Genomic DNA, 144,179 nt, shown 5'->3' with positions numbered 1-144,179 from the left:
AAACCCCCCCTCCAATCTTAACATTTCAAAGGATTGAATCCACAATTTAGAAAGGCTGCTGCTCATCAATTAGATAGATTTAAAAGGAGATTGAGGGAAGCTTCCCACCTCACCGCATTTCAGCTGTAACATCCGATTAGTTGTTTCCTTCCAGGCTCCGCTCGGCGAAGGCGCGCTGTTGCGCACCCACCAAGCTCCCTGGCTCCTGGGGCGAAGCTGGCGATCCCTCCTGCGGCCGCCGCCAATTCAGGGGGTCCCAACAAGCCGCCCTACGGCAGGGGGCCCCTCCAAGGCTCCCTGTGCTCCCCCTAAACTTAAGGGGAGCCCACCGAGAAGACGAACAGCGGACACGAACGTCCGTCGCCTTCGGGGACCGGAAGTGATCTGAAATTCAGTGATTTACTTAACAACTGTGACCAAAAAGTTCATCAAATGAGGCACAGCTCACTTAACAACTGCCTCATTTAGCAATGGAAATTTTGCATTCGATTATGGCCCTAAGTCAAGGACTACCTGGATATATGTGTCATAAAATTCTATGTCTAAAAAGTCTTTGATGAAATTTGTAAGATTTAGAATTACCTTATACATGTTTTGTAGGTGTTCGTTCTGGTTGTTGAGAAAAGCTCTCTGTTGATCAACTACACAGCCTATCTCTGCAGTTGCCGTTTCAGCCCAACTAGTTGCTTCTTTGCACGTCTTTCTCAAACTACTGCTCAGATTTTTACAGCAGTTGTCTGATTCCAGGAGTATCTTAACATTATCGTGGCTGGATTGCTTGATCTCTTGGGAAAGGTCATCCAGAGCTGGAATCATCTTCTTCTCCTGGGAATTGGCAGAGTTGACAAGGCCAAGAGTCTCCCTAAAGAAAAGGATTTAGCCAAGGATAATTCAAGCACTAATCTTTGCGCTTTATCACATATCGTATTTTTCAGAGTATAAGACGCACCTTTTTCCTCAAAAAAGAGGGTGAAAATCTGGGTGCATCTTATACACTGAACACCTCATTTTTCGCCTACCAAAACCCCACCCCTTTGCAAAAAGGGATGTGCAGAGGATTTGGGAGGCTTGCAAAGTGCTCTTGAGGGCAGGGGAGGAAAAAAAAACATGGCTCATTTTTGCCTCCCCCCCCCCCCCCAGGCCTCAGGAGCACTCTACAAACCTTCCAAACCCTCTGTATACCCTTTTTTGTGCAAAAAAGGCCCGTTCTTTGCTCGTTTCTGGCCCTTCCCCAGCCCCCAGGAGCACTCTACAAGCTCCCAAAGCTCTGCATGCCCCTCCCCCTTTTTGGCAAAGAACAAGGTGTGCAGAGGGTTTGGGAGGCCTGCAGAATATAAAAACTTTTTTTTTAAAAAAAATGGCCTCCTCAAAATCTTGTGTCTTATACTCCGGTGCATTTTATAGTCCCCAAAATACGGTAGGCTAAGACTGAAGCAGGACCGAGCCAAATCAGTGTTATCTCTAAACCGCTAATATCACGGATATTTATTAAAGCATCCAGTCATTCTGGAAGAATCCGTTATGGCATTATTTTGGAGAAAAAGTGGGGAAACATACGGTATGCCATTTCCGCCCCCAATAAAAAGGCTAAAAGCAAATGCATGCAAACCTTACTTTAATTTGAACACCCTGAAATATTAAATTAAAGTTCTGCCCATCCCTCAAAGATGTCCACCCCTGCCTTTGATTGTCAGAAGTGTTATTGAGATGAAGACCAAAGCCACGCAGAATGCATAAAGGCAGTAGCAGTTCCTGGAATTGACATTAGTCAATAAAGGGGATTAGCAAAAAAGAAATTTTATTATTTATTTCAATTGATTTTGAGTGAAATAAAATTCAAATTCTGATTCCTAAATGTCTACCTTGACAATACAGTTATGCAGATTTAGTCTGAAGCAGGGCTGCCCCACAGCTGCTTGAGTTATGATAAGGAATGTGAGTGTTTTACTCCAAGAAATATCAGAATGAATCTGACTCCCAAGAAGTGCAGAATAGTAGAATAATCCTTCAAACATATTTCAGGAAAAAAAATAAGTTTAAAAGCTTCCTTACACAATTATATTCTCTTGTATATCATTGATATTCTTCTTTAGGCTTCCACCTTTCTCTAGGAGTTGGCTGAAATTCTGCTGAGCTTGGTTATCGAACACGGTTAGCTGATTTTGCAGTGAAGCAATAAGTTGGGCTGTATTCTAGTATGAATCAAGGAAAATTGGGAAAAAATATTACTAAGGAAAAGTATTTTAGTAAAAGAGTTTGAAAGCATGCAGGAAACTCACATTTATTCAAATGTACTTCAGATGCATTTTTCAGTTAATAGTTAATGCAGAACAATAACTCTTATACAGCTGAATATTTTATTTTAGAGACAGTTCAGGGGGGGAAAATCCACCTTTCAGGAGATACATGGGATGAAAGACTGCTAGATATGGCCAAATCTCAAATTTCTTTATCCAATCTGCTTCCAATCTCGACGAAGCTGACTCACAACTCTAAAATGGAATTTAGAGATAACCACACTCTACCTCCGAGTTACTATGAAGGATGAAACAAACATAGAAATATAGTACTGCTTATCCTGATTAGCCCTTTTTCAATAAGCAGATTTCCCCCTTCTTAGGTACAGCCAAATACCCCTCCATTCCTACACGATGTGCACAAGAAACGACACATTCACATTTCTCCTCGATCTACTCGGACACATTTGACTCCGTATGTATTATGTAACTTTAAGAAGAAATACAAACAATGTTAACCTCCATATTACTGGAAGGCATTTGTGCACACGAAGCTAACCTATATCCCCATGTTTTCCTCTCATCCTTCTTTGTTTGGTTGTAGTATTGTTCTTGCAATAAAAGATGTAGAAAATATTACGTGGGAAATAAAAACAATCAACCGAACATTTATAAAATGGAGCCAACCAGAACTATGTATACTGTACATTATGGGAGTCATTGCCAGAAGCCTGCATCCAAGCCAATTTTTATGTCGGTGATGGAAACAGAAACATAAAGTTTCGAAGAGCCACTAAGACAAGGGTAGAGAACCTGTTGTCCTCCAAATAGTTTCAAGTGCAACTCTCACACTCTTGTGTAATGTCAACTGGACATAACAGCAGTAGAAGTCCAGAAATCTGTCTCTTAAGAAGGTCCCACTGGACCATTTGTAACATGCAATAATAATCACCAGGATAGAGAAAGGAACAATGGCCAGCAGAACCTAACAGTGTTTCTTAAACAGAGTAGCAATCTATATTTCTCTAAGATCATCACCCCACCACCCACTTCTATTCTAGTGCGTTATGGACCTCCTATGGACACCGGCTTGATCATGGAAATGGAAGAAATACCGTTTTCTGTGCCATCTTGGTCAGTTCCACTTCTTCTTGCAGGCTCTCATAACTATCCTGAAGTTGAGAAAATATTTGGGAACAGTTTTTGTGTAGTTTACTCAAATCAAGAGAATGATCATGGAAGAAGGTAGCCAGTTCTTCTTTGTAGCCTGTAATCTTTCCGTCAGAAAAAGAGGTCATCAGTTTTCAAGGGCACATAGATATTTTCTAAACAATACTAGTCTGATGTGTATATATGTATTGGAAGTTTTTTTTAAAAAAACATGGCAAGTTCTATTCAATTAGGTGGGAGCATAGATGTCACTCCGTGATGAGGTGGGAGCATAGATGTCACTCCATGATGATGACATGTTAAGATATGCATGGTAACATCATAACACAGACTCCAGATATAAGTCCCAGGGTTTGTGTTGCGATGTCACGATTATATGCTTATCACTCATCCTCCTGCCAAATATCCATGAGCAGATCTGAGATATTTCAGTCTTCTTTAATCTGGTTATACAGATGATCTAGAAATATCAGGACAGGAGAATTTGAGGTTGACAAAAGCTCTCCTAGAGATGGGGTGGGAAAGAGGATCCAACTTCCAGATGCTCAAGAGATAAATAAGGCAGGGAATTGGTAGCACTGCCTGTTTATAAAGTGTTCATGCAGGACAAATCAGGAAATGTTCCTTGGATTTTCCTGTCAGCAAACGGTAAACTTTATACCATCATCAATGACCTGGTGATTTCTCCAAAGACAAGCACAAGTACGATTGAGGGATCTCCCTCTGAATCACTTCTAAGCTCCACCGCTCTAGACAACTGTCACTGTTCAGTGCCCTTCCCAAGGGGGCAAAGCGTGAAACAATTGAAAGTGGACTACAAATGAAGTGGTTTACATTGCAAGAGGGAGGGAGGGCCCCAATGAAGGCTCTGGCATCTTGGTGTTTCTTCTCATGCATTGGATTAGGCAGAAAGGCTAAAGCAGTGTTTTGTTCAACTTTGGGAACTTCAATTCCCAGAATTCCCAGCCAGCATGCTGGGTGTTGAAGTCCACATATCTTCAGGTTCCCAAGGTTCCTAATCCTTGTGTTAGCAGCATTCAACAATTATAGTACTTCAAGGTATGTTTCTTACCATTTCTGCCAAGGATGAATTTTTCTTGAAGTGTTCCTGCAGCTGAGAGTTTATACTCTGCACAAGTTGTACCACAGGAGTTAGACTACTTAACGCCTTGTCCAGTCCACATGCATGTTCCTCCTAGAAGAGCAGACGGGATAGTGAACTCATTGCTTCCAACGAAGAAAACATTTGAGACCCAACCAGAAAAAAGAATTGCGGAAAGGCCTAAGACATTATAACTGCTCCGAATTAGCCATTATTTCTCACACGGTAGGAATCGATAAGATCAATTTAGTGTCAACCTTCATTCAATGCAAGATGTTTTCCCAACAGCTGACATGGCACCTAATAAAACTCCAGTGAAATTTTATTGAAGACAGTAAGCAAAAATACTCATGAATATGCCAAACACACAATGTTCTGTTCCTTCTGTAGAATTGCATTCGAACAGCATTCTTATTTGCATTCTGCTGTAACATAGGAACTTGCCCCAGGTTTCTAATCAGATTCCTAGCTTTTATGCTCACTGGATGAAGAAAGGTCAGGCCAAAATTGGTCTTATTGTAGTCATAATGTCTACCTTGTCCTTCATTTGAAAACTGCACGAGGTAAGTATAAAAGATATAAGTATATGAAACTTATAAGTATATTATAAAAAGATAAGTATAAAAAGTGGGAAGAGAGAGACATAACTAAGGCAGAATATCAGCAAATAGCCCAAGCCTGTAAAGATGAAGTGAGGAAAGCTAAGGCTCACAATGAAGAAAGGCTTGCCATAAAAGTAAAAAATAACAAAAAAAGCTTCTTCCAACATGCTAAAAACAAAAAAAAAGTTAAGGAAACAATTGGTCCATTGCTGGGAGAAAGTGGCAAGAAGGTGACAAGCAACAGGGAGAAAGCAGAATTATTTAACTCATTTTTTGCATCTGTCTTTACACAAAAGGATAAAACAGTCCAACCTATCAAAAACAACACCACAAAAATCAGATTAGGAACACAAGTTGAAATAGGGAAGAAAATGGTAAGTGAGCACCTGTCTACCCTAGACGAATTCAAATCACCAGGACTGGATGGATTACAACCCAGGGTTCTGAAGGAACTGGCAGATGAGATCTCAGAACCACTGAACTATATCTTTCAGAGATCCTGGAGTACCCGGGAACTGCCAGAGGACTGGAAAAGAGCTGATGTGGTTCCCATCTCCAAAAAAGAGGAAAAAATAGATCCAGGAAATTATATACCTATCAGCCTAACCTCATTACCAGGAAAGATTCTGGAAAAGATAATCAAGCAACAAATTAGCGAACACCTAGAAGTAAACAAAGTAATAGCCAAAAGCCAACATGGGTTTGTCAAAAACAGATCATGCCAGACTAATCTTATTGCATTATTTGACAAAGTGGCAAAATTAGTGGACCAGAGGAATGCCGTTGATATAATTTACTTGGACTTCAGTAAGGCATTTGATAAGGTAGACCATAACCTACTACTAGATAAAGTAAAAGAATGTGGGTTAGACAGCATCACCATCAGATGGATTCGTAACTGGCTGACCAACCGCACCCAACGTATAGTCCTCAATGGAATGGCATCTACAAGGAGGGAAGTATGCAGTGGAGTACCCCAAGGCTCTATTTTAGGCCCAGTACTCCTCAACATCTTCAATGATTTGGATGAGGGAATAAATGGGGAACTCATCAAATTTGCAGATGATACCAAGCTGGCAGGAATAGCCAACACTACAGTTCTACATTTAGGCAAGAAAAACGAAATGCACAGGTACAGTATAGGTGGTACCTTGCTCAATAGTAGTAACTGTGAGAGGGATCTTGGAGTCCTACTGGACAACCATTTAAATATGAGCCACCAGTGTCACGATGTTAAAAGGTTTGCTAGGCCTGAACTGCCTAAACTGACACTCAAGAGTTAAACTAAGAAAGCTTTATTGCGCAGGTCATAAAACAAAATGTTATCTGAAAGTGATTTATTGCGCACGCGTTACACATTCCAAAAATTCTTCTCTTCTTTGTTCGGCAGCCAACTTTGGCAGACGTAGCTTTCATTATCAAAATGTAACCATTAGTTTATTTTCTGTTTCATTTACTTTTATTATTTTATTATTAAAGTTTGTTTATTAATTAGAATACTTTTGAAGATTTTTATTTTTCTCAATATTTCAAAAGATATGCGGAAGGGAATCAGCCACGGTCCATTGATCTCAGATATCAGGCGTTTTTTTTCCCCTGACAACCAGTGTGCAGAAGCTGCCAAAAAAGCCAACACAGTTCTAAGCTACATAAACAGAGGGATAGTATCAAGATCACGTGAAGTGTTAGTACCACTTTATAATGCCTTGGTAAAGTCACACTTGGAATACTGCATTCAGTTTTGGTCACCACGACGTAGAAAAGATGTGGAGACTCTAGAAAGAGTGCAGAGAAGAGCAACAAAGATGATTAGGGGACTGGAGACTAAAACATATGAAGAACAGTTGCAGGAACTGGGTATGTCTAGTCTAGTGAAAAGAAGGACTAGTGGAAACATGATAGCAGTGTTCCAATATCTCAGGGGTTGCCACAAAGAAGAGGGAGTCAAACTATTCTCCAAGGCCTCTGAGGGTAGAACAAGCAGCAATGGGTGGAAACTAATCAAGGAGAGAAGCAACTTAGAACTGAGGAGAAATTTCCTGACAGTTAGAACAATTAATCAGTGGAACAGCTTGCCTCCAGAAGTTGTGAATGCCCCAACACTGGAATTCTTTAAGAAGATGTTGGACAACCATTTGTCTGAAACGGTATAGGGTTTCCTGCCTAGGCAGGGGGTTGCACTAGAAGACCTCCAAGGTCCCTTCCAACTCTACTATTGTATTGTACACGGAACCTCCAACTCTGGGTAATCGCCTCTTTCTTTTGTTTCTGACTTATACTTTAACAGCAAATAACCGAAACATTATTTTACTTTATGCCACTTGTACTTACCATCATTTTCTGCAGGTCATTTTTATTTTTGGAGGTTAGCGTGTCCTGAGTCAGCATTTTTTCAGCAGCTAGGGATACTTCAGTATAAACCATTTCCTTTACCCTAGTGAATGTTGCATCTATAGCTGCTGCAGTAACTCCAAATGTTGAAAAACTGGTGGACAGAAGATCATCTAATAAGAAAAAGATGAGTTATAATAATTTAGCCCAGTCCCCTTCTTCCTAGAAGGCAACAGTGATTTGGTAACGGTTTTGATTTCTCACACAAGTCTGATCAAGGTTTTGGCATATCAGGTGTAGGTGTGTGTGTTGATTTTATTGCCGTGTGACATTGAATAGAAACACTTACTAACTGAGGAGGTGTAAGAGTTTAGCATCTCTTGCTGATTCTGATAGTTCTTTTTCACAGAGCTCTGGATTTTGTCGAAGTGTACATTCATGTGATCCATAAAGGACTTTTGAGCTTCCACATTATGCTGCTCAATTGCTTTCTTCCAATCTAATCTTGCATGCAAACCAGACACATCACCGGTAGTTTCTTTAACTGTAGTAAGGAGCTACGGCAAAAAAAAAAAAAGATTGATAGTCTTCAAATGTCACCTCCCCCTCCTCCCCCCCCTCTCTCACATACACATACAATGTTCTCCGTATTGTCTCTTCATAGGATGTACTCTTTTCTGATTGACAAAGACATGCTGACTTCATCAAGAATGACCCAAAAAGTCCAGTATTCTTTCAGAACTGTAAGAGCTACTGAAACTCTGCAATGGTCTATCTCTGTTTATTTAAAGTACAATTATTTTAATCTAGCAACCAATCTATTTTTAAAAAACAATATTGGTGTATGTTATATGGTCTGACCTTGGTAGCAGTGCCATGAAGTTTTTCTTCTGAGCTCTCTAAGGCTGAGGCTACATATTCTTCTTTAGCAAGAAGAACCTTGGTGATATCCAAATCTTTCTGGGGACTTTCCAGTTCCATTTCCCTGGCTTGTAGGCTTGCCTGGCACATTTCTATTTTAGCTTTTTGTACAGTAAATAACTCGGTAACCTGGGTCAAGATAAAATATATTTGTAAAGATAATGAGGGTAAGGATGAAAAACGGTCAGAAGTCACTTTTTTCAGTGCCATTGTAACTTTAAATGGTCACTAAGCAAACTGTTGTAAATTGAGGACTACCTGTAATAGTTTTTCTGACTGCTGGCCTGGTTTTTTAAGGTACTACAGCTGCTTGAAGCAATGTTAAATGAATAATTTCATTCAAATAATCTTGAAATGTAATATACAGTTCAGACCAGAGAGCTAATGTTAGGCTTTAATGGATAAAGTGCTGGAAAAAACACACAGCATTTTACTTTTATATCTAATGGTGGCAAAACTGTATGCTCAGCACTGGAAAGACTTTGTGATACCTACTATAGAGGAACATTTAATAAGGTGACAGAACTGCCAACAATGGTTAAATCATTGGCTCTTGAGAAAGGAAAGCCACTCAAGAAATTCATCTACAACTGGAAGCTTTTCACATGATCATTTTTTGTGAAAAGATGAGCAAGTTAGTGCTTCCTAACAATCTGAGAATCATCCCAAAAGATAAGAGAAATGTACTGGGTTCACTTACGTTTTTCAATTCTTCCTCCAGGGCTGTGATTTTCTCAGTATAGTCTGCAATTTGCTCTTCCTGAATTGTCATATTCCCATGAAGACCACTAAAAAAAGTCAACGAATGTTAACAATGATTAATTTCGGGCCAAACAAGGAAATAATTTTAAGAGCAAATAGGAGAAAACAGCTGTTCATTTCTGATCACTAAATTGTCCTCTTGTTTTTCAAGCATCATGCTTAAAGTTCCTCATATTGCTAACTATTGATAGCCATTTCTACCTCAACTATGCTTTTATCTTATTAGTATTTATTTAACAAATTAGTTACTGCTTATTAAAAATCTAACAGCAGTTCACAATAAACAGAACTGACCATTTACATTAAAGTCAATGAAATTATACAAGTGTAAATGATCCTATAACTTACCTCCTAACAATTGAGCTAGGAGTTCTGGTTTTTTAGTTATGTCTGGCTTTCATAAAGGGGAGTTTTCTCTTCAGTATAATTGATACATCGTGCAATATATTAGTTATATCTGAAGACGCTTTGAGCCAAGAGAGTTATCAAACAGTCAACTTATTCTGCCATTTCTATCCTTTGTTTCAGTTATGTTCAAATTTCCATCAAATTTCAGCTCCCTGCAGCTTCCTGCCCACCCCACCTTTGTCAATGAGCCATTAAAGCCTGAGCTAATCTACTTTACATAATAAAGATAGTATCAGCCTTTACCCCACTCACCATATGGCATCTAGAAACTCAAACCTGGATTCAAAACACAGCCTAGAGAGTTGGTCCTGCATGGTCCCATGGGAGTCTCACAACCAATCAGAATACATTTCATACACAGGAACAGGAAACAGAGAGGTGGGGCTGAACAGAGTGTATAAAAAACCCAGCAAGTCCCTTCTTCTCTCTCTTCTTCACCCAACATTGAAGCATGTGATCACCTTTTCTGTTCAGGACTCAAGCCATATGGTCCTGTCCACCATTAAACCATCTTTCCAAGCAGCCTCCATGTCTCCAGTGTCTTTTTCCCCACTTGGAGCTGAACCCAGATGGATATTTCTCCCAACAAGCATTTATCATATCATTTTTAAAAAACCTAAATACTACTGTGCTTTTTAAAAATTAGAATCTTCAACAACTATTACCTTAGCTTTTTACATTTGTATAGAGTGTGAGGGTGAAAAGCAGTCTGTCATTGGTCCCAATTCAAATACATCCAAATAAAGACATGTACCAGTACATGAAATAACCTCAGTCCATACATAGGGCAATTATGTCAGCTCGATAATATTTTGTCAAGCTGAAGATGTTCTCCCCAGACTGATTCAGCTGCCTTCAGAACTCTAATTAAAAAAACCCACCTTTGGGAAGCTTAAGAGCACATTTAAAGGTAAATTAAGAGCTATTGTTCCCAATGGAAGGTACTCTGAATACAGACCCTACATGGAGCCATAGTTCAAGATGCATAAGGGGGCTTTACTCCCCCTTTAGTGCCTCTTAGAGATATACTTAATGATGAATACCTTGTTATTGTTTCTAATGAAAGGTACTTCTGAAAACGAATGATCAATGTAGGTAGAACTATTGTTCAAGAACACCCAGTAACTAATGGGACTTTACTCCTAATCAAGCTTGCCTGCAGAAATTTTTGGCGCTCCATCACTGGATGTTTTTAAGAAGAGTCTAGGTCAGTGGTTCCTAACGTGGTGGGGCATGGCCAAAAAAAGGTTGGGAACCACTGGTCTAGATAGACAGACACTTATCTAAAATGGTTTAGATTCTCCTGGCTGAGCAAGGGGGCTGGACTAGAAGACCTCATGGTCCTTTCCAGCTCTATCCTATTCTAAGACTTGCAGTCTCCTTCAACATACTGGCATTTCGATGGTTATGACTTGGGAGGGACGAGATCCAAGATTGGCTCATCTTGGCAGCACAGACCAGCCCCAGGGACGCAACTCCTCCATCCCGACTCGAGTCCTTTCGAGGAGCAGAGGCTCATCCTTAAACGTGATCTAATCCGAATGCAGACCAAGTAGAGAAAAATGTCCACGACTGCAAGCCTGGAGGTTAACCCTGATCAAACCCGAGCGAGGTCTTGCAGGAAGGAGGACCAAAGCAAAAGGCGAAGATGCCTCGCCAGGACTTACCTGCATGTCATCATCACCTGGATGTTCTTGTCTTTGTCCTCTTTGTTGCCGCCGACGGAAGAACTCATCCTCGCTTCGTTCCGGGATAAGGTCAGAAGGCGAGAGATGAGGACAAGGACAGGAGTAGGCTGGGAACCGGCGCTTGGGGAGGGGAGGGAACCTGGGGCAGGTCCGAAGTATCCCTTACTCCCGGAGGGATCCCTTCGAGAGAGGCGAGGGAGAGAGAGAGAGGAGCGCAGCCGCCCTTCAGCGAAAACCGCTCGAGCTACTCTTCGTGTAGCGAGTGGCTACACCACTCAGCCAACTTCGCGAGAGAAGCAAGCCAAGAGCGAAGCCGACCATTTTGAATAAGTCGCGCGGCGTGTCAGCCAATCGGCGGGAGACTAACGACATTCGCAGAGGACCATGGGATTTGTAAAAAAAAATACGTGTGAACTGCGGGTGTTTATGACATCATCACTGGGGGACATAAAGGATTGTGCAGCTAGACGTAGATAAAAAAGATTGAGCAGATAGACATAGATAACAATAGGTTGTACAGGTGTCCGAAGCTTCTTAAAATGAGCTTGGGATGCTTTTTATTCCTTCCTCGCTCGCGGAATAAAAAGCAGAAAAGGGTAGGCCAATGACCATCGGGGGGTTGGCCATCTAAGGGCTTTAAAGGTCATAATCAACACCTTGAATTGAACTCAGAAGCACATTTATGCACATTGGGGGCAGGGGCAAGAGCGGGCAGCATCAGGGAGATGGGCAGCAGGAGGAGGGGGGGTGAAGCAAATAGGAATTTTTCTAACCCAGGTCTTATTGCATCTTACAGACCTAGGAATCTTTATAATTCACCTCTTATTGCATTTGAAAACGTGCCTCAATTCAAAATGCAGCTTGCAATATATTTCATTCCGCAGTGGTTAAGAATAGCTCTGCATATTGGACTCATGGGCCCTGTATAAGCGCATAAGGGGTGTGCATAAACACACCATCGTGCCTACTGTCCCTGTCCTACTGTCCCCATTTATTCGTACCCATTTCATTCATACTCATGTTTATTCTTATACCTATTATCTTGTAAACTGACAAAATAAATGTTGGTGTATTTTAATCCACATATTTTGAGATGTAATTCCCAGAGCTGATAGCCAGGACGCTTAGATTTTATCAATCAGTCGAATATCTTTTGCCAACGTACTTTTGGGGATTTTTACAAGCGGACCGTGTAGCTCAGAGTTTTTCCAAATTTGGCAATTTGAACAGCTGGTTGAGGAATTCTGGGAGTTGAAGTCCACACATCTTAAAAGTTGTCAAGTTTGAAAAACAAAATCACCTTGAGTTGGACCTGACTTGAGTGAGTCTTTCTCTTTCTAAATACAGATGCTGTATTCATGAATGGGTTTTAAATTAGGAGATGGGAAAATAAATAAATTCCACAATTCTATGTCAAGCCTACACAGGGTTCCTTGTGGATAATAAAGCATCGTTGGCTTGTTGACAGAACAGAAGCATCCTGGGAATTGTAGTTTTAGTTGCCTGTATCATCGGTCATCCAAGGCAGCCAATGAGACAGGAAGAAATTTAAGACTATCGAACTGGTTCTCATATAATGTAATGGCAAAGCCTTCTCGGGTCTCCCCTTTGCCCAATGTCATTGGTACACGGAAGTAGCTCGCAAAGGAGAGAGAACAAAATGCAGTTTCTGTACAAATCATTGAGATAGAATGCTACAGAAGTGAAAGATTTATTTTCACCTTTCTTTGGAGCAATCAAAGAAAAACACTAAGGGTGAATTATATATCCAGAACCCACAGCATTTGTAATATATTCAAAAGAGTGATCAAAATCTCACCAAGGCCTGAGCAAATCTTTTAAATACATCAGATTATTTACTGGGAGGATACTAAAATTAGGGTATTAAATTTGGGTGTTAAAACTAGGATTTTAAAATATGTACACTTCCTTTAACGGCTATGTTGTATTCTGAACCATGTTATTTTAATTTATTTTACTTTATTTTACTTTATTTTATTTATACAAATTTACATATATGGCCAATCAACTCATTCTCAGTGACTCTAGGCATCTTACATGGATTAAAAACCCAAATATAATGAAAACAAAGTCTTCAGGGCCTTGTGAAATGTCAGTGGGGCCCAACCTTATGTCCATGGGTATGATGTTCCACAATGAAAGAATCACCACAGAGAAGGCCCTTTGGGAGGGGATTAATTGCTAGGGGCAATTAATTTTCCAAAGAGCCACATGAGAAACTGGGACATTGTGAAGGATCACTGCTGCCCATCCCCCTGATGCTGCCCGCCCCTGCCCCTGCCACCAATGTGCATCAATGAGTCCAATTCAAGGTGTTGATTATGACCTATAAGCCCTAGATGGCACAGGGCCAAGCTAACTGTGGAGTCACATTTGCCCCATTATACAGACCACTCCCCTCTGGTCAGGCAAGGAGATTATGTTATGGACCTCGTCAGTTAAAGAACTTTGACAAACACATAGACCTTAAACCAGAGATCTTTTTACTGGGAATCATACCAGAAATTTACAACAAAGACTTAAAATATTTGATTGTAAACGTTTTAGCAGCAGCTAGAATTGTATTTGCAAAAAACTGGAAAAACGAAATGATACCAAAACACGAAGAAGTTATTCGAAAGATAATGGAGTGCACTGAAATGAGCAAATTGACATTTGAAATTAGAGAACAAGAAGACGAGCAATTTTATAAGATATGGGATTTGTTTTATCAGTGGCTGGAAAAAAGAACCTGGACATGAAAAATTGAACTGAAGGAGAAAAGTGAAAATACAATAATGTTGTTAAATAGACTAATAATGATACAATGTTTTAATTGAAGGAGAAAAGCAAAAATATAATAATGTTGTTAGATTAATAATAATACAATGAAGCATTGACATATATATGAATAATTTAGAAACTTTTGTTATAAAATGAAGGACAAAGATAATAAATGAACTAATGTACATTTGATAGAGGATTGGTAATATAATATATAACTCTAAGTGTATACTATAAAGATATCCTGTTGAAAATAGTGATAGATATATAAACATAAACACTTGGTAAATTCTTTTATACTGTAAAAATATTTAAAATGAGACTGATTGCATAAAGGTACGTTGTTGTTAAGCAGACAATCAAGAATGTAAGAGAATTTTATTGAAAAGAAATATTAATCGTAATTGAATATATGCTGTACAATGAAAGTGAGGTTTTTGGTTATATTGGATGGAAAATCTGTGATTGTATATGTAATCGAAAATACGGATGCAAAAACACTTGTAACCAAACGACATGCTGTATGCAATGGATGAAATTTTTTTAATGTTGTCTTTTATGTTTAAAAATAAAAAAAAATGTGAGAAAAAAAAAGAACTTTGACTGGCAGGGTCCAGGAAGAGGGCCTTCTCGGCTGTTGTTGCCCACCAGCAGCCAGCAGAACTGGCAGCAGATTCGGACAGTGAGGAGGTTGGGGAGGAACATGGGCCAGTCCTGGAGTCTGGGGAAGGCTCTGATGAGGGCTCTGGGTCGGAGGCAGAGAGGGGGCCAGAGTGCCTGCCAGTTATCAGCTGCCTTCAGAGGCAGACATCAGTGAGGCACATGAACAACTATAGCCAGTTCCCAGTGTGCGCATGCGCAGAGTTGCCAGACGAAGGGAACAGCTAAAGAACAGGGGTCGACTTGGGAGTAAGGCCGCAGGTGGACAATGAATGGCCCTCCAAGAGGAAATGAAAGGGGAGCGAAAAGTGAGTGGAGTTTGCAGGAGACAATTCGTTTGCTTAATTGGTTTGTGACTCTCCGAGACTCCTTGCCAAATTTTGCAGGTATCGGCCTGTCAACTCTCCAAGACAGATAAGGTCTGTGACTATAAATCCTCCCTTGAAAGACTTTGTTGGATGTGAATGAGAAGAATTCACAGTAAATTAATAAAAGTTTTTGTTTGGAAGTTCACTTCATGCTCTTGGGAAGCCTAGGTCAGAACAGCTGTCACTCCTGCCATTTGGATATTCTCCCCCACCTCAGAGGTGAGGTGCCCCTCCCCCGCTCTCCAGCTGTTGGGGTGGGCTAGTGCTTTGGACGGCCGCCTCCTGCCTTTTAAACTTTAACTGTTTAACTTTTTAATTTTAATCATTCTATTCCTGTTTTAATTGCCTTCCACGGGAGTATAATATTTACATAACATCTTTTATGTTTTAATTGCACACCGCCACGAGTTGCTGTGAGTGAGATATATATAAATAAATAAAATAACGAAGTCAGTCATCCCAGACATTATTTTCTAAGCATTAGAAACATTAGATACAAAGCTTACAAATGGATACTATTAGAATTTGGGAAATCTCCACATTCCTGGATCGGTCATCCGCTCCACTTGTCAAATTCTTTTTCATGGGAGAAATCTCCCTATCCCAGTTCCTAAGAATCCTCTGTGCCATGTCACATCTGGGAAGTATGTTGCTGTTTTTCTCTGAGAATTTAGGGACAGCACTACCTTACTGTCTCAGTAATCCGTGTTTTTGCAAATGAATATTGACACTAGGTAGGATTGTAGTAGTGCAACCTCAGTGGCAAAAGAGGCCATCCAATTTGCTCAAGTGAAGACAACCCAAAGCTGGAATATACAGTAGGTCTATTGGCTTTGTTTCAATTTGATCAATTTTCTCCCATTTCTCAATCTCCACACTGTGTACTTCTCCATTGAGCTCCTTGCACACATGCCTAATTTACCTTTCCATCCAGTTTTGGTCGCCACACTATCAAAAAGATGTTGAGACTCTAGAAAAAGTGTAGAAAAGAGCAACCAAGACGATTAGGGGACAGGAGGCTAAAACATAAGATGAACGGTTACAGGAACTAGGCATGGCTAGTCTAGTGAAAAGAAGGACCAGGGGAGACATGATAGCAGTGTACCAATATTTGAGGGGCTGCCACAAAGAGGAGGGGATCAAGCTATTTTCCAAGGCACTTGAAAACCAGACAAGGAATAATGGATGGAAACTGAACAAAGAGAGATTCAACCTGGAAATAAGGAGAAATTTTCTGACAGTGAGGACAATCAATGGAACAGCTTGCCTTTGGAGGTTGTGGGAGCTTTCTCACTGGAGGCTTTCAAGAAGAGATTGGGCTGCCATTTGTAGAAATAGTGTAGGGTCTCCTGCTTGGGTGGGGGGTTGGACTAGATGACCCACAAGATCCTTTCCAACTCTATTAATCTGTAAATCTATAAACCTCCACTGTAAAGTGCACCTACAGTATAGGTAAAGGTTCCCCTCGCACATATGTGCTTGTTGTTCCCGACTCTAGGGGGCGGTGCTCATGTCCGTTTCAAAAACGAAGAGCCAGCGCTGCCCAAAGTCGTCTCCGTGGTCATGTGTGCACATGACCCATATGGCCGCCAGGCCGCCAGTTTGACATGCCTAGTCTAACAATTATATACAGGTCATCCTTGACTTACAACCATTTGTTGAGCCACCGTTTAAAATTACAACAGCACTGAAAAAAGTGACGTGATAATTTTTTTCACTTACGATCGTTGCAGTATCCCCAGGGTCACATGTTCAAAAGTTACATAAAAATAAAAGGAAAATATTTAGAAAAGTTACTATTAGCTTAATGGGTTATTTCATTCTCTGAAAGCTTTTTGAAAAATATCAGCAAAATTCTATACCGCAGTAAACACAATAGGAAGTTGCTGCATCTACTATTACTATTATACTACCTATTATTACCATTTTACTTTGTTCTTGTTTGCTTTTAAATATTATTATTATTTCCTATCTTTTTAATCTAATTTCTTATTGGTCCTTTGCTACCTATAAGTTTATAAAATAACATGGAAATCTTTAGGCTGTGCCCAGGAAACATACAAATCTGACTAAATCAATTCTAATTTGAACTCTTGGGGAAAAATATTAGTGAAATTTCCAAGCAAACTTATAATTCTACTTAAGTCACGTAAATAAAAGATTCTATAAGACTTTGTTATCGTACAATATAAAACCAAAACAAAATATGATTAAATATGATTACCTATGTGCAGATCAAGTGTAGCTGAAGATTTGTCAGTAGTGGGATCACTGATAATAATAATAATAATAATAATAATAATAATAATAATAATAATAATAATTATTATTATTATTATTATTATTATTATTATTATTATTATTATTATTATTTATTAAATTTCTAGACCGCCCCCTCTCCCCGGAGGGACTCGGGCCAGTGTACAGGAAAAAATTAAAAACATACAATCAAACACATAGGTAAAAATCCAATTAAACAACCCCTGTACAATTTATAAAAATTAAAAAACAGACCTTAAAACCAATCTTAAAAATTTAGAAATAGGACTGAGGTGGGATAGGTGGAATTAGGCCAAGCTGGCTAGCTGGAATAGGTGGGTTTTAAGTTTCTGACGGAAGGAGCGGAGATCCGTAGTCATTCTAATGTCGGGGGGGAGGTCATTCCAGAGGGTCGGGCCCATCACAGAGAAGGCCCTTCCCCTAGGCGTCGCCCAGCACTGCTTTGATGCCATTTGCCAGTTCTAATCCACGATATTCTCGTTTATCTTTAGGAGATTTGATAATTTCATTTGTTATTCTTTTGATAGCAAGATCATTCATTTTGTAGTATGTGAGGAGACAGAGGTGGGTGGAAAACAGGCCCAAAGCCTGCAAGGACCAACTGAGGTGTGGGAAGTAGAGCATAGAGTGCTTAGGGGGTAGGGGAGGTCTTGGGATGCCCTGGGCAGACCATATGAGATTCAGGGAGGTTCTGCAGTATGGGCTTGGGCCAGGCCTGCCAGATCCTTCCCCCACTCCTGGCACTCCGTGCACCACTTAATGACATCGGGGAGAGCAGGCATAAGGATTGTTAAGTGAGGCTATCATGTAGCCACCTCAGGTAACGACCGTCATGACTTGCAACCATAATGGACAGGCTCCATTACTGTCATAAATTATAAAGTAGTTCTCCCCCCCACCCCCCATTTACTACAAGTAAGCCATATACATAAGACACATTTAAGAGATCTCTGCTGCCATCCCAGCTCTGGGTGTTACCTGATCTTACAAAAGAAAAATAAAGCCAAGACTACTAAATAATGGTAGTTATTCTTTATTACATTTCAAAATCTGCAAAACACAAAAAGTCAAACGAATTACATTTTATAAAAGGAATCCTGTGTTGCTGAGATCTCTACCTATGCAATCTGGGACACTGACTACAAAGCCATGTGCATAACTCAAGCTAAGAAAGCTGGCAAGGACGGAAAGAAATAGAAGCAAGATATTATACATTATTAGTTGAGGCCTCTTAACGGATATTTTGACTTTGGGACAGATGGAGTGGTTGAATCCTCCTCCTTGGCCTTTTTCAGAAAGAATGTGGCTTTGTTCTCTTTATCCTTTTTGACACTTCGTTTATGCTGTAAAGTTAAAGAGCTTGCGTTATTATTCATTACTTTTACTAAGTGCTGGGAAAGCTTTATATCAGTCCCATTTTATAGAGGTGTCATCATTTTGGCAAATACATCGCCTCAAGACACTTTACTAGCAAACAGAAATACGAAAATGTCAAAACAACTTATCACCAAAGGTTTTTCAAAAGCAAAACTTTTTTGGGGAAAAAGTTGTCCAGTGTAATTAGAACCGCTCATTTTGGGAAAATCCTGTTTTATTTACATTTCAGGGCAAAACATCTTTGAAGGGTCAATTACTAAAACTTTGTTAAATAAAACCTGATCTCTGGGCATGAAAGTGATGGAGCTTTTTAACCCTCTGCTGGAAAACATTTAAGATTATGTCCAAATTCCTTTCAAGACAACTAAAATGGACGTGGAGGTGGACGTAAAAATTACAACTTACAAGAAAGACATGGAAATACCAGATCCACAAGTGGAATTGAATTGCTTAATAGCTTTCAATTTTTATTATTATTTTTGTAACATTTAATTATTAAGAGAAAGTTGAGGAAGATTTAGACTAAATGGAAAGGTATTTTTTCTATTTTTTTAGTTCGTTATTAATCAATAAGGAGACCTAAAGATTTAGCAATAGGAAATGGGATGAGGCTGTTATTTAAGAGACAGCAATACATTATTAATGTTGAATAGTATCTTGCGGCAGATTTTGAGGGAAGTTTTCTTACCATTTTTGGCAATTTTTCTTTCTTTTTTTAAAAAAAAAACACAAACACATTCTTATATTAGGTTCCTTGTTAGTTTTATCTGTATAGTTCTTAATAAAATTACTGAAAAAAATATACATGTCCTTATTAACCATCAACACAAAAAGACATACATTACCTGGAAGAAGGGCACCCCATTAGTCTGAATACACAAGCTAGTCTTCAAGTAGGATTTTTCACTGCAAAGACTCTCATCAGTTTCTCTTATCTCTTCTTCGTCGAAAGAATCCTTGGGACAGACAACAGTTAAAGCCAGTTGTGGCAGTGTAGATAAATCATTTCTACAAGTTTAATACACAATAGAGCAGGAGCAGTCCTCTGCACAGTTAATTCACTCTACAGCAACTTAGCAATTTAAGCACCACCCGTTGGGAAAAGCAAGCTATTTCTCCATCTTTTACTCTCTGTAGTTACCTCATCCAAGAAGTCAGTCTTCATGGCTTCAGCAGCCTTCACAGTAGAAGTCAGCTCCATCTGCCTTTGCCTTAATTTTTCAAGCAGGAGATCACGTGGTTTTGTTTTCACCACCGTCACTGGGTAACAGTAGTCCTTCCGCTGTGGCGTATTTCCTTTAGGAAAAGATCCATTTAAGAGACAATTAAGGCAGTGCACTACAGCCACTCTTTTCATTGGATTTCAAAACTGATTTGAGGTAGCTCTTCCTCTCGTTTTTTAGGCTTCCTCCAAAGTTTGCAAGGCTAATTTTTCCCCTCCAAATACCTGTGGGGAGATCCATTTTCAGATCTTCAGTCAGGAAAGCGTTAATCTGAATTAAGCCATCCTCTGCTTCCTGAAGGAGCAGGTCTTTCTGTTCGGTAAGCACCTCTTGGTCATTCTGCAAACGGTCAAGAAGCCTCTTGAGGGCGACATCTTCGGCCTCTTTTTGTCTCTTCATGTGGTCTGTCACATTGGATTCTGATGCGTTACATATGTCATGGAGACCCTGGAAGCCAAACATCTTAAGACGTAAGGTATTATGTCAAGAAACCAGATCTGCAATATTATAAACTGCAGGTTTGACTGAATGAAACTTATTGTACTCAATATATGACAAGAATTTATGGTCCTTTCCAAGTATACGAACCATCATTATTTCTAGAAGAGAGACTGTTAAGAGTGTGGGAAAATATGGCTCGGGTCCTTCTTCCAGGCTAAAAGGCAGACAGCCATCAATAGCCATTCCTGGGAGAACACATGGTATCATATGGTCTAAACCACGGGTATCAAACTTGAACGGATCACGACGTATTGCAACGTCTTTTGCCTTGGCGGAGCTGAGGTGGGTGTGGCCTGCACATGACCCATATGGCCGGCAGGCCGGCAGTTTGACATGCCTAGTCTAAACAACCATTTGTTGAGCGACCATTTAAAATTACAACAGCACTGAAAAAAGTGACGTGATCAGTTTTTCCACTTACAATCGTTGCAGTATCCCCAGGGTCACATGATCAAAATTTGGATGCTTGGCAACCGGCATGCATTTATGACAGTTTACACCAGGGGTATCAAAGCAGGATTTTGGGCCGGATCACAATTGTATTTTTCCTCCCCGTGCCCTATTTTGGCTGCCAGAGGGACTGCCTTTACCTTTACCTTTTATTTCGATTTTTATACCGCCCCCTCTCCCCAAAGGGACTCGGGGCGGTGTACAGTCAAATGAAATAGATAAAATAGACTACAAACATGGAAACATAAAAACATAGAAGAGGAGGCAATACAACACTGTACAGGTAAAGCAGATAAAAAACAGTATATAAACAATCCTAAAAAATACCCAATTAAAATTACCCAGTTAAAATATATCTGCCAAGAGGTATAATGAGGTTATGAATGGTCCAGGCTGGCTAAACGGAACAGGTGAGTCTTCAGTTTTCGTCGAAAGGAGAGAAAGTCGGTGGTGGTTCTGATATCGGAGGGGAGGTCATTCCAGAGGGTTGGGCCCATCACAGAGAAGGCTCTACTCCTAGGTGTCGCCCGTTGGCACTGCCTAGTGGACGGCACCCGGAGGAGCCCCTCCCTGTGAGAGCGAATCGGTCGCAGGGAAGTGTGTGGTAGGATGCGATCCCGCAAGTACCTAGGTCCTGAGCCATGGAGCGCTTTAAAGATGGTGATTAACACCTTGAAACGCACCCGAAAGACCACAGGCAGCCAGTGCAGCTCGCGCAGGAGCGGTGTTACGTGGGAGTACCTAGTACTCCCAAAAATAGCCCGCGCGGCTGCGTTCTGGACTAGCTGCAGTCTTCGAGCGCGTCCCAAGGGAAGCCCCATGTAGAGGGCATTGCAGTAGTCCAGCCGAGACGTCACCAGTACATGAGTGACCGTGCGTAGGGCATCCCGGTCCAGTAGGGGGCGCAATTGGCACACCAGGCGAACCTGGTGGAACGCCCCCCTTGCCACGGCTGCCACATGGTCATCCATTGACAGCCGGGCATCTAGGAGGACGCCCAAATTGCGCGCCCGCTCCACAGGGGGCAATTGCTCGCCCCCTATGGTCAGCGATGGAATCAACTGACTGAACCGGGGTGCCGGTAGCCACAGCCACTCAGTCTTGGAGGGGTTGAGCTTGAGTCTGTTGTCCCCCATCCAGACCCCGACGGCTTCCAAACACCGGGTCATCACCTCGACAGCCTCGTTGGGGTGGTCTGGGGTGGAAATGTACAGCTGCGTATCGTCAGCGTACAGATGATACTCCACCCCAAAACCACGGATGATCTCCCCCAGCGGCTTCACATATGCGTTGAACAGAAGGGGCGAGAGGACCGACCCCTGAGGCACCCCACAAGTGAGTGGCCTCAGAGTCGACCTCTGCCCCCCTGCCAACACACATTGCGTCCGGTCGGAGAGGTAGGAGCCGAACCACCGTAAAACGGTGCCTCCAACTCCCACCCCCCCAGCCGGCGCAATAGGATACCATGGTCGATGGTATCAAAAGCCGCCGAGAGATCTAATAGGACCAGGATAGAGGAACAACCCCTATCTCTGGCCCTCCAGAGATCATCGACCAACGCGACCAAGGCCGTCTCCGTGCTGTGTCCGGGCCGGAAGCCGGACTGGCGTGGGTCTAGATATTCGGATTCCTCAAGGTGTCGTGGAAACTGCTGTGCCACCACATTCTCTACAACCTTCGCTAAAAAGGGAAGGTTGGAGACTGGACGATAATTAGCTAGCTCCATCGGGTCAAGGGAAGGCCTCTTGAGTAAGGGCCTCACCACTGCCTCTTTCAAGGCGGCAGGAAAGGACCCCTCGCTCAAAGAGGCGTTCACCAGGCCCAGTAGCCAGCCTCGTGTCACTTCCCAGGATGCCAGTACCAACCAGGAGGGACACGGGTCCATTAAACATGTGGTCGGTCGCAGCCGTCCACGCAACCTATCCAAACCCTCGGGGGCAACAGACGCAAACTCCTCCCAGAATGGTCTCACAAGACTCACTGTTGGCGGCTCTTCTGGTCCACTGAAGGGGGTCCATCCGCTCCGGATCTGAGCGATTTTGTCCTGCAGATATTCCCCAAACTCCTCTGCTCTGCTCTGTAGAGGGGCTTCCCGCGTCCTCTGTGATAAGAGAGAGCGGGTCACCCGAAACAGGGCGGCAGGGCGGTTATCGGCGGACGCAATAAGAGTGGCACAATGTCTGCGATTGGCCACTCTTAATGCCACAAGGTAAGTCCGTAAATAGGCTCTTACTTGTGTTCGGTCAGATTCGGAGCGTGAAGACCTTCACCTGCCCTCTAGGCGTCTCCTATGGCGCTTCATCACCCTCAGGTCCTCGGTGAACCAAGGAGCCCGGGTGGGTCGCCGCCGCAGGAGAGGCCGCAAAGGCGCAACTCGGTCCAGGGCCCCAGCGGCCGCCCTATTCCAGGCGGCCACTAGGTTCTCGGAGCGAGAGCGGGTCAGGGCTACAGGGAATGGCCCAAGCTCCGTCTGGAACCTATCCGGTTCCATCAGGCGCCTGGGGCGGTACCAACTTGGACAGTTTGGTTCCGCCTCCTCGCGGTGGGGGGTAGCGCCAGGGAAGTCCAGCCGGAGACATGAGTGATCTGACCATGACAGGGGAGTAATGGTTACATCCCCTCTTCCCAGATCACTCGCCCACTGTTCAGATACAAAAACAAGGTCCAGAGTGTGGCCACCTTCGTGTGTGGGGCCCTGAATTAATTGGGTCAGGTCCATGGCTGTCATGGAAGCCATGAACTCCCGAGCTACCTCGGATGCTTCCCCCGTCGACGGCAAGTTGAAATCCCCCATAACCACAAGCTTGGGGGTCTCAACTGCCGTCTCTGAGATCAGCTCGAGGAGCTCGGGCAGGGCTGCTGACGTATAGCGAGGAGCCAAGTATACAATCAGCAAGCCCCACTGCCTCCCTGGGCCCCATTTCACACCAAGGGACTCACATCCGGGTATCTGAGGTACAGTGAGCTCCCTCGGCTCTAGACATTCCCGTATAACTACCGCCACCCCACCACCCTTACCCAAGGCTCGAGGCTGATGAAATGCACGGAAACCCGGCGGGCACATTTCCACAAGGGGTAAACCACCCTCGTGGCCCAACCAGGTCTCCGTTATCCCTGCAAGGTCCAGCTCCCCCTCTGAGATCAACTCATTAATGAGGGGGGCCTTGTTGGTCACGGACCTTGCATTGCAGGTCACTCCTTTGCTATTTCCAGGCTGGCCCCTTGGGCCAGATGTAAGCACCTCACAGGCCGATTTGACACCCCTGGTTTACACTGTTCCGGGGTCATGCAATCACCATTTGTAACCTTCCCAGATTTTTGGGGAGTGGGGCAGATTCACTTAACAAATTCAGTGATTTACTTAACAACTGTGACCAAAAAGTTCATCAAATGAGGCGCAGCTCACTTAACAACTGCCTCGCTTAGCAATGGAAATTTTGCATTCAATTATGGCCCTAGGTCAGGGACTACCTGGATATACCTGTCATAAAATTCTATGTCTAAAAAGTCTTTGATGAACTTTGTAAGATTTAGAATTACCTTATACATGTTTTGTAGGTGTTCGTTCTGGTTGTTGAGAAAAGCTCTCTGTTGATCAACTACACAGCCTATCTCTGCAGTTGCCGTTTCAGCCCAACTAGTTGCTTCTTTGCACGTCTTTCTCAAACTACTGCTCAGCTTTTTACAGTATTTGTCTGATTCCAGGAGTATCTTAACATTATCGTGGCTGGATTGCTTGATCTCTTGGGAAAGGTCATCCAGAGCTGGAATCATCTTCTTCTGCTGGGAATTGGCAGAGTTGACAAGGCCAATAGTCTCCCTAAAGAAAAGGATTTAGCCAAGGATTATTCAAGCACTAATCTTTGTGCTTTATCACATACCGTATTTTTCGGAGTATAAAATGCATCTTTTTCCCTGAAAAAAAGAGGGTGAAAATCTGGGTGCATTTTATACACTGAATACCGCATTTTTGGCCTACCGAAACCACGTTCCCCCTTTGCAAAAATGGACACGCAGAAAGTTTGGGAAGCTTGAAAAGTGCTCTTGAGGGCAGGGGAGGAAAAAAAACATGGCTCATTTTTGCCTCCCCCCCCCCCAGGAGCACTCTAAAAGCCTCCCAAACCCTCTGCATGCCCCTCCCTTTTTTTGTAAAAAATAGCCTGTTTTTTGCCCTTCCCCAGCCCCCAGGAGCATACTACAAGCCTCCCAAAGTTCTGCATGCCCCCCCCTTTAAAAAAAAAAGAGGTGTGCAGAGGGTTTGGGAGGCCTGCAGAATACAAAAACTTTTTTTAAATTTACCTCTTCAAATCTTGCGTCTTATACTCCAGTGCGTCTTATAGTCCAAAAATACGGTAGGCTAAGACTGAAGCAGCAGCCAAATCAGTGTTATCTCTAAACCGCTAATATCACAGATATTTATTAAAGCATCCAGTCATTCTGGAAGAATCCGTTATGGCATTATTTTGGAGAAAAAGTGGGGAAACATACGGTATGCCATTTCCACCCCCAATAAAAAGGCTAAAAGCAAATGCATGCAAACCTTACTTTAATTTGAACACCCTGAAATATTAAATTAAAGTTCTGCCCATCCCTCAAAGATGTCCACCCCTGCCTTTGATTGTCAGAAGTGTTATTGAGATGAAGACCAAAGCCACGCAGAATGCATAAAGGCAGTAGCAGTTCCTGGAATTGACATTAGTCAATAAAGGGGATTAACAAAAAAGAAATTTTATTATTTATTTCAATTGATTTTGAGTGAAATAAAATTCAAATTCTGATTTCTAAATGTCTTGATAATACAGTTATACAGGTTTAGTCTGAAGCAGGGCTGCCACACAGATACTTGAGTCTATGACAAGGAATGTGAGTGTTTAGCCCAAGAAATATCAGAATGAATCTGACTCCCAAGAACTGCAGAATAGTAGAATCATCCTTCAAACATATTTCAGGAAAAAAAAGTTTCCTTACATAATTATATTCTCTTGTACATCATTAATATTCTTCTTTAGGCTTCCACCTTTCTCTAGGATTTGGCTGAAGTTCTGCTGAGTTTGGTTATCGAGCACAGTTAGCTGATTTTGCAGCAAAGCAATAAGTTGGGCTGTACCCTAGTATGAATCAAGGAAAATTGAGAAAAAAATATTACTAAGGAAAAGTATTTTAGTAAAAGAGTTTGAAAGCATGCAGGAAACTCACATTTATTCAAATGTACTTCAGATGCACTTTTCAATTAATAGCTACTGCAGAACAATAACTCTTATATAGCTGAATATTTTATTTTAGAGACAGTTCAGGGGGGGGGGGGAAATCCACCTTTCAGGTGATACATGGGATGAAAGACTGCTAGATATGGCCAAATCTCAAATTTCTTTATCCAATCTGCTTCCAATCTCGACGAAGCTGACTCACAACTCTAAAATGGAATTTAGAGATAACCACACTCTACCTCCGAGTTACTATGAAGGATGAAACAAACATAGAAATATAGCACTGCTTATCCTGATTAGCCCTTTTTCAATAAGCAGATTTCCCCCTTCTTAGGTACAGCCAAATACCCCTCCATTCCTACACGATGTGCACAAGAAACGACACATTCACATTTCTCCTCGATCTACTCGGACACATTTGACTCCGTATGTATTATGTAACTTTAAGAAGAAATACAAACAATGTTAACCTCCATATTACTGGAAGGCATTTGTGCACACGAAGCTAACCTATATCCCCATGTTTTCCTCTCATCCTTCTTTGTTTGGTTGTAGTATTGTTCTTACAATAAAAGATGTAGAAAATATTACGTGGGAAATAAAAACAAACAACTGAACATTTATAAAATGGAGCCAACCAGAACTATTTATACTGTACACTATGGGAGTCATTGCCAGAAGCCTGGAGCCAAGCCAATTTTTGTGTCGGCGATGGAAACAGAAATATAAAGTTTCAAAGAGCCACTAAGAGAAGGGTAGAGAACCTGTTGTCCTCCAATTAGTTTCAAGTGCAACTCTCACACTCTTGTGTAATGTCAACTGGACATAACAGCAGTAGAAGTCCAGAAATCTGTCTCTTAAGAAGGTCCCACTGGACCATATGTAACATGCAATAATAATCACCAGGATAGAGAAAGGAACAATGGTCAGCAGAACCTAATAGTGTTCCTTAAACAGAGTAGCAATCTATATTTCTCTAAGATCATCACCCCACCACCCACTTCTATTCTAGTGCGTTATGGACCTCCTATGGACACCGGCTTGATCATGGAAATGGAAGAAATACCGTTTTCTGTGCCATCTTGGTCAGTTCCACTTCTTCTTGCAGGCTCTCATAACTATCCTGAAGTTGAGAAAACATTTGGGAACAGTTTTTGTGTAGTTTACTCAAATCAAGAGAATGATCATGGAAGAAGGTAGCCAGTTCTTCTTTGTAGCCTGTAATCTTTCAGTAAGAAAAAAGAGGTCATCAGTTTTCAAGGGCGCATAGATATTGACTTTTTCTAAACAATACTAGTCTGATGTGTATATATGTATTGGAAGTTTTTTTTTAAAGAAACATGGCAAGTTCTATTCCTTTAGGTGGGAGCATAGATGTCACTCCATGATGATGACATGTTAAGATATGCATGGCAACATCATAACACAGACTCCAGATATAAGTCCCAGGGTTTGTGTTGCGATGTCACGATTATATGCTTATCACTCATCCTCCTGCCAAATATCCATGAGCAGATCTGAGATATTTCAGTCTTCTTTAATCTGGTTATACAGATGATCTAGAAATATCAGGACAGGAGAATTTGAGGTTGACAAAAGCTCTCCTAGAGATGGGGTGGGAAAGAGGATCCAACTTCCAGATGCTGAAGAAATAAATAAGGCAGGGAATTGGTAGACAGCTCATTTCAAAAGCACTGCCTGTTTATAAAGTGTTCATGCAGAAGAAATGAGAAAATGTTCCTTGGATTTTCCTGTCAGCAAATGGTAAACTTTATACCATCATCAATGACCTGGTGATTTCTCCAAAGACAAGCACAAGTACGATTGAGGGATCTCCCTCTGAATCACTTCTAAGCTCCACCGCTCTAGACAACTGTCACTGTTCAGTGCCCTTCCCAAGGGGGCAAAGCGTGAAACAATTGAAAGTGGACTACAAATGAAGTGGTTTACATTGCAAGAGGGAGGGAGGGCCCCAATGAAGGCTCTGGCACCTTGGTGTTTCTTCTCATGCATTGGATTAGGCAGAAAGGCTAAAGCAGTGTTTTGTTCAACTTTGGGAACTTCAATTCCCAGAATTCCCAGCCAGCATGCTGGGTGTTGAAGTCCACATATCTTCAGGTTCCCAAGGTTCCTAATCCTTGTGTTAGCAGCATTCAACAATTATAGTACTTCAAGGTATGTTTCTTACCATTTCTGCCAAGGATGAATTTTTCTTGAAGTGTTCCTGCAGCTGAGAGTTTATACTCTGCACAAGTTGTACCACAGGAGTTAGACTACTTAACGCCTTGTCCAGTCCACATGCATGTTCCTCCTAGAAGAGCAGACGGGATAGTGAATTCATTGCTTCCAACGAAGAAAACATTTGAGACCCAACCAGAAAAAAGGATTGCGGAAAGGCCTAAGACATTATAACTGCTCCGAATTAGCCATTATTTCTCACACGGTAGGAATCGATAAGATCAATTTAGTGTCAGCCTTCATTCAATGCAAGATGTTTTCCCAACAGCTGACATGGCACCTAATAAAACTCCAGTGAAATTTTATTGAAGACAGTAAGCAAAAATACTTACGAATATGCCAAACACACAATGTTCTGTTCCTTCTGTAGAATTGCATTCGAACAGCATTATTATTTGCAGTCCGCTGTAACATAGGAATTTGCCCCACGTTTCTAATCATCAAATTTCCTAGCTTTTATGCTCACTGGATGAAGAAAGGCTGGGCCAAAATCAGTCTTATTGTAGTCAGAATGTCTACCTTGTCCTTCATTTGAAAACCACAAGGAAACTCCAACCCTGGGTAATCACCTCTTTCTTTATTTTCTGGCATATGCTTTAACAGCAAATAATCGAAACATTATTTTACTTTATGCCACTTGTACTTACCATCATTTTCTGCAGATCATTTTTATTTTGGGAGGTTAGCGTGTCCTGAGTCAGCATTTTTTCAGCAGCTAAGGATACTTCAGTAGAAACCATTTCCTTTACCGAAGTGAATGCTGCATCTATAGCTGCTGCAGTAACTCCAAATGTTGATAAACTGGTGGTAAGAAGATCATCTAATGAGAAAAATATGAGTTACAACAATTTAGCCCAGTCCCCTTCTTCCTAGAAGGCAACAGTGATTTGGTAACGGTTTTGATTTCTCACACAAGTCTGATCAAGGTTTTGGCATGTCAGGTATAGGTGTGTGTGTTGATTTTATTGCCGTGTGATGTTGAATAGAAACACTTACTAACTGAGGAGGTGTAAGAGTTTAGCATCTCTTGCTGATTCTGATAGTTCTTTCTCACAGAGCTCTGGATTTTGTTGAAGTGTACATTCATGTGATCCATAAAGGACTTTTGAGCTTCCACATTATGCTGCTCAACTGCTTTCTTCCGATCTAATTTTGCATGCAAACCGGACACATCACCGGTAGTTTCTTTAACTGTAGTAAGCAGCTACGGCAAAAAAAAAAAAAAAAAGATTGTTAGTCTTCAAATGTCACCTCCCCCCACCTCCCCTCTCCATATTGTCGCTTCATAGGATGCACTCTTTTCTGATTGACAAAGACATGCTGACTTCATCAAGAATGACCCAAAAAGTCCAATATTCTTTCAGAACTGTAAGAGCTACTGAAACTCTTCAATGGTCTATCTCTGTCTATTTAAAGTACAATTATTTTCATATAGCAACCAATCTATTTTTAAAAAACAATATTGTTGTATGTTATATGGTCTGACCTTGGTAGCAGTGCCATGAAGTTTTTCTTCTGAGCTCTCTAAGGCTGAGGCCACATATTCTTCTTCAGCAAGAAGAACCTTGGTGATATCCAAATCTTTCTGGGTGACTTCCAGTTCCATTTCCCTGGCTTGTAGGTTTGCCTGGCACTTTTCTATTTCATCTTTTTGTACAGTAAATAACTCGGTAACCTGCGTCAAGATAAAATATATTTGTAAAGATAATGAGTGTAAGGTTAGGCCACCTGCAGTCCAAATACGGCCTGTAAGGGATTTTGTGTGATCGCTCGCTCTTCCTTCCTGCTGATTGTACAGCAAAAATTAACAAAAGCTGACATGGCCTGTTCATTTATATATACTTTTATATATGTATATATATATATATATATATATATATATATATATATATTTATGTAACACATCCCAGGTTCAAATCCCAGTAAGGGTATGGCTAGCTGATGAGAGCTAAATAGCTTGAAATGGATCCATACTAGTCTCCCTTCATTTATTTATCAGCACAAATACAACACATATATACATATACGTATATATGTACATACGTATATGTGTGCATGCGTGTGTGTAAGTAAAATAATGCTTTTCTAAGTACAGGTAGTCCTTAAGTTACAGCCACAATTGAGCCCAAAAATTATGTTGCGAAGTGAAACATTTGTTAAGTGAGTTTTGCCCATTTTACGACTTTTCTCATCACAGTTGTTAACTGAATCGTTGCATTTGTTAAGTTAGTAACACGGTTGCTTGTCAGAAGGTCGCAAAAGCAGATCATGTGACCCGGGGACATTGCAACCGTCATAAATGTGTACCAGTTGCCACGTGCCTGAGTTTTGATCACACAACTGTGGGGAATGTTGCAAAGGTCGTGTGAAAAATGCTCAGAAGTCACTTTTTTCAGTGCCATTGTAACTTTAAATGGTCACTAAGCGAACTGTTGTAAATTGAGGACTACCTGTAGTAGTTTTTCTGACTGCTGGCATGGTTTTTTAAGGTACTACAGCTGCTTGAAGCAATGTTCCAGCTTAATTACCACCTCATATGTCATATTTCTGTTAATTGTATTGTTTCTACTTGGTAGTGACTTTCAAACTGGTGGGCCTACAAAATAAAAGCTAAGTGATATTGGATTAAAATTAATAATTTCATTCAAATAATCTTGAAAAGTAATATACAGTTCAGACTAGAGAGCTAATGTTAGGCTTTAATGGATAAAGTGCTGGAAAAAACACACAGCGTTTTACTTTTATATCTAATGGTGGCAAAACTGTATGCTCAGCACTGGAAAGACTTTGTGATACCTACTATAGAGGAACATTTAATAAGGTGACAGAACTGCCAACAATGGTTAAAGTATTGGCTCTTGCGAAAGTAAAGCCACTCAAGAAATTCATCTACAACTGGAAGCTTTTCACATGATTATTTTTGTGAAAAGATGAGCAAGCTAGCACTTCCTAACCATCTGAAAATCTTCCCAAAAGATAAGAGAAATGTACTGGGTTCACTTACTTTTCTCAATTCTTCCTCCAGGACCGTGATTTTCTCAGTATAGTCTGCAATTTGCTCTTCCTGAATTGTCATTTTCCCATGAAGAGCACTAAAAAAGCCAATTAATGTTAACAATGATGTAGTGTTATTAATGTCAGGCCAAACAATGAAATAACTTTAAGAGCAAATGGAAAGAAATAGCTGTTCAATTTCTGATCTCTAGATTGTTCTCATTTTTCAAGTATCATACTTAAAGTTCCCCATATTGCTAGCTATTGATAGTCATTTCTGCCTGAACTATGCATTTTTCTTATTGGTATTTATTTAACACATTAGATACTGCTTACTAAAAAAAAATCTAAAAGCAGTTCACAATAAACAGAACTGACCATTTACACTAAAGTCAATGAGATTATACAAGCATAAATGATGCTATAACTTACCTCCTAACAAGTGAGCTAGGAGTTATGTTCTGTTTTTTTTAGCTATACCAGGCTTCCATAAAGGGGAGTTTTCTCTTCAGTATAATTGATAAATCTTGCAGTATATTAGTTATATCTGAAGATGCTTTGAGCCAAGAGACTTATCAAACAGTCAACTTATTTCAGCAGTTCTATCCTTTGTTTCAGTTATGTTTAAATTTCTATAGTTATTCATATTGCCACATTCCCTTGGCCAGATTTTTTTTTCCTTTTTCAAGTGTCAGATTTTACCCAATCATGTTGTCACTTCTCTTCTGACTTTGAGTGACCGTGTTTAAAATCTTATTTTGTTGCTCCTCACTTCGGTTCATTAAAGAGGGAATAAGTGGGACCAGCCAGTATATATTCTGGCTTTTTATCTGGACATCCAAAAGGTTTAAAATCCAATTTGCTTCCTATGAAGTTATGTTTTAACCTTTGAAATTCCTTTCTTTTCCAAATTCTTTTCAGTATGCCATAGCCGCAAGTATCTTAATTCACTATGACCTATAACTGGGGATTTCCCTCTCTTTCAAAAAATAAAAAATAAATACTGTATTTCAATATACCTTAGGGTTTTCCTCCAAAATGTTCTCATTTCTCAATAGCCAACTCACCACCTAAGCTTATTTTACTAAATGAATTATTTTTAGAAATCTGCTCATAATGGAACGTTACCCTATTCTACTGAAAGTGATCCTCAACCCAATTCTATTTGCCCTCTTCTGATTAGTATCATCCAAGGTTTTTCAATGAGAAATGGTAGCTAGAATTGCTTTGGAACAATGGTGATGTATGAGGCATATGACATTCCTCTCAAATGTAACATTTGAACTGCATCCTGTCGCTCTACCAGATTCTACAAATTACATTCTACCCACATTCTGTCAGGAAACACAACCGTGTGCGATCTTGCCTGACTGGGGAGAGATGGTGCTTATTATTATTATTTTTAGGGAAAAAAATGATCATGAGGTCATGTTCCCTCTAAGCTGCCAGTCTTTGTGGAGAGCCAAATACTCACTCATAATTTTCCAGAGAAATATAGACACCATTTTTCTCTCGTGCTGCTGAAAGATCTCGTTTTAAGCGTTCAATCTCTTCGGTATACTCCTGTGAAAAATATCAGCACAATGCTGGAATATCTTCTGAAGCATCTGGAATCCATACATCCCATAAGCTTATATTTTTGGCCTGGCCAGTTAAAAAACATCCAATCAACTACCTTGCATTCACACTGCAAGGCAACGGGGAAAATGTAGAAAGCATTTATACTTAATGAAGGCATACTGAACCTTAATGAGGGCCCGCTTTGTAAGTTTCTGATTCACTTCAGGCTTATTCATGATATTCTTTGCCCTGTGAGCATATTCTAGAGTACTCAGAGTTTCCTGTGGTAAAAAAGACAAAATAAATGACAACGAGTTTGAATATTTTTAAAAGTAAAAAAATGCTGAGCAAGTCATCTTTTTGTAGCCACTTCTGTATAAAAGAAAAAATAATTGTTGAAAAATACAAGGAGGTTCACTTCAGAAATATCTTGCTGGGTTTCTCTACAGAGAAATGGCATTTAGTGTGATTTACAAAGCATTCTACCAACTCTTCTTCTGCCTTGGGAAAACTCTGTTCTGAAAGATGGCATAGAACTCAGAATTGCTGTGTGCTCGTCATTTATTTTTTATTGCTTCACTGTTTTATTATTGTTTTATGTACATTTTTATAATCTTACGTTTTACTGTTGTATGCTGCTCAGGACTGACTGACGGTGAGAGATGCAGCAAATTTAATAATACTAAAACCAGAATAGATCAGGACCCCATTAATAGAAGTTTTATTAAGTCTTTATTATTAGCATTATGTTCCAAGACAGTTTTAAACCTTGCAAGCAAAATGATAGATTTTCTCCAAGATAAGACTGTCCCCAACCTGTCCCATCAGGCCTCCCAATGGTACAGCCATCCCTGCTGTAATTGAATCCACCTATCTTAGTGCTGATTGTTCTCTTCTTTCTCCTTCCACTTGTTCAAATTATTCTCTAGAGATCTGTCTTTGTCAGTTTGTTGCAGAAATCACATCCAGAAAGCACACACAGATCATTGATTCAGCATGTTTCATTAACTTCTTTATATACATAATAACACATGAATAAATGTACAATAACAACAGCAAATTCTTCCAACATGGTAGAGAGGAGAGATTGGTTTCTAGTTTCAATTCAGAGAGACTAGATTAGTTCTCTTGCACAGACTCAGAGCTACATAGGTAAGCCACGCCTAGGCTCTGAGCCATCTGGCATGGCTCTCAGTCACCAAATAGTTCCCATTGGTTGATATAGTTGCCATGCCTATACATTGGCTGACCTTGTTACCATGTCCTATTCCAGCCGGTCCCCAATGGCTGACCTGTTGTTATATCCTATTCCAGTTCTTGAATATTCTGACAATCTTCTCATAATTCTTATTAAATCTTACAAATTTCTAAATGTAATTTCATCTGGAAGTCCAACGGATGTCACTCATAACACACAACCTGAAAGAAAACACCTTACCTCCAGATTGATTGACGCAGGAGAAACAGTTGCAATTATACATGTTTTTGTGCGTCCTCCGAGAGAGTCCTGTAGGATTCTGGTAAGTTTTGATTCTCTGTATGGAATATGTGGAGTTCTTTCAACAAGGGCAGTAATAACTCTACCCAGCGTCAACAGAGACTGATTGATATTTCCAGCTTCACGAGCTCGTTTGTCAACTGCTCCAGAACGACCTATGTTCTCACTCCCTGCCAGATCAACCTATAAATAAAAAACAACTTGTCTAAGTCACAATTAGTATGTATAGTCACACGGAGAGGTCTACAAATTATATTCAGCTTTGGTAATCAACAATTACTGCTAACCACTAACCAGCTGAAAATCAACACAAGTATATCTGAGGGTATTTGGATTTACAATTCCCAACAAATGTAGGCAATGTGGCCCATAGTTTAGGATGCTATGATATGCAATCAACAGTTGGAGAATGACAAAGCCAACAAGCCCCAATTACACCATGAGGTAAAGGGAGAAGGTACCTGCCTTAGTAGGCAGAAATCTGAGATGATACAGGATATAGGATTAAAATGTCAAATCTCCAAAAATGGAATTCAAATGGAAAGATCTGTTCTCTATCGTCCTAAAGGGCAGGACACCTACTAGCATTTTTAAAATCACAACAAATGTCCTGGTTTTGTAACAGTCTGTTTACTGTTGCAATGTAACTTCCCTTCAGACAGTGGCCAAAATAACACAATCTGGTATTCTGCCATCTCTTATTGAGCATAATCTGATGCGGTGCGATACCTTGTGTTGAAACTCACCAAGTTTAGCTTTCCAATTTTCACAAGCTCTTCTCCATCTGTTGTTTCTTTCATGTGCAAAGTGATAGAAAACACTGAATGGGATCGGCTACAAATTGAGAGAACAGAGACATGTTCTAGTGAATATTATAATCTTTTTCCATGTGATTTTTACCTGTTGGATAGCAATCACAAGCAATAGTCAAGTGCTAAACCAACTTCAGATCCATGACATCCGAAACAGTTTTGAGAATAGAAGAGACATTCTTAAACTTTTCTCAATCTTCTAAACTAAAGGGTATATGGCCACGAATTGACTAAAGTAAAATGTTAAGCACTTTATAAAATACTACTAAATCAAGAATGCTTCACTGAGCCAATCAAAATGGTTCATTCACTTGTTAAAGAAAAAGGTTTAACTGATGAACCTAGGATTTGTCAGAGTTTGCAGTAGAAATCACATCCAGATAACTGATTCAGCAGGATTCATTAACTTCTTTATATACATAATAACACATGAATAAATGTACAATACCAACAGCAGATTCTCCCAACATGGTAGCAGTTACAAGCAAGCACAAGGCAGAGGAGAGACTGGTTTCCAGTTTCAATTCAGAGAGCAGACTAGATTATTTCTTTTGCACAGACTCAGAGCTACATAGGTAAGGCACGCCCAGGCTCTGAAGCCATCTGGCCTGGCTATTCCAGACAGTCCCCAATGGCTGACCTGTTGCTATGTCCTATTCCAGTTCATGAATATTCTGACAGGATTTTCTTCCCAAATAAATTTAAAGTGAACCTCCAATGAACTTTCTGACACCACACTATTTGAAAGCAAATTGTTTTGCCCCTGAGATCTCTGAATTAATCAATCAAAGCTCATTTTTCACCCTTTTCTAATTTCAAGATATGAGTTAGAAGCAAGCATAGGACATTTTGTGCTGCCTTTTAGAAAAGAACAAAATCAAGACCAGGATCCCTTATGTTGGTAAAAGAGAGGCCAGGAAATGTATAGTCAGTAATACAGCTAAAAACCTGTTGATCCCAACAAAGTCAATTTTGCTTTCTGGTTTCTATGCAAGCCAATTATTAGGACAAAAAAAAGAGTTTCAAACACTGCAAATTGTCCTAGTCTACATATTGCCAATCCACATTGTAGAATTATACAATGGTTTCTAAGAATTATCTACTTATTATTTTGGAAGCAGGAAATACCCTAATCTCATGTTTCTGGTACTCCTAATTAGCTGACTATTTCAAATGCATTTTTTGATGCAAGCAAGTTGTAAAAGGAAGATCCCATTCCTTCCACTAGTAACATTTCAATGGGACCTCAATCTTGGAAAGAGGTAAAAACGTTCATGAAGAATTGGATCCAGAAACACTTGCTTTTTATTGCCATGACCTAAAATATAGAGCAGGCTGTCAAACTCCCAGCCCACGGACTGGATGAGTCACGCACTGGCCACGCCCGCACCAGATTTAGCAAAAGGGGGGGGAGGTCCCAATGCGTCACGTGACACTGCCATGATGTGTGTTTGACACCCCTCCGTGATGGTGAACCTATGGCACGCGGAGCCATATTTGCCGGAACAGGAGTCGTCAGCTGCAGTGCGCATGCCGGCCAGCTGATTTTCAGCCTTCCGGAGGGCTGGGCAAGGCCGTTTTCACTCTCCCCAGGCTTCAGGAAAGCCTCTTGAGCCTGGGGAGGGTGAAAACTCCCTCCCTGTGCGATTGGGAGGGGGGGGTGTCACACGCGCATGTGTAGGTGGGATAGGCGCATTGCATTGTGGGTGTGGGCACACATGCGCATGCTATTTCGCACAATTTTGGCATGCCTTTACAAAAAAGTTCACTATCACTGGTATAGATGTCCACCAGCATCATATACTTATTGAATTACATTAAATTTCTGCAGGTGGCTCCGTTCTCATCACTAATCCAGTACAATTTGAGAAAAAAAATAGTTACTTCATTCATTTTCCTTTGATTAACTTTGGCAGAGCCCCTGCTTTATTTCCTTTTAGGCATTGTAAAAACTAATTATCCCACAAACAGCTCCTTATATATGTTGCAAAAGACTCCCTTCCATGCTGGACACAAGGGTTTCAGTTTATTTGTGGACATTAAGCAAGTTACCTTTATTTGTTGATTTAATACTGGAGAAGGCTCTAGAAAGCAACAAACTGTGGAGGATAAATATTTGAAAAGTATTTTACTGGAATCTTGAAACTGAACACCCAATTATTTTTCATATTATAACAAAGCTTATGGTAGCATAAACTGCATGAATATTATATGCAACGACGTACAGAGATCTGGATAGGAGATTTCCCACGTCTGAGATCTATCTATCTGAAATCTGAATAGATTGCCATCTTTTGGAGAAAAATGGACAAGGATTCGGCTGCTTATGAATTATTGTTTGCCTTCTAACCATCTTTCAAATCAGAGATACAAGCAACCTGATTCTGCATTCCAATTGATTAAGCTCCTCCTTTTTAGCAGCTTTCAGATCTCCACTGAGAAGTCTGTCATGGATACTCAATTTAAAAGCTGGAAACAGAGAGCTCATTGGTCTGTTCTCCTCTGGCATTCTCAAAATGCCAAAAGAAAATACAGCCAAAATGAGAGACGGTGAGGAAAAATCTGCAAGGATTGTTCTGTTTATTTCATTTGGCAAATTAAAGTACCAATGGTGCATTTTATGCTGCTAAAATAGTTAAATTCAAGCCAATAGATTGCATTAGAAACTTTTGCAAGCATGTCCATCATTTCAAAATTGAATGTTATTATTATTCCCTCAATATATTCTCAAGATTTCAAAACATCTGAAAATCTTTACATTTTTCAACCAGACTTGACCAAGAAGAAATTAATTTAGAAAAAATTAAACTTCAGGCTGATTGCCCCAATTTGCTCAGCAAAAGAGCAGCACATCGGCAAGGATTGTCGCCTGAAGGACATCCAGAAGATTCAGAGTATTGGAGCACATTATTTGCAGCTGAAATAGTTCCAAAGGTTCTGTATTATTCTTACTGAATTTTTATCCTGCAGTAATTGGATGACGCTAAGCAAATGATTGCCTAAAATGGCAAAACAACTGTGATTTTCTGCTTTACTACCTGCTGTTGAGGCCTTCTAAAATATTTTATTTATTTACCTGGAATACTGGTTCAGGTACGTAGCAGCTGTGGTTCTTTTTGCTGCTCCTCTTTCTAGGATTTGATAGACTTCATCCTTGTTGTGGACAGTCATTTCTTCTAAGCCCTTGATTATTACACCTCTCTGTCAAAAGCAAAATGCTGAAGTTACTCATTCTAACTCAGAAGTTTATAACTTTGAAGAAAGGGACACAACTGCTTTTTTTTTTACCTTGTTACGTGGGTCATCAAATAGTTGCAACCTTTCCCCAACATCTGGAGATGGACTCAAAAGATCAAACAGCTCCTCATTATAGATTTCCAACAAAGAAACTTTCACAGAAAATTCTGTACCATTCTCTGCAAGTTTTTCAAAAATTTGATGCAAGGTACGTGGAATTACACCTGCAAGTGGATCCTACAGAAAAATAATATCACATGTATTAACTGACTCGATTTAGAATCCAGGAATTCAACCGTAGAATGTTAGCAAATAAATATGAGTAGATACTCAAAGAAATCATGGATTTGAGGTAGCTGTTAGGACATAAGAATGTGTCGGCATTATACTTGGAAGGGACTAAAATATTTTTACCTCTTCCCATGTATATTCTTCATTAGGTGATCGCTCCCCTTCCATAGTGAAGGTCTTTCCTGTACCGGTTTGACCATAACTGTATAAAGGAATTTGAAAAATTAGCTTCAATAATATATTTTAAAGTACAACAAAAAATAAACACAATACTCACGCAAAGACAGTGCAGTTATAGCCCATAAGTACTTCATCCAAAATTGGATATACAACAGTCCGGTACACATCAATCTGTTTGGCCTGGGTTCCAAACACCTGTTTTATTGAATAAAAGAAACTGTTCTTACCTTGAGACCAGACGCAAAAATGGATTTGTTAAATGCTCTTTAGTCACACTATCTCCTACCTAAATTGGAATAATCTAAAAAACCAGATTAAAACTATATTTCGGAATTATTTGCAAAATGAATATACTTCAGAAATTTCCTTATAGAGAAGTTCAGACACAATAGTTACGTTGTTCAGACACAAAAGTTATATTTTAACATCTGCTATGTTTATCCATTCCACTAAGTTTTAAGGTGGCTTGTCTGGGTTCGGTTTGGTATAATGCATTAACTGATCCATATTTTACAAATTGTACTTTCTAATAAGAGTGAGCAGCCTTACATACTAACCTCTAGTTTAAGGCTTCTTTTTGTATGATCCAAGCTGTTATGATTTGTTCAACAAAACTTTGTTTAAAAACAATGGTGCGTGAATCCAGCCATGTGTTTCAGCTTTGGTCATGTGCAATCCCTCCTCCCTACTGAATGGGACTGAAAACACTTGCTTTTATTTTTAAAGAGCTATGGTGACGCAGTGGTTAGAATGCAATATTGCAGGCTAATTCTGCCCACTGCCAGGAGTTCGATCCTGACCTGCTCAAGATTGACTCAGTCCTCTATTCTTTCTGAAGTCATTAAAATGAGGGCCCAGATTGTTGGGGGCAATATGCTGACTCTGTAAACCGCTTAGACAGGGCTGTAAAAACACTATGAAGTAGTATATAACTTTAAGTGTTATTGTTATTGCTAAATATGAGGTTTAAGTTTAACAACCCCCCTTCCCAAAAAACCTGGTATTTTAATCTATAGCTAAAAAGACTACCAGAACTTATAATTGATTTAAAAGGAAGACAATATTTGGCGTAATCACCTTATTTAACACAGAGACATGCCCAGGGAAAGAAATTCAGGCAATTAATTGGAGGCAATCAGTTCAAGATGAAGAACCAACAAAAGCTAGTCCTTCAGCAAAACTGATAAAGTGAACTTTCTGTCCAGTTTTTGACATAAATCTGTATTGATTATAAACAGCACTGGCTGCTTCTGAACTACTTATAGCAACCATGCTAAGAAACAGCAACTAAGTTCTATGTGATTTGGTTTTTAGGTACTTTTAGATACTCTACTTAATGATGGAAATTTGTACTCCTTCTGTCCAGTTTTTGACATAAATCTGTATTGATTATAAACAGCACTGGCTGCTTCTGAACTACTTATAGAAACCATGCTAAGAAACAGCAACTAAGTTCTATGTGATTTGGTTTTTAGGTACTTTTAGATACTCTACTTAATGATGGAAATTTGTACTCCTTCAGTAATTAAACGTCCATTCTGTGGTATGTGGGTGTTTCTAAATAGTTGTGCAGAGTTAACTTTTTAACATGTTATATTGCTGCAATGTCCAGGAAAAAAATGGTTACAGAATTATAGCTGTTATATAATTATATATATATAATTATATAATTAATAAGTAATTATAAGTAATTGTGTGTGTGTGTGTGTGTGTGTGTGTTTGTGTTTTCGTAGATTTTCATGGGTACAGGTATGCAAGGCTTGGCATATTCGGGTCTTTTCCCGTGTAAGATTGAGAGTGTCTTGGCGACGTTTCGACGAGGTCCCACTCGCCATCTTCAGGCTGGTGCCTTCGGCTTCGTGCTTGTGCGAGCAAAGCTTGATCGAAGCTGTCGTCTTTGTATAAATATTGGTGGGGGAGGTGTGGAGTGCTGGCTTTATTGTTGTAAGCAGATTGGTTGGCTGTGTTGTAACATCTTGATTAGTTGTTAGCTAACACCCCCACCAATATTTATAGAAAGACAACAGCTCCGATCACGCTTTGTTCCCACAAGCACGAAGCCAAAGGCACCAGCCTGAAGATGGCGAGTGGGACCTCGTCGAAACGTCGCCAAGATACTTTTAAACCTACACAGGAAAAGACCCGAATACGCCAAGACCTGCATATATCTATATCTATATATGTAAAAAATGATGTCTATTGCTGGTCTATGACCGTAAAGATATATTCTATTCTTTTTATTATGTTATGCTGCAGAGAGTCCAAACAGGGAAAACTCTTTTCAGTTCAAAAATTATTAAGAAAATGGTCCATTTAATTAAATAGGCCACTGATGTCAGAAACTGAATACATTTCACAATTTAAAAAAGTTGGCCTCCTCTAAGAATACTCCCTTTCCTGGTCTCCATTTCCAATAATATTGTATTTCGATACATCTTTCTGATACTACCAAGATGTTCCTCACCATCTCTGCAACTAACTACCGTATTTTTTGGAGTAGAAGACACATTGGAGTATAAGACGCACTGAGGTTTTGAAGAGGCTTTTTTTTTTAAAAAAAGTAGGTAGGTAGGTAGAAGGATAGAGAGGGAGAGAAAGAGAGAGAAATACAGTAGGGAGGGAGAGAGAGAGAGTAGTTAGGTAGGTAGATAAAGGGAGAGAGACAGAGAGAGAGAAATATAGTAGGTAGGTAGGGAGAGAGAGTGTGTGTGTAGGTAGGTAGAGGGATAGAGAGAAACAGAGAGAGAGAGAGAGAGAGAGAGAGAGAGAGAGAGAGAGAGAGAGAGAGAGAGAGAAGTACAGTAGATAGGTAGGTGTTTGTGCTGTCACAGCACATGATCAATGTAATTCTCATCAATCAGTTAAAGAGCTTTCCAAAAGGAAAAAAAGTTTTTGCACTTTGCAAACCTCCCCAAAACGGCCCATTTTTCATGAAAACGGGCCCATTTTTTTTTCTAAAAAGGCATGAATAGCCTTGCGGGGGGGGGGGGGGCTTGCAGAGTGCTCCTGGGGAGGTGGGGGGGGGGGGCGAAAACGAGCAAAAAATGACCCATTTTTTGTCAAAAGAATTGCATGCATAGCTTTATGGAGGCTTATAGAGTGCTGCGGGGGCTGCCGGGGGGAAAAATGGCCCGTTTTTTGCTCATTTCTGCCCTCCCCAGCCCCCAGGAGCTCTATGAAAGCCTCCAAAAGGGTATGCACGGTCATTTTGGTAAAGGGGCAGGGCTTTGGGAGGCAAAAAAATGCTGTATTCAGTGTATAAGACGCACCCAGATTTTAGCCTCTTTTTTGAGGCAAAAAGGTGTGTCTTATACTTTGAAAAATACAGTACATTTGCATTGAAATCCAAAATTCTGTTTTGGATCAAGATAAAGAATGCTATATTGAGCTTTATGTAAAATTATATCAACATCTATAGGTTTTTTTTATCTGCTTCTCTAATAAATATCTCTCTTTATATAACACATTTGATATTTATTCTAAGAGAGACCTTCCCTATGATATCTGTATACATAAGTTGCACAGTTACTTTGTAGGCTATCTAATAAGCAATAGAGGGTCAGAACTGAGATGAAGGGAAATCTCAGTTGAAGTGCATCCTTTTATATATTGCCCCCATTGGGACACCCTCAAGGAGGAGTCTTGTTTTTAAGCCTTTAAAAAGAAAATGACATTCTAATCAGAAAGCTCCAGTTACTCAAAATGGTAAGAGGAAGAGACTGAGACTACAGCCATAACACTGAACCCTAGTTTGACAACATATTCAGTACCAAACTAGCATGTGTTCCTGCTCCTAACAATTCTCGGGCTTTCTTTACGTCTTTTTGACTTCTCACTGCTTGCTCCTTGTTAGTGAAGGTGCCAGGGCTTGAACATGGAAACAAACTCGTTATTCAACACCCCTTAGCATCTGTGGTTCATTTTTGCCTTAGCTTTTTATGCAAAGGTAGCTACTGGAGATTGTAAACATGATGCTCCTAAACTGCCAAAATCAGGGGGAAAGGGCCCTAATCATTCCTCCTAAGCAATAAGTAGGCATTCCTGCTAAGACTTACCATATCAAACGTATAGGTCTTCCTTGATGTTTTATCAGCCATTCCTCCAGTGCGAACAATAACTTCTTTCCTTCCATGATCACATTCCACTACAGGGTAGGAATTAGCTTTGCGCTCAGATACATTGAAGGGCCTTTAAAAACAGTTTCCCATATGTTATTTGAAGTAATTGTTTAAGCCTAGTTTCAAATCAGCATGAGATCTATAAGCCTGTTTCCTTTGCTTTTGAGTTCAGTTTAGCTGGCATGCATGCAGTACTATAAGATTCCAAAACCTGGAATCTAGCATTCCTGCTTGAAGATGGAACTGAACAGGATCCTAGTATAATACCTTAACCACTATACAACACAGGGTTTCATTTGTTCTGATACTGTTCCTGTACAAAGTGCAGATCTACACCTAATCCATCTGAAACTTCATCAAATCACAAAAATCTTCAGTTTGACTTTGAACTTCAGACAGTCCTTGACTTACAATAGCTCATATAGTGACTGTTCGAAGTTACAACAGCAGTAAAAAAGTGACTTATGATCATTTGTCACACTTATGACCATTGTGGCATCTCCATGATCACAAAATCTACATACGGATGTTTCTCAACTGACTCACATATATGACGGTTGCAGTATTCTGGGATCATGTGATCATCACCTTTTGCAACCTTCTGACAAGCAAAATCAATGGAGAAGAGATTCACTTAACAACTGTGTTACTAATTTAACAACTATACGAATTCACTTAACAAACATGGCAAGAAAAGTAAAAATGGGACAAAACTCACTTAACAAATGTCTCAACATAAATTCTGGACTCAATTATGGTTGTAACTCGAGGACTAACTGTATTGAGTCAAGGAACCAATCATCACTGAATGAAATTTCACATCTAAGGTATAGATTGACAGAGCAGCTCTTATTTTTTGGGATGGGATCCACATGAAGCCATCAAATCACACAGTATCAACACAAGACTGAATCATTACAAATATATGAAACAAATATATTTTGGGCTCAAAATTTAGAATGAACAGATCTAGTGATGTTACATGGGATTTATCTGAAACCACCATGAAACAGTGTATAACTTTCTGCATGCTGAAGCATTACAGTTACATTTTTTTATTATGTTTGATGCGGTAAAGGCACAATAATGTGAATGCAAGGGGTCGATACCATTAAATATTCTTTAAAGATAAAACCCACCCAAAACTATTATTAAACAATAGCATTGAAAGACATTTATGATTTCCATAATGCAAAGTTATGGAGCTGAAATACAGATTATGAGATTTTGAAAATCCTTACATATGAGCCATTTGAAATTAGGATCAATGTCTAGATGGCAACTATCTTCACTGCCTGAGCCAGAAAATTAACATATCTGGCCTTTTTGGATATTATCGTAACATTAATAACCTTCAAAATATAGACGACACATACACCAATTAATTTCAAAGAAAAGACAGAGCTGTAATTACTTCAATTCTGTCCAAGAACGTACTACAAACACTTTGATTTTGTACTTTGGGATACAATTATGGCATAAAAATAATTCTTTGGCATGGTTCATCAAAAAGGCTCAGTTAAATCTGTTCATTTAAAACATACTGCATGTACCATTTAGTTGTTTTTTTAATTACATGGTAAAATGAGCTGGGAGGTTTTATATCAACATCAACAAAAATCACATCACAACAAAGATCTTACGCTTCATATTGCATAACTCCACATAAATTCTCTTCAGATTCAAGTTTTAGCCTCATGGCAATGCCCCCCAAATGCAGCAAATTAATTAGGATTTTGTTTTAGCCCAAAGACACGGGTACGATGACTCTTAAAACAGATCTTTACCCATATTAGATTATACTGATTTTTATACTTTGTATTGTTATTCTGCTCAGTAAGTTACCTAGAGAATATCTACTGACAGGCAGCCATCTAAATGCGATAATTGTTTTCCCATCTGGTGATGTAGTCAATGATATAATCATTATAAAACTTTCCAGCTCAAGCATTTACCATATCATTAAAAAAAACCTAAATATTACTGTGTTTTTTTAATTAGAGTCTTTAACAACTATTACCTTAACTTTTTACATTTTTATAGAGCGTGAGGGTAAAAAGGAGACTGTCATTGGTCCCAATTCAAATGCATTAAAATAAAGCAAACACGTACTGAGATAACCTCGTCCATAAATAGCAGGACAATTATGTCTGCTCAATAATCTTTTGTCAAGCTCAAGATGCTCTCCCCAGACTGATTCTGCTGCCTTCATAATTTTAATAAAATAAATAAATAAACCACCTTTGGGAAGCTTAAGAGCACACTTAATAGTGAATTAAGTGTTATTGTTTCCAATGGAAGGTACTCTGAATACATACTCTACATGGAGCCATAGTTCAAGATGCATGATAATAGGGCTTTACTCCCCCTTTAGTGAAGCTTAGGAATATACTTAATGATGAATACAGCTTATTATTGTTTCCAATGAAAGGTACTTCTGAAAACGAATGAACACTTTAGGTAGAACTATTGTTCAAGAACACCCAGTAACTATGGGACTTTACTCCTAATCAAGCTTGCCTGCAGAAACTTTTGGTGCTCCATCACTGGATGTTTTTAAGAAGAGTCTAGGTCAGTGGTTCCTAACGTGGTGGGGCATGGCCAAAAAAAGGTTGGGAACCACTGGTCTAGATAGACAGACACTTATCTAAAATGGTTTAGATTCTCCTGGCTGAGCAGGGGGGCTGGACCAGAAGACCTCAAGGTCCCTTCCAGCTCTATCTTATTCTAAGACTTGCAGTCTCCTTCAACAAAGTGGCATTTCGATGGTTATGACTTGGGAGGGACGAGATCCAAGATTGGCTCATCTTGGCAGCACAGACCACCCCCACCCCCGGGGACGCAACTCCTCCATCCCGACTCGAGTCCTTTCGAGGAGCAGAGGCTCGTCCTGAAACGTGATCTAAGCCGAGTACAGAAAAATGTCCACGACTGCAAGCCTGGAGGTTAACCCTGATCAAACCCGAGCGAGGTATTGGAGGAAGGAGGACCAAAGCAAAAGGCGAAGATGCCTCGCCAGGACTTACCTGCATCTCACCACTACCTGGATGTTCTTGCCTTTGTCCTCTTTCTTGCCGCCGACGGAAGAATTCATCGTCGCTTCCTCCCGAGATAAGTTCAGAAGGCGAGAGACGAGGACAAGGACAGGATTAAGCTGCGGGGGGAACCGGCGCTTCAGCCACAGCGCGCGGAGCAGGTCCGAAGTATCCCTACTCCCCGAGGGATCCCTTCGAGAGAGGAGCGCAGCCGCCCTTCAGCGGAAACCGCTTGATCTACTCTTTACGCCCCCACCCCCACCACTCAGCCAACTTCGCGAGAGAAGCGCGCCAACAGCGAAGCCAACTTTGAATAAGTCGCGCGGCTTGTCAGCCAATCGGCAGGAGGCTAACGACGTTCGCAAAGGACTATGGGACTTTTTTTAAAATATGCGTGAACTCCTGCGTGTGTTTATGACATCATCACTAGGCGACATAAAGGATTGTGCAGATAGACTTGTATAAAAAGCATTGTGCAGATAAACATAGATAACAATAGATTGTACAGGTGTCCGAAGCTTCTAGATGTCTATATACAGAAGGATCTTGACAAACTTGAACATTGGACACTATCTAACAAAATGAAATTCAATGGTGAAAAAAATAAGGTTCTACATTTAGGCAAGAAAAACAAAATGCACAGGTACAGTATAGGTGGTACCTTGCTCAATAGGAGTAACTGTGAGAGGGATCTTGGAGTCCTAGTGGACAACCATTTAAATATGAGCCAGCAGTGTGCAGCAGCTGCCCAAAAAGCCAACACAGTTCTAGGCTGCAACAACAGAGGGATAGAATCAAGATCACGTGAAGTGTTAATAACACTTTATAATGCCTTGGTAAGGCCACACTTGGAATACTGCATTCAGTTTTGGTCGCCAGGATGTAGAAAAGATGTGGCGACTCTAGGAAGAGTGCAGAGAAGAGCAACAAAGATGATTAGGGGACTGGAGACTAAAACATGAAGAACGGTTGTAGGAACTGGGTATGTCTAGTTTAATAGAAAGAAGGACTAGGGGAGACATGAGAGCAGTGTTCCAATATCTCAGGGGTTGCCAAAGAAGAGGGAGTCAAACTATTCTCCAAGGCACCTGAGGGTAGAACAAGAAGCAATGGGTGGAAACTAATCAAGGAGAGAAGCAACTTAGAACTTAGGAGAAACTTCCTGACAGAACAATTAATCAGTGGAACAGCTTGCCTCCAGAAATTGTGAATGCCCCAACACTGGAAGTCTTTAAGAAGATGTTGGATAGCCATCTGTCTGAAACGGTATAGGGTTTCCTTCCTAGGCAGGGGGTTGGACTAGAAGACCTCCAAGGTCCCTTCCAACTCTGCTATTGTATTGTATAACAATAGATTGTACAGGTGTCCGAAGCTTCTTGAAATTAGCTTGGAATGCTCTTTTTTTCTTCTTCGTTCACGGAATAAAAAGCAGAAAAGGGCTGGCCAATGACCATGGGGAGGTGGGGAGCACATATCTTTCTAACCCAGGTCTTACAGACCTAGGAATCTTTATAATTCACATATTATTGCATTTGAAAACATGCCACAGTTCAAACTGCAGCTTACAATATATTTCATTCCGCAGTGGTTAAGAATAGCTCTGCATATTGGACTCATGGGCCCTGTATAAGCGCATAAGCGGTGTGCATAAACACACCATCGTGCCTACTGTCCCTGTCCTACTGTCCCCATTTATTCGTACCCATTTCATTCATACTCATGTTTATTCTTATACCTATTATCTTGTAAACTATTGACAAATAAAATAAATGTTGGTGTATTTTAATCCACATATTTTGAGATGTAATTCCCAGAGCTGATAGCCAGGACGCTTAGATTTTATCAATCAGTTGCAAATATCTTTTGCCAACGTACTTTTGGGGATTTTTACAAGCGGACCGTGTAGCTCAGAGTTTTTCCAAATTTGGCAATTTTAACAGGTGTGGACTTCAAGATGCTGGTTGAGGAATTCTGGGAGTTGAAGTTCACACATCTTAAAAGTTGTAAAGTTTGAAAAACAAAATCACCTTGAGTTGGGCCTGACTTGAGCGAGATTTTCTCTTTCTAAATGCGGATGCTGTATTCGTGAATGGGTTTTAAATTAGGAGATCGGGAAATGAATAAATTCCACATTTCTATATCAAACCTACACAGGGTTCCTTGTGGATAATAAAGCATCGTTGGCTTGATGACAGAACAGAAGTATCCTGGGAATTGTAGTTTTAGTTGCCTGTATCATCAGTCATCCAAGGCAGCCAATGAGACAGGAAGAAATTTAAGACTATCGAACTGGTTCTCATATAATGTAATGGCAAAGCCTTCTCGTGCCTCCCCTGTGCCCAATGTCATTGGTACACGGAAGTAGCTCGCAAAGGAGAGAGAACGAAATGCACAGTTTCTGTACAGATCATTGAGATAGAATGCTACAGAAGTGAAAGATTTATTTTCACCTTTGGAGCAATCAAAGAAAAAAAAACTAAGGGTGAATTATATATCCAGAACCCACAGCATTTGTAATATATATTTAAAAGAATGATTAAAATCTCACGAAGACCTGAGCAAATCTTTTAAATACATTAGAATTATTTACTGAGTGGATATTAAAATTAGGGTATTAAATTTGAGTGTTAAAATTAGGATTTTAAAATATTTACACTTCCTCTAATGGTTATGTTGCATTCTGAACAACATGTTATTTTAAATTTTTAACTTTATTTTATTTTATTTATAAAAATGTAGGTATATGGCTATCCAACTCATTCTCAGTGATTCTGGGCAGCTTACAAGGATAAAAACTAAGGTGACCAGACGTCCTGCTTTTGAACAAATTGTCCTGCGTCCCGCGGCGTTTTAAAAAAGTCCCGATTTTTAGAAAGAATGCATAAGCTAGGGAACGGCAGGAAAACGGGAAGGGAATATACGGTTTTCGGCGGCCATGTGGCTATTTAGCCAGGATCAATGTTCCCTCTAAGGTGTGCGGCTGCGTGGCCGCGCATGTGGAAATAAAACACCGTGCAGCAGTTTGCAACTGCCACGCAGAGATTTCTACTGTCACAGGCTCCGGAAGCAGGGGAGGTCCTTTGCAGGTGGCTAGAACTGGCCGCCCGCAAAGGACCTCCCCGGACTTGTTTTGATGAGCGCGAGGCAACTGACGGTAGTTTGTGCCCGCTCAAACCATTGCCAGTCGCCCCGTGTTCAGGAAAGCAAGCCTGGGGAGGTCCTTTGTGGGCAGCCAGTCCTAGCCGCTTGCACCTGGCTCTGCAGCTGAAGTGAACCCCCAAAGCCCCTGCCGCCACTAGAATAACTGCTTTTGCCGCCGCCTCCTCCTCCTCCAACAGCACCACCACATTTGCTGCCCGACGCTGCGGGTAAGGTGAAGCCACCAAAGCTCCCGCTGGCGCCCCTGCCCGTGGCAGCGGCGCCTCCCCCTTCGCTCGGAGCACCTGAGCTGGGCCCTGCGTTACCCCTGCCCACTCCTCCTCTGCCGTGCTTTCAAGGAGCCATGAGGCCGCGGGAGCCAGTAGGAAGGCGGCGGAAGGGGCAGGAGCAGGAAAAAAAATGCCTCATGGCTTCTCAAAAGCACGGTGGAGGAGGAGGAGGCAGCAGGGGTAATGCGGGGCCCAGCTCAGGTGCTCCGAGTGGAGGGGGTGGTGGCGGCGGCACTGCCACGGGCGGAGGCGCCAGCGGGAGCTTTGGCAGCTTCACCTCAGCCGCAGTGCTGGGCAGCAAATGTGGTGGTGCTGTTGGAGGAGGAGGAGGAGGAGGAGGCGGCAGCAGTTATTCTGGTGGCGGCGGGGGCTCGTCAGCATCTTCAGCGGCAGCCCTGCCCCCGGTGAAAAAAACCGAAGATGGAGCAGATCCACCAGATGATGTCGCCGCAACATGACTGGAGGAGGAATTCTGGGAGTTGAAGTCCACAAGTCTTAAAGCTGTCAGGTTTGAAGACCCCTGGGGGTTTTTTCCCTAAAGGGTTGCAAGGATATAGACCAAATTTTTAATCAAGAAACACCCCCCCCTCCCCGGTCAATGGTGTCCCGCTTTACCAATGTTAAAATCTGGTCACCTTAATAAAAACTCAATACAAAGTTAATGAAAACCAGGTCTTCAGGGCCTTGCGAAAGAGTGTCAGAGTAGGCCCAATTTTATCTGCATGGGGATCATGATCCACAGTGAGGGAATCATCATGGAGAAGGCCCTTTGGGGGTGGGGGGACAATTAACCTGAGAATTTACATGAGAAACTGGGACATTGTGGAGGAAAACTGCTGCCCATCCTCCTGATGCTGCCCTGCCCTACCCCTGCCACCAATGTGCATCTATGTCCCCAGTCTTTCCCCCACCCCCCATGCTGCCACTGATACTCACTGCTGACATTGGGAGCGGCCACAAGCCAAATGTGGTCTGCAGGCTGTAAATTGCTCAAGTCTGTTCTAAATGAATCTCCTTTGGGGACTTGTGGCATTTCCTGTCACCCCACTCTGGTGGATTTGGAAGTTGTGACCGGGAAAAGATGGTCTTTCAGATAACCTGGTCCCAAGCCATATAGGCCTTGAAGGTGACAACCAGCATCTTGAACTGGATGCAGAAGCAAATTAGCAGCTAATACTACTCCCACAGGAGAGATAACACATGAGGACATTTAGGCCTTCACAAAGCTATGTGTGCCGCTGCATGTGATCCAGCTGAAGTTTCCAGGTACTTTTAAAGGGCAGCCTCAGGTAGAGCACATTGCAATAGTCAAGATGGGAGGTGACTAAGGTGTGGGTGGCTGTGAGCAAGAATTGTTGATTCAGGAAAGGAGGTAACCGAGGTAACAACTCACAGTTGTGCAAAGGCAAATGATTGAAAAATTACCTGCATGGAAAAATTACAATGATTATTTTATTTTTATGGTGTGGTTTCTAGGTGTGGCTATCAATGTAAGTTTTTGGAGTGGAAGCTGTCCATGTCGTTAATCCAGTAGTTTACAAGAAATAAAGTAAGTTACTATACGAACAGGAACTTGGAACTAATTTATACGTGCGCTTATAAGATTTTTGTTCTGTTTTGTTTCAGCTGAAATGCCACCATGAGTTATTGCTTCAGCCGTGCCTTATGCCCTAATAGCAGAGGCGTGGTACAATTTTTATTGAAGCAAGATTCATCAGCCCTTGAACAACATGCTGGAAATCTCTTTGCAAAAGTAGAACGGGCCACATAGAATAACTGAATCATAGGAGGTATTTTGCTGCAACCCCCTGCCTGGTTCAGGAATATTGACATAACCTATACAATTTATGCAATTTATATAATTATAAGCATATTTCAAGTGTAGGTTGGGGCTTCATTGCTACAGAAACCCATTAACTGAATTTTCATATCACTTTTAATAACTGTAATTATTTAACTATTTATATATACAGATATTATTGCCCTTCCCCTCACAATATTAATTCCCAAGTTTAATATAAATTGTGTGTGAACACAATAAAAAAAAAAACCTCCCATTCTCATTCCCTCCCATACATCACACATATACATGTGCAGAGAAGACAGCAGGATTAGGCAAAGAGGTGTGACATGAGAGAGGAATTTGTTAGTGAGTACCAACAGGGGCCTACCCACACAGGTGAGTTACACCAGAGCCACTGGAAATGTAGAAGTGGTAACACACGAGTTTCCACCTGATCTACTGGTGACTTGCTTCTGCTGTTCTTTAGGCTGGCTCTGATCAACATTGTTTTGGCCTCTTGTATGTTTTAGTTCTGTATGTTCACCTTATGACTGCTATTGTATGCAAAATGACCTCAGGACAGAAAGTATGTGGCTCACTTCATTAAAATACCTGTTCCTCCCCACTCTTGCTTTCTGAGTCTGTTTAATAGTATGTTAATATAGATCCTTTGCCTTGCTGAAACTGGCCAATGCTCACAGTTATTGGGCAAAGGCTTTTGAAGATTGCTGCAACAGACATGGGTGAATGACAAACAGCAGCAAGTGATGCAAATCAATAATCACCTGGGTGTAGAGCAGTGACGTGCGGTGAGATTTATGGCTAGTGAGGCTGGTGACGTCATCAGGAAGGCGGGGAATGGGACTACGTGTACAGGAGGTTGAGGTAGCCTCAGCCTTCTGCACACATGGTCCCATTCCCCGCCTTCCTGAGTCAACATGAAGGGGACAGCGGAGTGCGAGCTGGTGGAGCGCGCTCCGCGGTCCCCTTCATGTTGACTCAGGAAGGCAGGGAATCGAACCACGTGTGCCTTTTCCCTTTTCCCTTTTTTTTTCTTTTAATGACAAGAGTGGTGAGGCTCTGCCTCCCCTGCCTCCACGTCCCTGGTGTAGAGGCAGCTTATTAAAACAAACCCCAAAGCTGCACTCTGTAAACAGTTCCACATCTTCAAATTGATGCTTCAGACACATAGTATTTTTTTTAAAATAAAGTTATTTGTAGAAGAGACAGAGTTTATGATGTCCTGATTATTCTTATCTGGTGGTTATTTTAAAAGTATCCATAAATAGTGTGATCGTAACCCATTTAAGCAAATCTGAAGGGTATTCACTTCTTGTCTCTTTTCAGTTGGAATTCAGGCTGGATTATAGTAATGAGGTGGCATTGTTGGCTTGTGGATGACCTCTGGAAGGCTCAGGATGGGGTTGATGGTCTGTGCTGGCCCTTTTGGATCTCTTGGTGACTTGTGATACCATCAGCATAGTATTCTTCTGCATCAGCTTCAAGTTGGTGTGTGATTTGTAGATACTCTTGGCTCACAGCTTGTTTGTACAGCAGGTGGCAGCCTTGGCTGGGGGGGGGGGCGGGTGGGGGGGGGGCTGGGTAGAAATTTGTCTGGTACCAGACTAGAAAACTAAAGTATGTTCTAGTTATACTATAGAAACTCTCGTCTATTATTCTTCTTCACCGCTGCAATTTTGACTTCCTATATTTTATTTTATTTTTACAGTTAAGCCCAATTATTTTAAAAAATCCATGAGCCATGATCCTGGACAGTTTCCTTATCTTCTTTCTGTGCCTGTTTTGCAAATGTACTGCATATTTATGAGAAGACGGGCTAAAGGACAGAGAAAAGAGGATAATGCAGCTGGAGATGCTTCACCGAGCAGTTTACCTTATTTATTTATTAAATTTATATACCACCCATCTCACTAGTTAGTCTAGCTTCCCTACTCATCTCAGTTTGACTTTCAGTAACCTGGCTTAACTTGTTTAATTAGTTTTATATAAAAATAAGTCCTTAAAGCAGGGGTGTCAAACTCATAGTCCGCGGGTTGGATGCGTCACATGCTGACTCCGCCCCTGCCCAGTTTAGTGAAGGGGAAAAAAGTCCCCATACGTCACATGATGCTGCCGTGACTCCATGAGTTTGACACCCCTACCTTAAAGGAAATTATAAGGATTTACATTTTGGAAGGTTGAATGGATTTCTAAAATACTGGACAAGCAGAGAACCTGAATAACTGAAATCAATCCAATACTCTAATTGGTATCAGATCTGTCATATTTTTTTTGGGGGGGGGGGGAGGATCCAGACATCTTACATAATGCTGACTTTCCATCTGTACATTTTTAGTCAACACTGTTGCTCCTCAGGACTAAAGTCCCAAAGGTGCTTTTTTCAAAAGGCAACTAGACTTTCTTTTTTCCTTGTAGACATTTCACTTCTCATCCAAGAAGCTTCTTCAGTTCTGACTGAAGAACTGACTGAAGTGGACTCAATGACTCTGAGAAAGAGTGCTAACGACTAGATGACTGCAAGGAATATAAATCCTTCCATCCTCCATGATACAGTCAGAACTGAAGACGCTTCTTGGATGAGAAGGAAAACATCTTCAAGAAAAAAAAAATCGAAGTCCAGTTGCCTTTTGAAAAAAGTACCTTTGGGACAATCATTACTTGGATGACTGAGAATCTCCATAGACACTCAGGACTAAAGACATGACATTCCAAAGAATAATGCAGTGTGAATACAGATTGGCCAGAAAATGTATCTAGAGCACTTAAATCTAAGTGACATAGTTCTTAATATTAGTAATTAGTATATTAATTATAGCAGCCTCTCCCAATATGGGAGTTTATATGCGGGAGAAGGTAGAAGAACAGCATTAGGAGCATAACAAGAGAAGGATGTGTGGGTTTTGTTGATGTGCGTGAATCACATTCTTACTAAATCATTTTCATCCGGATCGTCTTCCGTGGGGAACTGAATCATCCTTGACACCTCAAAAAGTATGGGGGAAAAAAAGGTTAGGGTTAGGGTTGCTATATTTGCTATATTTGTTCACGAAGGCATAAGATCAAAGGAACTGCTTCAGAAATAAAGCAAAACCAAATGAATAAGCTGAAGATCATTTCTCAAAGTCAATCAGGCACAGTGGAAAGATTCGACAGAACATGGTTTGGCAGTCAACAGCCCTATTTGCTTTCCTTGGAGTCTTCAAGATGTGCTTTTATAATTAAAAGATAATTCCCAATTATTTTCAGTGGAAGCAAAAGAATGAAGATATCCAGAGCCTCCAATAAAATTAATATATCTTAAACTTCAGAAGTAAGAAATATATGCTCCCCTCAGTTTTGGGGGATGTGATGTTGATATCACCAGTGATGGCTGTTGTATAAACCCTCCTCTATTCATTCCTTCATATCTTTCACAGTTTTGTGCATGTTTTTTTTTTACACTGGGATTCTTGCATTTTGAACTATTAAGTCCCTCCCCCTTGCTTATTCCTTCATATCTTTCACAGTTTTGTGCATGTTTTTTTTTTTACACTGGGATTCTTGCATGTTGAACTATTAAGTCCCTCCCCCTTGCTTATTCCTTCATATCTTTCACAGTTTTGTGCATTTTTTTTTTACACTGGGATTCTTGCATTTTGAACTATTAAGCCCCTCCCCCTTACTTATTTTTCAGTATTTGCTTTAATGGTGAAAGAAATAATTTCCTATATTTTTATGAAGGAAGGCAGATTAGCATTCTTTATAGGGAAAAAAAACAATTCTATGTACATTTAACAAAAATGAATCTCAGGAAGGAAAACAGATGCCGAAGCAATCATCAATCTTCTAGAAATCACCGTTCCCTTCCATCCCTTAAGATGACCTTACGGAACACATTATTAAATATTTAATTGCAACTAGTTACATCTCACATTGGTAGAAAACAGAGGAATGCTACTAATAGGATTTTTATTTTTTAAAAAAGCAAAGGAACATTTGTAATGACGTACTCAACAGGATAAGGATTGTTAATTTGTTTTGCCTACGATGCACGTTGTTTTATTACTTTGTGCCTCTCTTTGCCATTTTATTGCCACGTGGGCCATAAAACAGGTCTCTGAGGACTTATGAAATGGGTCAGAGGATGTTCACTTTATCTTGCAGGCTGTGGGTTATGCCTGTTCTACAATAGTTTAGTAAGCAGCACATCCAGGAGTGTGTGTTTCACCAAGAATTTTTTAATGATTAAAATAAATTATTGTACCCGATTATTATATTTTCAGCACTGTTGAACCTTCTGCCCACACAGCACCCATCCAAACTGTTGACCTACTTAAATACTAATTGTTATCTTTAAGGTATGTCTTGTTTTTCTTCACTGATGGTTTGCAATGCATGTTACCTGTTGAAATGTAATCAACTTGATGTGGCGCTAATGTTACATAAACTACAAGCATAGAAATTAAGGGATGTGTTGCTTAAAAGACAAAGTAAACATTCGGGTAACCATTTCTATGTATATTATCCAGTTGTAATTAATTTACTTTGATATAACTAAGGGCACATCCTTGGAGCCACTGTGATGGGCTTCACCCTACTACTGCCAAAGTGGTATCCAAATTAATGTACTTCTCTTGCAAAGGTAGCAACCTCTCTTTCCAGCTATCCAGTGAGTCCAGATAAAGATGAAAGCCAGTTGGTGCTCTGTCCCCATTTTTAAAAAATTCCTTTTCCTGGAAGGGAGGGGGGAAAGGGGGTGGGAAACCTCAAATAGGCATTGTGCAGGGGAATAGTAAAGTTCCACATCAGAATAAATTGAAAGGACAAGGAAATGGTGGAAAGGTCTTGTTTGCACAAAGGAGTGAGAGGTCCAGGAGCAAGGAATTTCTACTATAGAAAAATTTCCACTTCTAAACTCCAAAGGAAAGTCTGCAAACTGTTCAGAAGCTGAGTCAATAGATAATTCAATCAGCTTTCCAACCCAATGGCACTAAATGGCAATTGACAGACTCAGATCACAATCCCTTCAGTTGAAAGTATATAAGCATAATATATTACACATAAAATGAGACATACCTGCACACAATTAGCAACTGGCTCCCCTTATAGTGAAGAAAGTTGATAAAATATCCACGCATAGTATTCCAAACTGATTCACTGCATTTCAGTTAAGAAACGGTTCCCCAATCTGATGTTGTATCCTCTAAATAGAATAGGGCTGTCTCCCAGAATTCAGTCTTTGACCATACTAGATTCAAAATTGTTTTGCTTTGTACTTAATGCATATTAGAATTGAACAGCCAACACATCTAAAATAATAATTGAAAATATAGACTTGAATTGAAAGTTGATAAAATAGCAATAGAAAACATGTCAACTCTGCAAAGAAGCTGAAGAAATAGTAGACCACCTAATTAGCTGCTGCAAGATCTCACAGACTAAATACAAACAATGGCATGACAAACAGCAACAATGAAGTAACACTTGGCTGCAGGCAAGAGCTGGTGGGAGCACAAAATGAAGTAATAGAAAATGAAAAAAAATTAAAAGTGCTCTGGGACTTTGCTATTATTTATTGTGGAAAGAGAATATGTGGGAATAAATTTTTATTTTTTAAAAAATACCATAGCCATTGTGTGAACTTTTGATGAGGACACCAGTATCTGGTATCTCTTGTACATTGCTGAATTCACATATTGCACTAAAACTTAAAGTGTCTTTTTAATATTTGCTTAGCCTGTTGTGTGATACCAGCTGTTGTAGATTATAAGCCACAATTGTATTATTTCTCAATCGGGTACTTTGAGCTGGCATACCTGAAAGAATTTGTAATCAGAAAACCACAAAATACTGTACATAAGATACACTCAGTGTACACTTTTTCCTTACAGAAGTTCCTTCCCATTTGTTGCAATGGGAGTGACATCGTAACGTAGAGTGTCTGATATACCGGTAGTACACATTGTCCCCAATTCCTGAATAACTTTAGAAGAGTGATAGAAGTAAGGTTCCAAGCCTTCTATTACATCTCAGAAAAGTAAATATCCTGTTTCTACTAATGGAGCTTCAGGATTGGGTGGCTAAGGCTGCTCTTTGCTGCTAGAGTTAGGTTTCTGTCTCTAAGAGGTACATTCCTTTCTCACTGTCTATAGTACTTGCAGTTTGTTGTGGTAACATGCCCTGACAATCCTTTTCCTCTTGATTACATGAATTCTCATGTATCATCAAAGAGCTGAAAGATAGAGAATCCCTCTCTACTCTGATCTCCAGCCAACCTTGACCAGAGCTATTTCTCTTCCTACACTTGTGCTCTTTGCTTTTGGCTTCTGAATTCCTTTTCAACTGCTCCTATTCTGGGCACCAACTTTTCTCCAGGCTCCAAAAAGGTAGCGATGAAAGCTAGTATCTGTTATTATAAATAAAATACTGTTTTGTATGTGAAGGGGAAAGAATATTAGTGCCATCCCATATTAAGAGTACTGTATTCTGACATGCTGTTACTGCAGATCCTTATTTTGAGAGATAGCAGCCTTGTTAGGTCTCACTGCAATGTTTACAAAATTTGGAAGGCCAGTCTCTATCACTTCCCTCTTGCTCTATGAAGTAAGAATAGCACAGCAGCTGCTCAGCGTCAGTTTTCTTTTCTCCAGGACTTTGCCAATTGCATAATCATAGGAGAGGCTGCCTCTCTTCTCTTTCGGACTATTTCTGGCCTACTGTTTCCCCCCAGGTTTATTTCCCATTACTGGAAGCAAAATAGAGATTAGCAATGGGTTCAATCAGTTTTACACTGGAATTAATCAGTGCCAGCTCAAAGGATGGATAGTGGTTTAATTCTCTAGGGAGAAAATGCCTTTTTGAGGAAGCAAAGATCCAAAATATCCTAAGGCTTCTGGGATGTTCCCTGCAGACTGCAGCATTATAGCCTATTTTTTTTAAAATCATCTGTACTCATGAGCTTCAGTTCATTAATAAAACAATTCTTAATGCCTTGCATAAAGTTTAAAAAAAGTTTTAAGTCTATATTAAAAACCTTTCTACGGTATTGCTTGTGTAGGTTTCTTGATTCTTCCACATATTGTCTTGTGGAAACATCATTAGCTCTTCATGAAACATTGTCTGTACATTTAGTTGCTTAGACTTAGATTGAATATTCGTCTACAAATCAAATTCTGTAAAAAAACAAACTGCAATTCAGGTTCTAGAGACAAAGGGTCTGACATATTTTGGAAACATTGTTTAATGAATTGTGTATTTGATTCACTCGTTCTCATTTTATGAATACCAATATACATTGAAAACAATATACACATAACCTATGTAATTGGTTTCATTAACTTTCTACAAAAGTGAACATGAAACTTTACCTCAGCTTTTCTTTTTCAGGCTGGCTGTGCAAATTTCCAAGCCAAACATTTAGTAATCATTGTGTGAAATTGCAAACCTGTGAAGTTTATGCTCAGTAGCAGTGTTCATCTCATGTAAGTTATTACATTTCATTTATTTCATTTTCCAGGAAGCGTCCCTTATCATTTATTACATCAGCCCGATGTAATTAAGCAGCTCACAACCCACTGAGATAGTTAACCTTGCTTAAGACTACACAGCGTTGTTGAAGGCATCAAGAGAGCCGGAGGTAGCAGCTCAAAAAATAAAAATACACCAGTTATTTAACAGCCCCCCCCCCTATCTGAAGCCCCCCAGGCGGGTTGAATCGAGTCCCTCCCCATCCTCATCAGTAGTAGTGCAGCAGCTCAGAGGAAAAAAGGGTGGGAAATCATACTAAGCTATTGAGCTCTACCTCCGGCTGTTATGGCCCCCTAATCCTCTTTCCAAATTAAGGGAACGGGGAACTCGGATTGAAATCGGGGCCCGCGAGCTGCTAACACTCCCCAATCGGGACGGGTGTCCACAGGGCCCGTTTCCAGATAAGCTGCGCCTCGAGGAGCTCTGCGGATGCAACGTGCCTCCTCGCCGCGTCCTCGCCTTTTGTCTTTCGCGGGCACAACAAGGGGCTTAGCGTTTGCGTGTATAGCTTTACTCGGAAGTAAATCAAGTGACTCGGACTGAAGGTGTGCAAAGGGCGGCTGTCTAAGTAGCAGTCATTCTCTATAACGGGATCGCGCGCTGGCTCAGCCTCTTACACACACACATATATACACGCGCGCGCGCACACACAAACACACTCCCCGAAGGAAGGTTGTACAGTCCAGAGGCCCTTTGCTCCTTAACTGCAGCCACCTCCGCCGCAACAGGCGCTGCCCGGACATTGCCAACGGGCACTCCTTTGGCTGCAAGCCGCCTCTCGTCGTTGCTCCTACCGGCACCGCACGCCGCTCTTCCCGGAGCCGGCTGTCTTTCCTCCCCTCGGGCGGAGCGCTTCTCGGCGTCAGGTAGGATCCTCCGAGCGCCTCCAGGCCTCCGTAGGGGAGCGCAAAATGGCGCCTCCGCCGGCCGGAGAACTGGCTCGGGCGCTGTTTTCTGCGAAGGGAGGGGCCGGCCGGGGAAGTAGGCCGGCTCGGGGGCAGCGGGCAGGGCCCAGAGATGCGGCAGCGACTCTCCCGGCTTATTGCTCTCTGGGCCTCCCTGCGGCCGCTTCCTTCAGCGCGCCGGCTTTTCCTGAGACAGCAGGAGCACCACCACCTCTTCCTTTGCGGGTAACCGCCGCGGGGAGGCCGGGAGTTGGGCCTGGTGGGCTGCGGGAAGGGGGTCCGCGAGCGCCTTCCCGCCTTGGCTGCGGGTGAGGCGGGAACCGTGGCCGCCTCGAGGTCTCTCGCGGCTCTCCTCTCGCCCGTTCCCGGGTTGTGTAACCGACCTTCCGGGTGCGAGTGTGATAGTTGCAGCGACGCCCCTGCCTAGAAAAGGAGGTGAATCAGCGTGAATGCGAATCCTCTGCCGAGGGAGACGGGAAGCAATTCCCCCTCCCCACCTGCGGGCTCTGAAATGCTTAAAATGGGAGGGAACGGCCGTCGGCCTTCTCCCTCTCGCCGTTCCCCGAGAAGCGATTCTCTGCGGGCAAAATGGGTGGGATGCCATGCAGGCAAGGTCGGTGGGCGGGTGCGAACCAAGACGTGAGTTTATACTGGGGCAGAAGAAATGGTAAAAAGACGATTATAAGGAGTGGGGGAACCCCAGTGCCTCCCTTCGGTGTGCTGAAGTCGCTCCTCTGCTTTTCTGTTGTGTGCTTTGCCGCCCGGAGTCACATTTTGTGGGAGGAAGCTAACGTCATGCTGAACAGGTTTAACTGAGGAGAACTTGGTCAGCAAAGCATCAGATTTCAAGGCTTCTTTTAAGTGTTTTCTTCCTTTTCGTTTTTTGGTAGAAAGGTGTCGGTATAGATTGAACTCTCTCCTGCCTCAGAAATCGAGGCTGAGGTAAAAGACCGGAAAGTGTCCGCTTTTAAAAAAAAATCTTTGTGCATTTGTTTTTCTGTTTTTAATGCCAGTATAATCGAAGCTGGTGTCCAAGTGAAACTGGTTTTCCAGATGAGAGTTTTGTTATTCTTTTTCTAATTTGTTACGCTTCTCAGAATATGTGCAGTAATTTTATAGGAGTTGGTAAGGTTAATTATTTACCTGCACAGTGGAGATAAAATATTTCTACATGGGGTACTCCTTTGATATTGGCTCACTTTATTGAAGAGTGAGTTCTAATAGTGTAGTTGTATAGCTCTCAGGTATATGCATAATTTGGACAACTTCATTAAAAAGGAGTAAAATGGTTAAAAGCCTTAATTTAACCTTACATATGTTAAGAATATACAGGATATTTTTATTTACCTTTATTAACAGCAGTTCTTCATTTTGAAGACTATTATTTCTTTGTTTATACTTGTTCTAAGTTCAGAAACTTCCAGTGATTGACAGGTTAAAAATGTAAATATGTCATTGCTCCTCTGAAACAAACTTTAAGAAGTAAATCTTGTTAAATTCATTGGGTTTGCAATCATAAACTTCCACTGGAGTCCACTTTGAACACCCTTTGAGTAGAATGGTTGTGGAGTGGCTGGTTCAGTGGGATATTTTTATCCAAAAGCTCTGGTTTCTTTTCATTATTTTTCAGTTTGAAAATATAAGCCACTCCAAATCATTGTGCAACCTGAAAATCCAGTGAATAAAAAGTTTTTGTAGATGCTGACAGTTAAATTATTATATGTTTAAATGCCAGTATTTGGCCCATTTGATTTCTTATTTGAATACATCTATGGCTGTACGTTGGTTAAGTGTAATAAAAGAAGTAAACATTAGCAAATTTGCTTTTAGTAGAGTGCAGCTGAGGAAGAATAGAAATGATATCAAACAAAAGTGCCTGGCCTGAGAGTGAAGATACTAAAGTACATGGTATTCTAATACATGTAAAGAGGTTGTGTTGAGTTTGGTGAATTACAAAAAACTATTACTTCGGACTGCAGAAATTTCATTTTGTCATGCACCAAAATACTAAGGTTAAAATGTTATTTGTAGTAAGTGAAAAACAAGTGCAGATGTGATAATCTGATAGTGAAATATTTGAATGTGTAATTACCAAGGAGTTGCCAGAAATAATTAGCTTGATCCCACCCACAGTTAAGTATGGATTAATGACTTTGGGTTTAATTATGCTTAACAATCATGTTGAAAGAAGTCGCAGGCTTGTGATACTTCAGTATTTTTGTTGTGCTTAACTAATTGCAACTTTGGTCCACCAAATCTTATGCCATTATAAATATTGACAAGGAGGTATAGGAAAGCTGTGGTCTAGATATTTGAGTTAAAATCCTCAGGAGTTCTAGACAGCATTGTTGATACTGAGAAATGCTGAGAGTTGTCTTTAATATTTGGTAGGTCATAAGTTAAATCACTCCTGCAAAATATCACTAGGTTGTCCTTTGTTTTTTGGCTTATGCAGAAGCACTCGGATGCTTCAAATGTCTTTTCTTGATCAGCCAATCAGAATCCTGATAGGTGTTGGAATATTGTGAGCCAACCTAATGACAAGCACTTGCTCAACTTAATATTTTGATAATATGAAAATTCAGGTATTGAATTTGGAGGTGAAAACATTAGTACTACTTGAAAATGTTTTAACAATACTATACAAAGTGATTGAAACTAGGGAGCTGGTTTTACTCAGCATAGGTGAACAAATGAACTGAATATGTGGACACCTTGGACTGTCTGAAGGGGTGTCACGTAAGAGAGTTTGAAGTTGTTCATTGTTGTTTAGACACTGTCAAAGTATGAGTAGGTTTGGAAAAGAGGTTGGTAGGATTTTTGCCAATGGTTTAGGGACAGAATTGGAAAATCTGATATTATATATTTGTATTCACACAAAAAATTATTATAGGCCACTGACCACTTTCTATTTGGGACATGTGTGTCTAACCCATGACCCACCTGCTGCATGTGACCCTCGAAAGCTAGTAATGTGGCCACAAGTATGTAAATTTTTATTCTGTGATTGATATATATTAACTGTGTTATATATTTTATATGCAGACTGAGACAATTTCTCTTCACTTATTTTTCTTAGACAAGCCAAAAGATTGGCTACCCCTGATTTAGGGCCTGCTTTTTGACTAGATGGCCATAATGAAGGCCTAAACAGTATCTCACATTCTCAGTTGTGGACTTTGTTTCCTAAATTATTGATAAATAAAAATGCAGACTCTGTACTTGCGGGAAAAGCACTAGGAAGAAAAAATGCTATAAAATAAGTGGTTGAAATCCTACAGGAAAGGCAATTATAAACAGTATCCCCAATAGAGAGAACATTTATTTCATCCTCTGATATTGAAATGTTAAATTAATTGGGCTCTAATGCAATTAATGAAACAGAAAAATTATAAATTAAGGAGAAGTAGTTGGAATCTAATATCAAACTACAGAAAATGTTGTAAGGAAAGTGTAAAATATAAAATAAGGAAAGTATAAATAAAAAATGTATTTCAAGGGTAAAATCTGGGTCCATGATATTTTCTTGGAGAGGAAGGATTGTGATTATTACAGAAAATATAGAACACAAGGTCATGAAACAACAGAGCAGAAAAAAGAATGCAGAATTCTTTCCCATTCCTTAATAGCAGCACCCCTTTAAGTTATGTGATAGGAGAAGGTACATCTCCTATCCTTAGAATGATACAGTGCGGGTATAGTCAAAGCTGTTGCTTAATGGTTTCCGTAGGGAAGTATTGTTCTCTCCCCCCCCCCACACTCCCCCCCCCCGAATGTTTTTCTTGCAATCTTGAAATGGATCTTTCCCATTTTTTAACTGGAACTTTGTTTTGCAACTTCTTCTGCCATATCATGCTTAGACCTATTCTGTTTTGGAGAGCATCCTGCTGATGAACAAAGTTCCAAGCCCCTTTGCATAATTGTATTTTAACATTATGTGGAGGAAATGGGAGACAATACCAATGATACAGGATAGTAGCTTGATAGGATTGCTATTGCCTGTTTTGGTGAAACTACGGGATTTAACACAAGATTGAATTCAGGCAATCTTGAATTCAACACATTCAGGCAAAATTAGATTATTTTAATGCGTATCATCAGGATCATATTAATCATGTTATTCATGATGGATGAAATTTACTCAAAGAATGTTTATAAGAATGGAATACCTTTTCACCCTCCAGCTATTCTGAACTAATAGCCAGCAGTAACTGTCAGGATCACTAGTGATGAGTGACATTGAGAGTTGCTGTACTTCCAGTTGATGAGCTTTAGTTTCCCATCCCCACCCATGGGAGACTTCAGTTCAGTTAGAGTATGTTTTGTGATCAGAGCTTAAACAATGAAAATGCCTGTGTTCATATAACATTCTTAAGATAAACTACATTATGGTTTTATGTGATTTCTGACTCACACCACACCCTAAGAATATTATAACTTTTGGGTTAGCCACTGGGGTTTATTAACCATTATTAACCATATATGCTCACCAGTGGTGGATTTCAATTTTTTTTAGAACCTATTCTGTAGGTGTGGCCTGTTTTGTGGGAGTGGCTTAGCGGTCATGTGACTGGGTGGGAGTGGCTTGGCAGTCATGTGACCGAGGGCGTGGCCACCTTGGAAAATGTGGCAAAACTCACTTAACAATGCTCTTGCTTAGCAACCAAAATTTTGGGCTCAATTGTGATCATAAGTTCTCTTTCTTTTTCTTTCTTTCTTTCGACCTTCCTTTCTTCCTTTCTTGTGTGTCTCTCTCCCTCTTTCTTTCTTTCCTTTTTTTCCTTCCTTCCTTCCTTTCTTTCTTGTCTCTCTCTCCATCTTTCTTTCCCTCCTTTCTCTTCCTCTTTTTTCTTCCTTCCTTCCTTCCTTCTTTCTTGTGTCTCTCTCCCCCACTTACTTACTTAATTACTTTTTCTTCCTTCCTTCCTTCCTTCCTTCCTTCCTTCCTTCCTTCCTTCTCGTGTCTCTCCAACTTTCTTTATATCCTTCCTTTCTTTTCCTTCCTTCCTTCCTTTCTTGTCTCTCTCTCTCTCCCTTTCTTTCTTTCTTTCTTTCTTTCTTGTCTCTCTCTCCCCTCTTTCTTTCTTCCTTCCTTCCTTTCTCTTCCTCTTTCATTCTTCCTTCCTTCCTTCCTTCTTTCTTGTGTCTCTCTCTCTCCAACTTTCTTTCTCTTTTCATCTTTTTCTTTCTTCTTTCTTTCTCTCTCTCTCTCTCTTTCTCATACAAACACATGTCTGCCACTGACAGCTCTCAAAGAAAAGGAAGTGTAAGGACTCCTGCTTGGGAAGGGGTTGGACTAGATTACCTCCATGTTCCCTTGCATCCCTCTATGTCCCATTTAGTTACAAACAACCCCATTCACTTTGAAGTTGGTCACAAACTCCACTCATCCCACGTGCGCCCTGGTCCCACCCTAGGAGGCAAACTGTAGGGCAGGAGAATGGGGGGAATCTGTGTCCATGTCTCTCGATCTTCCCCGCCTCGGTGCTGTGCATCCGGCACAACCGACCGCCCCGCCTCTTCCGGGACTTTGCCTTTCTCCAGCAGGCGGGTGGACGCTGCGCTGGAGAGGCGGCTGTCGTCTGCCCTGGAGCTGCAGGCAAAGCTGCTGGTGCTTGGGCCAGCCAAGATCAGTGGGATTTGGCTCCCCCCACACCCCGACTCTGGGTGCTGAATATTTGGTCCTGCCCCGGTGGACTTCAGGCACCAAAGGCACTGGGCAAGATTGCGTAGGCGCTCGCTGCCCTTCCTGGCTCCCGTGATGGAGGGTGAGAGAGAAGCGGTAGCCGGAACGAGATCCAGTGCGGTCCCTGGCCCTTCCCCAGAGGATCCATGCAGAGGGAGGGAAAACGTATGGATTCCCCCCCCCCCATTGGAAACAAGGTGGCTGTCAAAGAGAAGGGAGCGCGCACCACATGGGCTTGTCCAACAGCCGAAGAAGGAACAGGAGGCAAGGATTCAGCTGTTGGAGAAGCCCAGGTGGCATGCGCTCCTGTCTCTTTGACAGCTTCCTCGTTTCCAATGGGGGGGGGGAAATCCATGCAGAGGGAGGAAAAACGCATGGATTTCCCCTGTCCATTGAAAACTAGGCAGCTGTCAAAAGAGAAGGGAGTGCACACCACGTGGGCTTCTCCCAATCCTCTGCTCTGGCAAAGGAAGTGGGTGGGCGAGGCAAATCTGGTGCGGAAAGGCGGGGTGAGTGAGCGAGTGGTGACTGGGGGAGCGAGCAGGGGGGGCAGCCTAGGGGAGGGAGCGTTCCGGTACGGGGCCTCCGAAAGATCAGGTACGGAAAGGCATGTTAAATTTCACCATCCAGTATGCCCGTACCAGTGTGTACCGGCTGAAACCCACCCCTGATGCTCATAAAACAGCAAAAGATACAGCTGAATTATTTTGGAATTTCTATTTGCCTTGATGCCAATTGCGCCCCCTACTGGACCGGGATGCCCTACGCACGGTCACTCATGCACTGGTGACGTCTCGGCTGGACTACTGCAATGCCCATGGGGCTTCCCTTGGGATGCGCTCGAAGACTGTAGCTAGTCCAGAACGCAGCCGCGCGGGCTATTATGGGGAGCACTAGGTACTCCCACGTAACACCGCTCCTGCGCGAGCTGCACTGGCTGCCTGTGGTCTTTCGGGTGCGTTTCAAGGTGTTAATTACCATCTTTAAAGCGCTCCATGGCTCAGGACCTAGGTACTTGCGGGATCGCATCCTACCACACACTTCCCTGCGACCGATTCGCTCTCACAGGGAAAGACTCCTCCGGGTGCCGTCCACTAAGCAATGCCAACGGGCGGCGCCTAGGAGTAGAGCCTTCTCTGTGATGGGCCCAACCCTCTGGAATGACCTCCCCCCCGATATCAGAACCACCACCGACTTCCGCTCCTTCCGACAAAAACTGAAGACTCCCCTGTTCTGTTTAGCCGGCCTGGCCCATTCATAGTCTTATTCTACCTCCTGGCAGATATTTTAATTGGGTATTTTTAGGGTTATTTATATAGTGTTTTTAATTGAAACTTTGCTTTATGTACAGTTTATTGCCTCCTCTTTTATGTTTATGTTTGTATTTTCTATTTGTTGATGTGTTTTATCTAACTGTACACCGCCCCGAGTCCCTTTGGGGAGAGGGGGCGGTATAAAAGTCTAAATAAAAGTAAAAAAGTAAAGATGCACATAGCAATTTTGAAGCTTTCATTGTGGAAGCGAACCCTGCTACACTCAATAAATTATCCTGCTTTATATTCCCCCATAAAGCAATTGCCAGAGAATTGTGGACTTTGTGAATGACCATCTCTGCATTGTTGCATTGTAGATGAAAGCAGCAAACACAAGTGAAGCGCAATGCATTTTTCCTTGTGTACACTCTCTTACTGAAACCACTGCATCACTTTTTTGTTTTCTTTTGCAGCTGGACTATGTCCCAATTTTCTAGCTTATTGCATTTGCATTGTCCTATTTAATTTCTCCTATGTTCTGTGAAAATTGCTTCTTGTATGCTAGTCAGCCTTAATAATACATTCAGAATGCTAGTTTGACCAAACTCCATACAAGCATTGTTGCTTATTAAACATATATCTGATTGTGTTTTATTATATCGCAAAACATATTTGTAGTAATATAAATAACTTGCTTAGATAAATGTTTGTGACAAGAATATTTCTATTCATTACTTGGGAATAACTTGGTGATATATACTCACTTGCTGTTTGGATAATAATCATGGCTATAACTACTTCTCATTTGATTCTTCCTTAGGTGTGAAGTGGTTGCAGAGGGCCATATGTCTTTTAAATATTAGATGGGAAACAATTGAAGTTACCAGCTCAACAGTGTGTCTCCTGATAAATACTTCCTGTGTTACAGTGCCAACTGATTCATTGTTGCCTAACAGTACTATATAGTGAAACCACCAGGAAATATAAAGGTATTCTGTAGTGTAGCTTTTATATCTGCTTGGAAGACTGTTTCCCTCAAATTAGAGTAGGTTTTAATTGATAAAAGCAAATTTCTTTGAGTTCCATTGATATGCAGGTAGATCTGTTTCTTGTTATGAACTCATGGAATCAGAGAGATACCGGTAGTTATGATTTTGTAGAAAAAAATGCAATTTTAATTAAAACAAATTAAGTCCTCTGCTCTCTTCTGCCTTTAGCAAATACAGTCTATCAATATAACTTTTTAGGTGCAAAGCATAGTGAGTTGTCATTTGTTTTCTTATCTTCCAATCCAAGTTACCAAGTTCCATGTGGGTCCAATCAGTTATTCGTGCTGCATATTGAATAACAGGGATTGCCCAGCTATTGATTGATTTAATGATGTTTCCACCATTTAATATTAGTACCGTGTTTCCCCAAAAATAGAACCGACCTCAAAAATAAGCCCTAGCCCAATTTACATGCCTGAGCCTAATATAAGTCTTACCCCAAAATAATCCCTAGTGAAAGGGGATGGTTGTAGCCAGCATAGGAGGCAGCACACATGCATAGACTGATGGTGTCTGGCATCAGCCATAGTCCGTGTAGCACAGGTGAGTTGAGGCAGGGGGGAGGCAGGCAATCCTGTCACTTCGCATGGGCTGTGGGAAAGCTAAGTGGCAGTGGGCAGCCGTGGGAGGCTCGACGCATCGCTCAGCTTGCCTGCAGCCCACGTGGTGCATCAGAATTGCCTGCCTTTTCCTCTGCGCATCAGGATTTCCTGCCTTTCGCTTCATGCCTTCCGCTCTGCACAGCCCAGAGTGTGCCAAACAAGGGACCAGTGGGCTGCAGCTGCTGCCAGAAAACATCGGTCCCCTCGTGCGCACCAAGGGGGGGGGGCAGGATGCCCCGCTAGACTGATTACCCTGAAAATAAGCCCTAGTGCTTATTTTGGAGCCCCAAAGAAAATAAGATTGAGTCTTAGTTTGGGAAAAAACATGGGTAGGATTAATATGCTGTCTGTGTCTTAGTGTCTTTGGGTGATTTAGAAATTGTTTAAAACATTAAAAACAAAAGAAAAAAGAAAGGTAAAGATGGTGAAAATGATAAAATCAAAGAACAAAAAAGAGTCCAGACAATCTAAGCGGGCTTCAGTCCTCATCAAAGTCCTGGGCATATTGATGACACAAAGCTCCAACATGCAGGTGATATCACCTAACAATTTCATACAGATGTTAAAAACATACAGCGGAGACTTGAGAAATGATCTCCCCCTCCTCCAACCAATATGAGTAGAACCAGATTTGAAGAAAGGAAGAGAACCACTGTAAAACATGGTGTCCCCCCTGCAACCCTCAGAACTGTCTCAGAAAGATATAATGGCCAATGATGTGAAAAACTGTTAAAAGATCAAAGAGCACTAGGATGAATGCACCACCCCCATCCCTTCTCTGGCTCGGATCATTTGGAAGCATGATCAAAACTTTCCCAGTACTAAATCTCAGCCTAAAACCTAACCAAATCTGTTTCCTCCAGGACTATCCAATTGATCACCTTCTCAGCAATCTTACCCAGAAAGAGAAAGTTGGAGACTGCATGATAGTTATAAAAAATCATTGGGTCCAAAGATAACCTCTTTAAGGAGCATGTGATAAATAGCTATAAGTAATACCAGAAAGTTGACATTAAATTAGTAATTTCAGCAGATAGATATGCTGATGAGACCAGCTACTCTTAAGTAATGAGAAAATAAATATTTTTTATTGACTGACAAAGCACAAATTTAATTGTCATTTTGGGAAATATACCATTCAGTTTTCACCTTCAGAAAAATCATTTCCAAGATGAGCTGGTAATTTGTAGTAGAAGAACTGGTATTTAGAAGAAGCACTCTAATTTGATAAAATTGTGACTAATGAAATGCTCCCAAGCTTTAGTTTCCATTTTAAGTCAAGATAATTATTTTTATTGGCTTCAAAAGGCATTGTATTTCTTTTTGTCAACTTCAGGAATTTCTTACACATCAGCAGTTTAACTTCTGCTTACAATGTATGCAACTCTCCTACGTTATATTAATTGAAGACATGTTTTAATTAAAAAATGGGGTTTACATACAGGTTGAAAGATCCCACATATATCCCAACAGCAGATTCTCTTGCCAGACTTAAGAATGTCAGCATTCAGAGACCATTCTTTTAAAACAATATGATGGATTGTTTATAGCTATAGGATACCTTACCTTGGACAGAGCCCTGGATTTCATTTTTTAAACAAATACTTTTCTGCTGGTTTTTTTTCAAGTGATTGGCTATGTTACAGCCAGTTGTATGTCTTTTTTGTTCCTTTTGTTTAAAGCAACTTCTTTTACTCCTCTATCAGCAAACATAAGGACAAATACTCTATTTCCCTATTAATAAATGAATAAATAAATAATAGTGGGTTGTGATGGCTAACCTACATTTTGAATCCACGCATATCATGGCTGCAGTGGGTACGGTTGCGATGGGCTCCGGCGTCTTCCACATGAATGCGTGCGGCACGCGTGCATAAACATGCATCTTAACGTCCAGCGATGCCCACCCCCACAAGCCTCTGCGGAGCGTCGTGCAGGTGCTGTATGCGCTGTGCACAGAAGCGCCTAAGAGTTTAAAGACAGGAAAGGAGCACAGGCAGGCGGGTTGGCCCTCTGGAGCACCGTACCGTACCGGTATCCGGTGCTCCGGGCAGGCTCCAGTACGCCCGTACCGCCTACAACCTACCACTGCATGGCTGGCTTCTCCAGTAATACTGCGATGCAAGACTCCTCTTTAGGCAAATAACTATAATACATTAATGTTGAATATGATTAAATGAAACAATTTTCCTCTATTTTTCAAAGGTACCAGAATAGTGCTCCTTCACTCTACAGCAGCGATGGGGAACCTTTTTTGGTTCGCGTGCCATAAGTGGGGGGAGCGCAGGGGGTTCGTGTGCAGGCATGCTGCACCCCTAATGCAATGTGTGACTCCCCCAGTGCGCATGCGTGCACTACAGGCGCGACCCCCACATTTTTGCATGCTTTTTTCGCCCTATCCAGGCTCCAGAGGCTTTATAGGAGCATGGGGAGGGGAAAACAGTCTCCTCCGCCTCCCCGGAAGCCATCTGGAGGCTTCAGGGACCTTCAGGAGGCTTCCCTGAAGCCTCCGAAGCAGTCAAAAGGACCCTCCGAGCAAACCGGAAGTCACTTCTGGTTTGCTTGGAGGGTCATTTTAAGCGCTCCGAAGGCTTCAGGGACCTTCAAGAGGCTTCCCTGAAGCCTCCGGAGCAGTCAAAACGACCCTTCGAGCAAACAGGAAGTCCGTTCCTGAACTTCCGGTTTGCCTGTAGGGCCGTTGTTTTGCGTTCTGGAGGCTTCAGGGAAGCTCATGAAGCCTCCGGAGGGCCTCCGGGGGTGGGGAAGGCTCTTTTCGCCCTCCCCAGGCTCCTATAAAGCCTCTGGAGGCTTTATAGGAGCCTGGGGAGGACGAAAAATGGCTTTACAAAGGGTGAACTCAGCTGGCCAGCGCGTGCATGCATGCTGGCCAGCTGACAGGGCAGTGCCTCGCATGCCCTGACAAATGGCTCCGCGTGCCATCTGTGGCAAGCGTGCCATAGGTTCGCCATCACTGCTCTATAGCATCTTTCTAGATTATTAGTTGTTGCTTGGGAGATGTTGGTTGCCTGCTTATTATAAAATCTATAGATGTTCTTTTTCCTCCCATTATCAGTTTTCTCTTTCCCTTGATTTATCACCATTCAGTTTTTCCTCTTCATTCCTAATTCAGAAATTATTGTCACAATTTCACCAGCTTCTCTACCTTGTTTTTTACATTCTCTGCTGCAATGACATACCTGTTCCTTTAGAGACATCTAGTTTATCATGAATCCTCATAGCTGCTATCTCAAATGATTCTGGATAGCCAATAGTATTAAAAACAATGAAACCATATTCAAAATAAAACAATACAGCAGCTAAGAGAAAATCACCAAAAACATATAGTCAACACAACCAGGACTCAGGCTTCTGGGTTCTACTACAGAACCAGACCTTTGAGGCTTTGTGGAAAATCAGCAGAATCAGGCCAATCTGACCTTTCAGATTTCAGAGTTGGGCACCAGAACAGAAAAGGCTCTATTGAATACAGCCTAATGACAACACCACCACTCAACTAACTCTGTCCATTACAAGTTGTTGGTTATGTCTTGTATTATTGGTTTTAACCTAGGAATCAACTCAAACTTTTGTTGCATTTTTTTGGGTAATCTATGTTATAATCTACAATGAAACTCCTTTGATGTGTATACCGTAATAACAGCTATAATTCCCTAAAGCACAATTTCTGGTCTATGGCACATGACAAAAAGTGCTGTGTAATGCAGTGGACTCCAATTAGTATGAGAATGAGATACTAATTCATAACAGCAAAAGAAGAAGAGTTGCTAGAAAAGCCATGTATTTTTAGTATCTGATAACAATAGAGTTCAAGCCCAGTTGCTATCATTTTTAAAAATCTAATTTTGGGTCTTAAACATACTAGTTTTAAGCATGTTTTCTTCGCTTCAGGCTGTTGTTAGAGTTGACTTTTTTTTTCTTCCAAAAAAAGAAACCAAAGATTTCCTGATTTTCATAACTGTCAGGAAAGTGATTGGGAGTTAGTATTGAAGTCTATCTACTGTAGTCAATTTTATCAAACTAAGAGACCGTGATTTCTGTCTCTTGTAGTGGCTTTCAGTATTTATAGAAATTTTAGAGGATTAATAATATGTTTATTATATAAACTTTCTGTAGAGATGTCTCACAAGATTCTTGTTTTCTTCTGGAAGATACTGACATACCTAGTTTCCCTAAGGTACCTATGTTACTAACCAGGATAATGTCAGATTACATGGTTGAAAAATAGATTGAAGATCCATAGTTTTAGATTTTAATTCTATACAATTGCTGCTTTTGGAAATGGATTGTTATGACATATTATATTGAATGATGATGACATAGCACATGTAAAACTGATACCATGGCAACTTTTAAGGTCTACACATTGGGGAATACCTGAATGCTATGAAGAACCTCCACAAAGGCAGCCAGGGAAAAATTGTGTTTTTGAAAGAAAAATAATTGAGAATTCAGAGCTTGCTGTGCTTTTAGTGAATGAAGTAAATGACATGCTGATAGAAAATAATGGCTCTGTGTATCCTACTGGTATTATGGCAACCTTTATTATTATTGCAGTTCTTTAATTTTATAGCAATCTGACTCCCTTCTCAGTTTGATCCTTTCTCATATCAAACTACCATACTGGCTGGCATAAAATGTCATTGTAAATTATTTACTAGACAAATTAGGAGAAAGAATTTTGCTTTATTGCTTGATTCACTATGTAGCCAAAATACATGCATACATAGTTTTAATTGTATTTAGATTATCAAAATATGAAGTACAAGTGAAAATAAAGATAATAGGGAAAAAGGGGAAACCAGAATGTGAGGTAAAGGGAAAAAAAGAAAAAAGTGTTAACTTCCATCTTATTTCAGTGCAGTAGAATAAGGATAATAACATTATAGCCAAAGCTTTGTATACAAGTAGCCCTTGACTTACAATCATTCGTTTAGTGACCATTTGAAGTTATGGCGACACTGCAAAAATGGCTTGCTTAACAAATTTTCGGTTCAAATGTGGCCGTAAGTCGTGGACTAGCTACTTCGTATATACTAGCAATTTTTATAACAAACTTATCAGCAAATCCCAAAATAACAACAAACCTATCTAATCAGCAAATCCCAAAGTCAAAATTTCATTTTTTTCTATCTAGAGAACAACATCTAGAAGTAATATTCCTTTATTATATCGAAGTGCAATTCAATTAGCAGTAGGATATTGCAAGAACAAACACTGAAAATGTGACCATTGCATTTCTTGAGGTTCGGACAAAGGTATAGTCATGCAAGGAATCCTGCATGAATGACCTCAGTGTTCATGTGTGTTGCAGTTAACTCCTCTAAGTGCAGATCATGAACTCAATGGATTTCTCACTGATCCTTGCAGGAGAATTTTGGTTTTATGAAATGTGTCTATCTTGCTCAATTCATTTGTGTTCTTACTAACCTTAAATTGTTCATTTGGGATTCAAAAAGCCATATAAATGTAGGCATGGCCTGCCAAAACAAATGATAAGTTGAGCATTATTGTACTATGGTTTGGGATAGTGTTTTTATTTAGGTAATTAATTGGTTAGTAACATTTTCATTTAACTCAGAATTTAGCTCTGGAAAACTATCTATTATTATTCATCAGTAGTTAGCAGGGCTACAGTTAATAATAAATTACAGTAATAATTAAAGTGAGACAATTGTTAAGTGAATTTTGCCCGATTTTACGACCTTTCTTGCCACAGTTGCTAAGTGAATCACTGCAGTTGTTAAGTTAATAACATTGTTGTTAAGTGTATCTGGCTCGCCTATTGACTTTGCTTGTTGGGAGATTGCAAAAGATGATCACATGACCCCCAGACACTGCAACCATCATAAATACATGCCAGTTGCCCCCCAATGTTGATCACATGACCTTGGAGATGTCAGAAGGTGACAAAGGATGATCACATGACCCCAGGACACTGCAACTATCATTAATATGAGCCTATTGCTAAGTATCCTAATTTTGATCACATGACAGTGGGGATGCTGCAACAGTCATAAGTGTGAAAAACAGTCCTAAGTCACTTTTTTCAGTGTTGTAATTTCAAATGGTCACTAAAAGAATTATCTGTAGTCTGTAAAGCAAGTTACCTTAATAAACTGAATACGTTATGATCTTTTTAAGTCCATGGATAAAGTATTTTAGATATGGAGCTGTATTTGGAAGTTATAGTAATGTATTTATCAGAGTTTGCAGTGCTGGCTACTAGCTTGGCTGGCTTCAAAAAGGACTGGACCTCATAAATAGAAATAATAGGGATCAATGCTATAAGCCTGTGCTGATAGCATGAATGCCTCTGAAGGCCATCACTTGGGAGATTAGTGGACTTTTTTGTGCAATTGGTTAAATCTTGTAAGAACAGACTGCTCAACTTGACCAGGGTTAGGCCAGGGTCTGATGTCGCAGAACACTGCTTATATTCTTACATTCGTAATATTATCTTAAATTATTTGAATTCAACTTTTCCTGATATCCTTCTTGTTTTCTTTAGGCTTCCGCAAGAAATATACTACAAAATGAATGATCTTGCTATCAAAAGAATAACAAATGAAATTATCAAATCACCTGAAGATAAACGAGAATATCGTGGATTAGAACTGGCAAATGGCATCAAAGCAGTGCTTATCAGTGATCCCACTACTGACAAATCTTCGGCTACGCTTGATGTGCACATAGGTATTTAATCAAATATTTTGTTTTGGTTTTATATTGTATGATAACACAGTCTTACAAAATCTTTTTATCTACCTAACTTAAGTAGAATTATAAGTTTGCTCGGAAATTTCACTAATATTTTCCCCAAAGAGTCAGTAGTTCAAATTAGAATTGATTTAGTCAGGTTTGTATGTTTACCGGACACAGCCTAAAGATTTTCATGTTATTTTACAAACTTATAGGCAGTAAAGGACCAGTAAGAAATTAGATTTAAAAACATAATAAATAATAATAATTAAATAATAATAATAATAATAATAATAATAATAATAATAATAATAATAATAATAAAATAAAAAAGCAAACAGGAACAAAGTAAAATGGTAATAATAGAAATGGTAATGTAATAGTAATAGTAGATCCAGCAACTTCTAATTGTGTTTACTGTGGTATAGAATTTTGCTTATATTTTTCATAAAGCTTGCAAACAATGAAATAACCCATTAAGCTAATAGTAACTTTTCTAAATATTTTCCTTTTATTTTTATGTAAAATAAAGTCTTGATTGACTTTCATGCTGTTTAGTTAACATTTCTTTTTCCTTTGCAGTTTCAAATGTTTGCATAATATCTTCACCTTTGATTTTTTAATAGTATATATTACTGTGACTTCAGTGGAGATTTACACGGGAGAGTAGTATGAAGAAATTGGGTAGTAGCTCATATATCTAGCACTACTTAGCAATAGAGTAAATAAATCTACTTAATTCATTTCATATGTTGATCTTTTTTTAAATAAATAAAATTTCTTATATCACATTGATTTAATTACAACACTCCTGTTTTTTAAAAAATCAGTCTAATTGTAAAAGTTTGGCAGTATTTCTTCAATAAAACTTAAACATTTATAATGGCTTGTTATATTTTCTCTCCACAAGGATCGTTATCTGATCCCATTAATATTCCTGGATTAAGCCATTTTTGTGAACATATGTTATTTTTGGGAACTAAAAAATTCCCAAAAGAAAATGAGTACAGCCAATTTCTGAGTGAACATGGAGGGAGTTCAAATGCTTTTACCAGTGGAGAACACACCAACTTTTATTTTGATGTCTCACATGAACACTTAGAAGGTGCTCTTGATAGGTAAGCATAATTATTCAACAAGTATATTGTTAACCACTGTGTGATTTTTACTGGGAATAAAAGTTCGACTTGATGTACTCTGTACTATCATAACCTTCATTAGGCCAGATGAAATTGGAAACCCTGTCCAGTTTAATTTTTATTGACTTTTGTTAGATAAAAAAAACCCAACCCCAAATAATTCCAGGTTTGCTATTATATATATTTCACTAGTTGATTTCTTGTTTTTCAATTGGTTAGATTTTATGCTTCTCCCAAGAGGATAGAAACTACTTTGATTCTGACAACAAGGATTTATGTTTTTAAATCTGAAAACTTAGAAATGTTTGATTTTCTTCTTCATAAGAAGCTTTGGGAAACTATTGATATGAAACTAATCGGCAGTTGCTAAATTCAACTTTGCATGTATGAAATCTATCATTGCATTTTACTAGGTAATCTAATATATAATGGATTACTCCATAATCTGCTTCATGCTTTTTGCTTTTTTTTACCAAGTTGCATAGTGAAATTTTTTTAAAACTTCACAATTTGTACAAATTCAGTTAATCTAATAAAGAGACAGCCTCTAAGGAGATTGGATTATTTCTGCTTTTCTGAAGTAATCCTGAAATAACATTAAAATTATATGAGAGCAAAATTTTTGATGCGGTGTACACAGTGGCTCAGTGGTTAAAACAGAGTTTGATGATCAGAAAGATCGGCAGTTCGGTGGTTCAAATCCCTAGCGCCGCATAATGGAGTGAGCTCCCGTTACTTGTCCCAGCTTCTGCCAACCTAGCAGTTCGAAAGCATGTTAAAATGCAAGTCGAAAAATAGGGACTACCTTTGGTGGGAAGGTAACAGCCTTTGGCGTTTAGTCATGCCAGCCATATGATCATGGAGACGTTTTCAGACAGAGTTGGCTCTTTGGCTTTGAAATGGAGATGAGCATTGGGAACGACTAGCATGTATGTGTGAGGGGAACCTTTACCTTTTATATTTTTGACCACATTCCTGTCTCTATCAGGTTCGTATGGAGAAAGTGCTATGGAAATGTCCCAAAGATTGTCAGATGAGAGCTACAGGTGGATGGGTGTGTGCTGCATCTTCCAAGACTTCCTTTTGTGTGCCAGCCAGGTCCCCTTTTGCGCATGGGTTGGGTTCTTTTGGGCAACAGCCAGAACCTTCTTTTGTGAAAGAAGGAACTCGCTGGTGCACAAAAGAACAGTCTTTTCATGGTGGCATAGCTGGGGATATCTTTCTCGCAGGCCATTTTTTGTATGCCACCAAGATCCTTTTTTCCTTGAATGTATGCTGCGATGCTCCATGAGGGTTGCAAATGCCCATCTCATTCTAACCTAACTTTTAATTCTTAAATTGATAATAATTTGTGTTCCACAAAGTGAATTGCAATGGAGCAATTACTTGGGAGTTGTGCGATTTCCAGCTGCAGTGGTCCAATTGAGTAACTTAACAGAAACATAAGCCCAGGTAAAAATCAAGGATGAACTGAAGTTATCCATCCTGAATGAAAATCTAAAGCCATGTTGTATACTTCCATACATATATATGTTATTTTAAACTTTAAAAATGTTATTGTATTTCAGTACATTAATTTGGATAATATGGGACTTATTTTGTATAGGTTTGCCCAATTTTTCTTGTGCCCTCTCTTTGATGAAAGCTGCAAAGATAGAGAAGTAAATGCTGTTGATTCTGAGCATGAGAAGAATTTAATGAATGATTCATGGAGACTATTTCAGCTAGAAAAGGCTACTGGAAATCCTAATCATCCATTTAGCAAATTTGGCACAGGTAATTAAGAATGCAATTTTACATTATTTGGCCTATTTCACTATGATGATATGATATCTCATATTTCTAAACATTCAGTTATCATGCAAATAAAAATATATAGCATATGTTATAGAATCTTATTGATAATGCAGCCTTTAGAATTATGGTAATTAAATTTCCTTGATTCAGCAATAGAACTGACTTGTCAGACTAGAGCTGGAAGGGACCTTGGAGGTCTTCTAGTCCAACTCTCTTGTCAAACAGGATACCCTATACCATTTCAGCCAAGTGGCTGTCCAGTCTCTTCACCTCCAGAGGTGAAGCACCCACAACTTCTGAAGGCAAGCTGTTCCACTGGTTAATTGTCCTCACTGTTAGAAAGTTCCTCCTTAATTCCAGGTTGCTTCTCTCCTTGATTAGTTACCATCCATTTTTTCTTGTTTTGCCTTCTGGTGCTGGAAAATAAGTTAACCCCTCTTCTTTGTGGCAGCTCCTAAAATACTGGAATACTGCTGTCCTATCACCCTTAGTCTTTCTTTTCTCTAAACTAGCCATACCTAATTCCTGCAGCCATTCTTCATATGTTTCAATCTCTAGGTCAGCGATGGCGGACCTTTTTTGGCTCATGTGCCAAAAGCGGGGGGAGCACAGGTGGGTCATGCAAGGGTGTGCCACAACCATAATGCTATGTGCATGACCCAACAGCATGTGCGCAGGACCACCGCTCCCCCCCATTTTTGGCATTCTTTTTTTTGCCCTCCCCAGCTCCAGAGGCTTTATAGGAGCCTGGGGAGGGAGAAAGCAGCCTCCCCCGTTCCCCTGGAGGCTCTCCGGAGGCTTTAGAAGCTTCCCCGAAGCTTCCAGGGCACGAAAAACCGGCCCTACAGGCAAACCGGAAGTTCGGGAACGGACTTCCAGTTTGCTCGTAGGGCCCTTTTTTATCCTCCAGAGTGTTCAGAGGCCTTCAGGAGGCTTCCCTGAAGGCTCTGGAGGGCAAAAAATGACCCTATGAACAAACTGGAAGTACATTCCCGAAGTTCCAGTGGATTTAAAAGAAGGCCAAAGTTAACTGGCTAATGCGCGCATGCTCGCTGGCCAGCTGACAGGGCAACATCTCGCATGCCCTGACAAATGGCCCCCACGTGCCCCCTGTAGCACGCATGCCATAGGTTTGCCATCACGACTCTAAGTCTTTAATTATCTTAGTTGCTATTCTCTGCCCTTTTTCCAAAATCTCAAGATCTTTTTTGTAATGTGAGGACCAAAACAAAATTCCAGGCATGGTCTTGTGAGCTTTTCTGGGATGTTTGCTATTCCTGCCAGGTTAGTGTTATCTGCAAATTCGATGAGTTCCCCTTCTATTCCCTCATCTAAGTCATTTATGAAGATATTAAAGAGTGCTAGGCCTAAGGTTGAACCTTATGGCACCCCATTGCTTACTTCCCTCCATGTAGATATACCCTTAAAGACTACTGATTGAGTACAGTTTGTCAGCCAGTTATAAATCCATCTGGTAGTGTTGTCTATCCCACATTTTTCTCGCTTACCAAGGAGTAGGTAGTGGCCTGCTTTGTTGAATGCCTTACTGAAGTCTAAGTGTACTCTGTCCACAGCATGTTGAAGTCTACTAATTTAGTCACTTTGTCAAAGAATTTAATAAAATTGGTTTGGCATGATCTGTTTTTAACAAACCCATGCTGGCTATATTCATCAAGATCAGACAGGTTTTGTCTTACCATTTTCTTGCTGATTCACTGACAATGAAACTAAGAAAAAAAGGAAGAGAATGAGAAATTGAAGGAATATCTAGCTGTAACTAATTTTAATAACATACAGTACGTGATATCTCGTCCATCTATTCATCATCATTATTTATTATATCAAGGCAAACTGCTAAACCACCAAAATCTAATCTAAACCATAGTCTAAGTTTATGATATGCATTATCTGTCATCATGTCTTAGGTGTGCAGATTTTGATGGGAGTAAGTTTAGGGATACATAGATTATGTCTAGCATCTTGAGTTCGACCTGAAAACAGACTGGCAATCAGGGTAATGATCCAAATACTAGTGTGATGTGATAACATTGGGCTATTCTCATTAACAAGTAGGCAACTGCATTCTGTACCAGTTGCAGTTTCCAGATAATTTTCCACCGCAGCCCCTTATATTACCATAGCTAAACATGAAGTGAGAAGGGCACGAGTGACTTGCTTTTAGTGCTTGTTCCAATAATAGATTTTAATTGGGACATTAGCCAAAATTAAGTAAAAGGTTCTCTTGTGTATGGCTTCCACATGCTCTTTTCATAGGAGCTGTTAATTTAGGAGTCCCCCAAAGTTATGGATGAGCTCCTTCTGGGCTTAAGGTTGGTACTGTCTTGGAGTCAAGAAAGTCTGAATCAACTGCCACAGTATCCTTCTTGGGTTAAGTTGTCCTGTTTTTCCACATCCAGTCCTTGCAATCTTCAGATACCAGGTCAAGACTTACACTGCTCTCATTCAGTATTATTGGCTAAAAGTTCATTTTTATTGTGTATGCTATTTGGGGAAAAAAATTAAGTTGTTTTTAATTTTTTTCTTAATATTTGCATTTTCAAAAACAAAGCAATGCTAAATACCTGTATTGCAGGTCATTATATTGTTATTATAATGGTAGTCTGTAATCAAAGTGTGTGAAGGCTTGATGAGTTATGTTTAATAATTGTTCTTAATTATATCCATACTTTAATATAATTACAACTGTTCAATAACAAAATTAATTGTTTTACATTTCTGTGTTCTCATTCTTTTAGGAAGTTATCTTCACATTATTTATTTTATTGTTTCTTGTCTTAGCTTTACCATTATTATAGTATATCATCTAGGAGTGATAGGTTTATTTTGTATAGTAGTAATGTTTAAGACAACATATTGGAAATAGACATTGTAGCCTTGGTTTCTCTTTTTCACTGCCAGAAAATTGTGGAAATATTACAGAGTTTCACATTTAGATAATTTATGTTTTTAAACTACGATCTTATGGGAAACATGCATAGGAGTTCCATGCCTATTTACCATGAGATATCCAGGGTTTTTTTCCCAAGCTCATGGGATGATCTGCTGAAAAATATACCCATCAACTTCCCATATGATTGTACATTTATGATAATGCATGCCTCTTTTCCTCCTATAACCTTTTTTCTCTAACGCATCCTTTATTTTACTCTTGCTTTATAGGAAACAAGTACACTTTGGAGACTAGACCAAACCAAGAAGGAATAGATGTAAGGCAAGAGCTTTTGAAGTTTCACTCCACTTACTATTCATCAAATTTAATGGCTGTTTGTGTTTTAGGACGGGGTAAGAATGGCAAGCATTGAGAGAATTATTTTGAAATATTTAAATGTTATTAATATTTTATATAATAAATACTTTGGGAAATTAAAGAAAGGCAAGCTTTATGTTCAGGAGTAAAATAAAAATCACATTCCTTGCTATAACACATAAAAACACAGAACACAGTTGCAAAGCACTTAGTATTATTTTGCAGATTTATTCTTATCTGCCTTCTGTGGCTATTAGCATCACTGCTCTTTCTCAAGTCACATCACCGTTTTTTTTATTTTAAAAAATCAATTTTAGTGTATGATTATAAACCATGATTCATTGTATTTTTCAATTAGAGATGTTTATATGAGATTATTAACATTGTATTATTTAGGTAACAAAGTATTAAAAAAAGAGAAAGGAAAGAAGCATAAACTATTCGGTTTTTCATCTTAATCAAGAACCACTGCACTCACATCAAAGTATTGTTATTGTGATAATAACTTTAATCTAAATTAATAGTTTTAATCAAAAGTAATTTAAACAAATTACTTATTAAAATTTCTGTTGTATTGCTATATTATAGATATAGATTAACAAAAGGAAAATCAAATTTAATAAAGATAAAATATTTGAAAAGTAAAAAATAAAATAAAAAGGGTAACAATAACTATTACTATTGATTTCTCAATTGCACCTTTTAATATATTTGTTCATCATTGCAATATTTATAGACATTCAGAGCCCTTTAAAAGTGAAACTATAAGTGGTTACCATATTTTTCGGAGGATAAGACGCACCTTTTTCCTCAAAAAAGAGGCTGAAAATCTGGGTGCATCTTATACATTGAATACAGCATTTTTTGCCTCCCGAAACCCCGTTCCCTTCACTAAAATGGCCGTGAAGAGCCTCTAGGAAGCTTTTAGAGAGCTCCTGGGGGCTGGGGAGGGCAGAAATGAGCAAAAATTGGCCTGTTTTTTGCTCAATTTTACGCCCCTGCCCCAGGAGCACTCTATAAGCTTCCTAAAGGCTATTCATGCCTTTTGGGGGGCAAAAAATGGGCCGTTTTGGGGAGGTTTACAGACTGCAAAAACTTTTTTTAAAAATTTGCCTCTTCAAAACCTAGGTGCGTCTTATACTCCGCGAAATATGGTATACTCACCATGCTGTGTAGTATGTTTGGAAGTTTGGCCTCCATTTTGTCATAGTATATTGTTTGTTCTGTCCCTGTATCATACTAAGAGCTTGTATATGTACTCTTAATAGGTGGTCTTGACGTTATATGAGAATTTTAAATTCTGTGGGGTTTTTTCCTTAACATCCTCCCTCCCTCCTTCCCTCCCTTCCTTCTTGAGATCTGGTTTTATTTATATTATGTACTGTAAAAAACACTGACTGAATTCTGGATATAGAACTTCTGCAATAAGGAGTATGTATTCTTAAGTTTTTAGATGTGTGGTTAAAATATAGCCTTCTAGGACTCTTAGAAAAGAGAGGTTAAGAAATCTATAATGATCTTATTTTGTATATTTTTCCAATAAGTTATCTTCTAATGTATAAGAGTTACATTATCAGAATTCCCAATAGACTAGAATTCTGGAAATTAAAATCCAACACATTTACAGGATGTGGACTAAGTGATGCTGCTTTTAATTATTAGTTGTTTCTTTTTATTCTTTTTTGCAGAAACTTTAGATGAGCTAACCAAACTGGTGGTGAAGTTATTTTCTGAAGTGAAGAATAAAAATGTTCCAATACCGGAATTCCCTGAGCATCCCTTCCAGGAAGAACATCTCCGAGTGGGTTTGAAACTTTCAAGATTACACTTTTGTTAAACAGTAGATGGAACAAGATGGTCCTGGATATTCTCTGAAAATCATAAGTGGAGATTGTTGTGCAACCATCTACTTCTAGAAATTATAGGAAATGTTCCTAAAGTTAATAGCTTTAACCTTTATCTTACAACGCTAAAAAAATTAAATAAGGCTTTTCTGTTCTTTTTGAAATTTTACAGCAACTTTACAAGGTGGTACCTATTAAAGATTTTAGAAATCTTTATGTCACATTTCCAATACCAGATCTTCAGAAGTACTACAAATCAAACCCTGGCCACTATCTTGGTCACCTTATTGGGCATGAAGGTCCAGGAAGTCTTTTATCAGAACTGAAAGCTAAAGGTAAGATAATTCAAAGTTAGCTATGTGCTACTTGAATTAAACTTGTTATTGTGGAAATGCTTCCGCCTTCATGATCTAAACACATTTTATCACTCTTGCCCTTGGGTATGGTCTATGATTTGAGAAATGTTAGCAGAGATCTAGAAGTATTAAAAGAAGAGACTAGAATCCATCAAAAAGGTTCCAAAAGCTCATCTGTATCTTTCTAATTGATATTCCTTGTCCACAAATAGCAAAATATGCTTAATATATTTGACTGGCTGTCATAATATTAAATTTGTGTCCGCTCTCAAAAATGGATTAATCAAGCCTGATACAATCACTCTTCTTCTGAGAGCACTTCCTTGGGAAATGTTATTTGTGGCTTTTGAATAATCACATTCCTCAGCAAATATTCTTATGCTTATCTTGATTCGCTCCAGACTTCCATCAATTGTGGCCCAATTATTAGAGGCATCCTTTGCATCAACAGATCCCTGCAGAATCATTTAGATGGTTCTCACTCCCTCTGTAGGACTTTGCTTGCCTATAGCAAGTTGATCAGTAGGCATTTTGCCTTACCAGAAAACAAACTCAAGAAGCGAAAGGTTCCTCCTGCACATGAGATTGATATTTCTAAAAGAAAAAGGGAGAAATTCTTCAGTCTTCCATCATCAACACTTTGATTTTCCTACTATTACTGTATCTGCCTTCCTAGTCTGGTTTTGATTTTACTTTTCCTAATACTAAGAACCCTGGCTTTTTCAAAATCTGCCTATAGCTAAACTGTGACATTGTGGCTCTTCCTTTTAGAGCAAAGTAAGATATTCATTTATATTTTAATATCAAGCTAGAGAATTTGCTGAGTTCCATTCTTGGAGCTGCCTTCACAGGACCAAAAGGAAATAGATGTAATGAGTTTAATGATAAATATATCTAATATTGAATGCAGCAAGACAATGTTCTTCTATCCTTCTGCCCATTTTCTGCATTGTAGTTCAACATTCTTGATCAGGGGTCAGTCAGCTTTTTTTCTAGGAAAGTATTAATACTCCTTTCCCCATCTTAATGCAATACAATAGCAGAGTTGGAAGGGACCTTGGAGGTCTTCTAGTCCAACCCCCTGCCTAGGCAGGAGACCCTATACCGTTTCAGACAAATGGCTATCCAGCATCTTCTTAAAGACTTCCAGTGTTGGGGCATTCACAATTTCTGGAGGCAAGCTGTTCCACTGATTAATTGTTCTAACTGTCAGGAAATTTCTCCTCACTTCTAAGTTGCTTCTCTCCTTGATTAGTTTCCACTCATTGCTTCTTGTTCTGCCCTCAGGTGCCTTGGAGAATAGTTTGACTCCCTCTTCTTTGTGGCAACCCCTGAGATATTGGAACACTGCTATCATGTCTCCCCTAGTCCTTCTTTCTCTTAAGCTAAACATACCCAGTTCCTGCAACCGTTCTTCATATGTTTTAGTCTCCAGTCCCCTAATCATCTTTGTTGCTCTTCTCTGCACTCTTTCTAGAGTCTCCACATCTTTTTTACATCGTGGCGACCAGAACTGAAAGCAGTATTCCAAGTGTGGCCTTACCAAGGCATTATAAAGTGGTATTAAGACTTCACGTGATCTTGATTCTATCCCTCTGTTGATGTAGCCTAGAATTGTGTTGGCTTTTTTGGCAGCTGCTGCACACTGCTGGCTCATATTTAAATGGTTGTCCACTAGGACTCCAAGATCCCTCTCACAGTTACTACTATTGAGGAAGGTACCACCTATACTGTACCTGTGCATTTCATTTTTCTTGCCTAAATGTAGAACCTTACTCTTTTCACCATTGAATTTCATTTTATTAGATAGTGCCCAATGTTCAAGTTTGTCAAGATCTTTCTGTATCTTAAGCCTATCTTCTGGAGTGTTGGCTATTCCTGCCATCTTGGTGTCATCTGCAAATTTGATGAGTTCCCCATTTATTCCCTCATCCAAATCATTGACGAAGATGTTGAAGAGTACTGGGCCCAAAACAGAGCCTTGGGGTACTCCATTGCATACTTCCCTCCATGTAGATGCAGTTCCATTGAAGACTACACGTTGAGTGTGGTTAGTCAGCCAGTTACGAATCCATCTGGTGGTGATGCTGTCCAACCCACATTCTTTTACTTTATCTAGTAGTAGGTTATGGTCTACCATATCAAACACCTTACTGAAGTCCAAGTAAACTATATTGATGGCATTCCTCTGGTCCACTAATTTTGTCACTTTGTCAAAGAATGCAATAAGATTAGTCTGGCATGATCTGTTTTTGACAAACTCATGTTGGCTTTTGGCTATTACTTTGTTTACTTCTAGGTGTTTGCTAATTCGTTGCTTGATTATATTTTCCAGAATCTTTCCTGGTATTGAGATCAGGCTGATAGGTCTGTGGTTTCCTGGATCTATTATTTTTGTTCTTTTTTTGAAGATGGGAACCACATCAGCTCTTTTCTAGTCCTCTGGCAGTTCCCCAGTGCTCCAGCATCTCTGAAAGATATAGTTCAGTGGTTCTGAGATCTCGTCTGCCAGTTCCTTCAGAACCCTGGGGTGTAATACATCTGGTCCTGGTGATTTGAACTCGTCTAGGGTAGACAGGTGCTCACTTACCATTTTCGTCCCTGTTTCAACTTGTGTTCGTAATCTGATTTTTGTGGTGCTGTTTTTGGTAGGTTGGACTGTTTTTTTCCCCTTTGTGTAAAGACAGATGCAAAAAATGAGTTTAAAAGTTCTGCTTTCTCCCTGTTGCTTGTCACCTTCTTGCCACTTTCTCCTAGCAATGGACCAATTGTTTCCTTAACTTTTTTCTTGTTTTTAACATGTTGGAAGAAGCTTTTTTTGTTAATTTTTACTTTTGTGGCAAACCTTTCTTCATTGTGAGCCTTAGCTTTCCTCACTTCATCTTTACAGGCTCGGGCTATTTGCTGATATTCTGCCTTAGTTATGTCCCCCTCCTTCCACTTTTTATACTTACCTTTTTTGTCTTTCAGTTTGTCAGATAGTTCTTTATGCAGCCATGCTGGTTTCTTTTGGGAGCTGTTATTTTTCTTCTTCATTGGTATTGTGATAGACTGGGCTTTTATAATCTCATTTTTCAAAATTTCCCAAGCTTCTTGAGTTGTTTTCCCCTTGAGGATTCTCATCCATGATATCCTTCCCAAGCTCTCTCTAAGTTTATTGAAATTAGCTCTCTTAAAGTCCAATACTCTAGTTTGACTTTGTTTTACTACTTGTGTTTGCATAATGTTGAATTCTAGTATCGGATGATCGCTTGCCCCAAAGGTTCCTATAGCTTCAACACCTTCTATCATTTCCTCTCTTTTAGTGAGAATTAAGTCCAATATGGCTGATCCCCTTGTTCCCTTCTCTACTTTTGGGAAACAAAGTTGTCTGCTAAGTTTGTTAGGAACCTGTTGGATCTTCCACTTGTTGCAGAGTTTGTTTCCCAGTTGATGTCAGGGTACTTAAAATCCCCCATTACTATTGTAGTGTGCTTCCTACATATCTTAGTTAGCTGACTAGCAAAAAGTTCATCTACTTCCTCTGCTTGGCTGGGTGGCCTGTAGTATAGACCTATGGCAATGTCGTTTCCTCCCCTTTAATATTGACCCAAATGTATTCAAGGTAGTTCTCATCATTGTTGTGCTCTATTTCTGTAGAGATGTAGTTATTTCTTATATATAGTGCAACTCCGCCTCCTCTTTTATTTGGTCTATTTCTTTTAAATAATTTAAATCCTTCTAGCTGTATGTTCCATTTGTGGGTTTCATCCCACCAAGTTTCTGTAATGGCAACAATATCATATCTGCCCTCATTTACTTGAATTTCTAATTCACCCTGTTTAATCCTCATACTCTGTGCATTGCTGTATAGACATTTGAGTCCATTTTGATTGACTCCGTGTTTACTGTCTACATAACCTGTGTTATGCTTGACTGCCCCTATTTTTTTGCCACTTGTATGATTCGTGCACATAGTATGGCACTCACTATTAAATGCTTGGTTTTGCTTGACAGCAGGACTGACAATCTTACCTGCACAAACATCTATGTTACATGCACTGATAACCCTATGAATTTTAGATTGCTGGGGACAGAAATGTTCTATATCAATTAATTCTCTGTCCCCGCTGTTCAGTTTAACAAATCTGTGAATTTAATGCCAAGTAACTCAGTCCCTTTCTTGGATGGGTGCAAACCATCTCTTTTGTACAGTTTTTCATTGGACCAGCTGCAGGCATCATGACTAACAAAACCAAAGCCTTCCCTTTTACACCACTCCTTTAGCCACACATTAAACTCTGCTACATGCTGGCCCTTCCCTTTTTGTTCCTTATATACTGGTAAAACCTCTGAAAAGATAAGCCTACAACCTATACTGTTAAGTTCATCCCCCAATCTCTGGAAATCATTCTTCACAGAAAGTACATCTTTTGGGTCAGATCATTTGTGCCATGATGTGTAATAGCATCAATGTCACAGTCCTTAGTTGCATTCTTGAGTATCTTAAGAATACGCCTCTTGTCTCTGCTGGCAGTAGCACCTGGCAGAAACCTGACCTCTTTTAAAACCTCCATATCCTTTCCTAAATTTACATCCCTTACGATTGAATCACCAACCAGAAGGTGACTTCTCTTTTTGCATAACTTGCTCTTCTTGTGCGACTCTGACTCTCCCCTTGTATCCAGCAGCTCCAATTACCAGCCTCAGGAAGGTTGTTCTTGAATATAAAGAACTGGCAATAACATTTTTGCGATGGCTTGCAGATTGAAGAACACTGATCCAATATACAATACAATACAATAGTAGAGTTGGAAGGGACCTTGGAGGTCTTCTAGTCCAACCCCCTGCCTAGGCAGGAAACCCTATACCGTTTCAGACAAATAGCTATCCAACATCTTCTTAAAGACTTCCAGTGTTGGGGAATTCACAACTTCTGGAGGCAAACTGTTCCACTGATTAATTGTTCTAACTGTCAGGAAATTTCTCCTCAGTTCTAAGTTGCTTCTCTCCTTGATTAGTTTCCACCCATTGCTTCCTGTTCTACCCTCAGGTGCTTTGGAGAATAGTTTGACTCCCTCTTCTTTGTGGCAACCCCTGAGATATTGGAACAATGCTATCATGTCTCCCCTAGTCCTTCTTTCTCTTAAGCTAAACATACCCAGTTCCTGCAACCGTTCTTCATATGTTTTAGTCTCGAGTCCCCTAATCATCCTTGTTGCTCTTCTCTGCACTCTTTCTAGAGTCATATCATGACTTATATCTTGAATTCTGGAAATGAGGCCAATTTAAATCTGGCTGATTTAATTATGGAAATGTAGTGGAAGAAAGTAACAGAATTAGAATAATTAGAACTAGAATAATCAAGGAAAAAGAGACTAAAATGGATTTTAGCTTACGAAAGAACTGACAAAAACATATATATCATCTGTTGGTGATATCACTTCTTAAATTGATAATATCTGATAATATCTTTGACTTCTACTGTTACAAGGAGAACAGTGAAAGAAAAAAATGTAAGGGGCTTCTAAATCATTCATATCCAGAAACTCTGTAGGCTTCTACAATTTAAAAATAGAAAAATCAATTCTCCATATATAAGATCTGCCAAGACTGAAGAAAATGCCTGCAAAATTAGATGATTTAGAAGGGACCAGGATCAGACAAGTTGAACCAAAAATATACAAATGCTATGCAGTAATTACTGCCTCAATGCGGCATGGCATGGAAGCTATCAGGCCTGTGGCACTGCTGAGGTGTTATGAAAGACCAGGATGCTTCAATAGCGGCCTTCAGCTCTTCTGCATTGTTCGGTCTCATATCTCTCCTTCTCCTCTTGGCAATGCTCCATAGATTCTCTATGGGGTCCAGGTCAGGCGAGTTTGCTGGCCAATCAAGCACAGTAATCCCATGGTCATTGAATCAGGTTTTGGTGCTTTTGGCAGTGTGGGCAGCTGGAAAATGAAGTCAGCATCCCCATAAAGCTCGTCTGCGGAAGGAAGCATGAAGTGCTCCAAAATCTCCTGGTAGACAGCTGCGTTGACCCTGGTCTTAATGAAGCACAATGGTCCAAAGTCTTGTTGCTCAGTGGTCCAAAGTCCTCTTTTCTGATGAGAGCAACTTTTGCCAAAAGCACCAAAACCTGGTTCAATGACTGTGCTTGATTGGCCTCTCCATTCTTCCTCCATACTCTGGATCCTTGGTTTCCAAATGAGATGCAAAAGTTGCTCTTATCAGAAAAGATGAGACATGAGACCGAACAATGCAGAAGAGCTGAAGGCCGCTATTGAAGCATCCTCGTCTTCCATAACACCTCAGCAGTGCCACAGGCTGATAGCTTCCATGCCACACCGCATTGAGGCAGTAATTGCTGTAAAAGGGTCCCAAACCAAGTGCTGAGTAAATACGCATGCTTATACTTTTCAGAGGTCCAATATTGTTCAATGAACAATCCTTGTTTTATTGATTGCATGTAATATTCTAATTTTCTGAGATGGTGGATTTGGGGTTTTCATGAGCTGTACGCCATAATCATCACAATTATGACAAATCACGGCTTGAACTATCTTGCTTTGCATGTAATGAGTCTTATCTCATATATTAGTTTCACCTTTTAAGTTGCATTACTAAAATAAATGAACTTTTGCGCAATATTCTAATTTTTCGAGTTTCAACTGTACAACCAAGCTGATTTCTTCTGTTTTCACTTTTTGCCTTCTTGTTTTTCTTAAACAAGTTTTTATTTGTGAAATAGTTTAAAACATTTTAAAATATATTAAATCAATTTTCTATTTGTCTAAATGTAGTGGACATTTTAACTCTATGTATGCCAAAGGAATACTGTACATATTTTAAAAACTAGGTGTCTTTAATGTTCGTGTTTGGATTTGCCTTGACTTTAAAACATACCTTTCATATTCAAAATTGGCTGATCTGTCATTATAGAAGCATTATAGCATCATATTGCTACAAAATTTCTGGAAATTCATTATCTCTAATTGTCACATTTTACCAGTTCCATTTATGATATTCTGTCATAATGTATGAAGGCTGTTAACCAAAAATACATATATTATCAGTGTTTGCTTAAAAATAATATAACCTTTTAAAAAATGCAAACAATATTGTATGTATTATATGCTTTTATCATAGGCTGGGTAAGCACACTGGTTGGTGGACAGAAAGAAGGCGCTCGAGGCTTCATGTTTTTTATCATTAATGTTGATCTTACTGAAGAAGGATTGTGTAAGTGGATCCCTTCGATCATTTTGCTATGCTAGGGCTTAAATATCATTTAAATGTCACTTCTCTTATAAGACCTTTTGTATATCCCACTGTGAAAAATATTCTGTAGTGTAGTAAAATGTAATCATTTAAAATGCTTTAATCACATGCAGTTTCATAAGACAGGTCCTTGACTTACAACCATTCGTTTAATGACTGTTCAAAGTTAATGACAGCAGTGAAAAAAGTGACATGACTCGTTTTCACATTCACATCTGCTGTAGCATCCTCATGGTCACATAATCAAAATTTGAGTGTTTGGCAACTGACATGTATTTATGACAGTTGCATTGTCCCAGGTTTATGTGATCATCATTTGTAACCTTTCCAGATGGTTTCTGACAAGCAAAGTCAATGGGGGAGAAACAAGATTCACTTAATGACCGCTTGATTCACTTAACAATTACAGTGATTCAGTTGTTAACAACTGTGGCATATAGGTCATAAAATGGGGCAAATTCACTTAACAGCTGTCTTCCTTAACAATGGAAATTTAGCTCTCAATTGTGGACTACCTGTACTATAGCAAGAAGGATTTTCTTATTTTTCAGAATGCTGAAAAAGCACAATTCTGTGTGCTTTTTCCCGATCTTACAAATGTGATAATTCCTCATGTTCTAAATCAGCAGTATCCAAACCTGGCAACCTTAAGACCTCTGAACTTCAACTCCCAGAATGACCCAGCCAGCCATTCAGTTTTGTGAGTTGAAGTCCAGAAGATTGGACACCCTTGTTGAAAATGCTGCTGGCAGTTAGAAAGAAAAACAGTTCCTGATAATCAAATTGGTTTGAAAACTATCTGAAGCTTGTGCATGAATGCATACACCTTCTTTCCCTGGCCTTCCTGAGCTTATGCTACTTTACCACACCCTCCGGTTCACACATAAACTGCACCAGGCCTCCCCAATCCCACTACTGCACACCTGTCCTCCTTACCTGGATTCTCTCCACTTCCAGATATGTGCATCTGAGGTTATGACAACTGCTAGGATTGCCATCACTGAGTGAATCATGTGATATTGCATTTTCCAACTGCATTGTTTTATGATGGAAATTCTAGTTCTGGTTGTGGTTGTAAATTTTAGATTGCCTGTATAGTAACAACATCATATGGGAGTTGTAATCCTAGAACTTTGTTGTCACTTTTGCTTTAACCAACAAAACTAAAAATCATTTATTTTTTCCTTGTACAGTACATGTGGAAGATATTATTTTACATATGTTTCAATATATTCAAAAGTTACGCACAGAAGGACCTCAAGAATGGGTTTTTCAAGAATGTAAAGTAAGACATCTTTACCAAATTATTTTCTATTGGTTTAAGGAGAATTATAAAAGTCTCTCATTTAAACAGGTATCTTAAACATTTTGGTTTGGTATTTCATGATAGTGAATCTTAGAAAACCTATCATGAATAGAATATTAAGCAAGTAGCATCAAAATCTACAATGCTATTAATAGCTTTTTTTATTCCAAGAAGGTGAATTGAAATGTCACATCCAGTACTAAAGCTTTTTGAAGCTAAAACATTAGCCCAAATATTCTACACAGCTCAGAGGGCCTATATATGAAGAAAAAGACACTAGAGACAATACACACTAAGTTTTTAAAGATTTTTGTGGCACCATGGGATATCCCCAAGATAGTATCAGGCTTAAGTCTGCAATGTCCAAAATTGAACTGGAGCATGGAGAGTATTCGTGGCATATTGGTTAAAGATCGGATCCCCCCCCCCCCCTTAAATGTTACTACAGCCAATCTTTATTAACAATTATATTTTATTGTAAAAAAAAGCAATAGAGCAAAAATTTAAGAACATCTGGAGTGCCTCTAGATTCCTTACAAATTCAGACAATGCTCAGCTAAAAAAACCTAGAAATACAAAAGTTGAATGACATGGATGTCATTCCAAACTTAATTCCCTCTCTTGAGCCCCGAAATCAGCCCAGAAATGGGAATCTGCAAGGATCTTCCTCTAGCTTGAGGAAGGACCTTTTCAGGGCCAACAGCAGCCTCCTCCATCCACATTTATCAGCAATGCCAACTTTCCTGTCTCAGCACTTTTGACTGGTGATTCCAAGGAAATTGATCAATCTAACATGCAACTCTTACTTTATAAGGATCTTCAATAGGGCATTAGAGTTTCCCCTTTTATTAAGTTTTCCTGGTAGAACAGATGTATTGTATACCCTCTTTTTACTTTTAGCCTCAAATCTTGAAGCCACTATCTGATAACTACATTTATTGTCGCAGCAGTTAAGACAATAAGTTAACATCAAACGTGTTGCCCAAGAATACTACCTTTGTCAATAAGGATTGTCAGAGATCTGGCCAGAGATCACAGCCAGGGCAAAATAAAATAAATAAATAAATAACCAAATAACTATTACTATTATCTCAAACTAAAAAATGCTCATATACCCAGAGAAAGAATTTGTGAAAAACTGAGCTCAGTAAGTATAATGTATGCAACTATATAATAAACCCTACTGAATTCAATGTGGTTACCAATACATTAGTTTGAATATTCCTATAAACATAGTCTGAATGAGTGAATCTCTCATATATAGAAATAACTTTGAAACATTTTTCCAAGTAATATTTTATGTAACTATTTTAGGTACCGTATTTATCGGCGTATAACACGCACTTCCCCCCCCCCCCGAAAAATGGGGGGCAAATGATGTATGCGTGTTATACGCCGATATAATGTTAAGAAGCCATGTTTTTACAGTTTAATACGGCCCTTTAACAGCCCTCCCTGCTCTATGTAAATGCGGCCCGCCCACGGCAAGCAGAAGACCTTTCAAATTTCTCTCCCACCACCTCTTTTTCGCGCGCGCGCACACACAGGAAAAGCAGACAAGCAGGAGAGAGAAGAAAGAAGGCAGGAAGGCAGAAGGAAGGGAAGGATGGAACTGGAAGGGAGGCGGGAAGGAGGGGAGGAGGGAGTAAGGATAGACAAGCAAGAGTGAAAGAGGAAAGAAAGCAGGAGGGCAGAAGGGAGGTGGAAGGAAGGAAAGAAAAGCGGACACGCTGGAGGGAAAGTGGAAAGAAGGCAAGCAGGCAGGAAGGAGGCAGAAGGAAGGAGGGAAGGATGGAACTGGAAGGGAGGCAGGGAGGGAGAAAGGAAGGATAGGAGGATAGGGAAAGGGGAAAGAAGGCAGGCAGGCAGAAGGGAGGGAGGTGCAAGGAAGGAAGGAAGCATAGATAAGCAGGAGGGAAAGAAGGCAGGCAGGCAGGAGGAAAGAGGAAGGAGGGAACTGGAAGGGAGGAAGGAAGGAAGGGAAGGAGAAAGGGAGGGTGGAAGGAAGGATAGACAAGTAAGAGGGAAAGAGGAAAGAAAGCATCTGAATGTACTAAACACGAGTCTTCAGGGAAAAGATGCTTCAAAGTTCTTTATTTGAAATTTAAATTTTTTTCCTGAAATTTCCCTCTTAAAATGAAGGTGCGTGTTATACGCCTGTGCGTGTTATACGCCGATAAATACGGTAACTGTTCTGCATTAATAAACTAATACAGCCATCTCCAACCTAAATGCCTTCCAGATGTTTGGATTTAAAATCCAAGAGTTTTTAGCAATGGCCATAGTTCTCAGAAGTGTCCAGAATTGAGGAAGACAAAAATAATAATGAAATAATATTTTTCAAGAAAATTGTATTTATATAAATATAGTTTATCAAACTGATAATGATCCCATTTTAATTCTGAAAAATAGTACTTTTTAAAGTGATTCAGAGAATTGTCTCTGTATTTATTTCATCTTTAAAATAGCTTACACTTCAAACCTCATATTCATTTATCATTATTATTGGTAAGATGTTTTCTTTGTATCTATATAATGCAAAGAATCATATTTTTATGCACTCTGAAACATTCAAAATAACATAAGCAGTCTTTCAGTTTCATTCATGTGATTAATTCTGAATATTAGAAATCAAACTAAATCTATGTTTAAGAAGAATTTTCTGTGATTTAAAATATTAATCTGTATCTGCAAGAGTATTTTATCTTATTTTCTTTCTTTTGCTAGGATCTAAATGCTGTAGCATTCAGATTTAAAGATAAAGAAAGACCCCGAGGTTATACATCCAAACTTGCAGGGATGCTTCATGTAAGTTGCAATTTGTAGTATAGAGATATTTATATTGGTATATAGCTTAGAATATTGTATTTAATATTGTATTGCTTCTTAATATTTCTGGGACTTTTGAGAAAAAGTTATTGGTAACAATTGGACTTGTAAGCAAAGCTTTGCTTTTGTACCTCAAGTAGACTAAGGTTGCTAAGATTGGCAGCAGGAGAGACAATAGGGCTCTGTGTTATTTTGAATGCTTATCCATCTCTCTGCAGGATTCAGGGCTCCAATTATAAAAGCAGGGTTAATGGACTGTATGGAGTGTTGTATTTGGGTTTTCTGAGTGTATGTTTTGAAGTAGAGGTGAGAGAGAGGAAGAGCCAGCGGTTCTTCATATGGCTTCAACCCTCTCTTTGTTCAGCTAAATGCAGGACTAAATCAGGGTTGCCACTATAAAGAGTAGTAGTTGTTGATGGTACAGTGACCAATGTCCTCCTGTGGAGGATCATGAAATACAATTGAGAGAACTGGCTTGTTTGTTGCTGAACAATTTTACAACATTCTTTTTCCAATCAGAGGTGATTTGATTTTATACCTTTATCTGCTTAATAAATAGCATAGTTGTACTGTGAACTGAAATGTTTGTTACTTAAACAGTTTGATATTAAAAGATTACATTTTTTTCATTACTCTTTGCAATATGTATTGGGTTTTACATTATTTTAGCACTCTCAATGTGAGTCTAATGTCTGAATGTCTAGAGCATGCGTGTCAAACTCACGGCATCACATTACCGTTATGTGATGTTTCACGGCATTTTTCCCATTCACGGACCTGGGGTGGGTGTGACCTGCATGTGATGTATCTGGCCTGCGGGCCTCCAGTTTGACACTCCTGGTCTAGAATACATGTAGGGCTACCCTGGGGGCGCCTATGTTTCCCAGCATCTTTTTTTCAGTCTTCCAAACCCAGTTTAAAGAATTCATTTTACCTTTAAATTTTTGAACATCCTCCCCATAATATCAGACTGATGTTTCCCCAATTTGGGCAGTTCAGGGATGATTCACACCCTGGTCAGCACTTCTTTACTCTCCTACCATCGGGCAGGAGATATAGGAGCATAGCCAGCAGAACAAATAGGTTGAAAAACAGCTTTTATCTGTGGGCTGTCAGACTTCTGAACGCAACATAACACCACAATTAGATTTAATATGATAGATTTGCAGGGCCAGTGCAATGTGCAACATGCTCATACTGATGTAATATAATATAATATTACATACATATAGGTATGTGGGAATGAGTGTTAGTTATTACTTATTTGGGTTTCGGGATTCTATTTCTTTCATTTATTGTGTTGTTGAAATGTATTTTGTGTTTCGGGGGGGCTGCACTAAGGGAAGCTCATTCAATTTCATTGTACATATATTGTGCATTGACAATAAAGATTTGATTTGATTTGATTTGATTTGTAAGTGGCAAAAAACCCCACTTAATCCTACTTAGGATTTAAAGCATCAATTTTGTCCTTGAAAGTCTTCCACCCTCAATTTCAGGATGTTGATTGGATGAATGGATGGATGGTTAGGTGTGTGGGTGGGTTGGTCCTGCCCCAGCCTAGCACATAAAAGCACACCTAGATGTGATTGCAAATTTCACTGATAGGTGTGTAAAACACTAATCAATTGGCAAAGGAAATGTGAGTGCAAACTTACCCACAGAGTACAAAATAAACAAATCCCCAAAGTCCAGCAAGTTTGACTTAAGAAAGTTCAAATCCAAACCAGCCAGCACAAGAAAGGTCAAACATTGCAGAAGGTTCATCAACTGGTCCAGGTCCAGAGTCAATGTAATGGGATTTCAAGTCATGAATCAAGGCAGATGGAGTCTGAGTAAATTCATGGTTGTTATCAATAGAGAAACTTGAGTTCACTGCTCTTCTTAAGAGTTACCTTGCAATTACAGAGATGTCCTCTAGGGGCCAGCATTTACTTCCTTTTAATTCAATGTCAAGCCTATATTAGAATGGATGTTTTTCTTTCTGATCTGTTAATAGATCTTCTAAATGGCACCAATTCCTTGTTTAACTCTTATTGAGCACTTTTAAAATCATTTTCAGTCTAAACTAAAAGTGTAACATTTTATTTTAGTACTATCCTATTGAAGAAGTTCTTGCTGCTGAATATTTACTTGAAGAATTTAGGCCAGATTTAATAGAAATGGTATTGGACAAACTGAAACCTGAAAATGTCCGGTAAGATATATTGCCATATTCTGATGTATTACTGTGATTTATAAATGGTACATTGTGATGCTCATTGAAAGATATAAATTATATTTCTTCTCTAAATAACGAGGATTATCAAATACTTTCTAAACTAATACCTGAAGTTTGCCTCATTTTAAAACGTCTTCAGATGTCTTTGTGAAGACATTGCATGGGATAATAAATTAGGAGCAAAATTCGGTAATACTTTTTATATTGTAATGACAATTACGTGTTTTTCAAATGTGATTTTTTAAAGAGAGGGATTGTCATTCAGCTTTAATAATAGGGCTGTATGATGCTTTGAATCTGATTTCAGAGTTGCTTCTAAAACATAAGTGATCACAAATGCAGTGCCTATCAACTGGCAAGAGCTCCAGGAAGCAGATATAACTGCTTTAATGAATTGCCTACAGGTGCTGAGTGCATTTCCACTCTTGCAGGCTCTGAATCACCTTTTGAGAACAGAATCCAAAGCATCGCATTGCCTTTTAAAATAAATTCATCACTATTTATGCACTTATAGAGAGGGAATTCAACCTAGTAGTTATGACACTGGACTAGGAATTAGGGCAATCTGAAAATGAGCCTTGGCTGAGACATGGAAGCGAATTAGCTCACTTTCAGCCACAGAGAAAAGGCAAAAGCAAACCATATCCAAAAACATTGCCAAGAAAACTGCACACACTTGTCTAGGTAGTTAGCAGGAGTCAAAACCGACTCAAAGCCATCCCTCCCACCTTCCAGATAATACTAATTTGCATTCAGTCATAATGCTTCCATTGTTAGGTATGATTAGGAGGTGTGTCTGAATAAACCCTGAGAAGACGCAAAATAAGCAGCACCTGCCTTCCTCTATTATGAATCTGCTTTTCTTGTTTTTGTTATGATTAGCGTTTGCCTTCCAAGTCAGAAACAGGGAACATAACTGGAAGTCGATTTCCAATTTGATTAGGGAGTTTAATTTCTTGATTTGGAAATCTGAAAGAAAAAACTTTGCTTTTATGTAGCAAAACAAAAAGAACTCAGCAGTAAAAAGGGAAGTTATAGCTCATTCATCCTGCACTCATTATTCATTCAGTTTGTATCTGGTGTTACTTCAGCTCAGGTTGGTGTACATAGTGTGCTCCCATCTTCTGTTTTTTCTCACAAGAGCAAACCTTGAGGTAGATTGGTTTGGAAGAGAGCTTCAAAGTCACCCCAAGAGCTCCTTCTTTCAAGCATTACAACAGATTTCTTTTGAGGATCATCTGAACTGAGTCATCACATCTCTTTGACAAAGGAGAACCATGAGTTCCCTTTTCATACAGTTGCTGTACAGCTGAAGTACACTTCCTCCAGCTTGAGTCTCCTCCAAGTTCCGTGTAGCATGTCAACGGACACATTCCAAAATGTTTCTGGTTTGTGTGTGTGTGTGTAGAATGTGCTAAAAAGGTCAAATCGGTACCTTAACAACTTTTAAGACACCAATTTTGCTGTTTAAAATCTACCAATACAAAAAACCTGTACTGTTTTGTCCCTGGTAAGAGGTATTTGTTCCTTCCTATAGCCCACCTCTTGAAACAAACAGGTATTGGAAAGGAAAAAAAAGTGTGAAGAGAGAGTGCCTATTGATCTTTACTTCTACCGGTATTTGTGCAGTCTGCTCATTTTGCTGCCTCCAACAAATTATTTGTGAGGGAACAGAAAACAGAACAAAATGGTCTGTTCTTGCTCTGATAGTATTGAGGCTCTGGAGGTTCTCCCCCATTTGTAATACAAGAAGAAAAATATTCCTATCAACAGATTTGATGTTTGTTTAGCTTCAGTTGCATTAGCATTACTAATAGAACATGTTGCTCTAAATTTGTTCTACAGTTTCTATAATTAGCTGAATGAGGGCCAATCCCCCCCCCCCCCAAAACCCAGCAATTGCTCACTGGCAACTATTTTTTTCTATTGGCAATGAATAAATTTATATAGGGAATGATGATCTTGTGTTATCTTAACGTTCACAGAAGGTCTTTGTAGAACAACTATCTATATTGTAAAGAGACTTCCAGCTGTTGTGTAAATAATTTACTCTCTCTTTTATTGCTAAAATCTTGATTTGGGGAGGAGGGAGGGAGAGTACACTAGAAACATTTAGATAAGTAGCATTCTATCAATGTCAGTAATGGAGCTGTTACCATGGAAACTAATTTCAAATGGAAGTAAAGCTTCTCATGTTACTCTATTGTGCTTTGTATTCATACATAAAGTGCAAAAAAGCAATGTGGACTGTTTCATTTATGGCACATAAGATGCATGTTGATATTTTATTTGGCAAGGAAGAACAAGTCTAAATTGAACAATTGTTCTATTATTAGTTTAGTTCTGGCCATTATTATTAGATTTAATTTGTATGTAATGTTCAAATTGATAAATATTTTGTCCATCAAAGTGCCTTATTTGTTTCCAATTAAGAACTATTTGTCTCTGAAATGCAGAACAATGTTGATAGTAAATAATTTCTCTTGCATGTAATATGCCGCAAAGATAGTAATTGCCTCTTTATTTTAACTGGAAAGAAAAATAGAATCTCCTTATTAATTTCTCATTTTACTTGGTGAGATATTTACTTAGTAAAACAGTTTGGAATATGGCAGAGAGAGAGAGTCTACCATGGAAGGCTTGAAGCTCCCCCCCCCCCCCCAAGTATTTTATTTAAAACTAGTAGCTGATAACCTAGAATTGCCTGGGTAGTTATTTATCCTAATCCTGTATTAGGCAGGAAAAGTCCTGATTTCGGATCAAAGGTAATTTCTAATGTTGGATTTTCCACCTTACCAGAGGGAGCCCCCTTGGAGTACTGTGAAGTCATTACCATGGGAACTCCAGTTCACTGCACAGTAAAAGCCATTTTACGGCAGTTTGGTAGAAGCCATTTGAAGGCACAACAGGCTGTATCTTAACAGAACACACACCCTGAGAGTTGTTAGGGGTGTCTTACCCCCACAGTATTTTTTTCCAGAGAGTAAGTCATCTGTGTACCAAATTTGACTGAAATTGCTGGAGGCATTCCAGAACATACACACACACAGCCATTTATATTTATATTTATATTATACACACACACACACAATGTATATGTATATGTATATATATGAATGTATGTATTTGTGTTACAACCCCTGGTATGCCCAAATATGGGAGGGAGCTCACTACTCCCCCTTTCTGTCCTTCGGCTCATTACAGAAGACCATCCAGGCAGAAAACCATATTTTTATTTTTAATGTTGCCTTTGCTATGTTTGTGTTGTATTTGTGCTGATAAATAAATAAAGGGAGACTAGTATAGATCTATTTCAAGCTATTTCAAATCCCAGTAAGGGTATGGCTAGCTGATGAGAGCTAAATAGCTTGAAATAGATCTATACTAGTCTCCCTTTATTTATTTATCAGCACAAATACAACACACACACACACACACACACACACACACACACATGCTGGTTTTGTTGTATTCGGGTCTTTTCCCGTGTAAGATTGAGATTGTCTTGGCAACGTTTTGGCAAGATCTCACTTGCCACCCTCAGGCTGCTGAGAGAGAGAGAGAGTAGTTAGATAGGTAGGAAGGTAGATAAAGGGATAGAGTAGATAAATAGAGAGAGAGAGAGAGAGAGAGAGAGAGAGAGAGAGATACAGTAGGTAGGGAGGGAGAGAGAGAGGGTGTAGGTAGGTAGAGAGAGAGAAATAGAAAGCGATAGAGAAATACAGGTGAAACTCGAAAAATTAGAATATCGTGCAAAAGTTCATTTATTTCAGTAATGCAACTTAAAAGGTGACACTAATATATGAGATAGACTCATTACATGCAAAGCAAGATAGTTCAAGCCGTGATTTGTCATAATTGTGATGATTATGGCTTACAGCTCATGAAAACTCCAAATCCACAATCTCAGAAAATTAGAATATTGTGAAAAGGTGCAATATTCTAGGCTCAAAGTATCCCGCTCTAATCAGCTAATTAAGCCATAACACCTGCAAAAGGTTCCTGAGCCTTTAAATTGTCTCTCAGTCTGGTTCAGTAGGTATCACAATCATGGGAAAGACTGCTGACCTGACAGTTGTGCAGAAAACCATCATTGACACCCTCTATAAGGAGGGAAAGCCTCAAAAGGTAATTGCAAAAGAAAAAGGTGCACAAGCAGCAGGAATGACTGCAGCCTGGAGAGGATTGTCAGGAAAAGGCCATTCAAAAGTGTTGGGAACTTTCACAAGGAGTGGAGTGAGGCTGGAGTCAATGCATCAAGAGCCACCACACACAGACGGATCATGGACATGGGCTTCAAATGTTGTATTCCTCTTGTCAAGCCGCTCCTGAACAACAAACAATCTCAGAAGTGTCTTACCTGGGCTAAAGAAAAACAAACCTGGTCTGTTGCTCAGTGGTCCAAAATCCTCTTTTCTGATGAGAGCAACTTTTGCATCTCATTTGGAAACCAAGGACCCAGAGTATGGAGGAACAATGGAGAGGCATACACTGCAAGATGTTTGAAGTCCTGTGTGAAGTTTCCACAGTCTCTGTTGATTTGGGGAGCCATCTGCTGGTGTTGGTTCACTGTGCTTCATTAAGTCCGGCGTCTACCAGGAGATTTTGGAGCATTTCATGCTTCCTTCTGCAGACGAGTTTTATGGGGATGCTGACTTCATTTTCCAGCAGGACTTGGCACCTGCCCACACTGCCAAAAGCACCAAAACAAATCAATGACCGTAGGATTACTGTGCTTGATTGGCCAGCAAACTTGCCTGACCTAAACCCCACAGACAATCTATGGGGCATTGCCAAGAGAAAGATGAGAGACATGAGAGTGAACGATGCAGAAGAGCTGAAGGCCGCTATTGAAGCATCCTGGTCTTCCATAACACCTTACCAGTGCCACAGGCTGATAGCTTGCCACGCCACATTGAGGCAGTAATTGTTGCAAAAGGGGCCCAAACCAAATACTGAGTACATATGCATGCTTATACTTTTCAGAGGTCTGATATTGTTCTATGTACAATCCTTGTTTTATTGATTGCATGTAATATTCTAATTTTCTGAGATGTGGATTTGAAGTTTTCATGAGCTGTAAGCCATAATCATCACAATTGTGACCAATCACGACTTGAACTATCTTGCTTTGCATGTAATGAGTCTTATCTCATATATTAGTTTCACCTTTTAAGTTGCAGTACTGAAAGAAATGAACTTTTGCACAATATTCTAATTTTTCGAGTTTCACCTGTACAGTAGATAGGTAGGGAGAGAGAGAGAGAGAGAGAGTAGTTAGATAGGTAGGAAGGTAGATAAAGGAATAGAGAGAGAGAGATAAATAGAGAGAGAGAGATAAATACAGGAGGGAGGGAGAGAGGGTGTAGGTAGGTAGAGAGAGAAATAGAAAGAGATAGAGAGGGAAATACAGTAGATAGGGAGGGAGAGAGAGTAGGTAGGTATGTAGGTAGATAGAGGGGAGAGGAGAGATAAATACAGTAGATAGGTAGGGAGAGAGAGAGTAGTTAGATAGGTAGGAAGGTAGATAAAGGGATAGAGAGAGAGATAAATAGAGAGAGAGAAAGAAATACAGGAGGGAGGGAGAGAGGGTGTAGGTAGGTAGAGAGAGAGAAATAGAAAGAGATAGAGAGAGAAATACAGTAGATAGGGAGGGAGAGAGAGTAGGTAGGTATGTAGGTAGATAGAGGGGAGAGGAGAGATAAATACAGTAGATAGGGAGGCAGAGAGAGAGAGAGTAGGTAGGCAGATGTTTCCAGGTGTATTTATCCATGTGCTGGAGAAGGAAATCGCTGACAATTTGCAGCACCTAAGACTTTCTGCTGGTACAGCACTTGATCAATGTAATTCTCATCAATCAGTTCAAAAGCTTTCCAAAAGGGGGGGAGTTTTTGCACTCTGCAAACCTCTTAAAAATGGCCAATTTTTCGTGAAAACGGGCCCATTTTTTTAAAAAAAAGGCATGAATAGCCTTTGGGGGGGGGCTTGCAGAGTGTTCCTGGAGGGTTGGGGGGGGAAATGAGCAAAATACGCCCCGTTTTCTGTCAAAAAAGATTGCATGCATAGCCTCATGGAGGCTTATAGAGTGCTGCTGGGAACTGCGGGGGGGGGGAGGAGAATGGCCTGCTTTTTGCTCTTTTCTGCCCTCCCCAGCCCCCAGGAGCTCTCTGAAAGCCTCCATAAGGGTATGCATGGCCATTTTTGTGAAGGGGGTGGGGCTTCGGGGGGCAAAAAATGCCATATTCGATGTATAAGACACATCCAGATTTTCAGCCTCTTTTTTGAGGCAAAATGATGCGTCTTATACTTCGACAATATGGGACTATTAAATAAAACAATCAAGTGGTTTTTTTTTGTGAGGGCAATGAAGGAGTAGTTAGGTCAAACAATGTACGAGTCACTGTTCTATTATAATTTAATTTGCTCACTCGAATATCAGATTATTAATATAATAAGAATTAACATAATTCTTCTAATATGAATGTGAGCAGACAATACATTTCAACAGGAATATTAAAGTGTCCTAATGCAAATTTAGTTGTCACAAAGCAGAATTATTTCTTTTGAAGATAGAAAAATTTGATCAGGTTAGTTGCATAGATTATATAATTACATATATTTTTATTTTTAGGGTTGCAATTGTCTCTAAGACATTTGAAGGAAAAACTGATAAAAAAGAACGGTGGTATGGAACCCAATACAAGCAAGAAAAGATTTCTGATGAAGTCATTAAGGTATGCTAAGGGGAGTGATAGTGTCTTACTAGTGGTAACTAATCCAAATATGTGTTTAAAAAATATTTACACTATTGCAAAGGAAACTTTTGAATATAAATATTACCTGTCGCTTGTGTATGTGCAATGAATAATTTGAAGTTTTTCTCTACCAACTTTATCTACCATATTTTTCGGAATATAAGACGCACCTGAGTATAAGACACAGCAAAGTTTTGAAGAGGAAAATTTTAAAAAAAAGTTTTTGCACTCTGCAAACCCTCCCCAAACGGCCCGTTTTTCATGAAAATGCCCCCCCTTTTTAAAAGGAACGAATAGCCCTTAGGAGGCTTGTAGAGTGCTCCTGGGGGGCGGGGGGCCAAAAACGAGCAAAAAGCGGCCCATTATTTGTGAAAATGGGCCCGTTTTTTGTCAAAAGGGCATGGATAGCCTTTAGGAAGCTTATAGAGTGCTGCTCGGGGCTTGGGGGGCAAAGAATGGCCCGTTGTTTGCTCATTTCTGCCCTCCACAGCCCCCAGGAGCTCTCTGAAAGCCTTCTAAAAGCTACGCATGGCCATTTTGGTGAAGGGACGGAGTTTCGGAAGGCAAAATTATTGTATTCAGTGTATAAGATGCACCCAGATTTTCAGCCTCTTTTTTTGAGGGAAAAAGATGCATCTTCAAAAAATACGGTAGTTTTATGGCATTATGTTGATCTTGTTCTGTATATTTATTAGTGTTTTTCTTCAAAAATTAGATATTTCGAATATAAAAATTTAAAATATTTATTTTCCTAAACTGGTCTATCAAAAATCTTACTTGCTTATTTTGATCTTATGTAGTCCAATGCAAAGAACTGAAAGTACAAATTTCACTACAATTCTATTATTTAAAAGGTGATTTTAAATCCATGTTGTTGTTTGGCGTTGCGTTACCCATTGCGTGTGTGTGTATGTGTGTGTGAGTGAGAGAGGGGGGGGGAGAGAGAGAGAGAGAGAGAGAGTCAGGGAGTCATTTTCTCTCAGTCCAACACATCTCATAGTCGGGAAAATAGGAGGATGAAGCTGTATTGGATATGTTCACCACTTGAGTTATTTACAAAAATAACAAAGGTGGGATACAAATAAAATATAAATTTATATACCTTTAACGTTTTTAACTGCTCAAAAGAATTTGTGTAATTGAAGCTGACAAATGACAGCTATTTTCATGGTAATATTTGTATGGAACAGTCTAGTAATCCAATGTGATGGTTATAGTATGGAAACAATTCTCAGCTTATGCATGTCATATTCTGCATTATGATTACAAAGAAAATCAAAACAATGGACTGCGGACAGTAATAATCATATATCAAATATTGCAGGACGTTATTAACCAGTTTTAATTTTGGTCACAATTTCGAGGAATACAAATGTCTGAAGGTGAGCAGGTTTTAATTGCATTTTTTTTTTACATACTCCACTTATTTACATTTCTTTTACACAGAAATGGCAAAATGCTGACCTTAATGGGAAATTCAAACTTCCAATGAAAAATGAATTTATTCCTACTAACTTTGAAATTGTATCTTTGGAGAAGGACGAACCACAGTACCCAACTCTAATTAAGGTATATTTGACTTCCATAGTTAACAATAGTGAATGTGATTTTACAGTAGAGCTGTATAGGCTAGTTTGTAGTGAATCACCAGCTCCATTCATATTCATTAAATTGTTTAATTTGAATTTCTAATGCAATTTTGAAATTTAGTTCCAGATCAAATTGCACAATCATCTTATACAATGCAAACAGCAGGCTGGTCTAGTGATAATGGTACTGAAATAGGAGCAGGAAATCGTGAATTCTAGTCCTGCCTTACTCATGAAGTCCATCTGAGTAACTTTGAGCCTATCACTGTATCTCAGCCCCAAAAAGATAGTGGCCAGCCATTACTGAAAATGTTCCCAAAAATCTGCAGGGATTTGTCCATGTAGTTTCCAGTACTCAACGATTACACATGCAAACATGCATGTACATATAAAATCCAGTGGTGAGTTTCAACCGTTTCGCACCAGTTTGCACGAACTGGTAGCTAACTTTTTCTGCAGTTTAGCGAACCAGCTGATCCCATCATTGGCTGGCCTCACCCCTCTCCTCCCAGCCACTCCTCATCTTGTTGGCTTTTTGTCTGGCTGTTGGGGGGGAAAAGGAACGGGGGCCTAGGGAGGAGGTGCCTTGCTTGCTGCGGCTGCCAGTGGGCAGGAAGTGGCCAGGGACCACAAGATTGCGCTGCCCACATCGTCCCTGCCGGCCAGCCCACTCAAGACACACACCCTTTGACCAAGCGTGGTGGGCCTGGAGCAGGTCTCCCTCCCCTGCCATCGGCCTGACCTTCGCGGATCGCCGCAGTGAGCAGAGCAGTGCAAGCCCCGCAGGCTGGAAAATTATTTTAATAGAAAATGTGTTTTTTTCTTAAATGCAGGATACTGCTATGTGCAAACTATGGTTCAAGCAGGATGACAAATTTTTCCTTCCTAAAGCTTGTCTCAACTTCGAATTTTTCAGGTAGGCAAACATATTTATCTTTATATTTCTTCAAATTAAATACGGTAATACACACACACACACACACACACCACACACATCAGAATTTATGTAATTTGGAACCCCCATGGAATTGCTTTCCTTCTATTACCAAAATTGCCTATCCCTACCTTCGGCCTCAAATCAGAATTTGATACCTGCAGTCTTGGCCTAATTTTGTGTAGTTTTTCCCAGAGGATGAAAACATGATCCAAGAACTTTTATTTGAAAGCAGAGGTCTGAAATCAAACCTCTCTATTCTTCTCTCCCTTCAAAAGAGGTCACAGAAATACCCACATAAAGCTTTTCTGCATATGAAAAATTCATCCTGGATATGTGGACATGAACTTGCTTGCAGATAGATGTATCTTTTGTTAGATTTCTTAACAACAGGACAGGTGTACAGTCGCTGTGATTGCTGCCTTCATTGGGTTTATTGTTTAGAATTTTTTCATCCTCAGAGATTATTCAGATTCTTTTCAAGGGATCTTAATTAATTACTTACCAATGACATCTTGATTAACCTTATTATGCAAATGTAAAAACATTAAATTACAAATTAATAGTGTAATAATTTATTGTCATGTTAGCTGTTCTTTGTCCAGAACAGTAATGCTTCAATCTTTCACATACATACGTACATACACATGCATTCATTAAAGAGTAATGATATGAAACTACTGGATTTAATAATCAATAAGTATAATAATTCCATTTGGTTTATTACTGGTATGTAGAGGGCAGGCATAGTGCAGAAATTCTAACTTTCATTGCCTATACCAATATGTAAATTCAAAAACAATTACACTTATGTAAATATTTGTACTCTTTCTTGATTAATTACTTAACAAATCTAAACTGTTTACATTAGGGAAAAGTTCACATAAAATGCATGCCAGGTGGAAAAACATTGCAATAGAAAAATTTGCATACAACAAATGTGCGTACAACAAATGCATATATTTAAAAAAAACAAAATCAGTAAAATAATGTTGGAAAAATGAACAAAGTTGAACTTCAGATTTGTGCATTATTAATATAGACATCATTTTTCAGAGAGAAGAAAATATATTTATGTGTTGCCTTTGGAAATAAGATTTTGGAATACTTCAAAAATTGCATGTTGCTTGCAAGAAATTGCTACAATATTTTGAAAATCACTTTGAATCAGAGTGGATAAAAATCAATGATTTTTTAAAATCAAATTTATTTTAATAAAATGCTTTTGGAGTAAAAATCTATCTAAATATAGTTTTATATTTAAGATACATTAATAATTTAGTTTATTCAGCATGAAATGGAGCTTAGTTATATAGCATGAGGCTGTAATGTTCTGAAATATTAGGACTGTTGGTGAGTCAACAGTGGGTCAGAGGAGGAGCTGCTGCAGGGTAGAGATGATATTTGTTGTTTAAAAATTATGATTTAAATCGAGTTGATTTAAATCAAGCCTTTTTACTAGTGAATTGAATCATGATTTAAATCGACTTGATTTAAATCAAATCCACCCTGCTTTGAATGTCCAGTTCCGCCTGTGTGCCTGCATTATCTACTTTTTTTGAAATTACCTCCTTCCAATGAACTTTTTAAGAACAAAGAACTCTGTTCTATCTCCCCGCTGGTATACTTGAATAGTTCCCAACACATAGATGTAGCAAACCAATCTTCAGAATTTATTAATGTAAGCTTACCTTGTCTCCCAAGGTAGAAAATTAGAAAAATTATTAACTTTCAAAAATGTTGATATTGCCCATTTTAAGATCTTTGCTTTTGAAGAAATATAGAAAAAAAATCTGGATGATTTAACATTGTGAAATGGTAATTTTTGTATTACAGTATATTGTTTTTCTAATGAGACATAAAACAGAAATAGAAACTATTCCTTAAACTGAGAGTTAGTTTTTGCTGAGTTGTCTTTTTATTATTTCCGATATTTGTGGTTTTACAAAAGGAAGAAAAATGTGAAGATTATAAAAACCTCAGGAGTTTAAATGAGAAAAGACAATAAGAAAGATAGAATTGGACTGATGAACAGCTCGTGAATCAGCTATGTGATTCAGACTTATGATTGCTCTAAAAATGGTCGTAGCATTGAGTCCGATCACCTGGATACTTGACTTACACTCATCACAACTTATCACCAAAATTCTGGTTCCAATTGTGGTTGTAAGTCATGGATCTCTGCGTAAAAAATGTAGTGCAGGAATGGGCAGGATGAAAAATATATTAAAAGATGAGATACAGTAGTTACAGTTTTAACTGGTACTTGAACAAAGAATATCATTGCTTAATACAGGTAATCCTTACATACAACTGTTAGTTTAATGACAATTCAGAGTTATGACCGCCTCGAAAAAAGTGATTTACAACCTATCTTCACACTTACAATTATTGCACTATCCATAATCATGGGATTGCAATTTAGGCCCTTGGGAACCAGCTCACATTAACAATCAGTTGCAGCATCCTGCAAACACATAATTACAATTTGCAGTCTTCCCAGCTGGTTTCTGATGGAAAATGTCAAAGCTGGCTTGCTTAATGACCTCTTTGTTTGTTTATATCCTGCCTTTACACAATTCAAGGCGACAAACATCCAATACACCTTCCTCTTCCTATTTTCCCCACAACAACAACTTTGTGAGGGTTAGGCTGAGAGAGAGTGACTGGCCAAGATTCATCCAGCTGGCAACAAATAGGGTAAAAATGGGTTCAAGTCAAGTGATGACTTGCTTTATGTCTGCACCGACTTACTATAAAAATTCTGGTCACAATTGTGGCAGTAACTTGAATTCTGCCTATAGTACATTACTATGAAGTGGTAACCATCAAATAGTCACGATATGGTTGCAAAGCTCACAAAACTACTGTCCATTCAATCAACTGAGTTTTTCCCCCAGCTTCTACTGATACAACAGGTTTAAAGGTAGGTGTGCCTCCTTTCCATGGGTTATCTGTCTGCAATAGGTTCTGTGGTAGTAACCTGTCTCTCTCTTGACTTTCTACATTGAGCATCAATGTCTTGTTGACTTCCATATATTGAACCATTGAACATAACTTCATCTGCTGTTAGGAAAAGGAACCTGTTTTTTTAAAAAAATTCATCAATCAAATTAATACAAAACTTCAAAGAGCTGTTTTGGGATTTCAGATTGCCCACATCAACTAATGTGTAACCTGCCTAGGTCCACTTAGTTCAGGGGTGTCCAAACTTGGCAACTTTAAGACTTGTGGACTTCAACTCCCAGAATTCCCCAGCCAGCTGCTGGCTGGGGAATTCTGGGAGTTGAAGTCCACAAGTCTTAAAGTTGCCAAGTTTGGACACCCCTGACTTAGTTAGGCACAGTAAAGCTCCACATTTACTAAACATATACAATAATAATAATACAATAATACAATAGTAGAGTTGGAAGGGACCTTGGAGGTCTTCTAGTCCAACCCCCTGCCTAGGCAGGAAACCCTATACCGTTTCAGACAAATAGCTATCCATCATCTTCTTAAAGACTTCCAGTGTTGGGGCATTCACAACTTCTGGAGGCAAGCTGTTCCACTGATTAATTGTTCTCACTGTCAGGAAATTTCTCCTCAGTTCTAAGTTGCTTCTCTCCTTGATCAGTTTCCACCCATTGCTTCTTGTTCTACCCTCAGGTGCTTTGGAGAATAGTTTGACTCCCTCTATATTTTTTGAATATATTTTGTATATTTAAAGCTGCTAATTAAGTATAATAAGGAGGTGCAGTGGCCTAGTGATTAAAACCTGGGCTTGTCAATGGGAAGGTTGGCAATTTGAGGCACAAATAACATGTAATGGGGTGAGCTCCTGCTCTTGCCCCAGTGCCTGTCAACCTAGCAGATTGAAAGCATGCCAATCCAGGTAGATCACGGGATCACAGAAGTATATTTGAACAACCCTGGCTCCCTCGGCTAAAAAACCGGAGATGAGCACTATCCCCCAGTGTCAGACACAGCTGGACAGGGGAAATCTTTACCTAATTAGATATATTACAGATTTAGTACATTTGAATAGCCTGTGATCACAATAAATTATTCAAGAAGCAAGGAATTCTTCCTATGGATTAGAATGCATGTATAGACCAACTTCCAAATGTGTATAGATAAAAAAAGTCCTACCAAAATAATGATCAGATAAGAGCAGTCAGAATCTGGGCCAAAAAAGTAATTTGATAAATCGTCTCAGACAAGCCCCTCCCTGTTTCACACTGGCATAAAGTGATGAATAAAAGTAGTACTGACTTACGTGACATTGGTTTCTTAGTCTGGGCTACCCTAGAGGGCTGACAGTTAAGAATGAGTGTTTAATTGAGTGCATGTTCGGTCATTTACTTGCTGCATGACAACAGTAAGTTTGAGAAACATAGCTGTAATACTATTCAAACTTTTCTGAAAGGAAGTCCCATTATGTAGAAGATGATTTTTTAAATTAAACATACAGTAAATAGAATAGTTTTGTCCATTAGACATTTGTGAGTGAGACAATTTTCCTATGACTTTTAGAGTATTTCCATTTTTCTTAAAAATGAAACATATTAGATAAACGATTTGAAATGTTTAAAAATGTTAAAATGTTACAACATATTACCAGCCCTCAGCTATTTTAAATATTAATATTAATGTTAAATTGTGCACCTTGTTTCTTTTATTTTTAATAGAGAAATTATTCCATAAACTTTTTATAACAATTTCAATATGACAACTTTGTATTCTCTTAATTGCTACCTATGCAAATAAGAAGTAGAAGTTAGACTTCCCTGTACAATAAACTGCCTCATTCCACATCAAGTTGTTGGTCTTTAGAAGTATTGTTGCTTGAAACATGACTCGAGTCTTTGAGTTGTCTTTATTATAACACTATCTGTGCAGACTATTTTATCTCCCTGGATATTGCAAAAATATATTGGAAACTTTTTAAGTACTACAGATGATCAAAAAACATATCTTGTATGCTTAAAATAGAAGAGGGTTGTATTTTAGTAATAACCCACAACATTTATTTTTCTTATACTTTGAATCCAATTTACTGAAGTTTTACTTAGGTGATATATAAGTTAAATGTGAATTTATACATCCTTTCTGTAAAAACCATCAAAGTGTAGAACAACCAATTGAAAAAGAGCAATTAAACAATGAGCTGCTTTTAAAAAACAGATTTAGAAAAGCGGATTAATGTATTTTGTATAATCTGCAAAATATTAAAATATACATACTTTTACAAAAGCATCCTAGAGTTGCCCCAAACACTGATATGGGTGGTATATAAATTTAATAAATACATAAATCATAACTTTAAAATGCTTTCCACGGTTTGGCATTTGTGAGTGTAAAGCTATTTCATGCACGCCCATGAAATTAGCCTTTGCAAGTAATAAATAGGATAGATATAAAATGAGACTTTTATTCTGTTTATCACAAGGATAAACTTAGAAGAATTCAACACATTTGCAGGCCATCCTGGCAGATTAGTCCATTGGATAATGAAGAATTGGAACATGCAATTGCACAACACCAATCATTTCTTAGATGGGAGATTTCTTAAGCCATTCAGGAGTTGGACCTTTGAAGTCAGATCAACAGTTTGATTTGAGATCAGATGAATAATTAGCACATAGTGCATCTCTTTTGACATCACAACATGGATATTTCAAAGGAAGTTCATTTGCTTCTGGAACAGATTCTGTTTTCTATTTTAAGGACTTGACCAGCATCACCTCCATCTTGTCTGTTTATGATCTCGGATTGTTTCATCCACATTCAGCCAGTTGTCAAGTTCAGGAATATCATTTGCTTCCTTAGTATTGAATGACAAAAGACCGTCTATTAGTGATACTGTTTTCCAAAATCTAAAATGACTATTTTAACTGTTTCATATAGCTAACAAATAATGTAGAAAATAAAACATAGTAGTTTCAAATAAGTATTTAACAAACATCTTCTGGATGTGATCAGACTCAGCAAATTACAAAAAATAGCAAAAAAAAACATTATTAATGGTAGTAAAAACATATTATTAACTGAAAGTCTAATTTGAAACATGTTCAGTATAGATGAAAGTCCACTTTCACCTTTACACATCTAGAGTAGCAATGCTACCAATACTCCATTTTTGTATTTTTCTATTCATGAATTGTCTTAATGGTACTCATAACAGGAAGTACCAACTTTTTTTTAACGTACCTTGAGACCCAGTATTGCGGTTTTATAGAATTGGGAATTATTTATATCAAATATTTTACTTCTAACATTTTCTTCCAGCCCATTTGCTTACGTGGATCCCTTACATTGTAATATGGCCTATTTGTACCTTGAACTACTCAAAGACTCCCTCAACGAGTATGCATATGCAGCAGAACTAGCTGACTTGAACTATGGTCTCCAAAATACCATCTATGGGATGTATGTAAGTACAAACATCAAGAAGACTCTTAAGAGTCTTAAATTTACTTCCAGGAATCAAACAATTTGATTTGCTGGAAACATTTTAAAAATGATTTTCCCAATTGCGGATCTAATTTTAAATTTCCTTTTTCAACCTTGATTTCTAATTTCTCATAATTTGGATTTTACATGAAATATTCTTAGTCTTCAAGATTCCCATTCATATTCAGATTTTTTCATTTCATTTTATATCATTCATTAAATTAATGAAATTAAATGAAATTTAGCCCAAATTGGAGTTCAGATTCTACTTCTTTCTTCCAGAAGTTAAATCGTTAATGTTAACAAGGAAATAAATTCCTTATTTTACATTAGTATTTCATTCCCAGAAATAATGGTTATGAGGCTGCATATACATACTCTTCAGTCATGTTTCTTCATCCATTATCATGTCACGAAGTATCAAAGCATCCTTTTTTTCTTTTTGTTAGTCGCTACCTTTATATTGACCCTCTCCATTGCAACATGACATACCTATTAATGAGGTTGTTGAAGGATGATTTAAAAGAGTATACATATGCAGCACGCCTCTCAGGTTTGAGCTATTTCATTGCATCAGCAATGAATGCAATACTTGTAAGTAAGATGGAGGAGTAGAAAGAAGTGAGATGGCTTGAGAGTTATGCACTTGGAAAACGCTTGCTTTTTTCAATATTTTTTGCATAACCAGCTACCAGTTCTGTATTTCTTGCATCTCTCTTATCTGGAAGTGTCTGGAAAAATATGCTTGGTTTAGCTATGATTGCAGTGCTTTTTTGTGGCCATATAGTGCTTTGTAAGACATTTCTAATTTGCATCCTTCTGTATTTAATATCCTGGAAAGTATTACTTTGACTTTTTTACATTATCAGTCTTTTAGATACTTTACATTAAAAATAAACAGTGGTGTTAGTCTAATATGTTTATTGAGGCACAAACATTTGCAGGGTAGAGTCTATTTTGTTAAACATTTCACTGAACTAAACACCACTAACTGCATTATTGGCTGTAGAAAAATTGCTTGTTAGGGTAACTTGAGTATTATAAATTGAGCTTATTTATTTTTACAAATAAAAATTTCTTATACAGTATATCATCAATACCTGAGATTTTTGGTCAAATATAAAATATCTGTTTTGTTTAACGTTTTAATTGTCACTTCTTTAAAGAGTTTAATGTTATTGTCTGAAGAAAAGATGTTTTGAAAGAAGTGTGTATTGTATAAATATTGTATAATGGAGTGTTAAAAATTGAGTAAAAAATTGGGTTCTCCAGTGCTCTTTGAGCTTAGTTATTTTCTTGCAGACATTTTATTTCCGGGCTAGGAAGCAATACAAAGAAGAATGGAGTATGCTGGCTGTTTGTAGCTTGCCCAAACACTTTTGCTGGGGTATATGATTTTTTCTTTGATGGTTTCTTGAATGGGATATTATTTCCTCCTTTACTGTTTATGTGGTGCTGTTTTCTGCTTATCTGCGTGTTGGTTGCTAGACAGCATGTGTTCTAGGCTGTTTGTGTCTGTTGAAGGCTGATATGGCTGAATACATAGCTTCCAAGTTTACCTTAATTAAAGAATAATCAAGGTGGAAGCATCCACTACAGATAGGGCAAGACACAATATATACAAACAGCCAGCAAACCTACTCCCCACTGGTGGGGTTTCCTAGCCTGGCAAAAAAATATACACCTCAGCACCAAAAAAACTTAGCTATTTGACCTTTAGCTATAATAGTCTCTTCTGTTGTAACTAAAATACAATTTAAACAACATCGTAGTTTCAGTTTAAACTTGAAATGCTGTACCTAGTATGGCAACCTGCATTCTAAACTACCGTATTTTTCAGAGTGTAAGATGCACCGGAGTATAAGACGCACCAAGATTTTGAAGAGGTACATTTTTAAAAAGGTTTTTGCACTCTGACGCTCTCCCAAACCCTCTGCAAGCCCCATTTTTTGTGAAAAATTGGGCATGGAGAGAGTTTGAGAGGCCTGCAAAGTGCTCCTGGCGGAGGGGGGGGTGGGCAAAAATGAGCAAAAAGCAGCCCGTTTTTCACAAAAATGGGCCCATTTTTTTTGCAAAAACTCAGGACATGCATAGGCTTTGGGAGGCTAGTAGAGTGCTTCTGGGGGCTGGGGGGAGGGAAATGAGCAAAAAACCAGCCTGTTTTTTGTGAAAATGGACCCGTTTTTTGCAAAAAACAGGCCATGCATAGGCTTGGGGGCTGGGGGACGGGAGGTAAAAACAAGCAAAAAACGCCCCAATTTTTTTGCTCATTTTTGCCCTCCCCAGTCCCCAAGAGCACTTTGCAGGCCTCCCAAACCTTCTGCGTGCCCTTTTTTGCGAAAAACAGGATGTGTGGAGGCGAGGTTTCGGGAGGCCAAAAATGCTGTATTCAGTGTATAAGACACACCCAGATTTTCACCATCTTTTTTGGGGGGGGGGGAAGGTGCGTCTTATACTCCAAAAATACGGTATTTTGCTTCAGCAGTGTTTCTGTATCTTATATTTTTGGATCACAAATGGATCAACAAAGATAAAATTGCTTCTTAATTCATCTACCATGTCATTTTCATTTTTTCTTGTATCATAAATATTCATTTTAAAATGTTATATTCAGAGACTGGAGCTGTGTTCTATTAAAAGGTATACTTCAGTTTTTATGCTTAATTATTTCTGTATTACAATATAACAGAGGATGTCCAACAGACTAAAAGAAGTAAACATCCATTCTTCACTTATGTATGCAAACACTGAATTATTCAGAGTGATGAGTAATGATAATATATATTATTAACATAATTTTAAATGACAGTGTTAAAATATTTATATGGTTTACAGTTAACCACTTTATGAAGTACCATAGTTTAGTAATCTGTCATATTCATGAATTAAGTATTCTGATACTCTGCTTTACCTTAATAAAAACCCTGTGAACTGTTCTGTGTTAGTAACATTGAGTGGAAAGTTTTTCTTTCATATTTTTCTGTAATAGTAAGGTAATAAATAATAAGAGTACTTTTAGTCTTTACTTGAAGGGAAAAAAACTAAGTTTGTTTACTCTTCTCTCAAACCATATCAACATCGTTTTTTAAAAAAATACTATTTCCCCCCCACAAACCAATTGCATACCACCACATTAAACTTTACTCTGCAACATGGTACAATGTATTTTCCATTGTAATCTAAATCCCACTATGTTTAACTCAAATTGTTTGCATTCAGAGAAGGAAACAAATCATCATAACATCATATATGTAATGCTGTGCAATTAAAGTTTAAATTGGATTTCTATTGATTGGAGGGAGAGAATTCCCCAATGTTGGTTGGTGCCTATTGCTCTTATTCGAGATCTTTTCTTTTAATAGATGGAAGGGATACTTAAAGTATACAACTACTTATGTATTCTCTTTGTGTAGCTTTCTGTAAAAGGTTATAATGACAAGCAACATATTCTGCTGAAGAAGATCATTGAGAAAATGGCTACCTTCGAGGTTGATGAAAAGCGGTTTGAAATTATCAAGGAGGCGGTAAGCCATCTGAAAAGTTTGATCCTATTAGAATGACAAACGCCCTATCTATGAAAAAAAAGAAAGGCATTAAACATGAATTGTTCTATTTCTGTGCCGTAAAAATGAACATTTGTTGAAAAGGGCAACAAATGGGTGGGCACAATGCATAATTCTAAACTAAAGTTAGAATCCTGAACACTTAATAGGGAATGATCTTCACTAATCAGTGACTTGAGTAGGCAATGTAAGCCTGTGACCCTTAGCCCTTCAGTTTGCAAAAGGCTAAGAATCCATGCTATAAATAAATGCTCACCATCTCATTTATTAGGGATGGATTTTTCACTCATTGCAGTGATTTCCTGATTCCTCAGCTACACCCTTTTGACTATTAAAAATGTCCAATTTTAGGGCTGTTTTATTAACCAATCTCCCTTCCTGGTTTCATGTCTTGATGAAGAAGGAACCATAGTTCCTTCTATATTTATTTGAATGCTTATTTTGAGTATGAAAGTGATTAAATCAGTGAAGTTTATTGAAAAACTACATTTTGCCTTGGCTTTTGTTTTTAATAGTATATGCGATCACTTAACAACTTTCGAGCTGAACAGCCACATGAGCATGCAATGTATTACCTTCGGCTCTTAATGACAGAAGTTGCATGGACCAAAAATGAATTAAAAGAAGCTTTAGATGGTAAGATTTTGCCAAATCTAAATTGCATGATTTCTATGTTATTTGGTAAGTTAATTTGGTTTACTTTAAAGGAAATATGCCCTAATATCTTGTGGAGTATTTGGACATTGTGATTGCTGTGAGGAGTTGTCCCTCCCTCCCTCCCTCCCTCCTCCTCCCTCTCTCTTATATGTACAACTTACATGAAGCATCCTTTCGTAAAGAACAATGTTTACATAAAGTGCACAGTGTAAATTATATAGTGGTAAGGTAGAAAGTAATAAAGGATGACATGTTTTGTGATGATTTACACGGATGTGAAAATAAGTCTACAGAAAACAATTTATGTATTTCAACAGATAATACAAATTCAAATTCAATTTTTAAAATAAATTTTCGATATTGGTGCCCATTTGTTTTTTACTTATTATTTAAATACAGTTTTCCTTTACAATTGGGATTGAAGTTTGCTTTACAATTGGGATTGAAGCTGTCCCCTTACTATGTGCAGGTGAAACTTGAAAAATTAGAATATTGTGAAAAGGTGCAATATTCCAGGCTCAAAGTGTCCCACTCTCAGCAGATAATTAAGCCATAACATCTGCAAAAGGTTCCTGAGCCTTTAAATGGTCTCTCAGTCTGGTTCAGTAGGAATCACAATCATGGGAAAGATTGCTGATATGACAGTTGTGCAGAAAACCATCATTGACACCCTCCATAAGGAGGGAAAGCCTAACAAGGTAATTGCAAAAGAAGTTGGATGTTCCCAAAGTGCTGTATCAAAGCACATTAATAGAAAGTGATGTGGAAGGGAAAAGTGTGGAAGAAAAAGGTGCACAAGCAGCAGGGATGACTGCAGCTTGGAGAGGATTGTCAGGAAAAGGCAATTTAAAAGTGTTGGGGACTTTCACAAGGAGTGGACTGAGGCTGGAGTCAGTGCATCAAGAGCCACCACACACAGATGGATTCTGGACATGGACTTCAAATGTCGCATTCCTCTTGTCAAGTTACTCCTGAACAACAAACAACGTCAAAAGCGTCTTACCTGGGCTAAAGAAAAACAGACCTGGTCTGTTGCTCAGTGGTCCAAAGTCCTCTTTTCTGATGAGAGCAAATTTGCATCTCATTTGGAAACCAAGGAACCAGAGTATGGAGAAAGAATGGAGAGGCATATACTTCAAGATGTTTGAAGTCCAGTGTGAAGTTTCCACAGTCTGTGTTGATTTGGGGAGCCATGTCATCTGCTGGTGTTGGTCCACTGTGCTTCATTAAATCCAGGGTCTACCAAGAGATTTTGGAGCACTTCATGCTTCCTTCTGCAGACGAGCTTTATGGGGATGCTGACTTCATTTTCCAGCAGGACTTGGCACCTGCCAACCCTGCCAAAAGCACCAAAACAAATCAATGACCGTAGGGTTACTGTGCTTGATTGGCCAGCAAACTTGCCTGACCTGAACCCTCTAGAGAATATGGGGCATTGCCAAGAGAAAGATGAGAGACATGAGACCGAACGATGCAGAAGAGCTGAAGGCCGTTATTGAAGCATCCTGGTCTTCCATAACACCTCAGCAGTGCCACAGGCTGATAGCTTCCATGCCAGGCCGCATTGAGGCAGTAATTGCTGCAAAAGGGGCCCAAACCAAATACTGAGTACATATGCATGCTTATACTTTTCAGAGGTCCAATATTGTTCTATGTACAATCCTTGTTTTATTGATTGCATGTAATATTCTAATTTTCTGAGATTGTGGATTTGGGGTTTTCATGAGTTGTAAGCCATAATCATCACAATTATGACAAATCACGGCTTGAACTATCTTGCTTTGCATGTAATGAGTCTATCTCATATATTAGTTTCACCTTTTAAGTTGCATTACTGGAATAAATGAACTTTTGCACGATATTCTAATTTTTTGAGTTTCACCTGTATAGGAAAAGAGTATAGAATCTACATGATAAACATGATTTACAAAATGTGATGATTTTCTCTTACTATCGCAACCCATATTCATCTTAGTATTAGACGCTTTGTGAGTTACAGTTTTATGAGGAAGAAAGACAGGATTTCCTTTGTAAAAGAATTGATCACATTTCTTTCTTTCCTCTACCTAGCTTGTGTTTAGTTTTGTTTTTCTACCTTTCCCACTATGCATGTCTATAATAATAGGAAGTTGGTGAATTTGGACTAAGCATATCATTTTTTGTCTGTTTATTGATGGCTGATTACTTTGGGTAAATTAATGAGTAGTTAAAGGTCTAAAACAGGTTCTATCAAAATGTGTGAAAAGATTGATATTAAAAGGCATATCCCACGGAATGCATTGCAGTATATCCATGTTTCCCCGAAAATAAGACAGGGTCTTATTTTCTTTTGACCCCCGAAATAAGCACTTGGCCTTATTTTCATGGAAGCCTTATTATTTTTGAGGTGCAGAAGGTAGCAAGTGTGGTCACCTCATGGCTGCTGCTGTGTTGCAATATTTTCAGGGAGGGCTTATTTTCAGGGGAGGGATTATTTTAGCGCATGCAATCAAAAGCCCAATTGGGCTTATTATCCGGGGAGGGCTTATTTTCAGGGAAACAGGGTAGTAAAAAGCATCCAGATAGAAATGTATGATTGGTTGCATAGTCATCCAGACTGGATTTGGCATTTTTGTCCACCTTCTGAGGGCTTAGATAGGAATGTGTCATTTAATAATATTAAAGATATGGTCTCGGGATGTAAGCTGTTCTAAATAAAGCTGCCTTTTGAGATTGTATAATGGTGATTTTGTCAATGCTGATTGTGTTCAAGTGGTGCTCTAGTTGTTTTGGTATTGTACTACAAGCATATATTAGTATTAGTACCGTGTTTCCCTGAAAATAAGACAGGGTCGTATTTTATTTTGACCCACAAAATATGGCCTTGGTCTTATTATCGAGGGTGGGGGAGGTGGGGGTCTTATTTGTGCCGGATGAGCGGCTGGCCGGCACTGCTCTGATGTGTCCTGTCACCGCCCTGTGTTGGGTTGGGCTTTCTTTGCGAGGGGGACAATTTGGGGAGTGAGAGAGTTAGGAAGCCTGGGTTGGCGTGGGGCAGTTTCTCCAGTGAAGCGTCTGATTCATCCCCAGGGGTGAGCGTTTTGCCTCCTCTCTGCCGCAGCTTGGAAGCTGCAGAGGAAGCCTGCCATGCCCGGCGAGGGGGGAAGAAGAGACGAAAAGAGAAGCCACGTCTCGCTCCACACCTCTCACGTCTCCTCCACCCCACCTGCCACCCCTCTCGCTAAAGAGACGGTGGGGAAGGGAAGCATCCTGGATTCTGTTAGCATTGGGGCAGGGTGGGAGGAGTTGGGCTGCGAGAAACGTGTCCTACCCGAGACTTGCAGCTCCGTCGTGTTTCTCGCTGTTTTGTCCAGGGAAGCACCCTGTAAAAAAAATCTCGCGAGTTCAACTTCCCTGGACAAAACAGAGAGAAACACGATGGAGCTGCAAGTCTCGGGTAGGACGCATGTCTCGCAGCCCAACTCCTCCCACCCCGCCCCAATGCTAACAGAATCCAGGATGCTTCGCTTCCCCACCATCTCTTTAGCGAGAGGGATGGCAGGTGGGGTGGAGGAGACGTGAGAGGTGTGGAGCGAGACGTGGCTCCTCTTGCTGTCACTTCTCCCTCTCCTCCCCGGGCATAGCAGGCTTCTGCAGCTTCCAAGCCAGGGCAGAGAGATGACAAAGGGTGAAACGTTCACCCCTGGGGATGAATCAGATGCTTCACTGGAGAAACGGACCCACACCAGCCCAGGCTTCCTAAATATCTTGCTCCCCAGATTGTCCGCCTTGCAAAGAAAGCCCAACCCGATGCAAATGCCGCCTCCAGCCACCTCTTCATCCTGGTGTAACTACGTTTTGAAAGGATGATCTGCGGGGGGGGGGATTTCCTGCACATTGGCAGCGGCGTCTCCTCACATGGCTTCTCCTGATGTCCCAGGTACGAAGCAACATCCCGTAAAGGAAGGCATGGAAATCCATACAACTGGGGATGTCAGAAGAAGCCTTGTGAGAAGACGCCGCTGCCAATGTGCAGGAAATCTCCTCCCCCTCCCACTTCAGATAGTCTTGTGGGCTGGCTGGTTAAGTCTTCAATGAACTTTGCTCTGCCTGTGTCTCTGCAGGCAGCAGTGTCGGCAGCATCTCCTTGCAGGTCTCATTCTTCCTTCTCTTTGGCTGATTCTCAAATATTTTGAAGCAAAACACTGCCAAGAGAAGGAAGTATCTCTTCTCCCTTCCTTGCCAAACTTTGCGTGTAGGCGTAATGTTTCACAAAGCTCCTTAATCCGCGGCTGCTGGCTCCCTCGCTTTGTGTTTTTTATACACATACCGACATACCCACCCTTCCTGGGAATGCCGTTTCCCACTCCCAAGATTCCGTTTCCAAGGAAAGAAGAGCGCTGGGCCCACACTGGACATTCCCCCCTGCCCTGACTCCTGTCAGCCTCAATTTTGCTCCTGAAACCCTGCGGGCCACTTCTCAGCTTGAGCTCAGCCGAAGGGCGGGGCTGAGGGCAAGGGCGAGATGAAGCTGATTGCTTCCCCTTTGCCTCCTCTCCCAAAAGCAGTCTCGGGCGCAACCACTTTTGCAGCAGGAGACTCAAACCGGCCTTCCAAAGGGTACTTTAGCAGCAGCTATCCACAATTTTTTTACCCTTATTTTGTCCCGATCCATGTGGCTCACTGGGCCACGTGGGTCGGGACGAAATAATGATTAAAAAATTGTGGATAACTGCTGCTAGAGTACCCTTTGGAAGGCCGTGCGAGGCGCGTGGGGTGCATCACTTGGCCTCCTGCTGCTTTTGTGGCTGTAATCGATGGCAAAAGTAGCCGCACTTGCTGGACGCCATGGCCTCAGCAGCACCCGCAAATCAGCTGTTTTTTGAATGGTAGCCGGATCGGCTCAACTGATCCAATTAAGGAGCCGAGAAGCACTGAGGTGACCAGGGAAGGGAAGGGCTTCCTCCTGTACTTGCCACGGCACCCTTTCACTAGGGCTTATTTTCAGGGGAGGGCGTATATTTACACCCATCTCAAAAACCAGGCAAAAACCAGGCATGGGCTTATTATTAGCAGGACAGGTCGTATTTTTGGGGAAACACGGTATTGTTACTATTGTAGTCTGCCTTTGTTTGGTACAATTCATGGCAGCATACGTAATGCTCTGGCCTACTATTTCCCCCACAACAACCCAGTCTAATGAGTTGGGCTGAATGAAAATGACTCAACTAAAGTCACCAGATGACCTTCATGCTTCAGGAAGCACTAGAACCCATGGTCTCTTAAGATTCCAGTCTAATACCTTAATCTCTACATCAAATGCTTGTCTGCGTCTGTCTGAGAGATAGTTGCAAAGGTGTGTAGGTGTGTACCTGTGTTGGCATGAATGTGCCAGAAATAAAGTAATAGCTGTAACATAGCATTGTTCATTTTTGTGCCTTCTAGACACATTATACTATCATTCTGATAATTCTCAATTTTGGTATTTGATACCCAACATAAATGAGATACCCTCAGATGTAGAAAGATATTTGTAACATACAGATATGTGCTAAAATATAATATCAAAATAACCAACATTTTTAATCACTGTTATGAAGATGTCAGGGCGTTATGTACCTTTCAAGAGTGCTACATTCTTTAGTCAGTAACAGCTTGGACTTTTGTCTTCAACCATCATGTAAATGACTAATTTTGAAGATGGGTGTGGGTTTAGTTTGATTGCACAGAAAGCTGTCTTTTTTTGCCTTTTACATATTGAAATCTGGGTCAAACCAGATATGAATTCTGAGCAAGGCATACTGTGAGCACAGCAAGATAGAGTGCAACATTTCCTAAATATGAATATATGTGAAGAAAACACTCACTGGTTTTTTTGTTGATTATTATATTTTTTTTCTTTCTACTTCCTAAGCTAAGAAATACATTGTATTTTAAGATAATGTGTTTTTCTCTCTCCTTCAAATGGAAAATGCATTTGATTTTAAATATCTACATATCTATTGTAGATGTCACTCTTCCTCGCCTCAAGGCCTTTATTTCACAACTGTTGTCACGGTTACATATTGAAGCACTTCTCCATGGCAATATAACAAAACAGGTTGGTTTTGATGTGCTTTGAATGATATTTATTACCTATTTTCCCCCAAATCTTAGTTTTTGTTAATTTTAAATAATAACCTTATTTTAGTGTATTACCTTAATGTTCAATATTGTAATATTAACAGTAAATGTATCATATCAATAAATTGGAGGATAGTTATATAGTATTGGCATACGGTACATATTTTGCAAAATGGGCATTATATGTTTCATGCTGAGGGTAGCTAACCAATTATTTTTGTTTTGCATCTTACACATGCTTTCATCTACGATAATTTGGATATGTGATAATTAGTTCTAATATTTCTGCAAAATCCATTCATTTGGACTGAAGTATATTACATTTAATAGGATTTATTTCCAAATATACACACAATTGAAATGTGAGGTGTTTCATCTCTTTTATAATAAAATTGTAATGTCAGACTATTTACCATTTCTCAGATTGGTGCCATATAATCTTAGTGTGCATCTTATTATATCTTCATTTTATTTAGTAATTTTTAAGTCACCTTCTCTTATAAATACTTTTGATTCGGAATTCATTTAGCCATTTTGTTGTTAGCTTTTCTGCATGGTGAAATAAAAGGCATTTTGGCATCCATCTGTCTGTATTACACTATCCCATTCACATGAAGCAAATAGGATCCAGGTATGAGGCTTAAGCATGCCAGCGCCTTAAGGAAATGTTAATTCAAATAAATATGCAAAGTGCTCTGTGCACAAAACTGGGAGAAACAGCGCAGTATAAAATGATACAGCTCATGCAAGTCAAGGAGGGTGAAGCAGGAAAACATTGACAGATTTACCATAAATGAAAAGGATGATGAACCAAAGAACAATTTCATCTTAAATTATTAAGAAGCTGAAAACAGAAACTAAGTATGCAATGACTGTGTAAATATTTTAAGCTTTTTACATTTTAAACAGCAGATACAATGAGGAATTCTCCCTTTTATTTCTGAATGCTGAGTAGCATTCATATGTATGGTTTCAGCTTTCAGATTTAACATTTGCAAGAGAGCGTCTCCTTTCTCATTCCTAGTTTTGCTGTTGCGGTCAAATCTGTTACCCTTCTGCTGTTGTCACAGACAGATGAAGAATGATCAGGCAGTGAATAAAATCTGCAATGAATTTCTTCTTTTTTCCAGGCTGCATTAGGAGTTATGCAAATGGTTGAAGACACGCTCATTGAGCATGCTCATACAAAACCTCTGCTTCCCAGCCAGCTAGTAAGATATAGGGAAGTACAGCTGCCTGATAGTAAGTGGTTTAGCTTATCAGCTATAAAATGCTTCATTTAAAGTTTCATAGTGTATATACTATAGCTTGCAATGAAGAAGGATAATTATGTCTTCAGCTATTTTTGTTTTTTAAAATTCGTTTAATTTCAAATTTGTGCTGCAGATATGTGAGAATCAACCCCATGATTTGCTCCCTTGAAAAAACCCTTAATCATCCTGCATTGGTATTTTCCCATTTTCCAATATTTTTGCAAATACAATTTCTAGCTGCTAACACATTCACAATCAAATATACTTCTGCAGTTTTATGTTTGTCTGTGCTTGTTTGTTTAAAAATAAAAATTTCTTCTTTAAAAAAAAAACCCTTAAACATGAGACTTATTCTTTCAGTAGTATAAGAGGGGATCCATCTTACTTAAACTGATAGTAGTGTATATTATAATAATAATAATAATAATAATAATAATAATAATAATAATAATAATAATAATAATAATAATAATAATAATAATAATAATAATAATAATTTTTATTTGATTAGCCGCAACCCTCTCCCGAAGGACTCGGGGCGGCGTACAATCAATATTGTAGTGGGGCAGTCACACTCATTTTGATAATGCACAGATTGAAACTGTTGTATACCTAGAGCTTCCTTGGCATTTGTTTGAAATGTTTGTGCATCTGATCAATTGATTCTACTAAAAGTGCAGTGGTTGTGTGCTTTTATTCCATACATAAAATAAAGGTGCATTTTTTAATCTGACACCTTGAGATGTGTTTAGACCACTGATTCTAGAATTGCAATCAGCCTGTCTTTTGTCAAGGTGCCTTGGAATTTTAAAACTGATTATATATTTAAGAAATGCCAGGTTGCACAAAACAAATAAATATATTTGACCTGGATATTTATATTAAATAATGTTCTACAGTGCTGTACTTTGCTAGCCTACACTAAATAGAACATAAGATTCTCCCTACAGACTAAATCCATTTCTTTTGCACACTCCTCACTTTTTTCTTAGGAGGATGGTTCGTCTATCAACAGAGGAATGAAGTTCATAATAATTGTGGAATAGAAATATATTATCAAACAGATATGCAAAGCACTTCGGAGAATATGTTTTTGGAGCTCTTCTGTCAAATTGTCTCAGAGCCTTGCTTTAATACTCTGCGCACTAAGGAACAACTAGGTGAGCTTTTGTTTATATGTGTCTCTGTTAAGATCACTATATATTTTAAATCAATTATTATAAGCTAATTTGCTGTTGCAACCTTTCATTAAGAATCCCACCTATAGCACAACAGGTGATTAAGAACAAATGATTGATAATCAGCTATTTAGGGCTGTGTGGTTTATTTACTTAACTGATTTTGCTGCCTTTGTGAGAACACAAAGTCTCAAAAACACTGTAAACTAAAATGTGATCATGTTTGGTTCTCAATAAAACTGAAAGAAATGGCGGGAAGCAGATTCTTCTGCAATGGATGCTTAGTCTAGAACTCACAATCTCCTGGGCTTTGAAATAAAAATAAAACATACTAAAAGCATAATAATTGAACCCCCAAAAATATCTGTAAAAATTACAACTTAATCTTAACTAGAGGGCAATCAGTTTGGGACTAACAAAATCTTTACAAGCACAACTTCTCTACAAGCTAGGCAATGCCATTGAGAAGCTCTCATTCAAACCAAGATTTATCACTTATGCCATATTTAATATCAAAAGAGGCTAATTAAATTTGAAGAATATTACAGTATATAACTCCAAAAGAGGCTACACATGGAGGGGAGAGGAATATTTTCAGTAGGGTGGAAAAATAGAGCTTAGATCCTGAGGTCTGAGCTTTGTTCCTGCAGCCTGCCAGAGCAGTTTACTTCTTGCAGTTTGCTCTTTTGCCCTGTTTGCTTAATGACTGAGGCAATCAATACAATACAATACAATAGTAGAGTTGGAAGGGACCTTGGAGGTCTTCTAGTCCAACCCCCTGCCTAGGCAGGAAACCCTATACCGTTTCAGACAGATGGCTATCCAGCATCTTCTTAAAGACTTCCAGTGTTGGGGCATTCACAACTTCTGGAGGCAAGCTGTTCCACTGATTAATTGTTCTAACTGTCAGGAAATTTCTCCTCAGTTCTAAGTTGCTTCTTTCCTTGATTAGTTTCCACCCATTGCTTCTGGTTCTACCCTCAGGTGCCTTGGAGAATAGTTTGACTCCCTCTTCTTTGTGGCAACCCCTGAGATATTGGAACACTGCTATCATGTCTCACCTAGTCCTTTCTCTTAAGCTAAACATACCCAGTTCCTGCACTTAACTGCCGTAATCACTTAACGGCCGTAACCAGGAGTGCTGGGATTACAGCAATTGAGTGAAGCAGTCCCATAGGTGTCTTGTTTAACAAATACTTTGCTCAGTGATCAAAATTCCAGTCCTTGTAGTGCAGTAGCTCTCCTCTTTGTTAATAAAGAGTCTTTAATGTAATACCAAATATTAACTGCTTGAAATAACACAAATACTGGTTGTATCCAGTGGGAAATCTTACTTGGCAAGGTAGGATGGGACGTGAAGGGTATGGAGGTTGGGTCTTTCTCAAAAAATTAAACGGTAGTATGAAACAAAGTTGAATTAGAAAAAGGTGTTTATGGAAATATTTTATTATTAGAGTTTTTTTTTAAATCCAGCCTTTATTACTTTGTCAGTGCAACAAACATACAAAATATTTCTTCCTCCTCCTATTTTCCCTCCACAACATTTTTTAACATCAATTATAAGTCAGAAGATCCTTCTATTATCAATGGTGGTTCTGGAAAACAGTCTAGAAGTACCATATTGTTTTGCCTCCAAATTCATACTTCTGCAGTAAATTTAGCTTGTCACAGTCAAACCACAGCTGATAATGATGCTGTGTGCTTCATTAAAAAAACCCAACTCCTACCAATATTTATAGAAAAAAAATTTAAATTATCAGTTGGAGCTCACATAAATGCAATCTCCCGTGCCACCATCTCACCAGAAGTCCAGTTAACAGTTTGATTTCAATAGCTATTAAAAGTTATGCTAAAATTCAATGTTAAATTAAAATTTTAATTAAAGGTCAGGATGCAAGAAAAGAATTTGAAGCCTTTTTTTTCTTGACAAAAGAATGGTAAGAGATTGCAATTGCTGATATGTTGACTCCTCTCCCACCCACCCCAGGTTACATTGTGTTCAGTGGTCCACGGAGGGCTAATGGTGTCCAAGGTCTGCGGTTCATCATCCAGTCAGAAAAGCCCCCACACTACTTAGAAAGCAGGGTTGAAGCCTTTTTAAAAACCATGGAGAAATCTATAGAAGAGATGTCTGAAGAAGCTTTCCAGAAACATATCCAGGCTTTAGCAATTCGTCGCCTTGACAAACCAAAGAAACTATCTGCCGAGTGTGCAAAGTATTGGAATGAAATCATTTCCCAGCAATATAACTTTGATAGAGGTAAGAATAAAAAACTAAGGTTACCATGAGCTAATTGGAAACAAGAATATTAGAGATCAACTGAAATCCCACCTTCCATGATCATTCCTATTATAGTTTTAAAATTAGCAACAGTCTCAACACTGGAATATGAGCCGTGGTGGCGCAGTGGTTAGAATGGAGTACTGCAAGCTATTTCTGCTGGCTGCCGGCTGCAGTTCGGCAATTCTCAATTCTCACCGGCTCAAGGTTGACTCAGCCTTCCATCCTTCTGAGGTGGGTAAATGAGGACCCATATTATTGGAAGCAACGTGCTGGCTCTGTAAACTGCTTAGAGAGGGCTGTAAAGCACTGTGAAATGGTATATAAGTGCTATTACTATTTTACCCTTTGAACATTTTGTACAATTCTGAATTATTACAGAAATCATGCAAGAGAGGATGATAAAAATATTTAGTGGCCTACAGCTTCCATACTGCAATTGAGGTGGTTTAGTATGGAATGAAGGATAAAGAGTGACAGGATTGAGGTTTATAAAATCATGCAGGGCATAGATAATGTGGATAGACTGGAGTATTACCAATGGAATACTTGTAGTCCAGGGCTTAACTTTGGGGTCCTTGGTACTGTCTGAGCTTAGTGGTTTTCTTGCAAATGTTTTATTGCCAAATTAGATAACATCAGATAGACTGAAGAGTTAGACTGAAGTGTTAAAATGCAAGGTTATCCATTTAAAACATTACATTCTTTGCCAGCAGTTATGGCAATGGGAGCCAGGTTGGATGATTTTAAAAGATTTGTTAGCCATGAAAACCTGCACACATCAAACTTGCATATTTTGTGCATACTAAATTTGTTAACTTTGTTCCAGATAACATTGAAGTGGCATATCTCAAAACCCTTACTAAGGATAATATAGTGCAGTTTTATAAGGTAAGTTGATCTAGGTTCCGGTTAAATTATTATTAAAAGACATATTTGTAATACTAAGATATAATGTACTTGTAAATAAATATACGGGAAACAACAAATACCAAACAATTTCATATTTTAATTATCTAATAATTGCCATTTAGATGTTAATAGATAAGGTTCTTAATAAATATTATACTGATTCTTTTAAGAGCTTTAACAAGCTATGCGGATTCTAGTAAAAGGTTAACTATTCAGCAAAGAAATCAATACAATACAATACAATACAATACAATACAATACAATACAATAGCAGAGTTGGAAGGGACCTTGGAGGTCTTCTAGTCAAACCCCCTGCCTAGGCAGGAAACCTTATACCGTTTCAGACAAACGGCTATCCAACATCTTCTTAAAGACTTCCAGTGTTGGGGCATTCACAACTTCTGGAGGCAAGCTGTTCCACTGATTAATTGTTCTCACTGTCAGCAAATTTCTCTCCAGTTCTAAGTTGCTTCTCTCCTTGATTAGTTTCCACCCATTGCTTCTTGTTCTACACTCTGGTGCCTTGGAGAATAGTTTGACTCCCTCTTCTTTGTGGCAACTCCTGAGATATTGGAACACGGCTATCATGTCTCCCCTAGTCCTTCTTTTCATTAAACTAGACATACCCAGTTCATTGAATTTCATTTTATTAGATAGTGCCCAATGTTCAAGTTTGTCAAGATCCTTCTGTATCTTTAGCCTGTCTCCTGGAGTATTGGCTAGTCCTGCTAGCTTGGTGTCATCTGCAAATTTGATGAGTTCCCCATTTATTCCCTCATCCAAATCATTGATGAAGATGTTGAAGAGTACTGGGCCTAAAACAGAGCCTTGGGGTACTCCACTGCATACTTCCCTCCATGTAGATGCAGTTCCATTGAGAACTACACATTGAGTGTGGTTGGTCAGCCCGTTATGAATCCATCTGGTGGTGATGCTGTCTAACCCACATTCTTCTACTTTATCTCTTAGTGTGACTTTGTTCTATTACTTGTATTTGCATAATGTTGAATTCCAATATTGCATGGTCACTTGCCCCCAGGGTTCCTGTGGCTTCAACACCTTCTATCATTTTCTCTTTGTTAGTGAGAATTAAGTCCAATGTGGCTGATCCCTTTGTTCCCTTCTCTACTATTTGGGAAACAAAGTTGTCTGCTAGGTTCGTTAGGGACCTGTTGGATCTTCCATTTGGTGCAGAGTTTGTTTCCCAGTTGATGTCAGGGTAGTTAAAATCCCCCATTATTATTGTGGTGTGCTTCCTACATACTTTAGTTAGCTGACTAGCAAAAAGTTCTTCTACTTCCTCTGTTTGGTTGGGTGGCCTGTAGTATAGATCTATGGCAATGTCATTCCTCCTCCCCCCCCCCAATCTTTAATATTGACCCAAATGCATTCAAGATAGTTCTCATCATTGTTGTGCTCTATTTCTGTAGAGATGTAGTTATTTCTTATATATAAAGCAACTCTACCTCCTCTTTTATTTGGTCTATTTCTTTTAAATAATTTAAATTCTTCTAGCTGTATGTTCCATTTGTGGGTTTCATCCCACCAAGTTTCTGTAATGGCAACAATATCTATCTGCCCTTATTTACTTGAATTTCTAATTTGCCTGTTTATTCCTCATACTCTGTGCATTACTGTATAGACATTTGAGTCCATTTTGATTGACCTTGTGTTTACTGTCTACATAACCTGTGTTATGCTTGACTGCCCCTATTTTCTTGCCACTTGTATGATTCATGCACATGATATGGCACGCACTATTAAATGCTTGGTTTTGCTTGACAGCAGGACTGATAATCCTACCTGCACAAACATCTATGTTACATGCACTGATAACCCTATGAATTTTAGATTGCTGGGGATAGAAATGTTCTATATCAATTAATTCTCTTTCCCTCTGTTCAGTTTAACAAATCTGTGAATTTAATGCCAAGTAACTGAGTCCCTTTCTTGGATTGGTGCAAACCATCTCTTTTGTACAGTTTTTCATTGGACCAGCTGCAGGCATCATCACTAACAAAACCAAAGCCTTCCCTTTTACACCACTCCTTTAGCCACACATTAAACTCTGCTACATGCTGGCCCTTCCCTTTTTGTTCCTTATATACTGATACAACCTCTGAAAAGATAACCCTACAACCTATACTACTAAGTTCATACCCCAAGCTCTGGAAATAATTCTTCACAGAAAGTACATCTTTTTGGGACAGATCATTTGTGCCAAGATGTATAATAGCATCAACGTCACAGTCCTTACTTGTATTCTTGACTATCTTAAGAATACGCCTCTTGTCTCTGCTGGCAATAGCACCTGGCAAACACCTGACCTCTTTTAAAACCTCCATATCATTGCTAAATTTACATCCCTTACGATTGAATCACCAACCAGAAGGTGACTTCTCTTTTTGCATAACTTGCTCTTTTTGTGCGACTGATGTGTGATAGCTGGTTCCCCATTTCGCCTTTCCGAAGAAATTTCTTCATTTTGGACCACGATCCCCTGCTTATTTGAGTCATCATTATCACAACCACCTTGACCTGTCTCTTTAGTGTCCCCATTAAGGTCAGCAAGGGCACTATATCTGTTATGCTGGGTCACAGCAAAAGCTTTGTGTTTATGGTTCACAGCTCTCACCCTGCCAGATCCCATGGTTGTCCAGACTGCTCTTCTCCTGCAGAATCTTTGCGGTAGAGGAGGCTGATAATGTGGCATCTCCATAGAGTGGAATGGCCGAATTGGACACCTAATTTCTGCTTGGAGAGTACAGATTAGAGATTCTAGATAGGTAATAGATTAGTAATTTGTTTACAAAGGGGACAGTATCCAAATTTGAAAAGAGTACTGCGAAAGACAGGTGCAAAACAGCCATTACATTGAACTAAGCCGGTCATTTTGAAATAAAATAAAATCACAATCTCAAGCACACTAATCCAGAACGTATTATTGCTATTTTGGTTTATAGATATGGGCCCCTACCTCAGTCTTCTTTGTCTCTCTGACTCCCCCCTTATATCCAGCAGCTCCAATCACCAGCCTCAGGAAGGTTCAAATGAAATGGAGTTAAAGGGCCCCTACCTCAGTCTCTTTGTCTCTCTGACTCCTCCCTTGTATCCAGCAGCTCCAATCACCAGCCACAGGAAGGTTCAAATGAAATGGAGTTAAAGGGCCCCTACCCTCAATCCTTTGTCATCCAATCAATATTGGATGACAATGTGTTGGTATATTCAGAATGCATTTTCTAAGCAAAGATTTGACAGAATGATGTAAAAATGACATGGAAATTATTTTTACTTTACATGTTCGTTTTTGTGATTTGCAGAGGTGCTACAGTACCTGTCCTGTGAAAATAAAAATAGTTAACAGTGCAATAATTAATTGTAGATTAATGTTCTAAACTGTGCTTTGTTTTTATAGACCATTGTTATTCAGTTGTATTACTAAAGCTCTGGCTATGTAATTTATGGGGGAATTGCAGTTAACAGGCCCTTGCAATGAATTTTTCTTTCTTGCCTTAGGAATAGAGAAACCTTGCAATAATTTCTTTAACTTATGAATGCTCATTTCATTTGAAGTAATGCTAACAAAATGTGAAGATACCAACTACTATTGTTTTGAGTAGACTTTTAATTACCAGAGAATTAAAAATAACACGTGGGGTTAGATTATCTGTTTATAGTTGTAAATAATTCTGATTTACTCATTTCCCAGCTAAAACACTTAATAAAGCTTTTGATGAGATGCAAGCTAGATTTATTTTTACCATGTATTTAGTACTTCTCCTAAGCATTGATACGTTTTTGGAAGTAAGCTGAGAAGAATTATTACTGTGGTTCTTATAACGTTTTGTCTTCTAGCTCATTTGCTAACTTTGTTCTGAATTTCATGTATTCATGTAATGTTTGTTGAATCTGAACATCTTCCTAGTAGAGGAGCTGTACTGAAGAAAGTAGGAAGGATTGGCCTTAGTTAGGAAAAATAAAGCTACATCATAAGCTTAGATAATATAACTCGTACAGTGAAATCAGATGCAGTGAGGATCTTGTGCCATGTACATAGCTGCTTCTTCCTGTTAGTATTCATGGTAGCACCCAGATCACTCATCATGCAATATTAAAGGCTCCTTGGTGGATTTCAGCTTTAGCTTTTCTAAACCTAGAGCCAGCAAAGAGGTAGGTGTGGAAAAAGACTGTAATGGAGGTCACCTAATTTTTTTTCTTTCCACTTTGATGAAAAGCTATGAAGGGGAATTAATGGGACCAGTGAGCTGATAGAAAACAAGACTTTAAGCCACAAAGAGAGTCTGCAAACACAGACCTCAGTGGAATCATCATCAGTCCATGAAGATTTAAAGTATTCACGAGATGTGAAATAGTGCATGTAAGAACCTAATCTGTATAGTGTCTAAGGGTTTTAAATGTGGCAAGTATGCATCTAGCCCTTTGGGAGTTTTTTTTTAAAAAAGCCAAAACTTGCCTGGCCCCTGCTATTGGCTTTGCAGATACGCTACTAATTTGTTCCCACTCAATCTTATGCCAATTTGAAAGATAAAAACCTGTTGAATTTTATGGCTCAAAATTAGCCATTGGTGTCTGAGTGACTAGGAAGTCTTCCCAAGAAAACTAGAATTTTGGCTTTAAGACCCATTAATTGTAAGTTCTCCCTCATTGTAGAATTCCATTATGCCTGCAGACGTTGCCTGTGAGCAAAATAATTGCTTCCCCATCATTGTATTGCTGCTGAGTGCCTGTCACTCTGTTTCAGAGGTTTGAAATTCTTTTTGGTTAAGGCAGCTCCCATTGAACTGGCCTTGATAATAGATAGGGGCTAAAATGCAACTTGTTTCAATTCATGATGTCTGCAGTGACAAAATCTGTTGCATCTAATTTGGTTGACTGTATTCTCATACTGCATCCTAATGTTATACTGGCAAACTATTTACTTAACCCTATTTGTCCAGTTCATCCATTTGTAGAGCCATTTCTTATTTCACTTCACTTGGCAGGACTCGAGGAGGAGTACCATAGGACTCCATTCATCAAGAGATCCTGTCTTTAAGATCAGAATGAACCTGAGACTCCTTCACATTTATTTTTCTGTCATCTTTTTTTACATCAGTGTACATGCAGAAATACCTTTGCCACTCCTTGACAAAAGCCTAAGATTTTTCAATGAGGGAGAGGCTGTCTAGGTCCTACTCATAGACCAAAACCCCTCCATTAGCAGTAGAATTGCTAAATTTCTTTCTGTAGCAATTTCCATAAGAAGACATAATATGTCCTAATTTTGGACCGAGCATCTTCACTCTGTTATGTTATTTGTATTTTATCCCATTATTTTATCTTACATTTTACACATTATTATTTTATTCATTCTCTGGTTTTAAGTCTATTTTTAAAATGTTTTATGTTACTATTATACTGCTTTAATCGCATTCAGTCATTGTTTCCTTTTTCTTTTTTACCTGCTTGGCCATTTACCATAGTTAAATAAATTTGATTTGATTTGATTTAGCATTAATATTTCTCGAAAACCCTTTGCTTCAGGGTATGGTTTGTTTAGCTCATTTCCATGATTTCTTCTCATTGCAAAGATTTTTTTTCTTGGTTTTTACAGGAATAATTAACCCTAATTTATTTACACCTAGGAAATGTTGGCAGTAGATGCCCAAAGAAGGCACAAAATATCAGTCCATGTACTAGCAAGGGAAATGAATTCCTGTAAGTACTAAATGCATGTCTTTCCTCACAAATGGCCTCTATTCAAGTTGTCCCCTAAAGATTGTTGTACTGCAGAGGAAATATGCTGTCATAATGGATGAATAGAAATATATTCATTGATTTACATGAATGACACTTAAATTATAAATGTAATAGTGAAAGAACCAAGTGCATTGAAATATACCACTTACAATCCATTTATATACATGGAAATAACTGTAAGATGAAAGTAGCAACCATATTTTGTAGAATTGGTATTGCCCAAGTTAGATCAGCTGTGATCTGTTGTAGCTGAATTTGTTGTTATCAGTGGTGAATGCTGTAGAGTGTTGATGCAGGACTTTCTGTAGAAGTCAGAATAGGAAATAGTGATTCAACATTACTGTTGTAAAGTACTCATGTTGAATTGTGAAATTACATTAGCATGAATGCCCTGGCATATCTCTGAACTGTGAGTGACTGGCAGAAAAATGTTTTCTTGAAGTTTCCAGCTCTAACTAGAAATTCAGTTTGGAATTTGATTACAAAAGCCTTTCCTTAAGTTCTGCCACAATCTGGTCACAATTCAAAATTAGAAATATCCATGCACTGTTTTGTCAACAGTATCCTGTTATCAACAAGTTCAGTAGTGAAAGACTTGTGTTTGTCTCCTTTTGAAAGAGATTCTGCTATATTACACATTGCCCTCAGACACTTGCATATGAGTTTAAGCAGGCAATCATTCTTAGTGACTGTTATTTTGATAAAAATCTGCAAATTTTCAAGTACAAAGAAGCAACGCATATCTTATATCTTTTAAATATATGTTATGGAGTTCTTTATTAGTCTTTAAAATATTTATTATTAATATTATTATTAAATAGGTCCTGTTGTAGGAGAATTTCCAAGCCAAAATGATATAAGTCTAACACCAGCACCACCACTGCCACAGGTAAAAAAAAAAGATATTTTCATAACTATTTCTAAAAGAGAAATGCTCAAAATGCCATCTGGTTTGTGCAGTTCTAAATAATGTTTGAATTATTAAACAGTTGCATTTCCTGAACTTCCGGTTTGCGCATTGGACGGTTTTTCCCCCTCCAGAGGCTTCAGGAAGCTTCCCTGAAGCCTCTGGAGGGCAAAAAACAGCCGAAAATCAAGGGCGGAAATCAGCTGGCCAGCGCGCGCATGAGCGTTGGAGCTAACGGAAACACCTAACATGCCCTCAGAAATGGTTCCACATGCCACCTGTGGCACACGTTCCATAGGTTCGTCATCACGGATATAGAGGCTTTTGATTACATCGACCATTACAAATTGTGAAGAGACCTTAGAAATTTTGAGGTCCCCAAAGATTCAGTATTCAGTATCAGATGAAGTGACCCCTTCATTCGGGCAGTCAAGAATCATTGGAGGGAACCATGTAAAAATGGAAACAATTCAAAAAGAGGATGATAGAAAACAAGTTGATTAGATTTCAATTCAATTCAATTTATTAGCGCTTATAGACCGCCCCCTCTCCCGAAAGGGACTCGGGGCGGTGTACAGTCCATGTCAAAGAACAAAATTAAAACAATTAAAATTACTACATGGAAAATATATATATACAAATATAAAATGGATAGATGCATAAGAGGAGGATAAAAGATGTGCAGGACTGTATTGCTAATAAATAATTAAAATAAACAGACATTAAGATCCCAATACCCAATAAAATTAAGACTAGAATAATACCCTTAAAAACCAGTAAAATATAAATGCCAGGAGATAGGCGTTGAAATTATGCCAGGCCAGCCAGTCGAAACAGGTGAGTCTTTAGTTTCTGCCGGAAGGAGCGGAAGTCGGTGGTGGTTCTGATGTCGGGGGGGGAGGTCATTCCAGAGGGTTGGGCCCATCACAGAGAAGGCCCTACTCCTTGGCGTCGCCCGCTGGCATTGCCTAGCGGACGGCACCAGGAGAAGCCCCTCTCTGTGAGAGCGAATTGGCCGCTGGGATGTATGTGGGAGGATGCGATCCTGCAGGTAACTGGGCCCTATGCCATGGAGCGCTTTAAAGATGGTGGTCAAAACCTAGATGATATCACTAAACAACAAGCATAAACTTACAAAAAGCACAAGAAGTAGTTCCTACTAGACAATCTTGACAAAAGTTGATCAGATCACCCAAACGTAGAAGCAACTAAAAAACAAGCACAACCAGTCCACATATTTACACTGATTAGGTAACGAAAGTGTATGACAGTACAGTGAGTTTAATGCAATAGATAATTTATGTTTGCCTTGATTGAGCACTTGTTGGATTTCAACTTGTCTAAAATCCCCTTTTTAGCATTTACTTGTTAATTCATTCAAATGCTGATAGTCAGCTTCTCAGTGGGCCATTCTAAACTGTCAGCAATTTTTCTTGAGCTGATTTCCTGGTTGACTCAAATCCATCTTTTGGTAGTAATATTGCACATTTTACATAGAACTTAATTTCACTCACATTGGCACATAGAGTGTTTTTGTCTGCAGTGTTCACCTTATTGTTGCATTGAACTTTTATACAATAGAATACACCATCCTATTTCAGAAGAATTGGGTCTACGTCTGATTTCTGGGTTGGCGTTTTAATGACAGTTTTGTAGTTAAAACCTGTGCCTTTTTCAGCTTTCAGTGATTCTGCCTGTCTTGTGCAACGTATCAGTAGGAGCATGCTTGGTTCTCAATGGCTATCTTTGTAAAATGCTTTCTTTACAGCCGATTGTGATTGAAAACATGACTGAGTTCAAACGCAGCCTACCACTTTTCCCTCTGGTGAAACCTCATATCAATTTCATGGCCGCAAAACTGTGAAGAATCTTGCTGGATGAAGAACTGGAAGAGGATTAATATGCCTTCAGTGGCTTTTCATAATGGACAAAGACCTTATCCTTTAGGACAAGTGTTCCAGGATTCCTGATTCCTTCTAGGTTCATCCAGCATCAATGCTGCAATAGGGATACAGCAAGTTAAGCAAGTATGCTCTAGTCATGTGTTATATGTTTGTCATAGAGCCACTACCAGAAACTAAAATTAAGTGGTATATATGAAGTTCTGTGTAGGTAAATGGTATATTTTACAATAATGTGGCCCTTTAAAAGTTTAGTTTGCATGGATTGTGAAGAAGTTTCCATACCAGTCTGATCTTCACTTGCAAATCATTGCTTTTTAAAAAAAAAGATCAACTGTTTTGGAAGCATATTTTACTGTACAAGAAAGAAAATATTATTAAAAGGCCATATTGATGTTTTTAAAGGAAGCACGGAGTGATACCATTTTAAAAAAAAGATTATTGGAAGCAGCCATTTAGATTCTATGTAAAAATCAGTGGAAAGTGGGAGGAAAAAAATTAACAAATATCTTTGAAGAGTTATTAGCAAAGTCAAAATAGTTTTAATCTTTATATCTGTTTGAGAAGATTTTATATACAGACTAGTAAAATGCTGGAAACACTTGGGTAGCCATGTTTTTCTTGACAAGAGTGTTACTTTATGTTTATAAACTTTACGTTTTCTTAAGGTTGCACTGATAATATTTCTTAGACTTATAAATAAAATTACTATGGCAATTTTTTTTCTTCCATTTGTCATGTACTGTTTTAGGACAAATCTAACAAGATTTGGGTGTACTGTATCTTCTTAAAAGGCCATTAATAATTCTTGGTAGTTATTTAAATTGTAATGTAGGCAAACACTCCTCCTTTATCAGAAACTCACAATTTAATATTTGCCTAGATTCCCTGCACACTATGTGAACGTCAAGTGTGGTCATCTAGCACGATCAGCATCCCTCTCCCTCTCCCTCTTCCTCTCCCTCTCCCTCCCTCCCTCCCTCCCTCCCTCCCTCCCTCCCTCCCTCCCTCTCTCTCTCTCTCTCTCTCTCGGAATAGAAAATGGAAACTAATACACAATTACAGAGTTCATGCACATCAGCAGTAACAATCAGTCTAACGATGCAGAAGTTGAACTTCCCCCAATCATTTGTCTGCTCAGAAGATCTCAGTATTTTAAATGCAGTCTAAATTCTTAGCCTGCATCACTTTTATGTAGCACTTCAGTCATCTTTGACTTTCACCCTGCTGCTTATTGACCGTTCAAAGTTACAGCTGTCCCGAGAAAGAGAAGTTACAACCCAAATTTGAAGTTCTGACTGTCAGACCCCCTTCACGTCATGTGACTGAACTGCAGATGTTGGGCAACATGCTGCGTTTACAGCATCCCATGGTCATGTGGCTGCATTTTACAATAGTTTGTTGTAAAACTGCCCATAAGAAACCATGGTTTGCTTAATGACCACAGCCTTCTCTTAACTTCTGCCATAAAAGAGTAACGTTAGGCCTGTGGCCTGTTTTACGACTGTCACAACAAATTACCGTAATAGGCAGGCTCCATTATTGTCATATGTCAGAGACTACTTGTAATAGCACTGTATAATTTGTTATTTATGATTCAAAGTAGCAACCATTTGCCAATTGATTTTGAGGAAAGAAGGAGAGGCAATTCTGCAAAATAAACTGGAAACAAGTATAAATGGAGTTAGTATTTTAATTGTCAAACTAAAAAAATATTAATGAAGCTTTTGAGTAGTTATGCCACCAAAAGCAGATGGAGAAAGACCAGGTGCTAATTTGAGGCTGGGGCTGGAGAGTGAAATGGCATTTGTATTTCCAATGGCAGTATGTTATTGCAGTTCATGCTAAGTTTCCAAGTTCATTCCCCTGATTTCAGTATTAAGTCGTTAGACATGAGGATCTTACACTCAAATATTAAAGGCTTTAAAAGATGAGACTAGAATGTGTGTATTATTAGAGTTACACCACTTATATGCTTTTGTTATGATTAATTCCACTGATGTGTTGTTTATTGTAAAATGTATGTGACATCTTCTAGAACAGTGGTTCTCAACCTTTCTAATGCCGCAACCCTTTAATACAGTTCCTCATGTTGTGACCCCCAACCATAAAATTGGTGTCTCTGTTCCTAAGACCATCGAAAATACATATTTTCCGATGGACTTAGGCGACCCCTGTGAAAGGGTCGTTCGAGGTTGAGAACCACTGTTCTAGAAGAAACAATAGAGCAGTTTGCACTAATGTAGAAAAATAACTAAAGAGAGTACATAGACTTAACTGAAGTGCTATATAATTATTATATTTCATCTTGCTGGGTTAATCTGAAAATGACAGCATATTCTTACATCATATACTTGAATGCCTCGGAGGTTCATCATTTTGTTACTCAAGAAGATGTACATTTCAACTAGTAGACAAGATAGGAGCATTTTAACTGTAAGCTTCAAAGATTCTTCTTTATTGGTACAAGATAGGAGCATTGTTACTTAACATCAAAACAAACTATAAACTGATCTGATGGCATCTGTCAGGTGCTCCCTTCCCACTGTAACAAATGGCAGTTTGTTGAAGCTACATAGAGGGTTTTTCAGTGCTCTGAAGTCTATTAGCAAAAGGTCATTTGGAATGTGAATGCGAACACAATTCTGTTTGCTACTTATTAGAACAAGGGTATCTACGCAGCTATAGCCTTCCAGTTATCCAATAAATAATGCTAAACATAATTGTATCAAATTATTTTTATTCACAAAGCATGAAAAAACATGCAACAACATTTATGCTAAAATCCGTGTAAAGATTTCTCTTTTTATATAGTTTTGTTCCCAATTTAGTATCTTTGGGTGTCCTTACATTGCAGGATTACTCTTGGGAGTCCCAGACAGTTTGGTAATACTTAGTGAAAATTCTAACAATCATAATCCTATCACAACTGGAGAGTGTTAGGTGGTAGGAGCCTGTCCTAGAATGACAGTACAAATTTGTACAACTTTCTTGTTACTGGAACTAGTTCTAGTCACATTTTAAGACACGAATGACCAATTTACTGCCCTATTGAGTTCTATATTGCAATGAAAAGACAACACCTATAATTGGGCCTGTTTTTGGTGATTCTCATCTGCTGATTTTTTTTTCAGCTGGGAGGAAAGATGCTATAATTTGAGCTTGAATAATGTTCTTTGGTATCTATTTTCACTTAGCTTGTTCCATAATAAGAAAATGCTACTTAGAATTTGGAGGGAGAAAGCAAACCAATTAAATCTCTATGTACTTTATAGAGATATGGACCTTTGTCTGCAAAAAACAGACACACACAAATATTTGTTCCTGGATTTAGCTATCTGATACAGGTAGTCTTCAACTTACAGTCATTTGTTCAGCAAGCATTAGAAATTATGAAGGGGACTACAACTGTGCCTAAACTTAAAGCCATCGCAGCACGCCTGCAGTCACATGATCAAAATTTCACTGCAGAGTTGGCTAAATTGACTGCTTTGATTATTGAAAAAACCACAATTATTTTTGTTTCTATTGGATTTTGTGCTAGAGCTAAAAAAAAAATGAAACTTTTATTTTGGGTTTTACCAATTAAATAGGTTTCTTGATATAGAAATGGCTAGTTTACACTAAAGTAAAAAGTTGTGGTTTGATGTATTATCTTATTCTACTGCACCAAAGGGAGTTAGAAGTCAATGTCTTTTTTTTCTTTTTCCCTTTTTCCCTACACTTTTCCCTTCTCTTCTCCCTCCCTTATTTTCTTACTATTTTCTTTTGTATTTTTGTATTATATATTATAAACTAATTAAAAAATTGGCTGTTTGGCAGTTTGTCCGCACCTATGACTACCTGGGGCACTCCAATTCCCCCCCGTCTATCTACCTCCCCCATCTAGGGCCTTTTGGCACCCTGCTGCTCTGTGCTTCACCACCCCAGCTGGCCCTCACTGCCATCTTCTCCCGCTGCGAATGTGCCCAACCTGGATCCTGGGCTGTATGGGGCTGGGTGCTTGTAGCAGAAAAGTAAAACAATATGTACAGGGGGCAGCTGAGGACTAAAGTGTCCCTTTGCAAAGAGCTCCCAGGCAGGGCTGAGGCTGGCTTTGCACTGCGAAAAAAGGGGCTGCTGGGGGGGCTGCTTTGAGATTTCCCACCCACCCCCTTTTTTTTTTTTAAGTTGCAAAGCCAGCCCTGTACAGTCCAAGAGCATGATGAAAAGGAAAGGGCCACTTCGTGTTTTTTCCTGCCCTTTTGGGATGCACAACGTTAGTTCCACCCAGTCCAGGAGTGGCAAGGCACAGGGCGTAAGGAGTCTTGGAATGCAGAGTGGCGAGAGCAACTGGTCCTTAATGGGGACGGCTCCAGCTGCCTGGAGTGTAGCACAGAGCCTGGGAGTTGTGCAGTTCTGGGGTTGCTGGGCAGATCAAAAATATTTGACGTAGTTCAGATATTCACCACTCAATAACACCCACTCAGGAAGACCATCAGCCAGCTACATTAGGAGATACCTCTCACACCCTTGTAAGTTCTACCAGAAGCCTTCACTCTCTCTTCAGACATCATATCCCAGGTCAATGTCAAAAAGATGTTTTAGTTCCAAGTTTTATTAAGGTTCTAGGCCAGTATTCCAGAACCTGGATCCTTTTTAGATTATGGATGTACCATTTTTTCCAGGCCAAAGGCCCCACTTGGTCCTCAAGCATCTTGGCAGGAGCTACATTTCAAACATCAGTGAGCAGGTTTTTTTATATGTGATTACTATTTCACTAAAATTAAAAACTAAAGGTGGGATAAAGATCAAATCAATAAAATTAATATGGTGACGACAGGGTGCAGGTGGCTAAAATGGAAGAGATTGGGGTGTGTGTGTGTGTGTGTCAAGAGACAGTCCCTAAGACTCAGGGCTGGAAGGAACCAAGCATAGAATGGCTTGGAAAGAGGATAATTGCCAGGATTGCAATTGCTAAGCGATGATGTCATGTGATGTCTCAGTTTACAACCGCATCACTTAGTGACCAATATTCTAGTCCCAATTGTTGTCGTAAGTCAAGGATTATTTGTAATTACCTTCACCTCTAGTCTCTACATTTGCTTAACAAAGTTGTCTTTGTCGTTGCCCAATATCCCATTTCTACTGCTATATCTATTTGTCAAATTAGTTAAAATTTTTATGTATTGTATAAGGGTTTTTTTAAAGGTAGAAATTCATACAGATAGTCTTCAACATATGACCACATTTGGGCCCAAAATTTTCATTACTACACAAGATAATTGTTAAGTGAGTTTTGGCCCAATTTACAACCTTTCTTGCCATAGTTTTTAACCAAGAATTGCCTGTATTATAAATTTAAAATGGATGTAGTATGGATATTTAAGCTTGCAGAGAGGTCAAGAACTGTCAATTACTCCTGCAATGAAAATAAGATTTTGGAATAAAGTGTCATTCCTAATGTATCTCGAATATTTTAAAACACTGTAGTTATTACTTCCATAGTCATACATGTTACTCTCTTTATACCAGATGTTACAAGCATAAAAAAAGCATAGAAATTCATTTATGTCACAAATATAACATGAGTTGTATCCAAGTTAAATATAGGGGATGATCATTATTACAACACTAAATATTGGGGCTACAACATGGACAAAACATCTTTTTCTGACATAACATTGGCCCATTTTTCCGACTGAATCTTATATTTGGAAGTACTCAATCTGGAATCCTGGGCAGGAATGCATGAGAGATTGATCCCTAAATGCAAAGGGAGGGTCAGTGGACATACAAAGTTGGCTAGTTGTCTCTCAGCAGCCACCGCCTAATCAAAGTCCCCTTTTAAAAATCATCTTTAATTTTGCAGGAGGCTATCAATTGAGGGATTCTCAAAAGCAGCCTCTGTCACTCAATCTATATTCATTTATTGGATTTTTACTCAGAATGGAAGAATATGCCCCCTTCAAAACATTACTAAACTCTGCTTCTTTTATCCCTCACCTTTGACCCTGCTGAAAACAGTATGTTCCTGAGAATTATAGTTTAGTTATATCTGGAAAGCCACATGGACTGGGCTCTAGCCAAAGGTATAATAAAATGGCAATGGAGAGATTAGGACTACCTTAGAAGATAACGAACTTGGCATGCCCTTGTGGTAGGAATAGATGATATTCACTAGCAGGTATTTAAGTGTTCTCCAGCATTTTATAGTTTGCCTTTGATAAAACAATGCAGTTTGATAACTCAGGCATTCAGTGAATTCTCTCTAGTAGATACAAAGCTGCAGTGTCGACAAGCAATAACAGATTACTTAGTTTATAGTGTTAATCAGTTCTAGTGCTCATTAACAAAATGTATGTAATCATAAATAATGACAAAATAACTAATTTTTTCAAGTGCTGTTTTAAAAAGGTGATTTAGAACTGGGGTGCATGTTGACACAGTATGGCGGAGTGTTTGTCATACTCTTGATAATAAACAATCTGAATACCTTGTCTGGATTTCTTAGATTGTTTTGATTACTAACATGGTTGTCGATCTGATTTGTTGGATTGAGGAGGCCATTTTAGGAATACAGGAGGTGATGCTAAGGTTTTTCTAATTATGGCAGCTTTAAATAATAATATGTTAACAATTGCTATTAGCTGCTTTCCAAAACATACATTTTAGGGGGAAATTTTGACTGGGCTCCCACTACACATGTATCAAAGGAAGGCGTTAATCCTTTTATCCCAGTTATTTTTTTAAATATGCATTTTTTTTCCTTTGGAGTTGAAGTGTGTCAAAGCCAAGAAATTTTGGGATTAAACAAAATAACATCATGATGACAACCCCCCCCCCCTAGGTAAAGGTATACAGTATAGGTCCATGCAAATACAGATAATCCTTGATGTATGACCACAATTGAGCCCCAAAATTTCTACGACTAAGCAAGAGTTTACACAATTGTTAAGTGAA

At 39.2% G+C, this 144,179-nt stretch overlaps 3 protein-coding genes across 10 annotated transcripts in view; 1 reads left to right on the top strand and 2 right to left on the bottom strand.

Moving 5' to 3' along the window:
- LOC309392558 (kinesin-like protein KIF11-B) overlaps positions 1-11,351 on the bottom strand; it is a 16,995-nt gene extending 5,644 nt beyond the window's left edge. Inside the window, exons 1-9 of the mRNA XM_081953948.1 lie at positions 11,201-11,351; positions 9,064-9,151; positions 8,304-8,492; positions 7,792-7,999; positions 7,443-7,615; positions 4,480-4,602; positions 3,353-3,511; positions 2,053-2,192; positions 583-862 (exon numbers count right to left, since the gene is read on the bottom strand). Of these exons, the coding sequence (XP_081810074.1) occupies positions 583-862; positions 2,053-2,192; positions 3,353-3,511; positions 4,480-4,602; positions 7,443-7,615; positions 7,792-7,999; positions 8,304-8,492; positions 9,064-9,151; positions 11,201-11,268 (1,428 nt within the window). The 5' untranslated portion in view covers positions 11,269-11,351. The remainder of the gene's footprint in view (positions 1-582; positions 863-2,052; positions 2,193-3,352; positions 3,512-4,479; positions 4,603-7,442; positions 7,616-7,791; positions 8,000-8,303; positions 8,493-9,063; positions 9,152-11,200) is intronic.
- Positions 11,352-18,339: 6,988 nt separating this feature from the next.
- On the bottom strand, positions 18,340-46,386 carry KIF11 (kinesin family member 11). Its single transcript, XM_081953911.1, has 22 exons — positions 46,026-46,386; positions 42,937-43,069; positions 38,979-39,076; positions 38,825-38,903; positions 38,462-38,647; positions 38,250-38,374; positions 35,108-35,195; positions 34,302-34,544; positions 33,049-33,144; positions 32,778-32,866; positions 31,314-31,401; positions 29,796-29,984; positions 29,306-29,513; positions 28,957-29,129; positions 28,260-28,382; positions 27,138-27,296; positions 25,833-25,972; positions 24,405-24,684; positions 20,138-20,360; positions 19,832-19,986; positions 19,536-19,646; positions 18,340-18,656 (listed from the first exon to the last, which is right to left on the bottom strand). Exons 1-22 carry the CDS (start codon positions 46,091-46,093, stop codon positions 18,531-18,533), a joined length of 3,180 nt encoding a protein of 1,059 aa, XP_081810037.1. The 5' UTR covers positions 46,094-46,386; the 3' UTR covers positions 18,340-18,530.
- Positions 46,387-59,509: 13,123 nt separating this feature from the next.
- IDE (insulin degrading enzyme) lies at positions 59,510-143,716 on the top strand. Of its 8 annotated transcripts, none has more exons than XM_081953916.1 (26): positions 59,518-59,638; positions 67,437-67,605; positions 74,797-74,981; positions 75,898-76,105; positions 77,733-77,902; positions 81,104-81,226; positions 82,880-82,992; positions 83,208-83,370; positions 90,523-90,615; positions 91,848-91,939; positions 94,688-94,768; positions 96,883-96,986; positions 103,642-103,744; positions 105,212-105,334; positions 106,188-106,270; positions 112,559-112,703; positions 116,137-116,247; positions 116,802-116,922; positions 122,931-123,022; positions 124,176-124,287; positions 125,291-125,458; positions 127,464-127,736; positions 128,587-128,648; positions 134,315-134,387; positions 135,251-135,318; positions 137,105-143,716. In XM_081953916.1, the coding sequence occupies exons 3-26, from the start codon at positions 74,822-74,824 to the stop codon at positions 137,198-137,200; spliced, it is 2,937 nt and encodes a 978-aa protein (XP_081810042.1). In that variant the 5' UTR covers positions 59,518-59,638; positions 67,437-67,605; positions 74,797-74,821; the 3' UTR covers positions 137,201-143,716. The 8 variants fall into 8 exon arrangements, with proteins under 8 accessions (XP_081810043.1, XP_081810042.1, XP_081810038.1 ...); XM_081953913.1 differs by lacking the exon at positions 59,518-59,638 and adding an exon at positions 59,774-59,902; XM_081953914.1 differs by lacking the exon at positions 59,518-59,638 and adding an exon at positions 59,915-60,112.
- Positions 143,717-144,179: the final 463 nt, after the last annotated feature.

Source organism: Natrix helvetica (assembly GCF_964273705.1).
Source record: "Natrix helvetica genome assembly, chromosome: 5".
In the NCBI taxonomy this organism is placed as follows: Eukaryota; Metazoa; Chordata; class Lepidosauria; order Squamata; family Natricidae; genus Natrix; species Natrix helvetica.
Note: the sequence above shows the minus strand (reverse complement) of the source record. Positions and strands in the feature narration are given on the sequence as shown.

Coding starts and splice junctions, on each gene's coding strand:
- KIF11 (XM_081953911.1), bottom strand. CDS start 46,093: ATGAATTCTTCCGTCGGCGGCAAGAAAGAGGACAAAGGCAAGAACATC. Junction 38,375..38,461: donor TTGATGACCCACGTAACAAG/GTAAAAAAAAAA, acceptor TGCTTTTGACAG/AGAGGTGTAATAATCAAGGG. Junction 34,545..35,107: donor AAATTGGAAAGCTAAACTTG/GTGAGTTTCAAC, acceptor TTTTATTTATAG/GTTGATCTGGCAGGGAGTGA.
- IDE (XM_081953912.1), top strand. CDS start 59,790: ATGCGGCAGCGACTCTCCCGGCTTATTGCTCTCTGGGCCTCCCTGCGG. Junction 134,388..135,250: donor AGCAAGGGAAATGAATTCCT/GTAAGTACTAAA, acceptor ATTATTAAATAG/GTCCTGTTGTAGGAGAATTT. Junction 135,319..137,104: donor CAGCACCACCACTGCCACAG/GTAAAAAAAAAA, acceptor CTTTCTTTACAG/CCGATTGTGATTGAAAACAT.